Source organism: Tiliqua scincoides, chromosome 8, assembly GCF_035046505.1.
Source record: "Tiliqua scincoides isolate rTilSci1 chromosome 8, rTilSci1.hap2, whole genome shotgun sequence".
NCBI lineage: Eukaryota > Metazoa > Chordata > Lepidosauria > Squamata > Scincidae > Tiliqua > Tiliqua scincoides.
Window position 1 is genome coordinate 17,502,056 of NC_089828.1, and position 144,179 is coordinate 17,646,234.

The window sequence follows — 144,179 nt, forward strand, 5'->3', positions numbered from 1 at the left end:
CTACAATGTGACATACTTCTGAGCAGACATGCAAAGGACTGGGCTGTGTGTCGACTCGGCACCTGCGCCTCCGCCGGAAGCCAACTCCGGTAGCTCTATGGCTGAAAAATTGTATGATGTGTACACCTGATCTCTGTGTTATTACCACATATTGATTACATTCCCCTTTTTCAATCTTTTGCTCCATGTAGTAAAATACTCTATAAAAGAAAGTGACTGAAAATCTATAGCTCTAAGAATACCTGGTTACCTTTTTTTTGTTTTGTTTTTTTGTTCTTAAGTTTTTCTTTAAAACCTCTAATCATAGTTAAACTCGAAGAAAAGCAAAGGAAGGAAATGACTGGTGTAAAAGTCTATTGGGAGATCTGTAAAGCACAAATGAAATAAAACGGCTCCTGGATGGCAGGGAACAGGGGCTGGGACTGTCTCACAAATTGGAGGGCAGTTTTGATCGGATGGGTTCTCGCTCTCCAGTGAGCCCTATAGATCCTTTCCTCCCTTCCGCAGCAGTCAGAGAGGGGGAGATGGCGGCACTGGCCTCAAACACAGGTGGCTGAGGCAAAGAACCTGAGGACGTCTGGCGTGGTAGAGTCACTCGCCCTGGCACAGAGCTATATGGCTTCCCTGGAGGTCTAGTCCCTCCTCCTCCTGAGAAGGATGAGAAGCTAGAAACAGACTCCCTAGAAGAACGCGGAGAACCTTGGCTAAAAGTCTGAGCCACTTCTTGGGGCAATGAGGGCTGGGAAGCAGAAATCAGCTTGAGGTCCTGGGTCAATCGTCCTGGTGGAAGCGGTGGCGGGGTGCTCCTGGGCTGGAGAACCTGTGGAGGTGAGCTGGAGGTCTGAGGCATCAGCAGAGATCCATGGGAACCCAATGCCCCAGCTGGGCCACATGGAAAAGTTCTGGCTTGAGGGCTTTGAGTAGGAGGACTAAGGCCTGAAGGCGGGAAAAAAGGAGTGGCAACACTGGGCTGTTTCAATGGAGACATAGAGGCAAAGGGTGACCTTTCGTGGTGCAACTGAGCTACGGTTGCAGGTGCAGCGGAAGGTCCTAATGCACTTGGCTGGGTTTGGCACAGGGCCGAAGGGGAACCTCCAGAGGCCTGTGCCAGCTGGCTTAAGCTAGAGGATGGAGAACTGGATGAGGGAGGCAACTGGAAGTGACTGATCCCTCCCAGTGCTCCAGGTCCTGAGAGTTGCTGTGATTGTTCCAGCTGGAGGGGCTTGCTGGCAGGCTGCAAATGGCTAAGGGGGCTGCTGGGTGAATTAGACGACAGCTGGGCAAGGGTGGCTGATGGAGAACTAGCGGGAGCTTTCTGGAAGGGGCCAAAGCCACTCAACAGGTTGCTGGCAGAGGCCTCCTGCTGCTGTGCGGTCCCTTCTGGGGAACCCAAAGGCCCCTGCTGCAGCGGGCCCAGCCCTGAAGATGACGGGCTGCCCAAGGCTTGCTGACTGGAGCCCACTGAAGGAGAGCCAGCGGAGGTGCGGTGGAACTGGCCTAAGCCAGCAGAAGCCGTGAACCCTGCCAACTGCTGGATCTGGAAGGACGACGAGGAGAGGGTTTCAGCGCCCGGAGTGTGCTGGGATGGGGTGCTAGAAGGGGAGCCCACGACGGAAGGCCCAGCAGACGAGACGAAGGAATGAAATCTCTTCAGTTGCCTGGGTGTCTGGTTCGACGGCTGTCCCAGAGAACCCAACACGGAGACCGGAGGGCGGAAAATGGCGGTCGGAAGGCGGGGGTGGTGGGTCAGAGCTATTGCTACCGAAGTGGTGGCTGCAGCGGCCTGCAGCGGTGCCTGGATGAGCGGAGTCCAGATAACAGGTGTAGGTGTAGATGCTGCCGCCGCAGCAGCTTGGACATTATGCGCACAGTGCGCCATCTCTCTGTCATGCTGCACGATCTGCTGGATGATCTCGTTCTCCTGGTAGTTGAAGACTCCAGAATTGAGGTCATGCTGGACTTTGTGAAGCAGGATGGAGTTCTTCTTACCTAAGGAAAGGAGAAAATGTGAAGGAAGAATTTACCACAAGGTCTCTTCAGGGCCACAAAAGTGGGAGAGAAATTGGAAATATATATTTAGTATATGGCAGTGGTTCCCAAACGTACCTGGGTCATGATGCCCCTGAGACCTCTTCTTCCCAGCTCATCTGTGTGCTGCCATCTTGGATCTCACAAGATTTTGTGAGATCCAAGATGGAGTCACCAAGGGGACTAGGTAGGAAGGGCCACCAGGGACATCCTGCAGTGCCCCATGAGTGTGCTCTGGTGCCCTAAGGCAGGGGTGTCCAAAGTTTTTGGCAGGAGGGCCACGTCATCTCTCTGACACTGTGTCGGGGGCCGGGGAAGAAAATAATTAATTTACATTTCAAATTTGAATAAATTTGCATAGGTTTACATAAATGAATATATTAAAGATGAATGAATGAAGGTCTTGCAATAGCTCAAGGCCTATAAAAGGCCTTGCACAAAGCAAGGCTGGCCTTTCCTTTGCTGCCACTACTGCATCACAAACATGAAACAGCAAGCAGTGGAGGGAGTCCTCAACCCACAGCTCACGCGAGAGGTCAAACAGTCGCCCTCATGCTGAGAGCAGTTGCGTCAGGCCAGTGCGGGCCCCAGCAAGTCTCTGGAGGGCCAGAGGCTCATTGGAGACTGGGGGCTCCCTGAGGGCCGCATTGGGAGTCCTCAAGGGCCGCAAGTGGCCCCAGGGCCGGAGTTTGGGCACCCCTGCCCTAAGGCATTGCAACACACATTTTGGGAAGCCCTGGTATACAGCAATCACTTTATGAACTACTTTTTGTGAAAAGCAATGTGTGTGTGTGTGTGTGTGTGTGTGTGTGTGTGTATACACACCACTTTTCAACGCAAAGTAGTTCATAAAATGTTTGCGATATACCATATATAGTTATTGCTATACAGATATACATACACACATCTATTAGACCATAGGTATAATCCTGCAGGGCTTTGCTTATCTGCTTACATTAGCAACTGGCCTTCCCATGTGTAGGGCTGGAAATTGCAGCCCATTCTCTTGAAGACTGAAGGAAAAAACACAGTACCAATCTCTACACCAAGCCCAAATGGCAAGGCAAGTCAGAGGCATTGTAGTGTTGTGGCAATTCTTGGGAAATGGAGCCTCCATATTCAGGGGCAGTGTACCTCTGACTATGCTGTGAGGGAACAAAAAGAGGGAGGCTGTTGCCTTCATTCCCTGCTTGTGGGCTTCCCAGGGGCCATAGTGGGAGGCAGAATGCTGGATTAGACTGGCCATTGGACTGATCCTGCAGGGTCCTTCCTATGTTCTTTTGTTATATTCTTATCTCTTCAGTACAAGCCTTGAAATAGCTGCAGCCATTTCCCCACCCTTCCTTTATAGGCTGCAAAGAAAACGGCTGAGATGAACAGCATAAAACAAGGTATTCGCACTTGGGGGCTGAAGGTGTTCCTTTCAGGGTAGGCCCCTTTTCTTTAGGACACTTGAGGGCTTGCACAGAATTCTGGCGCATTATAAAAGGAAGAAGAATCAAAGAATAGGACCTCATTTCCTAAAGAACAGCAAAAATAGCTACAGCCAGCCTGCAGATAAGGACCCACAAGGCCTACCGGCATACAAGCAGTGGGATTTCATGAATAAAGAAGAGAAAGTTTTCCACCACAAGTGTATCAACACATCAAATATTAAGCTTTTGGCGAATGTTTTTGCACAGGGCCACACTGGCAATTCAAAGTAGCATTGTGTGTCCTCATTCCAACCACCTCTCTGCAGCTCAGTGCTGTGCTTTGGCTGGGCTTTTAGAAGAATTCCTGCGGGGACCATTCTTCCCTTCTCCGAGGCCTTTTGTGTGCGCACATTTTTCCGGGAGGCTCACATCTTGAGACAACAGCAGGCCTGTGGTTCGGAGGTGGGGAAGGCACATGACAGCACTGGGGAAGCAGAATGTCAAAGCACACATGAACCCCTCTGGGCACAGCAGGAACAGGAATGGCCTTTCTCCTGGGGCTTCCATTGTGCCTTTCTAAACTCGTCATCGTTCGAGCATGAACAATAAGGCTGGGTAAATCCTGCATGCTTGTGGATGTGCCGGGCTCTGGCCCTCAACAAGTGCACACAATGGGCCAAAGTTAAATCTCAGCTAAGGACTGAACTAGTTGTTGGCAACCTTCAGTCTCAAAAGATTATGGTATCATGCTCTGAAAGGTGGTTCTGGAACAGCGTCTAGTGTGGCTGAAAAGGACAATCCGGGAGTGACAATCCCTTCCACACTGGGAGCAAGTGCAGTCTGTCCCTGGTCTGTCTCCCTGGCTATGGGCCTTCCTTCTTTGCCTCAGTCTGTTGGCCAAGTGTCTCTTCAAACTGGGAAAGGCCATGCTGCACAGCCTGCCTCCAAGCGGGCTGCTCAGAGGCCAGGGTTTCCCACCTGTTGAGGTCCACTCCTAAGGCCTTCAGATCCCTCTTGCAGATGTCCTTGTATCGCAGCTGTAGTCTACCTGTAGGGCGCTTTCCTTGCACGAGTACTCCATAGAGGAGATCCTTCGGGATCCGGCCATCATCCATTCTCACGACATGACCAGATTGAACTACACATGACACATGATAGTACTTGCCAAGAGTGAGTGACTGGTTCAAGATCTCAACAGAGTAGGATTCGGAACACAAGTCTTCCCAGTCTTAGTTCAACACTCTGTCAACACTCTCACACTGGCTCTTAATTATTATTATTCTGAAAGATTCTGAGCACTTTTGGGACAGGGAGTGAAAGAAAATGCACCATAAAATATTTCTAGTCCACAGATGGGCAATGTAATGCTTGGGGCCAGATCAAGCCTGTGAAAGCCTCCACTCTGGCCTGCCAACTGTTCCCTGTTCATGGTGTGTGTGCGCTCCAAAGAAGGACACAGGTACATGTTGACCAACTGATAGTGCCAGAATGGCGCATGAGCAACAGTATGCGTCCTTCCTGGGAGCACCACAGGTCTAAAACCACTGACTGTAAACAAGAGAGAGCAAGAAAGGAATATGTGTTTTTCTCCCCAGAACCCCTCCATTGCATAAATGAGCACTGCAGTAAAAGAAGCACAAGGCAGTCAAGTTCATGTGTTCAAAAAAGTGTGGAATGCTGAACACTTTTTTCATAGCCCTCCCCACAATTTCCATACCCCAGTGTAGCTCTGGGACCCAAATGTTTGTGCACCCCTAATCTCTGCAACCCGATTTTACAAAACCAACCGTGTCCCTTTGTCACCAGTGCTAAAAACTTGATTCTGCGCAGCCAACGCTGAGATTTTCAGGAAGTTGGAGTTGGCAGCCAGTACCAAACCCACTGTCTCTTCTTCATTTGCATTCCTTTTTCCATACCCTGAAATTCGGTAATCGCCACTTACCAATTCTGTCCAACCGATCCAATGCCACGGTTTCAAATGCCCGTCTCATCATGGGATACTCCTCCAACACCTCATTGAAATTGTCCACCGAGAGAGAGTAGAGGCGGCAGTAGGTGTCGGCTCGGACGCTTGCTGTGCGCCGGCCACGAGTCAGAAGGCAGATTTCTAGAACAAACCGTCACCTTGAAAAGTTTTGTGTCCACATCAACACACCACCCATCCTTCCCCCTGTGACTAGATGGGCATCTACAAGCACAAGTAAAAGGCAGACCCCTGTATTGCCCTTCTGCTTTCACAAACACACAAACAAAAATCACAGCTTGAACTAGTTTCCATGTGCAACAAACTTTCCAAAATTTCACTCTGAAATTACTTTCAACTTAAAAGGGCAGGGGGCTCATGTTGCAGTAACTGCCCTGTAAAACAGCACCTTGGGGACTTCGTTCACCTGAATTAGTCAGTTACAATTTTCACACCGTCACAACTCCAAAGAAGTATTTTTTTTTTGTATCATACTGAATGACAAAAGTAATGAAAAACAAGCAAAATATAATAAATACAAGAAGGGGCCTGCCACAAAATGCTGCAGCATCTAACCCAGGGGTGTCAAACATAAGGCCCAGGGGCCAAATTTGGCCCCCGGAAGCCATTTCTCCGGCCCCCGTTATAATTGGGCTCTCCCAGCTTGATAAGTGGGCTCTCTCATATCTTGAAAACAAGGGCAAGATTTGCACATTTTCTCTTCTGTCCTTGCAGCTAACAAGCTTCTGTGTGAGAACATAGAAAAATGCTTTCAACTGTTACCCTGCACATGCCTGATCTCATCTGATCTTGGAAGCTAAGCAGGCTCAGGCCTGGTTAGTACTTGGATGGGAGACCACCCGGGTATACTGGGTGCTGTAGGCTTATACCATAGTCTTTCGAGACTGAAGGTTGCCAACCATTTCTGTATGAAACGAGTTTAACATCCCTGAACTAACCAGAATGAGTGGCCCATTTGCTTTTATTACTAATTGGACTAATATTAATATTTGTTAATTACTATTATTAATTATTAATTGGACAAACAGGACTAAGCTGGTGTGGGCCCTACCCTTCGGTTCATTTTATCATCTAAATGTCTTTTTCTCTCTTCTCTGTGTCTTTCTATCTTCCCCTCTTTTTTCCATCTCTCTTCTTCCAGGTTTCCATCAGCTTTGGATCTTTCCATCACCCAATTTTCATTGCTTTCTCTATAATTATTTATCGGCTTGCATTCTGCCCATCCATTCCCCTCCCGGTGTCTCTCTCCAATATTTCCTCTGAAATAATGATCTTTACAGAATAAACATGGCTTGGACCAAGATAATAGGTTTGGGGGGTTAGGGAAATAAAAATTTCTTTGTCTCCCATCCTTCTAAATTGGCTTAGCTTCTTTCCACCTAGTTCTGAGCCGCAGGAGACTCCATGGGGCTTCCTTCAGAGAAAACATGACTTGGCTCAAACTGGTAGGTTGCAGGGTTTGGGGTCTGAGCCTTTTGTGTTTGTCTCCCCTGCCCACCAATTGTTCCAGCCCCACCTTTATCCAGGCAGAATGGATTTTTGAGGAAGGTTGCCCCCTAGAGGTCCTTCTAGAAGAAAGTTTTGAAACTCTGCATACCTCTAAGGTAGCGATTCCCAAATGTTTTCAAATGGTGGCTTCTTTGATCTACTGGGCCACTGGCCACGGCTCCCCATTAGAACTACCATCTTATACATTGTGTAGGGTAGCAGGTTTTTTGTGAAGATTTGGCGGCTCCCTTGGCTGGTTACCATGGCTTCCAGGCCATAAGAATTAGCCTGTCCATGAGACCAACTAAGGCAATATCCTTAGGTGGCAGGTTGTTGGAGAGGGGCTGCCTTTGCCTGCTTCCCTCCACAGCTCCTCCTCCTCTGAATCTGAAGACACTCTGCCCTCCCAATCACTTTCCTCCACACATCCTCTCTTCTCTACTGTTTTGAATTCAGGGAGACGGAATATGAGTGGCAGAGACAGTGTCTGGCACACTGCCAGATGGGGACAGTACTTGGCACAGAGAAGACTTGGACCAGCTCTCTGAGCAGTACAGACTATTGTTTTAGAGAACACTGATTTCCAATTGAATTTTGAAGGGAGGCTGGTCTAGTAACGCATCTTGGTTCCTCCTCTGTCATGGGATAACTTTTCTGGTGCTCATCATTGATGAAAGTGGTCATCAACACTGTATATGGGATTCTTTCAAAAAAACAGATAACTCCTCTTCATAAGGAATAACCTGAGTTAATACAGATGACCACTCCACAGAATTAAATCAATGTAATCATCATCACCAGAGAATCACCAGTGATCACCATCACCAGAGAAATCATGCCATGACTAAGGCACAAAACCATCTGTCAGAACTATATTGGGAATCTATATTTCCTTGAACTCACAACAACTGGCTGGATTGTGTATTTATCATGGTTGTTTTGAGACAGGTAGCTGTGTGCATTGTATGATAATGGACTCAGGAGTCCAAATTTATATTTCATGTGTTTGAAATGTTTGAGGTTCTATACCATTCAGTGTGGCTTTGGGGAGCACATACAAAAGATCCTAGGTTTCCATGCAGAAGGTCCTAAATTTAATCCTTGGCATCTCTGAGAAAGAGTCGTGTCTTGAATATTGGAGAACAATATTCTCAGGTGTAGACTAAGCCAGACACATCAATAGCCTAATTCCGTAAAAGCAGCTTCATATGACTTGATTTTTTTTTTTTTGCTATATCCATCATTGTTATTATATGATTTTGTTTTGCATTGCAACAAATGATATAAGCACTCTTCCTTTTCACTCACTGGGTGAACTTTTATCTAGCAGTTTTTGCACGGAGTTCACCTCTTCCCCACATACTAATTCATTCATCTAATTAAGCCACCTGGGTTTGGTTTTCAAGACTAATTCGAGGCATGGTTGCATGCTCAGCGCATGCTAATAACCCTCTGCTAAACTAATGAGAGTTGAAGGTCACAACATACTGTGTTGAAGCGAAGTCCCTCTGGGTTGGGGCTGAAAGTGTTTTATGTGACTTATGACTTTTTGACTAGGATTGGTTGCAGTTGCCCCATGCTGATAGCCCATGAGAAAAGGACATCCGAATCTGAAGCTACATCATAAGTCATTACCACTTCTTCTTCTGTCCCATGGAGAACCATGACCAGGAGGAACAACTCTTCTGGGTTCTCACTGTCTGTGCTAAGCTGTGCCTTGCAGGTCTGGCCTAAGACAGTGTCTCATGGGGCCAATTCACCTCCCTTACCCAGTGGTACACTGACCACCACTCTTTGTCAGACTCCCTGGATTTGAAAAAATAGGAACAGAGTGGAAGTGTGGAGAGGATAGGATTCATGGTCTAATCTAGGACATCAGATCTGCCCTTGTTGGAATGCTGGGGACATCGCAGGGAGGTCACTAACACTCAGTGATTCTCACATATAGCACCAAGTTAGATACAGGAAAGAGGAGGGATGTAGTCGTTTTATAGTTTGTGCTGGATTTTGGGGAAGGGAGAAGCAGCACAAATCTTTCTCGCTGCTTCTGACGTTCCTCAACATGTTGAGTAAGTGTGTTTGTGACCTCACACTAGGTGCTGGGGAAGGGTGAAACAGAGTGGACTTCCAGCTTCATTCCTTCTCCAAAGCTGATACAAAGGACTGTGACCCTTTTCTAGAGCCCTTTGGGTATGCCAGAGGACTTGGGGAAAGAAGCGTTTATCTCGCTGATTGGAGATAAGGGAGATAAGGCTTGGAGAAGGGAGACATATTACAAATCTTTCTCTTCCTATTTTAGTCCCTCTCTAAAGCCCCCATGAAATAATAGAAGAATTTCCACTTTCTCTTTCTGAGTTCCCTGTGGATGTATGAGACATGGGGGAAGAAAACCCACAAATAATGGCCATCTATTAATTCTTGGAGAACTCCACCCATCACAAAAATTCAGATTTTATTTCAGTTCTGCTTTTGTCAGCTGCACTGACCCAGTCATGGGGGCCCTGTGGAAGAGCTGGCAGATATCAGGCTTCTGGGAGCTGATATTTTTCTGGTGTGGAGGGATCCATCCATCCAAAATGGCAGCTTGGGCAGCCAATCACAACATGATGGCTGGTACAATTATTTACTCATGTTGGTTGTTATCACACAACACACTCAAAAGGGCCGTCTCTGCTCACTATTCTGCCCCTGTGCCAAACAGGGATGGGAAGGGATCTGAACATGGATTTAGGGGAGAAAACAAGAAAAAAAAATAGATAGGCAGAAGGTACGGGAGTGACCTTCAATCACTGGCTACCAGTAGTTTTGGAACAAGGTTTTGCTGAGCTTTGCTCAAAGGCCACAGTAGATGTAGTATTCAGGCAAGGAATACAGAGCAATACCCCCCAACAGTATGAACCTTAATCCACAGTCTTCTTAATTTTGAATAGAGTTGTGCTTTTGAATGTACCATTTGTGCCGTAGGTTAGAAAACTGAACCAATAGGATCAGCGAAAGGTGACCCTTGAGTCTCCCTACGGCTCACTTACCTCCAAAGTAGGAACCATCGGCCAGCTTGGTCTCCTTGTTGCCCTTGGTGAGCACACTAACTACCCCATGCTGGATGAAATACATCTTCTTCCCAATGGTGCCCTCCCGGATGATGTAATCGCCTGGCTGGAACACCTCAAAGCGCAGTTTGGTCAGCATGGAGGTTACAAAGTTGGGGTCTGCGTTGGCAAACAGAGGCATGGAAGCCACCAGCTTTCGGCAGTTGAAATTTATGATCTCCTAGCCAGGAAAAAAAAAGAGGTGACAGTGGTCTTTTTACGTACTTAGAAATCATGAACTTGCTTAACTAACCCTACCGGGCTCCAGATCACCAGTACACTAAAAACAACTCAAAATACACATCAACACAAAATCACAGCTTGAGCAGCCAGCTTACATCAGCAACATCTGCTTTTCTAGAATCTAGAATTAGGAATGAGTTGCTTTTTTGAGAGCACATTCTCAGCTCCAAGTGGACTCCCCTTGTTGATCAGCCCCTCCCTGAGATCCCTGTCTACCAGGAATGTAGTTGAGGAGGGACAGCAGAGTGCCAGGACTCACAGCAGTGACAGCATTAGCAAAAACACTCAGGGGCTGTTTTTTGAGTGTTTTCCCAAAGAACCTAAGCTGAGAAGAAGCGTCAGGCACTGCAGGAGGCAAACTGAGGGACTTGCCTAGGGGCTTCGGCTACTATCTAGGCCCCATCTTTCCCAAGGGCTGCCTACGAGATAGTATGCAGTCCATGTTAAACTGACTACAGCCCTAAGCAAAGGTATTTGGAAGTAAGCCCTGCAGTAAGTAGTAAGTATAGTATGCCCTATAGTGGTCTTCTGAGAAGACAGGCATGGGTTAGCATCTTTCATATTTATAAAAGGTGGCTAGGCGGTGCGGTCTGGAGGTTGAGCTGTTGCCCTGCCTGAAAAAGCTAAGTAGGTTTAGCTGTGGTTTCAACTTTGGAATGCGTGACCAGAAGCTGCTGACAGAGGAATGTAGAGGAGTGTGGACTGTGGAGTTGTCAGCTGGCAAGAAATGGGTAACATCTTGAGAGCCAGTCTGAGGCTTGGTTTGCAGTTGCCTGTGGAAGCTTGGGAGGCCACAGCTGTGCAGTCAGGATGACGACTGTTCTATGGGTTTCTCCCACAGAATAACACTTGCAAAAATCTCATTTTTTAAAATGGGGTTTGTGGTCAGCCTGCCTATGCAAGCTGCCTTGAGTCTATGAGAAACAGCCCAGTCCTAACCTCAGCCCAATCCCGAGCTGCCCGGGGAGCCCCAGCATGGCGGCAATGCGAGGGCTGCAGTCAAATCCAGCACCTCCCGCGCTGCTGCGGAAGGCACCTCGGGAGTAGGCGATGTTTGTCCCCTTCCCCCAGGTAAGGGAGGCAGCCCCGCAATGGGAGTAAAGAGCTCCAAGTAAAGGCACGCAGGCTTCACAAGTGCCTAGGATCCTCCTCCCGCCCGCCCCCAGGCACGCCTCTGGCGCGCCCCCTCCCCGCGTCACGCTGGCCCCCCCTCCCTGGTTCGGCCCTGCCCCCATTTCCCGTTCCGCAGCCCGGCGGTCACAGGTACCGCTGAGCCGCAGAATGTGGGCACCTGCCAGGTGGTGGCTCAGCGCTGGCTGGAACTGAGCCAGCTCCGGCGGGAGTCCGGTGGTAAGCCCCACAAACGTGCCTTATGGCATGTTTGCTACTGTGGTCTGTGCTGCAGAGGCACGGCGCGGACCACAGGACTGGGCCCAAAGCCAGTATATAAATACCGTAATAAATAAATAAATAAGAAACTTTTTAATTTCAGTTTTTCAGTTTTTATACATTTGTTTTAAACCTGCAACTGCTTCAAGATTTGGGGATGAAAGGAGCTAGATTTTTAAGCCATTTCTGCCCAACGTTGCATATATGCAACAGGGACCAAATGTGTGCCTGTGGGCCAGGCAAAAATGGGTTAAACTATCACAAATGTCACAGTAGAAACATGTGGTAGGAGAAGGAAGCACTCTTAAAAAGACATTTAACTGGATTTGTTGTTGTTGTATAATCTGACCTGGGGTGTAGCAGGGGGCGGGAGGTGCCATGATGAGCTCCTGCACTTCAGAATTGACCTTCCGGACCACCTCCCTCCTATGCCACTCACCTCCCTCAGGGGTTCACTAAGTTCTCCCAGGATGCTCTCTTCGTCAAACATCTTGCCCTGGTAGCGGTGCTCGTAGTAGTCATGGATCCTCTGGCGCATTTCAGCAGGGAGCTTATGGAAAGACATGTACTGCTCCACTTGCTTGTACTGTAGAGAGAAGAAGACAGCAGCAATGGGAGATAATTTAGTAGGGGTGTCGAAAAGAAAAGGAAGCCGAGCTCTGGCATTGAGACTAGAGCAGGGCACTCACCCACAAACTCCGCTGTCACTAGCCAGGGGTGAAGAGGGACAGTTATTCTCCCCCTGCTAAATATAAGAGGAGCACTACTTGAAAAAATGCCTTTTCACCCAATGAGCAGGGGTAACTGTTTTATGATACATGGAAATGAGAGCTGACTCATATTGGCACCTTACTGGTTCCACACTGTGTCACAATAACATCTCATTGGCTCTAAGAACAAGCAGTCTCATTGGTTAGTTTTGAGTTACGAAAATCCACATCTTGTTTCATAAGGCAGTTGTGTTTTCCTTTTCTGGCTAATTGGCCATAACGTTTGATAGAGTACAGATATTCCGAAGTGGTTTGGGTCTTTGCATTCTGCATTAAATTATCTTTCCAATGATATATAACATGATGGTATCATTCGTACATACCAAGGTTTTCACAGTTTTGGCCACTAGTGTCAAGCTTAGCTTCTTGCTCCCTACAGCTTGTGGCCCAGTGAAACTGCTACCCCCTGCACCCCCTTAGCTACACCATTGTGCTAGCTGGTGGTATCAATAAGCATGATGACACTCTGTAACGTGTGCCAGATCCAGGCGCTTCCCTCTGGATTCTGATGCTTCCTTAGGTAGAACACATGCTCCTCCAGTGGACCCTTTCATATAAGACTAGGTCATTAGACAGCAAGCAATGAAACGGCACTTTCCTGACTTGAATCTCATCTCTGCCATAAACTTGTGAGGTAGCCTTATGCAAGCCACTCCCTTTCAGCCTCAGTCTTCTCCATTCACAATATGGGGATAATAATCCTTAACTTGCCTTGCTGGGTTGTCGTAAGGATTAGAGCAAGATAATGCATGCAAAACACTTTGAATTCTTCCCTTTCACATTCTTCAGATGGAAGTGAGGTTTGTCACACCCCTATTCACGGATTCACTTCTCCACTGTTACAATTGTAGGTAGCTGTGCTGCTGTTTTTATTCTGCAATGCTCTGTCCTTTAGTGTTCATATGCTCCAAATGTTGCTATCCATTACCATCAATTCCAAAAGAACATGCAAAATACCAGGCAATGTACATCCATGGTGCCTTACTGTACACACGTCTGTTTACTTGCACAACACATTTGTATGGGAGAAGAGGCATTGACTACCACCTCTCCCTTCAACTTGAAGATCAACCTATAAGCTTGGGGTATGGGGCTGGGTAGAACTGCCATCAGGTTGCTGGGGGCCCCGGGTCAAAATCCAATAATGCCCTCTCCCCAGTTTACTAGCAGCGATTGAATGATACATGGTGATAATTCCTTCCATCTTCCCCATTGATGAATTGATGGATTGGTACTTGGGGGGAGGGGGTTCAGAAAGTGAGGGCCCAATCCAGACACATGCATGCTGGTTCACCGCCATAAGGCACATTTGTGAACCCTCACCCTGGGCCCAGTGCTGAAGCCAGTTTAGTGCGAGCCTGTGCTGGGACAGCTCTGGTACTTGGCCCTCATTCCACTGCCTAGCAGTTGCCTGGACTGCCTGGCAGTGGGGAGGTGAGTGAGGGTGTGGGGAGAGGTGGGGTGAAGGTGTTCCGGAGTGAGGGGGAGGCAGGGGGAAGGCAGGGGGAGGGCAGGGAGGAGGCATGGTGGGGAATGGGAGGAGGATAGTGTCATGAATATGTACAGTTTAGGCCTAGTAGCATTGCAAAGCCTGAACCACAGTAACCCAGTAACACAGAAGTGGCTTGCAGTTCCTAGCTGCAAGGAATTTACAACTCAATGGAAGGTGATAATGTAGCACCTAGGCAGCCAGAAAGATGCCCATTTAGGATGGAATGCAGCTGTAGATCTCCAGGGGGGAGGGAAGAGCTGCATCCAGCCCCACTTCCGTAGGACAGGGTCTTTTGGTCTTTGTCTCCTGGTGAGATAGGTGGTGGGTGCACATCCTGCCCCGCCAGGACCATGTGGCCTTTCAGGTAACTGACCTGAGGATCTACAAAAGAAGCTGACCCAGGTGAGAGTTAGAAAATAATAGAGATAGCCAGTTAGCTTTGTTGTTTTATGCTGATATGTTTCCTAGAAGTTTTTATGCCTCTAGCATTTGCTGCCTTGTAACTTTATGTAACCCTATGTATTTAATACAGCTAAAAGCTTTTTACTAAGTTGGCTCATTGTCTGTTGGGGACAAAGGTTCAGAATCCTGCCTAGCCATTCAGCAAGCTACCAAATCCTCAGTGAGGACTAGTAACTTAAGGACTGAGACTTTAAGTAAAGAAAGTGCTCAGTGCCTACAAGGGATATAGTTAAGCCTAGAGGGTCTCAGTATCCCTGGACTGAGACACTGGCTCTTACAGGGTGGTGGCAGTACCACCGAACAGGGATCTTTGAGGGCTCTAGGGTTCAGAACCAACAACTCTGAGCACCCCAAAACCCTGGGAGTGTGACGAAGTATACGACAGGTAGGAGCAGTGGAGCTTGACTCCACCAGATCCTAAGCCCTGTGTGGTCCGACACAGGACTCTCCAATTCTGCAGAGCTGCTGTAGAACTGAGTAGCACCATTGTGGTGCTGCTTCCCTTAACCAGGGGAAAAGGAATGAAAGCTGAGGGCTGCCTGGTTGTGTGCTGGATACCATGGCAGCACTGCATACCAGGCAGCTCAGGATTGGGCTGCCAGTCCGACCAGGTTGGTGTTCTAATGACCATATGTCCTCTGACAGTTCTCAACCTGGCTTCTCTTTTATGTTGCTCCCAGGATGTACAGGGATGAAGAATCGAGTGGTAGGTAGGGATAAGTGGAGTAAAGTGGGACCGCCCTATCCACAGGCTCCATATCCGCAAATTTAATCAGCTCTGGACTGAAAATGTATTTTTTTTTAATTGACATCCCCTGCTATAGCCTCACTTATCTGCCATTTCACAGTGTTCACCTTGCACCTGTTCATTTATGCAAGTTTAGGCTATTGGTGAAAATCCAGGCAATGGACTTTCAATTTTTTGCAATCTACACCATTTTGTCAGTGTGATGCCTGCAGATTTTGATATCCAGGGGGGAGTGTGGAGTTCTGGAACCAAATTTCTGTGGATATGGAGGAGCCACTATATGTGGACTTGTCTGGTCCCACTTGCTAGTTTGGCTACCCAGCAGACTTTTTTAAACATTAATTTCCTTGCAGCCATAAGATAATAAACACACCATCAATACATTTTGTGTGCTTGAAAGCGGAGTCCCTGCATCTGTTCCTGTGGGAAGAGCCCTTTACTTTGGACCCACTTTGCTCTACACACAGTCATGTTTCAGGAGAAAGGCTATGTGCTTCATCTCCAAAAAGAGAGGTGCCTGGTCGTCATGACCTCAGAATGCCTCTTCTCAGATGCGAGGGGATGGTTCTAATTACGCAGTGGTGCATGAGAGGCGCTTTGCACATGCCCCAGGGGACGCATGCAGCACAGAGCTCTGTGCGACTAATTAAGAACATTGCCAAAAAAAAAAAGAAGCATTAGAATAGATGTGGCTTGTTACAGCTTCCCATGGCCTAAGGATGAATGTTAGCTTGGAAAATCAAGCTCTTGAACACGATGAATCCTGGCTCAATGTTACGTTCAGACAGGCGTTAAGAAACTTGAAAATGAAACCCCCACTACATAGCAATGAAAACTATGTGCTATATTCTCCCCTTCAACAGAGCCCCTTATGATTTTCTCCTTCCCCATATCTTCCAGGCCTTCCCTGGATCTCTCCCTCCAGGACACGCAGAGTGTGCTCCAACCCAAAGCCCCTGCAGGTTCTTGCTCCCTCTTCCCACTTCTACTGCTTTCTCCTCCTTCTTCACCTACCCCATCAGCTTTCTCCTCTCCAGGTGCAAAGAGTGTGCCCTGATCTGAATCCTCTGATTCCCCCCCCCATCTTGAATCCCCCCACCCAATTTGAACCCCAACAGCTTTTTTTTCCTTACAACCAGGTGCCCCCCCCCCCAAGATTGATTTATCCTATAGAAACTGTTGTCTTTAAACTCATCCAAGCTAAGGGTCTTTGGGCATGGTATATATTCTGTAAGTGCGATAAGTAAATAAATGTATTTGCATGATCGTTATCTGAGTGAGGACACAAGCTCCCAGTGTGTGGGTGTGCCTCCTGCCCTGATAACACAAGCTCACAAAAGCGCCACATCACTTCCTGACTCTGCACCATTCTCTGTAAACACAAGTGCCACTCAGCTGCCACAAGGGTGTCCTCTTGGCCTTGAAGGCGAACACATTTTCCGAGGGCAGAGGCTGCTGGGGGAAGAATGCCTCAATATCATCAGGGCAGCTGAGTGGATGCTAGTGGGGGTTTCCTGCAATGTGGAAACCTTTTGTCTTGAGCTGCCAACAGCTGAGAGGCTCGGAAATATTCATGAGTGCTGCCACTAATGACCCGAGACAAAGAGTTTACCACTTCCCTAGACGAGGACAGCTGCAGAAAATAAATCATACTGCTATTAACTCGCAGTGCTGTTGCAAGAGCGCCTTTCGACTCTGAGCAGATTGCATTGTTCTTGGTGTTGGAGGGGCAGACTGGGATCCAGTACCAGTCTGGATGGAAGCAGAAGGAGCTCTTTCTACAGTAGCTTCTGCTATTGTTATATTGTAATATAAAATACATTAATAATATCATCATCACTGTCAGAGAGATAGAAGAGGATATGGGATAAGGATATGGGATAAGTACATAGGAAAACAAGCTATTGTCTCAGATAAGGATATAAGAAGAGCCCTGCTGGATCAGGCCAAGGGCCCATCTAGTCCAGTTTCCTGTATCTCAGAGTGACCCACCAGATGCCTCTGGGAGTACTCAGGGAGATACCTGCAACCTGTTGCCATTCCCTTGCACTGGGCATTCAGAGAGAGGCATTTGGTTGCATAGGTACACGTCCTTACTCCTCACATCCTTCCTCTAAGAAGCTCAAGTAGCATTACAAGGATGGGGCCCCCTTGTGTTCACATTGGCCTTACAAGTAAGGCCCAGGCAAGAGAGAATGACTGACCTTCAACGAGCCTTCTAGTCCACACCTCCACCCACCCACCACTCCAACGACTACACTGACCCTCAATTCACCTTCTAGGTGCCTCTCAAACCCCCCCCCCCGAAGACAGGACAGATCCTGTCTGTCCTGTTGCAATGCATCCCTCCATCCATCTGCTTGTACATCACATGCAAAGGAGTGTGCAGCATTAGTATCACTTTAATTTGCAGGGCACAAAGGGCTGATGGACTTGATGAAGAGATGCTCACCACTCAGATGGTTTCAAGATTCAGTGATTTAAAGCTTGACTGTATGAGCTGCTTCCTCTAGGAAAAAAAAGGGGGGGCTGAAGGGGAAAAGAAACTAGTATCCATGGCAAGTGGAAAGTCTGTTTCAGACAATCCAATTCTCCACTCACTCTTTGAGGAACAAGCAAGTAAGTACACTAAAGGGCCCTGGTGTGATAGTGTACAAATATACTTCTCCAATGGGCCCTATTTAAAGGAACAGTCCCTATTTGCTGCTCCCTCTCCTTAGGGAAATGGCTGTTCCAGTTTTGACTTTGTGAAGAGATGCCTTTGGAAAGTTTTTGCACATCTTCCATAAATGAAGATCCAAACATGAGAGGAGCAGAGGACTACTGTGTCCAGAAATTTTGAGAAAGCCTACTTGGAAGTCCTGGAGGCAAAAATCCCCTCCCCACTGTTGCCACCAACAACTGGCATTCAGTGATATACCTGTATTTGACCCTGACTCGACACTCATCCCCACGCATGCTGACTCGAGTCTGCTTGGGTCTGGGTGTGCTTGCTTACTGTTTTCGTGGTGTGAAAAACCTCATGGGGCCAGTATTCAGACCGGGCAAGCAGTAGGGAGTTCCAGTCATGAGGCAGGGAAGGGTTAATGCTTTCCTCTTGCTATGAATAGGAGGCGGAAAGGTAGGAGCAGGTCTCTGATAGGAAGGAGGGAACTGATGATCATTGGGCACAAGAGGAGGAGCCCAAGGGGGTCCTTGCCTTACAATTGGTTAGACAAGCCCAGGAAGGGGGAGGGAGGCAGTATGTAGCATTTGTGCTTGCCAACCACATGGCATGGCTGCTGCAAGCTCCGTTGTTACTTGGGTGGGTGAAGCTTCATTGAATGACCAGTGTAAATGGGACTACTTCTGAGTAGAGCTGCCCAGGATTGGGTCGTCCTAGTAAGCCTCGCAGCTGCTGAGCAAGACCCTCCTCCCTCTTGCCAATTCTGTCCCCGCTCTCTTGCAGTCCCTCCCACCCTCTTGGGGCAGGGCAGCAAGGGAGTCTTTAAAGTGAATTCACACAAACACACACACATACAGAGCTGAGGAGCAGCTCCATTTTTTCCGTGGCAGGATTTTTAAAGGGGGGGGGACTCGACTTGAGTCCTATCGAGACACAAAAGGGTGACTCAACTGCCCCCGTTATGAGCCCGTCGAGTCTAGACTTGACTTGAGTAAGCCCTGCTGGGTTTTCCCATCCCTGTGAAATCCCCAGTGCATGAACAGCACAAGCCTCTTCTCCAAAAATGCTGTGATGCTGCTTTCTATGTTCATTATTTTAATTTATTTTTATGTAAGCTGTTTTGATGGTCCCTCTGCGGGCAGGAAAACAGCAAAGAGACACCAAAACAAACTAACAAATAAATAAAATGAAAATCCACTCTGCGGCACACCTGTTGACAGCCGTTTGTCTCTGCTGAAAATATTCTTGGATGGGCACACATTCCCTGGGGACTGAACCGAACGGAGGGAGCGCAAAGCGCCAGGTGTTCTCATTCTGTCTGTTCTAGCAAGACCGGAAAGAAATATTTACAGCATTAGCTTTTAGGCCATTTGCCCCATCATTTGAAATGGGAAATTGAATGAATGGTGTCTTCTTATTGGCAGTTTTTTCTGCAGGCACCACAGGAAAATATATTTCTCTAAATGTATTTTGCAAGGCACCATTCAATGATTGCAACTAAACCATCCTCGCCACAGTTTTGGATCCATGCAGGATGTGTTGGAATAATACTGCTCTGTATATTTCTGTCTTTCTCAGTCCCCTCCTCTGCATCCTTCAGCTTCCCCTGACATGTGGTCCCCAGAAATCAACTGATCACCTTGGGAGCTCTTTGCAGGGCAGTTAGCAGCTATCTTGTTTTTGAAGAGTTTCAGGGCTTGAGGCAATTAGTTATCTGATCTTTCTGTCACCTGTGTTTTCATTGGAAGCTCTGCCGGACCCACCGGAAATCGGATCACAACCCACCAACATAAGAACAGCCCTGCCAGAGACCCATCTAATTCAGCTTCCTGTATCTTATAGTGGCCCTCCAGATGCCTCAGGGGGCACACAAGACGATAAAACACCTGGTGCCACTCCCATGCAGCTGGCATTTTAAGGTAGCCTACTTCTAAAATCAGAAATTTGCACGTACCTTCTAAAACCTTCTAAAACCTTCTCTTGACAGCCACGACTGGCTCTGAAGGCTAGAGGGAGGGGCCACTTGACACTGGCGTTTGGGAGCCTGCAAAACTTAGTGCTTTGCACCCCCCCCCCCCCGGAACGTCAGTGGCCATGGCAAAGAGTGCCACAGACTAATTACGCACTGGGTAAAGAAATATTTTCTTTTGTTTGTTCTAACTCTTCTGACACTCAACTTTAGTTAATGCCTCCTGGTTTTGGTGTGGTGTGACAGAGAAAAGAACACCACTCTATTCATCCCCTGAATATTTTGCAGTCCAAGTGGGTCCCGACCCAAATAATAACTAATAATAATAATAACTAGGTGTTTATATACTGCCTTTCTGGTCATCAGATTACTCCTCTGACTTTATTCAAGGCGGTTTACATAGGCAGGCATGTCTAAATCCCTCAAGGGTTTTTTTTACAATTATAGAAGTTCTTTCTTTCAAGAACCAACAACATTTCAGAATGGATCTTCCTGGTTTGGTCTCACTTCTGGCCTCCAGTTCTCCCAGGCAGGCTGACAAGCAGCTCCATCTCTCACATGGAAGGCAGCCAAGACACTTCTTCACACCAAGAGCAGGTGGAATCACTCAGCTTGGCTTGTCAGCTGCTTCAAGGTCTCGCCATTCTCAGCCGTTCAGGGAGCTGCCAGTGTCCTTGAACTGGCAACCTTCTGATGTTATCTTTGGGCTAACAGAGGCTCTACCCTCTAGACCAGACGTCCTGCCCAGAAATGCTGAAATACAGCATTGATCTTTAAGCTCAAGCAGTTTCTCTTGGAGAGATAACGCTTGAGACACCCACCTTACCGGAGGAATTCTTGGAGCTTGCAGTGGGCTTCAGGCTTTTGTTGAAGCAGCATTGGACAATCTCCATACTCTAGTTTGTTTTGTATCTAGCTGACCTCTCTCAGCAGCCCTAAAGTGAGCTGTCCATGGTCCTAACCACCTACAGCATCTCCTGCCCACTTGTGCCTGGGACAGGATGCTGGGAGCAAGCCCACGCAGCCTCTTCCATGGGCTTACTCATACACAAATGGATGACTGACAAGGGCTTTGATCACCAAGAGAGCAGGGAAACTGAGCTTACTCAGCAACAGATTGCAATGCTGCTCATGGCTAGAGACAGCTTCCCTGGCTCCAAGAGACTAGGGGAGGAACAATTCTGCCATTCAGACAGTAGCTGCTTGCACCAAACCATAAAAAAGGACCCGTATAGTCAGAAAAGTTTGAAAATAATTCAGAGACTCCTGACAAAACTCAGAAGTGTACAGACCAGACTTAATGCGTCTATATGGAAAACAGGAAGGCCCACAGCCAGGGAGACACACCAAGGACAGACTAGGTTTGCTCCCAGTGTGGAAGGGATTGTCACTCCCGAATTGGCCTCTTCAGCCACACTAGATGCTGTTCCAGAACCACTTTTCAGAGCGCGATACCAGAGTCTCCCGAGACTGAAGGATGCCAATGACGATGGAAAACAACATTATGGAAAGCAGAGGCACACAGACAAAATGTACATACAAAAGATCAGTTCAACACTTAAAACCCACAATGCCACCCCAAGACACTTAAAACATTAACCTTCCCCCCAAAAGCCCTGACTAGCCATTCTAGTTTCTAAAATCAGGGACTCACACATCCGAATAAAACTTCTCTTCGGTCTTTACTACTTGCTAGAAAGAAATGTCTCCTTATTGTGCTTGGGCTTTCTAAATTTGGCACATTTAAAAATTTTTTGTCTATTATAAATTGCTGCCTTAAAATACTGTTGGTTGTATGCTCCAAAGGCACCGGTAGGATCCCTGGGCCAAAGTTCATGTAAAGTGGGAGATCCAAGACTGGGTCTCATGACATTTTTTGGAAGGGGCCTAAAACCCCTCATTGAGGTGAGCAATGGTGTCACTAGCTTTGTGTCACCTGGTGCAGGAGGCCAGTGTGTCACACCTATGATGGACATCCTCTCAAGCAGTGGGCAAGGCAGTGCCCTGGGTAGTGGGCGTGGTGATGTACCACTGCCCAGCCCTGCTGGCTTTTTGGTTATAACATTTGATAGAACAGAAATATTTCAATGTGGCTCGTTTCATTCTGCATGAAACTGCACATCAATTGATATATAACATGAAGATATTATTCAAAAATACCAAGTTTTTTAAAATTGTGGCCAGTAGTTGTGCCATCGCCCCCCCCATGTGCATCATTTTGTGCAGCCTGCACCCCCTGCACTACCCTGGCGATGCCACTGGAGGTGGGGCAAATTGGACTATGGGAATTGGACCATGGATTTTTCATGTCACCCAACAGTGACTGCAGGGCTACTGTGCTCTCAGGCTTTGTAATGCCAAAGAACAGAGCTCTCAATCCAGAACAATTCCTAAGATTTAACTCAAGATGAGGCTTCCTTCCTTGGGCTTCCCAAGAACTCCTGTTTGACAGTCTACTGAAGTTTGAGGTGTTGCGCTAACCTTTGTTTCTGGATTCTGGGGGGGAGGGTATAGTTCATTCTCATGAGGGGCCAAATCTAGAGGAAGAAGAGAGGCAGCTTCCCAAGATCAGCCCCCCCCCCCAGACTGTGACTCTTAATCAGGATTTTGACACTCCGCTGTTTATCTCAAATGCAAGACATAAGAAGGCTCTCATTAAGGCCAGAACAAAACTTGGTTTTTTAACCTCCTTCTTTAAGATAGGTTTGTGGGCACGTTCCAAGCAATGACCTGTTAATAAGATATCTGCAGGGAAGTAGATTAGGCTAGACACATGGAAGTATTTCCTAACTGCAAGAGCTGCCCAGCCTTATGCAGTTGTGGGCACTCCCTCAAGCTCATTGGAGGTTGTCCACTTGTCAGGGATGCTGTAACAGTTGCCAGCACTGAGCAGGGGGTTGGACTAGATGGTTTCGAAGGTGCCCTAACAACTCTAACATTCTAGGATTCCTAAGGAATGGGAAAAAAAGCCTGCTTTTTCATGGTTACCTTGTGCTGTACAACTTGGGCCAATAGGAAGTCCCTGAGTGTGCTTGCTACCTAGACTTAGAAAATGTGATACAATCAACCTTCCCAATGTTCTCATCATGCAAAGCACCGGTTGCTTCAGAGAGGACCCCCGCTAGGCTCTCCCTGTTGCCTCTTCAAAGCTCTTTTAGAAGAATGGGAAAGGACCGTTCTTTTTCAACACTCTAGAGCCGCCATGATTGCATGAACAATAGGGAACCGCAGTGATCAGAATGGGATAAGGAATAACGCATCAGTGCCTACTTCCCTTTGGCGTGCCCTACAATTGTCTCTGCCTTCATAGGGTGACCTGATTCCTGAATATCCCCGCTTAAGCAGAATGCTTACCTTCTCCTGGTACTGCCGTCGAGAGGAATCCAGAGACTGGATGAGGGCTGTGGCGTGGCCGATGAACATGGCATAGCAGGTGGCGCCGACGATCATGCTCAACATAGTGAGCCATACATCGGACATGCCCACTGGGGCTTGCTGCCCATAGCCGATACACAGCATGTGGCTCATGGCCTTGAACAGCGCATAGGAATACTGCTTCCCCCAGGAGTCATTCTAAAGAGACAGACAGACAGAGTTACAGGACACAAGGTGGAAAAGCCAAGGAGACCTTCTTTGCGAGGGTGGCTTTGTACATATCTCGATCACACAGAAGCCATTTGGGTTTCGGCATGCATGGCACTCCTCACGACCCATGCCACCACATGACTGAAGAGGCCATTTCTGCTCATCGGTTCTCTGCCTGGCATTGAGACTTGCAAGCAGACCACTAGCAGGGCCAGTCCGAGACCACCCAGCACCAGAGGCAGTATGACAGTAGCTATCTCCTGCATAATGTTCAGTGTTCTATCATGCCAAATATTTCTCCCCTTACCCAGCAGCACATCAGCTACCTCCATTATCCCCAAGAACTGAAAAGGAAGAGGAAGCCTGGAGCTGAAGACAGTGGTGGGCTAGACCATCCAGTAGTGGGATGCTCTAGCCTACCACTCTACTCTTCTCCTCACTTCTTCTTCTTCTTCACTATGCTCCTCTTCCGTTTCAAATGCAGGAGGTGGAAGGCTGATGTGACAGAGGCGGGGTGGCACCCTCTTGGAATCCACCACCTGAGGCAAGTGCCTTAGTTGACCTCATAAATGGGTCAGCCCGGATTGTCAGAAATTCCTTCTTTGAACATGTAAATGCATTTGGCATGAGAAGCATACAAAAGACAAAGTAAGTTTTGGGACATAGCACAGATTTGCACAACCCCAGTCTCGCACACAGATATGCAGACACACATACACAAAATAATCCGTAACACCCAGTCTCACTGTCAATCTGAATCCATGAATCTCTATTGCACACTGTCACCATTGGATTCATGGATTTGGCTTCCAGTACACTTTGTTTCATTGCCTTTATTCAAATGAAACCGCAAGACATGAGTAAATGTTCTCCCTCAATGCAAGAACAACCTCTAAAAATCCTGCAAGTTCCTTTTGATTGCATTTATTTAGAATCTCCCCCCTCCCTGCCGCCACACACACAGACTGCTCCGACTCCTTGAATGTAGAGTAGGATAACTTTAATGCGTATTAACCCCCTGCTTTTGTTCACATAATGAGAATCTATACAGCCCGGCAAAGGAAGTGGATGTTCATCAAATTGATCCCACCATTCGGCTAACGGGCATCCGTCTTCCCCATTGATTCCCTTGATTAAATTATGATTAATTAATCTTTCTTCCTGAAACCCATGGAATGGAGAAAAACGATACAGCAAGTGTAATAATCTAATCAGAGCATAAAAACTAGGCAGGAGTTCGTCACACGGCAATCAATTGCCGGCTTTTTGCAAAACACACCCTTTATTTTTAAGCTGTCCATTGCATTCACTAGTCCATTTTTAAAATGCTCTTGGACAAACAGAAGAATGTGACAGTCCCCAAGGCTGCGATGAATATTTTACAGTTTCAACTTCTGAGTCAGAAATAGCAACTTCAGCGAGATGGATATTTTTCCTGGAAAACACTGATTGTGCAAATATGCCACATGTCTTACAATGCAATTCTTGCAGGTCTACTCAGAATTAAGTCCCATGGTGTTCAATTGAACTTAGCCCCAGTAAAGTATGTATAGCAGTGGTTCCCAGACTTTTTAGAGGTCATAGAGTGCTGCCTGATTTATAAATGTCAAGGGCTGTGGCTATAATGGTGATTGGGTAGCAGTGGAGGTACCCCAGTAGCAGCTTGTTTAATCCTTGATGCACGTAGCCTAACCTGCCTCGTCAGTTTCGCTAACTACCAAAAATTGGGTCACACCCACAGTTTGGGAACCACTACTAGGATTGCAGCCTTAGGGCACAATCTTAACCTGTTCTACTCAGAAGTAAGTCCTATTTTGTTCAATGGTGCTTACTCTCAGGAAAGTATGGTTAGGATTGAAGCCTTATTCTACTTACTGTTTGCTGTACTTGCTTTGGCACTATTTTTCCCCCCTGGCTGCTACTTTCTCCTGAAATAGTCACAAGAATCACCCCAACCAATCATGGTCATGGGACTCAATGATATCATGTTACGTAGCCATATTTGGCTACAGGTTGACATCAGTGAAGGCCATTACATAGACAGCACCAGTGGGAGGAGAACGTAGCACTCAGATAAGTAATGACCACACAACTCACCACCACAGCTGGACCTCTGGGATAACTTGAAAGAATGGCAAGTTATCACAAACCCAGACTGACAGTAAGAAAAAAATCAAATCAAATCTATCTATCTAAGTAAATCAAACGAATAGTTCCGCATGGGCTCACTTCTGTTTATGTTAGGATGGAAGCATTAATGGGAAGTGCAGCATAATTTTTATTTCAGAAATCTAACTTATGGGATGAATTTCATACTGAAATAGCCTTGGCCATTCTGTGCTCCTTCCTTTTTTTTACTGGTGCCCCCACTATATAGTTGAAAGCAAGGTTTCAACTTGCTTTTGAAAGCAATGTTTCTAGATTAGTCTAGATTAGAAGAGCAAACCCACCCAATTTACACCATGTCATCACTGAGGGCAAGCAAAGGCCATTGAGAAAGAGAACAGGTAAGGTCAGCATTGAATAAAGATGAATATTTTTGCCAGGAGTTCTGGAAACAATCACCAAAAGAAGAGACAGTATTTTTGCACTGCTGAAAACATTTGCAAAAAACGCTGTGAGTGGGTTTTGACTGTGTTCTGTGTTCAGTTTCAGAACACAAATAACTGATCCCTCAGTCTTTCTGGGTTATTTTGAGAACAGAAGACAAACCAATCAAATGTGCTTAGATGACACAATTATTTATTTTGTCAGTGTGGCAGAGTGGAGCGGGTAGGACCGGATGTGGGAAACACTGTAGTTTACATCATAAAGTTCACCAAGGTAGTACCTTTTTAGCCAACCTGTTGTGACAACTGCTGTGAAAATGAAGAATGGAAAAATGCAACAGAAAAAAACACAGCAACAACATGAGTTCTGGGGTTTTAAATGTTACAGAATAACTGTGAACAATAATCATGTCATTCTTGTCTGTTATCACTATGGATGATCAGGAACTGAAAGACCAGTGGGAGGGAAGTCAAAATGAAGACTCCCAGGCAGCTTTTATTGAAGGCCAACAAGTGAAAAGTTACTCAGATGGTTACTCTGAGTAACTCAAGAGTAGTTAATCAGATGGTAAGGCTCATGTCAAGTCACCTTTACAACACCAGGTAGGTCAAGTAAGGTTTGGGCACTTGGAGATGGTGCATGTCTTTCAGGCAAACTAGTGACCTGGCAAAGCTTTAAGATTGAGTTACCCTGTGAACAGTCTGTCCTGATAGGTGATAGAATTCCAGTTTATTGAATGGACAACCCAACAAAAGATCCATACACACACCCAACTTCAGGGTTTCACAAAGAGTCGGCACTCATTTGGCGCCAACCTGTCTAGGCTAAGTCTATTAACAAAGCGGGAGAAATCCAGGTGTATTCTCTCTTGCCACTGAGATGCCAAAGGAGAATTTGATTTCCACTGCTGGGGCCCTCAGTGATTTTGGTCCAAATGTCCTAGTAAAGAAAGAAAAGATCTGGAGTGAAGCCACCTGAAGATGAGGCCATCCTGACTGATGGACAGGATTCTAGTAGAGCCAAGACCTGCCATCACGGTAGTGACTTTACACAGATAAGGGTTTTTCTCTATTATTAATCTTATTGTTAATAATATAGTACCATCAGCATATATGTTGCTTTACACAGTTCCTGCCCTGAGGGGCTTATGGTCTAGACCAGGGATTTTCAACCTTTTTCATCTCACAGCACACTAGCAAGGCTCTAAAATGGTCCAAGCAAACCATCAGTTTTTTTACAATTGATAAGGCACACTGCTATCAAGACTGGGGCCAGAGGTGGCTCAGTGAGAGGCAAGGGGAAACCACTACGGCCCCAATGGGTCTCCTCGGACTTGCACCAACTCGGGAGGTGGCATAAGTCTGAGGAGAAAGGAGTAGCTTCAACTCACTCCACGCTGCTCGGGAAATGGGGTTGGGATCTGGACTACAGCTGCATCCCAGACCTGCTTCCTGCTGCCCATTTGCCCGCCCCTGGGACCACCCTCTACCCGCCCTCCCCCCACCCTGGAACGTCTCCCCCCACCTCCTCCCTGCCTCCTTCCTGCCCTCCCCAGACCCCTGGGTCAGCTGAGCTCAGCCAACGCAACCCTCCCTCCCCAAGTCACACGTTTGCACAAGTGGCACATTTGTGACCCTCCTGGTTGGCACAAGGGACTTGTGCCAGCCTAAACGAAAGTCAGGATTGCGCCCTTAGCCTCTGTGTCTGTTGCATTCACATCTATTTTTATTTCAATTTATTATTTTTATCCCCCCTCCCCTTCCCCAAGAGTTTCAGACAGCATATATGGTTTCATCCCTTTGAAAAACCTTCAGGAATAGGTTTATTCACTTGGCAGCTGGCTACCCAGGGAGCCTCGCGACTGAGTGAGGATTTGTACCCAGATTGTTCCAGTCTGAAACCAACATTCTTTTCGGAGAGATGGCGTCACTTCTCCACCGGCAGCTTAAAAGGCCCTTTGTGAAGGTGGCAAATGTTGCCGGCGTGCCATTTCCTCATCTCGTTTGGTGTGCAGCGTCCATGCGAGAGTGTGCAGAGCTGATGGCACCTCAAAAATAGATCCCTGTTTTAATGAACAGATTGTTCCTGCAGCCTCATGACACATCTGTGCTGCTGCTTTTATGCAGGAGAGGTGGCGGCTGTGTGCTGGCTTCGTGCCAATGCAATGATTCCCGGGGGAAGCTGCACTAGCTGGAGCTAAACAGGAGACTTTGAAAACTAAGCAGGGAACAAAGGGCTGTCACCCAAGGGCAAACTCTGGCGCTTGTGCATCCAAGGACCATGTTAGCAATCAGATACAGCAAACCATCCCTTGCTTCTGCAAGTCTGCCTTGCACTTCCTGTCAGAACAGGAAACTGGGATGGAGGGCATCTAATGCTTCTTCTCCCATTCCTTTCCCTTATCAGCACATGGCCATCCCTCTCTGCTGTACTACATTTACTATTGCTGACTCAGCACGATTAGTCATTAGTATTCCAGCTGTCATCACAGTTGCTGCCCTGATAACAGCAGCCAAGGGCGGCACTGCCTGGGGCGATGATGTCATGACATCACGTGACATGATGCGGCATCATGCAATGCCGTAACAGCACTTTCAGGTTTGGAGGGGGGCGGAGGTGGCTTTGCAATGTGGCTGCTGCCCTTGTTCCTCCTCCAGCAACTTACCAGCTGACTTTTGGCTTCTGCTGAGCCGCTGCAGGCCTCTGAGCATAGCGCTGTGGTTGGAGGTTTGCAGCGGCTTGGCGGAAGCTGAGAGTTGGCCAGGAAGCTGCTGCTCAGTGGTGTCCTCTTCAAGTGGTGCCGAGGGCACATGCTCTATTTGCCATACCTTAGACACACCACTGCAGTGATAAATCTGATCTTAGAGAGAGACTTTTTCAGATACCCAGATGGCCCTAGCACACTGATGAGGCTGGGCGAAGGTGGCTGCTTCAAGCAGGGGATCAGCAGAGACGACAACAGGTGAACCAAATGCTCTCTAAGAACATAAGAACAGCCCCACTGCATCAGGCCATAGGCCCATCTAGTCCAGCTTCCTGTATCTCACAGCGGCCCACCAAATGCCCCAGGGAGCACACCAGATAACAGAGACCTGCATCCTGATGCCCTCCCTTGTATCTGGCATTCTGACATAGCCCATTTCTAAGCATGCCTGGCTGCCCCACTCCCCAGTTACCTCCTTTGCTGGTCCCTGGGGCCCGTTTTCCTATTCTCCTCTTCCCACTTAGGAAAAGGAAGTGTGGAGAATAGAGTGGTAGCAGCCTAGAACATCCCCTGAGAAATGTCTTTTGTCTCCCACCATTCTATTCTGCTCACTTCTTCTATGGTGGGAAGAGGAGGAGGGGTGGCAGTGATGCAAGCTGCTGGGGATATAAAAAGATAGGTTGTCTGTGTACATGCATATGCATGGCCCTAACAGAAGGGGGCAACAATGACAGTCAAGGTGGGGGGAGGCACTAGGGCTGATCCCTTGTCAAGAGCAGTGGCATAGCTAAGGGGGTGCAGGGGTAGCAGTTGCACCGGGCAACAAGCTTTGGGGGGGCAACAAGCTGAGCTTGACAAAAAAAAAAATTTGGTATGTACAAATACTAACATCATGTTATATATCATTGGAAAGGTAATTTAATGCAGAATGCAATGAAACAAACCCCACTGGAATATCTGTATTATATCAAAAGTTATGGCCAATTAATCAGAAAATGAAAATGCAACTGCCTTATAGAACAAAAAGTGGATTTTCTCAACTCAAAACTGACCCATTAGATTGATTGTTCTGAGAGCCAATGAGATGTTGTTATGATACAGCATGGAACCAATAAGGTGTTAATATGAGTCAGCTCTCACTTCCATGTATCACAATACAGCTACTCCTGCTAACTGGTAAAGAGGCACTTTTTCAAGTGGTGCTCCTCTTATATTTAGCAGGGAAAGAATAACCACTCCTCTTCACCCCAGCACAGTGTCTTTAACCAATAAGGGGCACACTTTTTATTTATTTACTTAATTAAATTTGATTTTGTCGTGGGGGGGGGGCTACAAAATCTTCTTTGATCCCAGGTAGCAGATAGATGCCTTAGCTATGCCACTGGCTGGGGGGAGGTGGCAGATCAAGTGGGTGGTGAGCTGCTGGGGGGAGGAGGCAGGTTCCCCCCCCAATTTGCACTTTCTAAAAAGCCCGGGTATGATGTCACTTCCGGTTGTGACATCACTTCTGGGGCATCATTTTGAGCTCTGCACTGGGCTACATGCTCATTAGCTATGCCACTGGTCAAGAGTGCAGCTGACAACAGAAGCCACGAAGAGCTTGTGCCAACTAACCCAAGGGTGGTCAGCAGGGGTTGAAAGCAATTTGGAGCAACAACCAATCAAATGGATAAAGACTGGAAGATGCTCCCTTGAATAGAAGCCTGTGGACAGGGTGTGCCTTGTAACTGCATTTGCAGTCCAGCACGTCACTTGTTTGGAGCTGGTCTGTCCCACTCTCCAACACTCCATCACACTCTAAGTGACCAAGGAACAGAAACCAGACTTGGGCTATCCATGCCAGGAATGGAACTGATTCTCAGCGACTGGGCATAAGGAACAAGGCTGGCACACACACCAGGAAGCAGTGGTTTCACTAGGGTTTGTGTCACCCAGCAAACTCTAGGTGCAGCATGGGAAGTCAGTGTCACCCCTACGATGGACCTCCTCCCATGCAGTGGGCGAGGAAACGCCCGGAGCCCTGTGTGTGGTGATGTACCATTGCCCCACACCCGCTGGTTTTTTGGCTATAACTTTTGATTAAACAGAGATATTTCAACATAGTTTATTTCAGGTTCTGCCGTAGTTATGGAGGAGGTGCTGGTGGTTTCGCACTCCCTCCTCCGGGGAGAGCTCAAAAGTGACATCACAACATCACATGACATGACAAAACTTCCCCGGGTGCCAAAGCAGTGCATTAAAACTCTGAAAAAAACACGACTTCTTCACCACCATGTCATCTGTTCAGTGCAACGCAGAAGAGCTGTTCGTGGTGGCGAAGGCCTCATGACCATCTGGCATGGAGGTGAGCCACCTATTGCCCAGTGTGACCAATTTGCAAAAACATTTTGCAGATAAAATGCATAGCACAGCCAGACCCACGCAAGCATCACCCAAATGCTGCTCTCCACATTCTGCGCACTTGCAAACCAGGGACCTGTCTTGAAAGCTGACAATGCCTTCAGGTAGCACAGCCTCCTTCCCACACACCCCATCACAATGCATTTAGCAGAGGAGGAGATTTGGTGATATGCTTGTACACAGATCTTGCCAAAAAAAGAGACAAAAGGATTAATAAGAAACAAAATGAGGTTTTTAAAAATTTAAAAAAATAAACAGAAAACAGAGCAAAGTATTTGTAATGTGCCAAACCCAAGTGCCTCAGCACTAAATAAGCTGTACCAGTGTTAGCATCTACATCTACGGAATGGAAGGGTATGACTTTCTCTCCTTCTTGCAGGCTTCCTTCCACAGTTGGCCAGTCTGGGAAACAGGATGCTAGACTAGGTGGGTCTCTGGCCTGCTCAACAGGGCCCTTCTTTTGTTCTTATCTCAAACAGCAAGCAAAAACCGTGAGTTTTTAAAGGTTCGAATAGAATCTCGACAAGCACAAAAGATGATCCACCAGCAAGGCTAATGATGGGCTTCCCATCTTGTTGAACGGATTTCCCCAGGGGTCAATAATGTCTCCTTGACAGACCTGAAAGAAGCTGGGCCAATGCAATGACTAAGCTTCTTGGATGGCAACAACAGGTTGGAGACTGAATAGAATGGTGAGCCATCAACCTGCATTCACAGAGAATGCTTGATGGCAAGTTGGAGATGGGCGATACAGCTGAATGTAGGCTCTTGGTTCTAAGGGGTGGCATAGCTGGAGGGGGGTGGAGTGCTCAGGCTGGCAGGGAGCCTCAGTGAGGCGGGCAAGCGGCCCCTCCCTTTAGAACCATTCCTGGAGGGGGGGAGCAAAACGGAGCCTACGGCTCAGATTCATCAGCATTTTTAAACACTCTGGTTTAGTTCTAGTTCAGACACTGACTTTCAGAAATGGTGCATAATTGGTGTTGGGCACTTTAATTGGTCTGGAACCCATTTAGAAACATTTCATGCAGAATAGTATCAAACTTTCTTGCAGCTGTCTATCAAACTTAGGGCACAATCCTATCCCCCTTTCCAGCACCGACATTAGGGCAATGCAGCTCCTAGGTAAGGGAACAAACATTCCCTTACTTTGAGGAGGCCTCCGTGAGTGCCACCCAATTGCAGGATGCAGCACATGTTCCATTGGCACCGCTATGCCAGTGCTGGAAAGTGGGTTAGGATTTGGGCCTTAAAGCATCAAACTTTCACTGTCACGAGGGAGGTTGATCAGTTTATGTCTGTGTAACTCCTCCTGCACTCTATCTTAAGTCAGCTATCAACTTCAGATGTTGATAACATTATGACTAACTCCCCCTTTTGTTTTGCACTTTGCACAACCTAATGAACAGGCCTAGTTAACTCAAAGCTGTGTCGTTTTGGTTCTTCCTAAGAAAGGCATTACCAGACTGGCTTTCGAGTGAAAACAGAACACCACGTTGTAACTGACAGGACGTTAGTCTCAGCTTGTACTGCTACAGCAAAAGCAGCAGGGCAGAGCTACTGATCAATTTGTCTTGAGGTCCTATGGCTTGCTATGGTGAGATCAGATGATAGTTTTATTTTAGTCCTGGTGCATCACATAATCATAGAATGCTACAGTTGGATACAACTTTGGAGGTCATCTAGTCCAACCCCCGGCACAGTGCAGGAAATTGCTACAGCATCCCTGGCAGGTCCAGCCTATGGTTAAAAACCTCCAATGAGGCAGACTGTTTCAGTGTTGCACAGATCTTACAGTCAGGAAATTCTTCCTTCCATCCAACCTAAATCTACTTCCCTTTAGCAACAGTCCATTTATTCTAGTTCTGCCCTCTTGAGCCACAAAGAGCAAGTACTCTCCTTCTTCTGCATAACAGCCCTTTAGGTACTTGAAGATGCTATCATATTTTCTTGGGGAGCCCAACCCTATCCCCCAGCAGTGCCCAGAGGAGCAGTAGAGCCGGGGGGGGGGAGAGGTGCCAGAGTCTCTTCAGGGTAAGGAAATAGTTCTTCCCTTACCCTGGGTAAAGCCACTGTGGCCCCAATGGGCCACACTGGAGCTGCGCCAGCTATTTTGCTGGCACAGAACCGAAGAGGCCTGTGTAGGGCTCTGCAGGCTGGGAGAGGGCATAGGATTCAGTGGCAGAGTCTGCCACTGTCTCCCCCTCCCCCTCCTGGGTCTGATCCTCCATCTGACCCACCCTCGCCCTGCCCAGTTCTGCCTTCTTCCCGCCTTCCACCTAGCCTTTCCTGCCCTGAAAATCCTCTCTGCCTGGTGATGGGAACACTTACTGCCACCAATGTCTTCCTGGCACTGTGATGTCATCCTGGCACTGAGGCCCAGGCTGACTGGCTTGGGCCTTAGAAGCAAAGCGCACCCTCACCGCAGGTGCAGAAGGGCCATATGGCATTTTTGCAACAGTGGTTGGTCAGGTATAGTATTGGGCCCTTAGTCTTCTCTATCCAAGATAAACATACCAAGCTCTTGTAATTGTTCCTCACTGGACGGTTTCCAGATCCCTCACCAACTTTGTTGAACTTGACCCCCTACCATCCCCTGCTTGTCCCATGTGGGGACACAGTGATTTATGGAATGCAACATCTTCCTTGCATTTACAGTCGAGAAAGCTCATTGTTCTGAGTCAACCTTATCCTCCAATTTCATTGGCATGAGCAGGACAACAGCACCTTCTCTTGACCAGAGAAAAACACGCAACAGCAACCAAAACAAATAGCAAAAAACTCACAGCTCCACTTCCCTGGAACCCAGCTGACTAGCTCTTCACCTCTGAGCAATATTCCTGCTGCTAACCTTTGTCTCTTCAAACAGTGCTTCTTGCCATTCACAGAGGCTGCAAATAGCTTGGTGGAAGAAAGAGGCTAATGTTAAAGTATTTTTAGGCTGTGATCATGCCCTGATCTAGCCCACTCTTTTTTTAGACAATACAAATTTAGACTCCCTGTGTGTCCAATGCTTTGATCACTTGGACATTTACTGCCCTTCTTTGTACTTGCTTGTCCTAGTTCTTCTTATGGACTGTGCTCTAGAACTACCGGTAGGGTTCTCAATGTGTGAGAAGTGATCCCATAAGGAAACCTAAGGGACTGCCAGATAAAGTGAGAGTACACTCCTGGTGTTTGTTGCAAAATCCATATTTTGATTGGATCTGAATAGAAAACACAGATGCTCTTAGGTCCAATCATACTGGGTTGACTGTTGGCCAACAGATGCTTTCCTGCTTGTAGAAAACAGAGGAGATCAGGAAACCCAACAGACTCAGCAGACCTTCTGGATAGCTGTTCAGAAGATGTGCTTGACATGCTGCAACTGGCACAAAAGACCTACCCAGGCACTTAAAACTTACCACCATTCGGTTCAGTGAGACCCAGCAGTCGTCCGGGAAGTCTTGGAGCATGGGCACCAGGAACTGGAGGCAGCCGTCCCAGTGACACAGCAGCAGCATCATCCCAATCAAGTTCACAATTCTCACCACAGCACTTGCCAAGTCATAGGTCATGTGGAAGATCTAGGAAAGGCCAATGTTGATGGAGATGGTTACCAAACAAGCACCATGAGATACAAAAGCAAGCACCAGAAGCAAGATAACATGTGGAATTGCTTTCAAATGGGCATGATGCCATCATCAGTGGCATACCAAGGAACAGCTTTGTGAAGTGCTTCCCAATCTTACAGGCCTGCGACAGCCCCCATGCTGCTCCTGCAAGTGACTGGCAATCACTTCTGGGTTCGTAGACCTTGATGTGACACTGCAAAGATAGCTAAGAGGCTCAGGGCAAGTGGGGGGGCCTTTCCCAGTGCGCATAAACTGCACACAGGAGCTCGGTCAACCAAGTCACGTCTCTTACCTACTTTTGCAGCATCATGACACAGTTTCATTGCTGGCCGGTGGGCAGACCGCAACACCCTGCAGACTGCCTTGTGATACTTGGGAGTTTGGGAGCTCCTGGCTTTGGGTAAGAGCATTCATAGACATGATTCTCATGGGAGGACAAAGCCTAATCACTGTAACTACAAGACTCTGGTCTGACATCGTTTCTCAAACTTTTCAGCCTCTGGAATCTTGTACATTCCTAAAAGGAGTCTCAAGGGGTTCCGCCGGTGCATGTGTGGAGTCTTGGGAAGCCCCACAGTGCCAGTGCATAAGTGAAGTGGTGCAGCACTAAGCCCAACAGAGAAATAATGAGGGCCACAGAGGCCTGGGCTGTTTGTGAGTAGCTGGTTTACTACAGTATGCATTTTAGAACTAGAACAGGTAGCTTAAATTTGTTCACTTGACAACAGTACAGCAAGGTTGTAGATAGACGGTCATTAAAACAGAAGCATGCTCAGATTCAAACCAAGCCACCCAGGCTGTGTTAATAGAAGAGAAGAGAATTTTTTCAATAGGACTTTTATTTGCTTTGGTTGGGGGATGCCATACATCAAGTCTGAAGTTGGTTTGACTTCTTTGTCTCTTGTGGCTAACATGTTTCTCAAAAGAAAAAGTAACAATACGTTTTTGGTTTAGATTGACAGCACAATCCTAACTTGTGCTGGAGCAGGTAGACCAGCGGGCCCTGTGCTGCATCCAGGGCACGTTTGGGGCCAGAAGTGGTGCAACTCGAGGCAAGGGGAACCCTGTGGCATGGTGCACTGGCACCAATGGGTCTACTCAGATCTGCGCCACCTGACGAGGTGGTGCAGATCCAAGCAGAATGGAGTGACCAGGGGCCGCTCTGCACCACCCAGGAATGGGGTCAGGGTCCACTGGATCCTGGCCCCACCTCCCACTTCCTGCCTGCCCACCCCGTAAATGAATGCCCTCTTCACACACCCCCAGACCCCTGCATTGGCCGAACTCAACCGATGCAAACTTACCCCGCCGGGCCTGGATCCAGCACAGGGAGGCCAGTGAAACTCCTTGCGCTGGCCTTCCCAACTCCTGAGCTGTACTCTGGATCAGCGCAAGAGACTTGTGTGGGCCTAAGCTGGGGGTTAGGATTGCGCCCTGAGTAAATTTAGAATTCTAAGCAGGATGAACACACACATACACACCACTGTGAGGGTCTATTGCCAGGCTTCACAGTCATTACATGTAAGAAGTGAAAACTGGTGGGCAAGCCTTCAGGGAAAATGCTATTCAATTGCCTTACTTTTTGTTTCTCTTCCAAGACCTGGGCTCTGCTTAGAGCTCTAAGGCCACATTATGGCTTGCTGTTACATTGATGATCTTGGAATGAACCTCTGGGCTTGTGTGCTTGATCCTGAATTTTAGTCCAAAGTTCAAATGAAGGAGCAAACTATGGTTTGTCCACAAACAGGGATGGAGGAATTGGCAGCGTGCAAGTCAGAAGAAAGGAGAGCACGGAGTTAACATGGCATACCCAAGGCATAACATGGTGTCAAGGCAGGAATTGGTGTAATGTCGGAACTGAGCCCATCTGGAGGTGTTCGCCAACTGCTCCTCATTGCTCAGTCTCATCCAAGTTTATCACAAGAGTTTTCTCTCTTCCCCACAACTCCACAAAAAAAAAAAAAGACTTTGATATGGTAGAGTTCTAGCAGCACACAAATTCCCTCTAGTAAGCTCCTGCATGAGATTTTATTTCTTGGATTTATATCCCAGTTTTGAAAAGTATGAATGAAGTGGTTCACAAAATAGACAATAAAATAATCATTACAATTCTAGCACAACATCTCCCTGTCCCCCAATACACTCAACATTAATACACAGTATACAGGCAGTACTCTCTAAATCAAGCCAGACTGCAATGCAATAAAAGCTTTCTGGGACAGGAATGTTTTCAGTCGACATCTAAGAAGTGGCATGGAGGAAGCCAGCTTTCCGCAGATTAGGTGTCACCTCTGATAAGGTCCTCTCTCTTGCAGAAATCTACTGAATGTCTGCCAACAGTGGCCCAAAGAGAATGGCCTCTCCTGATGATCTTCATGAGCAGGCAGGTTCATATGGAAAAGGCCATCTGCACAGCAACAGAGCATCTCATGAAGTATAGCAGAAGTCATCAATTTGTCAGGAGTTGGGGCTCACCTCAACCTGTGACCCATGTTCAAGAGCCCAACAGGTGAGAGGAGTGGGCAAGTATAGAACGTTTGTGGCCCTGTAGAGGACATGACAAGGGAGATGACTCTAGGGCAGCAATTCCCAAACTGTGGGACCAGGATCCACCAGTGGGTCACGACCCAATTTTTGGTGGTTCTTGAAAATGACAGGGCAAATTAAGCTATTGAAATGAAGGATTAAATCAAGCTGGGGGAGAGCACTGCTGCCTAATCACTTTTGTCACCAATCAGGCAGCAGCCCCTAGGGTTTTTTAAAAGTCTGAGAACCACTGCTCAACAGGTCTACCAGCTACTGTTCAAATTGTGCAGGCCTGAGCTCAAAGCAAAATGGCAGGTGTGGAACTTCTGTGATCCATTTGAGTTTGGAACATGACCTACCCACTGAAGACTCTGGAACAACCTTTGTAAACAAAGAACATAACAGAATGATTGTCAAGCAGTCTCTTGTCACCCTTGCCCATCTGCTAGTACTGTTCACCCATGTGGTGGTTTCCACATGTCTTCTTATATACAGCCTGGGGTATATTTCACAGATCATCTCACAACCTGTTAGCCTGGTGGCCTACTGTGAGGAAAAGTCAGTGTTCAAGAACAAGTGGAAACAAAAGTGAGGCTGGCAAGGATTTCAAGATCTGTCATGCAAAACTTAGACTCTGAACTTTGCAAAACAGTTCCAAACACACACACACTCAGAGAGTTCAAATTCTGTTTCAAGGAAAACAGTAAAATTCTCCCTCTAAAGTTCTATGCGTTGAAGAAATACTATGCACTTTGCCATACATATCAATAAGACCAAACAGGTTTATTTTGTGCACCCTACCTTCTCTCAGTTTGCATGCTGTCATCATCCCTTTACCTGGTCGAACACTACCTGTGATCTTTGCAACTTCTCCCCCCCCCCTCTGAATTTGAGAACAAAGACAGGAGAAGGAGAGGGAAGACTCCCTGAGTTGTGAAGAGGAGAAGAGGAAGAGAAGGAGAAGGTAAGTGTACTCTTTCTAACTCTTTGTCTTCTAACCTTAAATCAACCTTAGATTAACACTGAAATTTAGCTTTACCTTTAGCTTAGCTTTACCTAAGCTTTACCTAAGTTAGCACCTAATCTAACCTGAGGGAGGGATTCTAAGGTCCAGCAAGTTGGTGCACAGGAGCTAGGTGAGGGCAATAAAAATAAATACGTAAGTGCATACAGAGGTCTACTCTGAGCAGGGAGCTGAAAGCCAGGACCTCAAGGGTAGCATTCTCTGAAGTGCTACCTGTTCCACGCGCAGGGCCAGCTAGGCAGGCAGAGATCAGGGGTCTCAATGCGTGGATGAGATGGTGGTGTAGGGAGGAGGGGTTTAGATTTGTGAGGCACTGGGGAACGTTTTGGGACAAGCGGGGCCTGTACAAGAGGGATGGGCTTCACTTGAACCAGAATGGAACCAGACTGCTAGTGCATAATATTAAAAAGGTGGCAGAGCAGCTTTTAAACTGATCCCTGGGGGAAAGCCGACAGGAGCCGAGGGGTATCCGGTTTGGGACTCCTCATCCCTATGGGACGAGGATGGGGAGGTTAGAGAACAACAAGGTAAAGGCAGAGTAGGAGAAGAAATTGGGAATGGTAGCATGATGGGATGTGATAGACGGTTTGGCACAATGAGAGGATTCAGGGATAAAGGAGCTAATAAGCAGCCCATCCTGGGGCATTCCATGTACAAATGCTTTTATGTAAATGCCTGAAGTCTCCAAGCAAAGATGGGAGAACTGGAATGTCTAGTGACAAGGGAAAACACTGACATAGTGGGCATAACGGAAACCTGGTGGAATGCGGAAAATCAGCGGGATACTGCAATCCCGGGCTATAAACTCTACAGGAGGGACAGGGAGGGGTGTGTTGGAAGTGGGCTGGCCATTTATGTTAAGAAAGTGATAGAATCCAGCAAAGTAGAGATTGAAGGTGAGTTTGACTCCATAGAATCTCTATGGGTTAAATTACCAGGCTTGAGGAATGATGTAATACTGGAGGCATGCTATCGTCCTACAGACCAGAAACTGGAAGGGGACCTTGAAATGAGGAAACAGATCAGGGAGGTGACAAGGAGGGACAGGGTTGTAATAATCGGGGACTTCAATTATATTGACTGGGTCAATTTGTGTTCTGGTCACGAAAAGGAGACCAGATTCCTTGACATGCTAAATGACTGTGCCTTAGAGCAGCTAGTCATGGAGCCCACCAGAGGACAGGTGACTCTGGATTTAATATTGTGTGGTACTCAGGACCTGGTTAGAGATGTCAATGTTACTGAGCCATTGGGGAACAGTGATCATGCTGCGATCCATTTCGACATGCACGTCGGGGGAAGATTACCGGGCAAATCTCTCACAAAAACCCTTGACTTCCGATGAGCGGACTTTCCTCAAATGAGGAGGCTGGTTAGAAGGAGGTTGAAAAGGAAGGTAAAAAGAGTCCAGTCTCTACAGAGAGCATGGAGGTTGCTCAAATCAACAGTAATAGAGGCCCAGCGCAAGTGTATACCGCAAAGGAAGAAGGGCTCGATTAAGTTCAGGAGGTGCCCGCATGGCTAACCAGCCAAGTTAGAGAGGCCGTAAAGGGCAAGAAAGCTTCCTTCTGTAAATGGAAGTCTTGCCCTAATGAGGAGAATAAAAAGCAACATAAACTGTAGCAAAAGAAATGCAAGAGAGTGATATGGGAGGCCAAGAGAGACAATGAGGAACTCATGGCCAGCAGCATTAAGGGGAATAATAAAAGCTTCTTCAAATATGTTAGAAGCAGGAAACCCGCCAGAGAAGCAGTTGGCCCTCTGGATGGTGAGGGAGGGAAAGGGGAGATAAAAGGAGACTTAGAGATGGCAGAGAAATTGAATGGGTTCTTTGCATCTGTCTTCACGGCAGAAGACCTCGGGCAGATACCGCTGCCCGAACAGCCCCTCCTGACCAAGGAATTAAGTCAGATAGAGGTTAAAAGAGAAGATGTTTCAGACCTCATTGATAAATTAAAGATCAATAAGTCACCAGGCCCTGATGGCATCCACCCAAGAGTTGTTAAGGAATTGAAGAATGAAGTTGCTGATCTCTTGACTAAAATATACAACTTATCCCTCAAAACGGCCACGGTGCCAGAGGATTGGAGGATAGCAAATGTCACGCCGATCTTTAAAAAGGGAAAGGGGGACCTGGGAAACTATAGGCCGGTCAGCCTAACATCTATACCGGGCAAGATGGTGAAATGCCTCATCAAAGATAGAATCTCCAAACACATAGACGTACAAGCCTTGCTGAGGGAGAATCAGCATGGCTTCTGTAAGGGTAAGTCTTGCCTCACAAAACTTTTAGAATTCTTTGAAAAGGTCAACAGGCATGTGGATGCGGGAGAACCCATGGACATTATATATCTGGACTTTCAGAAGGCGTTCGACACGGTCCCTCACCAAAGGTTACTGAAAAAACTTCAGTGTCAGGGAATTAGAGAGCAGGTCCTCTCGTGGAGTGAGCCCTGATTGAAGATCAGGAAACAGAGAGTGGGTGTCAATGAGCAATTTTCACAATGGAGAGAGGTGAAAAGTGATGTGCTGCAAGGATCTGTCCTGGGACCGGTGCTCTTCAACCTCTTCATAAATGACCTGGAGACAGGGCTGAGCAGTGAGGTGGCAAAGTTTGCAGATGACACCAAACTCTTCCGAGTGGTGAAGACCAGAAGTGATTGTGAGGAGCCCCAGAAGGATCTCTCCAAACTGGCAGAATGGGCAGCAAAATGGCAGATGCGCTTCAATGTCAGTAAGTGTAAGGTCATGCACATTGGGGCAAAAAATCAAAACTTCACATATAGGTTGATGGGTTCTGAGCTGTCTGTGACAGATCAGGAGCGAGATCTTGGGGTGGTGGCGGCTGATAAAAGTGTCGACCCAATGTGCAGTGGCAGTGAAGAAGGCCAATTCTATGCTTGGGATCATTAGAAAAGGTATTGAGAACAAAACGGCTAATATTATAATGCCGTTGTACAAATCTATGGTAAGGCCACACCTGGAGTATTGTGTCCAGTTCTGGTCACTGTATCTCAAAAAGGATATAGTGGAAACGGAAAAGGTGCAAAAGAGAGCGACTAAGATGATTGCTGGGCTGGGGCACCTTCCTTATGAGGAAAGGCTACGGCGTTTGGGCCTCTTCAGCCTAGAAAAGAGACACCTGAGGGGGAGCATGATTGAGACATACAAAATTATGCAGGGGATGGACCGAGTGGACAGGCAGATGCTCTTTACACTCTCACATAACACCAGAACCAGGGGACATCCACTAAAATTGAGTGGGAGGGTTAGGACAGACAAAAGAAGATATTTCTTTACTCAGCGTGTGGTTGGTCTGTGGAACTCCTTGCCAAAGGATGTGGTGATGATGTCTGGCCTGGATGCCTTTAAAAGGGGATTGGACAAGTTTCTGGAGGAAGAATCCATTACGGGTTACAAACCATGATGTGCATGTGCAACCTCCTGATTTTAGAAATGGGCTATGTCAAAATGCCAGATGCAAGGGAGGGCACCAGGATGCAGGTCTCTTGTTATCAGGTGTGTTCCCTGGGGCATTTGGTGGGGCTGCTGTGAGATACAGGAAGCTGAACTAGATGAGCCTATGGCCTGATCCAGTGGGGCTGTTCTTATGCTCTTAAGCAAGGGAGAAGAGGAGAGTGCTGAGCTGGAATGTATCTGACACTCTAGCCCCATGGTTCTCAAACTTTTTAGCACCAGGACCCACTTTTGAGAATGCCAATCTGATAGGTGGGACCCACTAGAAGTGATGTCGTTAACCTGGAAGTGGTCATGGCAGGAAGTGACATCATCAAGCAGGAAAATTTTTACAGTCCCCATATGACAAAATCAAATCAAGTAAAAGTTTACAATAAGTATAAGTTTAAAAAATTATTCAAAATAAAGAACCACCCTCCCAACTGTCCCAAGAAGTTTGTTTCAAAAAAATTCCCCAAACATTCTAAAGGCTACAATCCTATCCACACTTACTCGGGAATAAGCCCTATTGACCATCATTGTTAAAATGATATATATGTATGTACTGTGTATATAGAGTACAGTGGTTCCCAAAGAGTGGGTCGTCACCTGATTTTTGTTGGGTCGCATAAGGGTGATGGAAAGATCAGATCACTAATTGCCTCAAACCCTGAAACTATTCAAAAATCAAATAGCTGTTAAGTACCTGCAAAGGGCTCAGTTCCTGCAGTTTGCAAGCATGTGTATATATAGGAAGATAAATGCCTTGGTCTTTTTCTGGTTATTATAATTTGTAAATAAAATAAATAAATCATTATTTCTTTCGAGATCTGGTAAACCTAGGTGGGTCCCAATAGAGTGTGTCCTGGTGCTAAAAAGTTTGGGAACGCTGTTAAAAGTACAGGTCTCTAACATTTATCCGAAGGAAGTCACATACTATGGTAGCATCAAGTGTAATATATTTTAAAAAATACATTTAAATCAGGGGTGCTCAAACCCCAGCCCTGGGGCCACTTGTGGCCCTCAAGGCCTCTCAATGTGGCCCTCAGGAAGCCCCCAGTCTCCAATGAGCCTCTGGCCCTCTGGAGATTTGTTGGAGCCCACACTGGCCCGACGCAACTGCTCTCACTGTGAGGGCGACTGTTTGACCTCTCGCATGTGCTGTGGGATGAGGGCTTCCTCAGCTGCTTGCTGTTTCACGTCTGTGATGCAGTAGCGGCAGCAAAGGAAAGGCCAGCTTTGCTTTGTGCAAGGCCTTTTATAGGCTTTGAGCTATTGCAAGACCTTCATTCATTCATATAAGTTCATCTTTAATATATTCATTTATGTAAACTTATGTAAATTTATTCAAATTTTAAATGTAAATTAATTCTTTTTTTCCCCCCGGCCCCCAACACAGTGTCAGAGAGACAATGTGGCCCTCTTGCCAAAAACTTTGGACACCCCTGATTTAAATGAATGGTGACCCCCTTGAAATTGGCTCATGACCCACATACTGGGTCCCAACCCACAGTCTGAGAAGCACTGCTCTTGCCCATCACTCTCCCTCTCTTCTCCTCCACAGTCCCTATTCTGCTCTGTTGCCTTCTTCCCTTTCAGATCCAGGAAACGGGAGAGGTGGTAGCAGAGCATAGGAAGTAGCTGACATCCTGCCACTGGTGCATGTGTGCATTTCATATGATGCCTCAGGCAGTTGGAGGTGTTGGGCCTGCCCTGCGCATGCAAACCCATGTATGCAAACCCATGGAAAGAGACTTGAGTTTGGCAAAGGGGATTCGAGATGTTGACTAAGAGGAAATCACAGATTTTTTCCTCATTGCTTTGAAGTGTCGCCCGGAACTGCGGTGGCCTCACTGTGAGGGATGATGGCTATGACCTTAGCCTCAAGCGCTGCAATTCTATGCTCGATGACTAAACAAAACACATGAATGCAGTGGAATGTCTCAGTGATGCTTCTCGGAAGAGGGAGGGCAAAGAGATGGAGCGGAGGGGATTTTCCGGGGCACAACCCCTTCTGCTTCCTCTTGAGGCAGGGACATCCTGACATGACAGCTGTGTTTCTCTGCTGCAAGCAATAAGGGATGGCAGTGATCTCAGAGGGTGGCTGACTCGTTCGCTAGTGGAGGAGATCCTGGCACTGCAGCAGGTGGATGTATTGCAAATGTTGCTGATTTATTTACACAGACATCCCAGCTGGTCCCAGACAGTTGCCAGGCAATCTCAAGTGACTGGTGTCCACAAGGCAAATGTGCCTTGAAATCCCCACTCATGACATGCAGCAGCGATTGGGGGGACGACGACAGCCGTTGAGTAGTAAAACCACGTCACATTTTCAAAGGCCAAACCAAATGAAGACATAACCATTGTTTTGTTTCCGTGAAGGAATACCCTTCCTAGGAATCATTCCAAAGGCATTTCCAATAAAAAAAAATAATATATTGGAGTCAGCCCCATGGAGTTTTTTCCAAGTCTGCCAGCAGACAGGTGCAAAGAGTGGAGCTTCTATCACAGCCAAGTTGGGTGGAAGAAGAGCACAGCTTCCAGAATTTCACAGATGAACACAAAATGGAACATCCCAGTTCTCATGCCAAGGGCAACTGTCCATGCCTGGCTTCCCCAAGAAGTTACACCTCACTGAAGGAGAAAGATGTTCTTGATACAGAGAGGGGCCATAGTTCAGTGGAAGAGCACCTGTTCTGCATGCAGAAAGTCACAGGTTTGATCCCCGGCATCTTCAGGTAGGGCGGGGAAAAAATTCATGTTGGAAATGATGGAAAAGTTGCTGCCTTTCATTCTCAACAATGAGGTTGGGACCAGAGGATGGTCAAGTCAGGTCAAGGCAAACTCCAAAGTTCCCCCCCACTCCATTTGCATGTGGAACCCCTTGCCACAGTATGTGATGATTGTGTCTGGCCTAGATGCCTTGGGATTGGACAGATTTCTGGAGGAAAAGTCCATCACAGGTTACAAGCCATGATGAGTGTATGCAACTTCCTGGTTTTAAAAGCAGACTACCTCAGAATGCCAGGTGCAAGGCAGTGACACCAAGATGCTGGTTTCTTGTTGTCTTGTGTGCTCCCTGTGATTGTATGAAATTAATGATCCAGTGGAGAAGGGAAGGGCTTCAAAATAAACTTTGGAGCCCTTGATAAAATTCTTCTCAGAGGCCCTGATAGCTGCTCTCCTCCCCAAAAAGCAAGCATGAATGCTATCATTTTTTGTCAATAAAGGTGGAATGAATGAATGCTATCAAAATATTGAGATAGATGGACAGTGGTCCAAACCCCACATAAGACAGCTTCCTATGTTCTCTTATGCCCCATCCCTTTAGCTGGTTAACAAATATATCTATATCTATATCTATATCTATATCTAAATATCTCTCTCTCTCTCTCTCTCTCTCTCTCTATATATATATATATATAGATAGATAGATAGATAGATAGATAGATAGATAGATAGATAGATAGATAGATAGACAGACACACACACACACACACACACACACACACTCACCTACTTTTAAAAATAAAGTGTAATAAGAGTATTCGATTTTGTCATGTAGCTTTCTCTAAGGAAGCAGAAAACGAGAGTTCATTTGAAGTGAGAAAAAAATCCCGTGTTAGTCATTTCCTACTGCAAGGCACAATATGATGTACCTTGAAGTATAAGACATCTAAGCCAGGCTGCCTATTGCTGGCGGTTTCAGCTGTTACCAGACTGCCCTTCTCCTGGATTCCTTTTGCTTTGCAGCTCAAGGGGATTTCAAAGCTACTGCTCTAAACCATTCCAGAAGGAATACAGACATCTTTTGGGAGACCGTAATAGGAATAATCTGTGGCTTGCAGGTTTCTGGATTGGAGGGTTTTAATTTTTTCCCTTTAAAAAAGGCTAGTGGAACCTGTTTCCTGTTGGCATTGTTTTAATCATCACTGATCCCATAGTGAAATATTGCTTGATAATACAAAAGGCACATTTCTAGCTGTTAGCCACTGTACATTTTTTAAAATTATTTTTATCCCTGAAAGCCTTTAAACTGCAGCAGTTTTTTGTTTTTTTTACTGATGCCTTAAAATGTATACCAGTGTGGGTTTCTGTATGTGTGAATGCACAGTATGTACACACACAGACACACACAGAATGTGAAAATTAGAACAAGGAAGTGTGAACATGGAGGAAACGCATATTCTGGTTCTGTGGTAGTATAAACTGGACAGTAAACTAATCCCTAGAGATGACATCTTAATTACAATTACTACAGGAAGTGCTGCCTAATGACAGCTAATAGGATATAAATAATGTCAGAAATGTTGCAACAAGCCTTCCAGTGTCAATGTCTTTTAAAGGTGAAAAAAAAGGATTCTATGGATGGACCACATCAAAGAGTAAAGATAAAGGCACAAAAGCTCTTTCCAAGAGTTCTAGACAGGGATCATGGACATGAGAGGAGCTTCACCACTCATTAGAGCGCCTGCAGAAGACCAGCGCTCATGTAGTTGCAAGTGAAGAGGGCTCTTTCCATGTGATCTTGAGGGCAGGGCTCTTGAGGGGGATGCAGGGAGTAAATTATACCAGGTCTAGAGTAAAAAAAGAGGCCCAAGAGCCAAAAAAGGGGTCCAGAAACATCTTGGGGTCTGACATTTTCCAATCTCGCCCAGACTTGCTGCCCATGTGGGATCTCTGCTGGCCTTGTAGAGAGTGAAAGATGGAGGCCTGGTCATCTGGGAGGCCAAGTCTACCAGGTGGGTAGACCTGGGCTCCAGAAACTTTTCCAGTTGTTGTCACCCTCCCCCACTCTATTTCGCCTCTCCCTACCCTGCTCCACCTGTCCTTGCTGCCACTCTCCCCCTGCCCTGTTTTGCCCTCTCCCCCTATGGGAAGAAGTCCAAAAGAAACTTTGTACCCACCCCCCCAATAAAATTCCTCTTAGAGGTCCTGCTTGACAGTCTGTGACAGGGCCAACCAATTTATGAGGTTGCTTGAGGTGGTTTCCTGAGGTGGCAGGTTGGAAAGGCAGTTGTCTCCACTGCATCTCCTTCCCCCACTGCCTGAATATGAAGAGGAAGAGATGAACATGTCCGAGCAACTGCCAGTGCTCTAGCTCACAACCCTCATCTCCTGTTCTGTTCTTTGTTTTTCAAATTCAGGGACTGAAAAGGACTGGGAGAAACAGTGGCGAGGTTAAGTGGAAGGAGGCAAGCAGACAGATAGTGTGGGTGCCCCTACACATTCATTACCTGAGGTGGTTGCCTCACTTAGGCTCATGAACCAGCCAGCCCTGTGTCTAGAACTGAGGACACAAGTCTCTAAGAGGAGAATCGAAGGAGGGTATAGGGTTTCTCATGGATCTCGGTATGCATAAAACCTTTTGTGCATTCTTGGAGAACTGCATTGTGTCCTCAGACCAGGCAATGGTCTACAGAAGCTAAAATTCTATAGCTGCAGAGAGTGTCCATTTACATGCATGAACAGGAAGGCACCATGTTGAATGGAGTCTGCTATTCCAGACCCTGCAGCTGCTGGGATAGATTTTGAACTGTTGATAACTTACTGGAGGAGAATTATAGTTTTTAGGTGTAAATCTAACTAGAAGGAGAAACTGCCTCCTAGTTTTTAAATTGACTGCTGAGCAAATGACTATAGAGATAAAGTATAGTGTATAGCCTTCAGCAATGTGTAATAGGGTGGGTGAAACACATACACTGATATGAAAACTAGGATGCCCCTATTTTCATTCATGAAACGTTGGCAGGGATATGCTTTACCTTCCCCAGATCGCATCCCCCAGTGCCCATTTCTAGAGAGTTTGGCAAAGAAACGTACAACCGCCCACATACCAAGCTGTTTCCCTACCACTGCTCTGGCTGACTCTCCAGTTCTGTTGGCACTACTACAAACACTGACACACTTGGCGACTCTCTCTCTCTCTCTCTCTCTCTCGGTGACTCTCTCTCTCTCTCTCTCTCTCTCTCTTCTAGCCACTGATACACAATCTCAATGCCAACTGCCAAATAACCAGACCGAACGGGGCAATGTCCCCCTAACTCCCGGCTCCTGTCGACTATGGCTTTTCAAGGAATTTGGGCACTGTTAACCTGCCAGGTCATGTGAGTAAGGAAGGGGTCTTAGTGACAGACTCTACAAACTATAGAAAAGCTATAGACAACTAGTAGGAGAAAACGATGGCTGTGGCAGTAGCATCATGCGCTGGCCTTGGTAGCTTCCCAGTCCAAGTTGTTACGGTGAAAATAAGCCACGTGTATAACTGCCCAACAACTTGAAAATAACCCAGTGGGCCATGGTCACTGGACAGCTGCCAAGGACCCAAGGCCCTACTGCCAATTCCTGAGACCACCTTTGTGTGATTGTGGTGAAGGGAGTCTGTTGGAGGCCACTCAGGCAGAAGGGGCTCCATAGTGGGCCAAGGGCCCCTGAAATATGGAACTGGTCATCAGATTGAGGCTTTGGTGCAACCAGGTTTTCTATGGGCTGGAAAAATAAGATAAGCTTCAGAGTGCAATCCTAAGATTGCGCTGGGCTGGCACCCTTGCACCAGCCCGGGAAGGTCGCAAATGTGCATTAAGCATGTTTGCACCTATTCCAGAGTCAGCTGCACTGGTGCACAGAGGTGCGCTGGCCCATGGAGGCCAGATCCAGTCTCAACTGTCACGGAGCTTGTGGGGGCATGGGTAGGGTGGGGAAGAGGTGTTTTGGGGAGGGCGAATGGCATGTGGGCCTATGGGCAGGTGGTGGGGAAGTGGGGGGGTAGGGCCAGGCACTTATACTGGATTCTATCCCCATTCTTGGGCAGCCTGGGGCAGCACCAGGCTGCTCAGATCTGCGCCACCTCTTTCGTTGGCGCAGATCCATGGAGACCCATTGGGTCTGCAGCGGTTCTCCACGGGGTAAGGGGGAGTAATTCCCCTTGCCCCATGCTGATCTGTTTTCAGCCCCAAACTCGTGCCTGATTCAGGGCAGGCCTGCTGGCCTCCCCATTCCAGCGCAAGTTAGGACTGCGCTGTCAGTGGCATTCAACAGGTCTGACGGAGAAAGTGAAAATTGTGTTTCTTGGCTCTTCTGAAAATCATTGCTAAAGCAGTGTGAGCATTTCAAGCAGCGCAAGAGCCTGGGCATGCATCTCTTAAAGGTATGTAGGTTCTATCAATGCACTGGCGGCAAGGACAGTTGTAATAATCTAACTTCCTTCCAGATATAAACCTATTGTACTTGATTTAAAGGACATCTGCACAGAGCTCATGGCAATCGGAGAATGGCTATTCATTGTCCAGATCATTCAACGAGACAGGATGCAGAACTGTTCAGGCTTGTACAAGAATTATGAAAACATGGCAGGACTTTTTTTTTTTTTTTACCTTGATCAGTAATGCCACAACACTCAACAGCAATACGGAACTCAGAGCAAGAGTGCAATCCAAAAGGAAGCTGAATGCACTTAAGACACAGCCACACCACTCTGGCTTCAATGTCACCAATTTCATTGGGTCTGGGGCACATTCAGCTCTCTCTGAAATGCATCTTAGACCTGCCAGCAACCTGTCTATTAAGGCAGCGTATCAACAAAAGTGAACAACAGGGCAGTCCCTGCTGCTGTAAATAGAAGCGATAATGACTATAAATGGACACTGCAGCTGGATGGGAGAGGACCCCCCCTTTTAGACAGCATAAGGGTTGCAGAGCAGCCCAGATATGACGAGACTCAAGATACGAACAAGCCAAGAAAGGCAACTTTTGACAGTCCCCATGGATCATGTTTAATGGCACATATATTGTCTGGAGGTTGATAAGGGAAAAGCATTTGGTGATAAGGTTGCTTTTAGAGCGGCTATCAACCCCTCTTGGCCTTACAATGCTTTCCATCCTCTAAGAGGAAGAAATATCAAGGGTCACAGAGGAACACGCTCCTCCTTCTACATTCCTGAGAGCAAGTTCAAGAAGTTCATGCTGCATAGTAAGGATAGCAGCCTCAATCGCGGTAGAGCTAAGCTTGCCGTGCCACAATGGGAGAGAAAAGATGTGCTATTTGATCAAAACAGAAAGTGGCTTCTCTAGAGCTTCAAACACACAGGCTGAGCCCCAGAGCCATCAAAAGACCTCTTGGGACATGAGATGGTGCACCAAAATTAGCATACAAGTCATCACATCCACCATTCCTCATTCCATTTCATAGTTTAGAAAAGGCAGAAGGGAACAGTTCAGAGAAGAGAGGAGGACCCACACTCTCCCTCTGTTCCCCTCTTCCTTTTGAATCCAGGGAGTAGGTTGAGGAGGTGCAAAGGGGAAATCCCTGACAAGCCATCATCACCCAAGGTAACTGGTTTCAATAACCCCAAGGATAGGACAGCCCTACTAGGCCCTGATAAGGGGGAGATATTTGATCGCCTCTGTCCTAGTTTTGTCCTTTGTCACATCTGCCTTGCTATTCCCACATTTCAGGTGGGCTGGTTTGGTTACCCCCAAGGGTTTGCAGATGTCAGGGAGGAAAATTATGTGAACAGCTGTGGCAAAATCACCTAAGCATGCCACATGCACAGATTAACATCTGAATCATTCAACCCGAGGCAGCTGATGATGGAGCACTCTGTAGACTGCTTCATACACAAGGAGAGTGGCCAAAAAATCACCCTGTTTCTCCAGCTTTCTGCTTGTTTCTCATGGAGATCTAGTGGCAAAAGTTAATCTTAGGCCATTGGGGGCCACAACTGCATAACCTCGTGTTATCACCAGACCCCACCTCAGAAGTCTCAGGTTTTGGAATGTATTTGAACTGGCAACTAACATGGCAGCCTTGATGGTACAGTTTAGTGTCCACATCCTAATGAAGCATCTTATCTTGTGTCCTTGAGGGTATGGAACCAAGAGACATGTCCCAGTGCCAAATACTAGTGAAGTCCAAGGCATTTATTTATTAAATTTAAATCCCACTATTCCTTCAAGGAGCACAGGGTTACTTAAATGGTTCTTCCTCTGCCCTACCCCCAAAGAGGTTAATCTGAGAGAGACGGATCAGCTCAAGTGTATTAGAGTCCAATCCTTCACTCTTAGTGCGGGTCCACAGCCAGCGCCGAGTATCACAAACGTGCCGTAAGGCACGTTTGAGCCCTCAGCGTCAGTCCAACGCTGGTGCTAGCTCAGCGCCAGCCAGCATTGGGCTAGCAGCGGTGGACCACCACTGCTCCACTGTTTGCAGTCACCCAAACCACAGGTGGAGAGGTAGGCCTGGGGAGAGACAGGGAGGAGGTGTTCTGCAGCAGAGGGAGGAGGGGAGAGGTCGGGGAGGAGGCATGCCAGAGAGCGGGCAGGGCGGGAGGGAGGTGGGACTGGAGGAGCTCCACTTCTCCACATCTAGAGCCTTGGTGTTGGACCAATGGCCCAACAAGGAAGCTCTTGATTCTACGGTAGCCCAAGGAGAACAAAAGTCCCCTTCCCCTGAGGAGCCACTAGCAGTTGGCCTGTTGTAAACAGGATGCTGCAGCAGCCATTTCAGACCCGGTGCAACCGGCAGCTCAGGACTGGGCTGCTTGTGAGCTTAATAATAGGGCAGGGATTCGAACCTGGGTCTGATTTGCCGCACTGTTGAAGTTAAGCAGGTTTCGGACTGGTCACTACCTAGATGAAAGGCTCCATGGAACCTTATGGATGTCATATTGCTTTCCATAGTGGAAGAACTGCAGGGTATACCTCTAAATCGGGGTGCCCAAACCCCGGCCCTGGGCCACTTGCGGCCCTCAAGGGAACGCTGTTAAAAGTACAGGTCTCTAACATTTATCCGAAGGAAGTCACATACTATGGTAGCATCAAGTGCAATATATTAAAAATAATACATTTAAATCAGGTGTGCTCAAACTCCAGCCCTGGGGCCACTTGTGGCCCTCAAGGCCTCTCAATGTGGCCCTCAGGGAGCCCCCAGTCTCCAATGAGCCTCTGGAGATTTGTTGGAGTCCACACTGGCCCGACGCAACTGTTCCCAGCATGAGGGCGACTGTTTGATCTCTCGCGTGAGCTGTGGGATGAGGGCTCCCTCCACTGCTTGCTGTTTCACATCTGTGATGCAGTAGCGGCAGCAAAGGAAAGGCCAGCTTTGCTTTGTGCAAGGCCTTTTATAGGCCTTGAGCTGTTGCAAGACCTGCATTCATTCATATAAGTTCATCTTTAATGTATTCATTTACGTAAACTTATGTAAATTTATTCAAATTTTAAATGTGAATTAATTCTTCCCCCCCCCCGGCCCCTGACACAATGTCAGAGAGATGATGTGGCCCTCTTGCCAAAAACTTTGGACACCCCTGCGCTAAATTAACAATCTTTACAGACCATGTGTCTCATGCAGTGCACCTCAGTCTTCAAACGCATGCCACAATCAACTTATCACTATTTATGGTACCACAGATAGCTTGCCTACAACACAGAAACATGCTTATTACTCTTAGCAGTGGTTCCCAAACTTACTGCAGTCATGGAGCCCTGTTGCGTTGGTGCCACCACCTAGCTTTCCCAGGTGCCGACATTTTTTGAATCATGCGAGATCATGTGTAATCTTGCATATTTCAAGATAGCGCCACCTGGGACAGACAGTAGGAAGAGGCAGGCAGGGACATCCCATGGCTTCCCTGAGAATTTGCTGCGACACCCTTGGGCGGCACAGCGCACAGTTTGGGAACCACTGCTCTATTCCACTGAATTCCCATAAGCTATACAAGTTAATTGTATTAGAAATAATTACAAAGGTGCGCATAATTATAGAGGTGTGCATATTCTGGAAAGGAACATGTGATTGAGAGAACGGAATTTTGCTCTAAGAGACGAGGCACACGGAACATGGAAGAAGAGGACAAAGGAAAGAGGACTTCACTTTCCCTGCAAACAGCAAACCAAAGCCAGCAAAATAAAGCCAGCTAATCAGCAGGATTAAAACTGGCTTTCTGGAGCTCAGAGTTTCCACCTGGGAGGATATTCCCCTCAGCAGTGCAAATACCAATGACTAAACATGATTCATATAAGCCACCAGACCATAAAAACAATGAATTAAATGAGCTAAAAAACGGTACTGATTAGGTTCTCACTCAAGTTCTGAGGCATCTAGTGGACCACTGTGCTGTAGTGTAGCTGAGGGGGGTCACAGGACCCCAGGTGGCACTCTTTTGAGGGGCGGCAATGATATTCCGCCATGGCTGCCGGGGTCCTGCCAGGGTTTTGCCCCCTCTTGTTCACCCCCCCCCCCGGAGTTTCACTCCGGTCACATCCGGAGGGTATTCTGAGGCCTTCGGGAGGCCTTAGAAAGTCTCAGAACACCCTCTTGATGCAACCAGAGCACAGCTCCAGTCACATTTGGAGGGGGCATGAGGGGGGGGGCAGTCCTGGAAGGTGTGCCCTAGGGTGGCACTCCTTCTGGTTATGCCACTGCCACTGCAAGATACAGAAAGTTGGACTAGATGGGCCTTTGGTATGCTCCAGCAGGGTTCTTATGTTCTCCGATTGCTGCTTGTGAGGCTGACCCATCCACGATGCGAATGAGTCCATTTACATTGGGTGGCGGATTGGTGCCTTAGTGGAGTGGCGGCAAATAGATGCCCACCACCTCCCCCTCATTCCGCCACTGCAGACAGAGTGGCCCCTTATGGCCCCTTCCTCCATGCAGCTCTCTAATCAGGACAGGAAAATGCAGGGCGCACCTACAGGGTGCCCTGCTTTGCCTTCTTTGTGCAAAGAGCTCTTGTGGAGGAAGGAGTGAGACTGATGTACTCCCAGGCAGCAGGAGAAGGAGCCAGGTAGCTCTTTCCTCCACATGGGCTTTTAAAACAAAGGAGGAAGTGTAGAGTGCCCTGGGAGCAATCCCAGTGCGCTTCACATTTCCTGCTTAGATGCAAGAGTCTAAGAAGAAGTCAGGTGAAGCGGGGAGGTGGAACCGATGGGGGTAGCAGAGCGATGCGCTTCCTCAGGCAGCCCAGTAACTTCAGTCAACCTTGGCTGCTTTCTATGAGCCATTTAAACAAAAATGTCACATGAAGGAATCCCTTGGTGGTTGGCAACGTTCAGTCTCGAAAGACTATGGTATAAGCCTACAGCACCCGGTATTCCCAGGCAGTCTCCCATCCAAGTACTAACCAGGCCTGACCCTGCTTAGCTTCCAAGATCAGGCATGTGCAGGGTAACAGTTTCTCAAACTGTGAGCCAGGGCCCACTAGTTGGGCTGTGAGCCAATTTCAGGTGGGTCCCCATTCATTTCAATATTTTATTTTTCATCTATTAGACTTGACGCTACCACGGTATGTGACTGCATTTGGGCAAATGTTCCAGACCTGTACTTTTAACAAGCTACTATGTCTATTCTTTTAAGAATGATACTCAATGGGACTTACTCCTGGGTAAGTGTGGGTAGGATTGCAGCCTAGGATGGTTAGAAATTTTCCTGCTTGATGATGTCACTTCTGGTTATGACATCACTTCTGGTGGTGACAGGTTCTCATTCTAAAAAACGGGTCCCTGTGCTAAATGTGTGAGAGCCACTGCTTTAGACAAATGGGATGTGAAGCACATTGGTTTCAATTAAAACAGTATATGAATTCGAGCAGCCGAAGCCACAAATCCTGCCGTCGTACAAATACCATGAAGTAAATGACAAATGTTCTGCTCATTAGAGCAGCCAGAGAATGTAGGAAGAAGCAGCATTAAATTGCTAACAGATTAATGCGCTGAGCAGAACATAATGAATCCACAACTGTCCCAACGCCAGAGCTATCCAAGACTGGCCTTTATAAGCCTTGGTCCTTCAGAACTACCAACAGCATCGTTATGCCCTCCTGAGCACACAGGACATGAAATATATCAATTACTGTTCATAGCAATATGGCCGCTTTAAAACTCTTAACCAAGGAGAAAATGTGAAAGAATGGATGGCTGCCAAAATGCTCTATGCACGGACATCAAGGTCTCTTCTTTTAAATGGCTGCTTAAAGGAGACTGGACTGGCTGAACTCAAGTCTGGATCGTGCCGGGGTGGCACATTCATGAGACCAACAGAGATGGTCATTGGGTAGAGGACTTGTGGGTGTTGCCCACCACATATATATGCCCTGTAAAGAGTCCTTGACAGTGTGAGGGTCCCTTCACTTGCTGTGAGAAGGGGAAGGCCCATCCATGATGCCAATGAGCCAATTTGCAATGGGTGGTGGATTAGAGCCCGAATGGAGGGGCAGCTGATCTTGTCTGATCTCGGAAGCTAAGCAGGGTCAGACCTGGTTAGTACTTGGATGGGAGACCACCTGGGAATACCAGGTGCTGTAGGCTTATACCATAGTCTTTTGAAACTGAAGGTTGCCAACCTACTTGGAGGGGCAGCAAACAGGTGCCGCTGCAGCACTGTATGGGGGCAGCAGGTGAGGTAGAACTGTCGTAGTTCATGGAAAAGCACTGCAGCATCTCTGCCTGCTGATATCCAAGGAGGCTCTTCTTACACCTGAGAAAGCAGGTATAATGAGAGCCTCCTTGGGTGTAAGGAGTGCCTCTTTGGGTATAAGCGGGTGGGGAGGCTGCAGTGCTTTTCTATGGACTACGACAGGCCAGTTCTGCCTCACCTGCTGCCCCCACACTGCATGTTCCTTCACTGTAGATTAAGCCACATCCTTAATGCCTCTTCCTCCATGTGGCTTTCTAATCAGAGCAGAAAATGCAGGGAACACTCAGTGATGATGTCACACATTATCACCAAATGTAAGCGTTGCCAAGCTCCACGCTGCACAGAGCTCAGCTTTGAGCTGTGTGGCTTTGCAGCTTAGTGGGAACCCGGCTCATCACTCCTCCTGCTCTCCGGATTCAAAAAGGTATAGGGGAGCAAACCAGAAAAGGAACTGTGGAGCAGAGAGGGGTGGCCTAAGCCAAGGGTCCCCAAACTACAGATCATAGTGGTGGCTTCTCTGGTCCACGGCCTACCACTGATTTGTCCTGCCCATTGGGATTCCCTGCCCCCATTCCTGTGCTGTGAAGTGAGCAGCAAAGTTATGGACTTACCATGTCTACCTGCTGTACTGCAGGTAGATGGGCCGATGGGGCGCCACTTTATGAGCAGCTCTGCAGTGCAGAAACTGGCATTGCCACTTTCACAGCATTGGGGACCCCAAATAACAAGGAGGGAGTGGGACTGGGGCTGGAGCCAAGGAAGGGAAGCATGTGCAGAATGGGAATTTAAAACAATTGCCACCCAGGAGGAAGTTGGCTGGGTGTGACGTGGTCAGCCAGATCAAAGCTTCCTCCTGATGGAAGGAAGGAGCTAGGACATGAGTCAGTCAAGATCAAAACTGAACAAGCCATCAAATGAGGAGGACTGATTGGCCGAGACTGGACTCCATCTTAACTCCTTCACTGTGCCCTAGGCCTGCCAAGATTTTGGACTGACAATCAGCCTGAAGAAAACACAGGTCATGGTTCAGGATGTGGACTCACCTCCCTGCATTACAATCTCTGAGCATGAACTGGAGGTTGTCCATGACTTTGTGTACCTTGGCTCAACGATCTCCGACACTCATTCTCTCGATGCCGAGCTAAACAGGCGCATCGGTAAAGCAGCTACCACGTTTTCCAGACTCGCAAAGAGAGTCTGGTCCAACAAGAAGCTGACGGAACATACCAAGATCCAGGTCTACAGAGCTTGCGTCCTGAGTACACTTCTGTACTGCAGCGAGTCATGGACTCTTCGCCCACAACAGGAGAGGAAACTGAGCGCTTTCCACATGCGCTGCCTCCGACGCATCCTCGGCATCACCTGGCAGGACAAAGTTCCAAACAACACAGTCCTGGAACGTGCTGGAATCCCTAGCATGTATTCACTGCTGAAACAGAGACGCCTGCGTTGGCTTGGTCATGTCGTGAGAATGGATGATGGCCGGATCCCAAAGGATCTCCTCTATGGAGAACTCGTGCAAGGAAAGCGCCCTACAGGTAGACCACAGCTGCGATACAAGGACATCTGCAAGAGGGATCTGAAGGCCTTAGGGATGGACCTCAACAAGTGGGAAACCCTGGCCTCTGAGCGGCCCGCTTGGAGGCAGGCTGTGCAGCATGGCCTTTCCCAGTTTGAAGAGACACTTTGCCAACAGTCTGAGGCTAAGAGGCAAAGAAGGAAGGCCCATAGCCAGGGAGACAGACCAGGGACAGACTGCACTTGCTCCCGGTGTGGAAGGGATTGTCACTCCCGGATTGGCCTTTTCAGCCACACTAGACGCTGTGCCAGAACCACCTTTCAGAGCGCGATACCATAGTCTTTTGAGACTGAAGGTTGCCAATACAAAGGCTGGGCGACACTCACCCAGAATGCCAATCTATACACTTTGTGGATTACTGTGATTGAAACTTCAAATGTTTTGCATCCTTCAAAAACTAGATATGGTGGCCAGAGGAGGAGAGTACGGGTTGAATTTGTGGCACCCGGAGAGGATGGCTTCATTCTTTGCCTCTGCACCAATCCCCCAAAGCAAATTCTACCCCTCCTACAACGGTTATCTTGGACTTCCTTCAAAAGAGAGAAAGTGTTTCAGTTCATAGACAGATCCACAATTTCTTAGACAAGGAAAAGAATTTCAGGAAGACAAGCTCTCTACCTTCATGGTCTCACGCAACCATCCCTCACAACCACCACTCTGTGGGTCCCCGATGCACGAAGCCCCCACATAAACCATCACAGCACTGTTTCATTTTCAACAACTCAATTAAACGTTTTTCTAGCATCAAGTGAAATCAGCCACTATTTGCCCAATGCCAACAGAAAGAGTGCAATTGACACGGTTTAGGGCACAGCAGTTCCACACCGGCCTACGCTCAGAAACTTCACATCCAGAAGAATTAAAGCCCTGCAGTTTGCCATGCAAAGAAAACAAAACACAACTTTGGCTCCTTAACAGGATTCCTACTCAGTGGCCAGAGAAAGACAGAGCCCAGTCACCTGTGCTAACAGACATCATCATGCCATGGGCACCCACACCGCTGGCCCAATTGCTCACCACCACTCGAGCGGAGAAAGGCTTTTTCCCCAGGAAGGGATGCTTTTGCACACTGGGCTGACTCAGCTTAGTTCAGGCTGTGCCCAGCTGCAAAAGTACACATGGAAGGCTGGGTAGCTACTGAACTCCTGCAGAGAAGCAGCAAATGGCAATGGGCCATTTCGGTCAATGGTGCAAACAGCTTGCCCAGCCTTTGCCTTGCTGTAGCCCATCACCATACACATGTGAGGCTAAGGAAGGAGTCAAACCTGGAATAATTCTTTGGGCAGCTGCTGAGTCTCCAGCATCCCAAGAGCAGGACTGGCCCAAGGCAGCAGGACAGAGGCCACCTCCTTACCTGGTGGCCGGCCAGCCTCTGCCACTGTTTCTCCTCTTAGTTCCTGAATTTAAAAAGGAAGGTGGAGAACTGTGTGGAAGGGGAAGTTTGGAGGAGAGTAGAGCGTTGAGGCTAGAGCACAGGAAGATGACCCATTCTATGGCACAATCTATCCACTCCCAATCTTGCCAGGAAAGGTGGCAGACGGATTGCACTCCGAGGAATCATCTCTCTCCCCTAAACTATCTTTAAAACACCATTTAAAATGAGGCAAGCTGTAGCCCTGCACTGAGCCCAATGGTGTCCCTTCCTCATGGCCAGCCCGCTAATCAGGCAGTGGATGAGGTCTCTAGTTATCTGGTGTGCTCCCTGGGGCATTTGGTGGGCCGCTGTGAGATACAGGAAGCTGGACTAGATGGGCCTATGGCCTGATCCAGTGGGGCTGTTCTTATATAAGGCTCCTGCAGGCATACAGCGGCTGCCACCAAGTGCCCTCCTCAGATCTGAAAAAGAGAATGGAGCAGAAGAGGAAGTGCAGAGGAGAGAAGAGGAAGTGTGGAGGAGAGGAATGGGCTAGACTATCTTCCCTCCATTCACCTCCCTTGAATCCAGGGAGAAGCTGCCACTGTGCTGCTGGGCAGTATTTGGAGTACCACCTTGAGCAACAGAAGGTCTTGGGCCTCCTCTGTCCACCCCTCTTCATAGTAGATCATAAAAAGGCTCTCAAAGAGTGCAAGTTTTGGGGAAAACACACTCTCTAAAATACCACTTTTAGCTGAAAACGGTGAGCCCAGTGACTGTTCGACTCAGCCCCTAATTCTCAACACCCTGGGCTGCCTCTGAACCCCGGAAAATGTTGCCTCTCCCAGCCACGGCTTTTTCTGCTCTCCCTACAGGACCCTCACTGCCTGCTCAGATTTCCCTGCTGGGTCCTTTTATAGGCTGTGGCCCAATTCATCCAAGATGCATCCTTGATGCAGGGAAGGAAACAACAAATTAAACAGTGAGGGAGGGAGGGGGAAATCAAAGGATTTTGCCCACTGAGGAGTTTTTGTCCCTTGCTCATCACACATCAGCACTCCCTGCCCCAGAAGCATTCAGTTAAAAGAACAAACTGATGGGTCAGCCCACTCTGTTGCTCGATGAAGCACAGCTATCTGCATACAGCACCAGCCAGTGCCTTTGTCCATCCTGCTGATGCTGCAACACATTCAAGGGCAGCCCTGCTGAGTCATCTGCTATGACTCCACAGTGTCGAGGGAGCCACACCGATCGCAAATTTCCACGTCTGTGGCCTGTGGGGGTCCTGTCGATACACAAAACAAGACAGCTCCAGCAAGACTCCGCCACTGGTCCGAGACAAACCTTGCCATTCACCCCACCTGCCTTATGCTCCTTGCGGGAGAAAAGCAGAGGAGAAGCTTGGTGGGTGGGGGGGAAAGAGATACTATTGCTTGCTTTGCTCTTGTGTCAGGTAGCAGAACATGTGCTGTCTAATGTGGGGACAGCTCGCCTTGGTGTCTACAAAAGATTGGGGGAAAAATGCATTGCTGGAAACAATTACTGTACAACAGGGCTGGTTTGTGCAGCAGAGTTGCATCGATGTGTGGTGGAGGGAATGGGTTGGGATGTGCTTCCCCCTCCCAAGTATAAAGCATTGCATCGTTTGGGCGCTCTGAAGCCTGGTTGTGGCAGCTTGTCAACACACCAAGAGCTGGTGTGGCACAGTGGTTAAGATCTTGAGCACCAAAGTGACAAGCTAAATGCCACTCCTCCACCTGCTACTCTATGGGTTCACAAAGTTATCCACGAAGCATGGAGGACGAGTGTGATGGCCTAGAGCAGGGGCGTCCAAACTTTTTGGCAGGAGGGCCACATCATCTCTCTGACACTATATCGGGGGCTGGGGGGGGAGAAAGAATTTATTTACATTTCAAATTTGAATAAATTTACATAAATGAATATATTAGAGATGGAACTTATATGAATGAAAGAAGGTCTTGCAATAGCACAAGGGCTATAAAAGGCCTTGCACAAGGCAAGACCGGCCTTTCTTTCGCTGCCACTGCTGCATCACAGATGTGAAACAGCCAGCAATGGAGGGAGCCCTCGTCCCACAGCTTACCCAAGAGGTCAAACAGTTGTCCTCAAGCTGAGAGCAGTTGCATTGGGTCAGCGTGGGCTCCAGCAAGTCTCCGGAGGGCCAGAGGCTCATTGGAGTCTCCCTGTGGGCCAGATTGGGAGTCCCTGAGGGTCGCAAGTGGACCCCAGGCCAGGGTTTGGGCACCCCTGGCCTAGAGCTTCCTCTTCTGCTCCATTCCACTCTTCCTTTCCAAATCCTGAGCAGGATCAAACCAAAGGCAAGCATATCCCATCAGTCTGCCATATGAGACGACCATCTCAAGACTGGATTGACTCTGGGAGTACGTTGCTTCTGGAATTTTAGACAATTTAGACATTCTCCTGCTTACACCGGAATTATTCAGGGCACAGCAAATGCATAAAACAATCAATGAACTATTTTTGGGGGGTGGGGGATCCATTCATCCCTAATCAATGACATCTTAGGCTTGAGCATCTAGTTGTAGAGGAGGGCAAAAGAAGATGGAGTAATTCCTAAGATTTTCCACCGTCTACTGAGAACTTTATGCTAAGGGACGGATGGATGCTCTGGGGAGCTAGACTAACTTGTTAGTCAGATCCCTGGAGAGCCTAGCTGGAATTCCGGCTGAGCCAAAAATTAACAACATTGAAAATGAACCAGAAAAACATTTCATTGACTGCAAGACAAGAACTGCACCTGATCCTCACATCCCAAGAGATACTTCCAACCCAGGCTCCCCCAAAGCTGCACATGTGGCAATCAGCTTCAGTCAACCATTTCCAGGACACTTCTGTTGTGCTAGAATTGGCACCTTGGCTCTATTTGCAGAGCTCAGGAAATGGAAATCTATCTCAGCCAGAATCAGGCAAGGGATAAATGCTTTCTTCTGACCCTGAAAAAAAAAGTTGCCACATTGATTTGTACCTCATAACAAGAATGAGGTTAACTTGAATTCATTAATCTGGCAAACTTAAATAATTACGTGTCCCAAAACTGTCTCTGAAACAGCTTTTTTCACAGTGGTGCTCTGAAAATAACTTCATCAATGTGGCTCTCACCCATTAAACCTTCACACTTCTTGGCACCCAAGTCTGGAGCAAAGCTGAGACTCCCTTGGAGAGGTTTATAACGGGGGGAGGGGGAGATTAGGGGCAGTCACATTGTCCCAGATAAGATGCACACACATCCAAACAGGCTCATGCGAGGTCGTGGGATGTTCACAACTATTCCAGCAGCTCCGGGAACAAAACTTTAGTAGTGCAATATATGCAGTCCAGCTTCCCTTAGTGAAGGGAGAGTTTGGCTAGCACTGAAGCCTCAATACAGGAACAAGAGAAGGGGTGGGGAAGGCTAGGTGGGGAAGGGAGCAGACAATTTGTGGATAAACATTCACACAAACACTCACACATTCTTCTCAGTTGGCCTGAAGGATGGGCCCAGAGGAAATTTTGGCAGGTGCAGCTCAACATGAAAGGGTTTAAAAAGCTGCGTCTGCCCAAATTCCCTCTTCTATACAGTGGCGAAAGGTACAGACTCTGTCCTCCATTGTATCTGGTCACTCTGGGCCCATCCTTCAGGCCAACTGAGAAGAATGTGTCACCTTGAGGAAGAAGGAGCTGAGCAGAGGAATGGGGCAGAAAAGCCAGGCAACCGAAGCTGGAACTGCACATTGCATGCGCAGAACAGGATCTCAGGATCTAGATCTAGAAATCTCAAGGGGCCAGAAAGCCCAAGAGACATAAGAATGGAAACTGAGATTCACAGATTAGTATGAGCTAATCAACCACTGCACAGAGTGAGAAAAGAGGCAATCACAGGGCTCACAGACATGCAGGAGAATACCCACAATGTCTACCTACCTCGCAACACATTTCACGTACCAAAACACCAGAACCAAAACCAGAACGCCAAAGCTACCAAAACACCAGAAAAGCACAGCGCCAATACAACAAAGCAGCACTTCAATTTTCATAGACAACATGCCACATAACCCCACAACAGAAAGCAGTACAATACCACACACCACCACAAGTTTGCAACTCCCCAGAACATCACATCACCATAACACCCATGGAGACTCAAAATAATAGGGTGGCAAAAGGTCCATGCAACGCAGTCCCTTAACACACAAACAGCTGGCCACACTGCAACACAACTTCAGGTGAATATAAGGCTGGATACAAAATTTCAGCTTATTAGAACTCACAAAAACAATAATAATGATTCGTTAACAAACTGCCACACCCTGATCATAGCACTGTATGCAAAGCAGTTTAAAATAGTGTCTGCCACCTAATTCTATATTTGTTCACTCTTGGGCAAGTCCCACTATGTTCAATAGGGTGACTCCTAAGAAAGCAGGCACAGGATCAGTCTAACACAAACAGATCCTCTGACATTTGAAGATCAGCAAAGGCCTGTGTGGCTCCAGTTACCAGCCACTCCTTTATCCAAGCTTCTGCAAGAGCCTGACAAGGCAACACAAAGCATTGGTGCAGCCTATCGGAAAACGCAACCCCAAAATAACCTGCTTTGCAGGAAAAAATATAACTTGTGACTGGGGAGAAATTGGGCAGCAGCTGTTGCCGGCTGGAAAACGTACAGATGTCAGCACTCCAGCCACAGAGCTGCCTTTGACTGAAATGCTAGGTGCACGCTTTGTACACAGTGCTATTGCTCACTTGGGAGTCAGAGGTGGGGCTTACCTCCCAGTAAAAGTTTGGGGTGAGCCAAAATTGCCTTCCCACCACTGGTGTACTGGGGGGTCAAGGGGGGCAAATGCCCCGGAGCACCACACCTCCTGGGATGGCGCTGCCAGCCACCTGCCGCCGCCACCCATCCACGCACCTACACACACTCCACTGCCACTGCCTGTCCTCCGGAGGCATTCTGAGGACCAGGGAAGTTGTGCACAGCCTACTTCGACCGTCCTCTGGAGGGCTTTTGATGCTTTTAAAACACACCTCTGTTTTCCAGTTCTCTTGGAAAACCAGAAGTGACATTTAGAAGGCCTCTGGAGGGCCATAAGAAACTGCGCATGGTCCCAGACACAGTGGTATGGGGGGAGGCAGTATTCTGCAGTCCTGACACCGGGCTGCACAGGGGCCAAGATTGCTAGCACTCCCAATTTGGGTCCCAATCCTATCCAACTTTCCAGTGCTGATGTGGCTGTGCCAATGGGGCGTGTGTTGCATCCTGCAGTGGGGGGCAGGGGAGTCACAGAGGCCTCCACTTCAGGACTGCACGGTGATGACATCAGTGCCGGAAAGTTGGGTAGGATTGGGCCCTTTGCCCTACAGTTCATGGGCTGTGGATTGCAAGGGGTGGATTTTGGCGCTTTGTTTCCCCCATGCCACTAATTCATTGCCAATGGCCTTCACCTTGATCAACACTTATGTTTTATGAAGCCTGGGAAGAGCCTGTACTCAGCTGGGCTTCCATGAATGCACAATTCCACAATTTCAAATTGCAGATGCTTCACTGCCAATCTTTCCCCATCTCGCTTGCTACAAAGATGAGACAGCCAGGAAAGCAATGCTTCCACCATTCTCCCTCACCAAATTTCTCTTCTGAGTGGCATTTTGAATCGTTCGACCCAACCCATGAAGCAGAAGCAGACACGGGCCATAGATCAACAACAGAATACCTGGTTTGCATGCAGAAGGTCCCAGGTTCAATCCCTGACATCTTCATCATGTAGGGCCAGGGAAAGACTCCAGTCTGAAGCCTGAGTTGCTGCTGCTGTCAGTCTGTGCCAATAATACTAACCCAGACTGATCAGAGGTCTGACTCCGTGTACAGCAGCAGTATACAGGCTCTTATGATAGCTAATACACAGCATCTGCTATGATGCTGCAACGCATGGACTTTGTAAAGACCACTGCATGTCCATCATTTAGCTAGAGTTGTCTGTTCTATTCATGCAGGTTATTTATATATATTTCCTTCTTGGTAACTGATGTTCATGAGCAAAGACCCTTGCAGGGAGGATCAGCAGCTGTGTGACCTTCCTATCATCCCTTGATTCAAAACCACAGATGTGCTTAATCAGAAAACAGGTATTTGCTTCATAAAAGGAATTCCCCGTTTTCCATCCTGTCCTCCTTCCCTACTGCAACCAAGCTAAATCTAGGTAACTGAATCAATTTCATATTCCTCCCCTGCATTCATTTCCCTACCCCAGTGTTTCTCAAACAGTGGGTCGCGAGCCAATTTCAGGTGGGTCCCCATTCATTTCAATACTTTATTTTTAATATATTAAACTTGATGCTACCATGGTATGTGACTGCACTTGTGCAAATGTTACAGACCTGTACTTTTAACAAGCTACTATGTCTATTCTTTGAACAATGACAGTCCTTGAGACTTACTCCTGGGTAAGTGTGGGTAAGATTGCAGCCCAGGATGGTTAAAAATGGTCCTGCTTGATGATGTCACTTCTGGTCATGACATCACTTCCGGTGGGTCCTGACTGATTCTCATTCTAAAAAGTGGGTCCCAGTGCTAAATATGTGAGAATCACTGCCCTACCCCATTATCTCCCTTCTGTCAATTTCTAGACCAAGGGTCTTCAAACGTTCAGCCCCTCACAAGATTGAATCCAGCCCACAGCAACTTAAAATAATTTTTCCCAACCACACAGTCGGACAGTCAACATGCGCAGTTCTCTCCGCCACACTCCTTTCCAGATGTTCACAGTGGTGTCATCCTGGGTAACCCTCATTTTCAGTCACCTGGGCCATATGCTTTAAGACCCTCAAACCATAATTATTCAATGTTAACCTCTCCCCTACCGATAAAACAAATTGGGTTTCCGCCTGTTGACTTTTCAACAAGGCCATAAAACGATCACGGTGAGGAAACAGCATCATTTTTGCACATGCATAAATAGAAAATAATGATCCAGGTTTCCCCAATGGATCAGGCAGAGACAGTGAGTTGTGCATTGCTTGCCTTCACCCTATATAAGCGGCTCATTATATATCATTTCTCAGTTTAAGCACGACACTGTTTCTTTGCGATTGTCACATTTTTCTTTTGTTCAGAATCATATCGTGCTGATTACAGACAAGATCCAAGTAAAACTTATTCATTTAAATTTCATCCGTTCCTTTATAAAACTGATTTTTTTTCATCCTGCAAAAATATGTGAGATACATGATGTGGCCCTTATACTGATAAGTTTGGAGACTTCTGTTCTAGACTGTGAACCCCACAGAACAGAGAACTGCTCTCTCACTTTGCATAAAGCACCATGTGCACTGAAGATACAAAAATAATGATTCCCATGCCAAGTTCCATCACTCACTTCCATCATATCCTCTTCCCCCATCTATCTTTCTCCTAACCTGGGCCATTTCAGCACTCCATTTCAACTGCCTTGGGGCTGTCAGCTTTCTCTTATCAACTTTCCTTATTGAGAAATACAACATTAAATTCCAATTATTGCCACAAGGTACTGTTTAAAAAAGCACTTTGCCTCTTTCCTTCATGCCAACCTCCAAGTCGTAGCTATGAAGTTATTCAGATGTTTACCATCACTTTATAGTTCATTGCATTAGCTTCCATTTCAACATTATTCTTTTAGAAATTAGGTTTTTCATTACTCAGACGGAAAGCTTGATTCCTGCCATGGTAGGGAAACTTCCTGCTATGGGAAAAAGATGGGGGTGGGAAGAAGGATTCTCTTTTCGCTTTCGGTTCATTTTTCCCTCTTGCATTGCATTTAATTGATTTAAATAAATTTAATTAAATAACCAATTTAATTGCCTAGCTTGTATGCCTTTGGGCAGAGTTTAACTATATCACACACACACACAGGCACAACTTTAAAAAAAGTGTTCGGGTTATTTTACAAAACCCTAGGCTGCCATGTGGGTTCGTTAGAAGAATCTGCTGCAGACCGGAGTAGGGGAATACTGTTGGATTGGTCGTAATGAAGGAATAAAAAGCACACCCCCCCTATTTGTTTTTCCCTGATCTTTGCCCTGAAAAGAACTTGTCAGTTTCAAGTTAGCACTGGAAATCAACCTGAGGCTATTACAGATTTTATATTTTCACAATACTGTGGGGAAGGCAAGGGCATCATCAACCATGTTTTGCTTCCTTTGCCTAAGCAGTCCTGGGTGCGTGCACTGAAATAGCCTCAAACCTGTGAGAGGTGGATTGATGTCTGCATAGCGATCTCCTAAAATCCACCTTTTGATTTTACCAGCTGCAGACTGCCGGGGAGCCTTCGACATGTTCCCACTATCCACCCCTTCATCCTCTTCCTCCTCCTGCCAACCATCTCTAGCCCAATGAAGATAAGGTTCAAAAGCAAGCTGCTTGACACCTCGTTACCTTTTGCTTGGTTCAAAGGCGCTGAGCTACTTTGGATTACGGTTTATTTGAGGTGCTGAACACCGTGCGTTAATCTTAATTAGACCTCAATAGTTGGACTTATCCAAAAAGGAGAAGAAAAAATAGAAGCCAGTTTTTACGTGCCTGCAGGCAGGCAGAAACAAACTGCTAAGCATCTGTGAAGTGGTGGGGTGCATGCACAGGACATGCACCACAAAGGCACACTCCATGTATGGCTGCTGTAATACCCACGACACCCTGAACTCACGTCCTGCCATCTGTAGCTACAACGTCTTGAAAGTCACATGGCTGGTCTTTATTATTAATTAATAATAATAAAATCCCTCTGCCTTCAATCTGGCATCTCTTTCCTGGTCTGTACTATATGTTGGGCCTTCAGTATCCATGGGGGATCCACTCTAGAACCTCCTGTGGATACTGAATTCCGTGGATGATCAAATCTGTGCAGGGCCCGCAGAAGACCTCCAACATGAACACAAGCCACTTCCGGTCACATCCTATCAGTCCTCTCAAGCCCTCTGGCCACAGGCTTGGCATCTGTGGATATTCAGATCCACAAATTTGAGCCTGCATATAAGGAGAGCCCACTATACTATACCACGTTTTCCAGACTCACAAAGAGAGTCTGGTCCAACAAGAAGCTGACAGAACATACCAAGATCCAGGTCTACAGAGCTTGCGTCCTGAGTACACTTCTGTACTGCAGCGAGTCATGGACTCTTCGCTCACAACAGGAGAGGAAACTGAACGCTTTCCACATGCGCTGCCTCCGACGCATTCTCGGCAGGACAAAGTTCCAAACAACACAGTCCTGGAACGAGCTGGAATCCCTAGCATGTATGCACTGCTGAAACAGAGACGCCTGCATTGGCTCGGTCATGTCGTGAGAATGGACGATGGCTGGATCCCAAAGGATCTCCTCTATGGAGAACTCGTGCAAGGAAAGCGCCCTACAGGTAGACCACAGCTGTGATACAAGGACATCTGCAAGAGGGATCTGAAGGCCTTAGGAGTGGACCTCAACAGGTGGGAAACCCTGGCCTCTGAGCGGCCCGCTTGGAGGCAGGCTGTGCAGCATGGCCTTTCCCAGTTTGAAGAGACACTTGGCCAACAGTCTGAGGCTAAGAGGCAAAGAAGGAAGGCCCATAGCTAGGGAGACAGACCAGGGACAGACTGCACTTGCTCCCGGTGTGGAAGGGATTGCCACTCCCGAATTGGCCGTTTCAGCCACACTAGACGCTGTTCCAGAACCACCATTCAGAGCGCGATACCATAGTCTTTCGAGACTGAAGGTTGCCAACACACACTATACTATGGGTTAAAAAAGCACAGGAAACTGCTTTCCACCGAGCCCAACCATGAGTCTTGCTGCTTCAGGATTGCTTACACGGACCAACAGCAGCATTTTGGGGATTCAGATGGGGGGGGGTCTTTCCAAGCCCTAGCTGGAGATTGAACCTGGGGACACCTGCACACCAACTAGGTCCTCTGAGCTATGGCCCTTTCCTGTTAGCCACAGTCCTTCCCTGATAAACAATGACAGGACTTGGCTCTGTAAAATATTAGTGTGAATCTATTTTAGGTGTTTCTTCTGCTGCTTCATTTGTGATTAGGGTAGGGAGCATAATTCCCACAGAGCTGTGGTCAGCCACAGCCCCGTGTGAGTGAGCGCAACTGCTGTTGCTAGCCCTCCATTCGCAACGAGTCCTCGTTTTTCTGCACGCCCCCTCAATGACTCAAGCGTAACTCTTCATCTCTCCCCAACACAAACAGGCTCAAAAAAAGAATGAAGTAGAACCACCAGAGCATCGCCGGGACTGCGAGTAAAAGGCTCTTTGTCGGTGGGAAGGAAACATGACATGCACTGGACAATGCTCCTTTAACACTTCATAGAGTCTGCATTGCATCTCCTGTGTAGCAGTACACCGTGCGTTGGAATGGCACTGGGACTGTTCCATCTCATGCAGCAGGAGCTGATGCTTCCCCTAGAGTAGCCACACTCAGGGTGAGAAGATGCAACAAGCCAAAAATATGCGCATTGACGCTGAAATGAGGAGTACAGAGGAGGCCGGATGGGATGCCGGAGCCAAAGTGTGCAATTTGATCATAAAATGGAGGATTCTTCTAAAAGCAGAGAAGTGCTTATCAGCTTGGGCCATTCTGGGGTGGGGTAGAGAATCCATTCATCTTTACCAAGAGCTCCAGAAACACAATCTAACATATGTACCTCCCTTTAACAATGGGGTCATCCCCCTGTTGCAATGTTTGGAGCCTTAGTGCCAACCTAGATGACATGTCACAATGTGGAATTGTCTGGTTTGGGGCATCTTTTTACTTTAAATTAGCAGGGGTTTTTTTGGAGGGGGGGGGAGAATTACTGAGTTAGGGTTAGAGTTTAATCCTGTGTTGCTCTTAGGCTGAACAAGCCCCTTAAAGCTACTGCCCTTATGACAAACGGCAGCTTTGGGGGCCTGCAATAGCAGTTGTGGGGGCCGGGGGTAGGGTATGGGAGATTCTGGCAAATAACTTCAGAATGGTTAAATATCCACTAACTCCATGGCTTGGTCCCAGTCCGGATGGGGTCTCCATGTGGCTGCTTTGTTAAAATTTCAATTAAGTCCTGGATGGGTCAATGATGCATTTAATGCCACAATTTAGGTCTTTTTGTTGTTCTACATGCTAAGTAAAGAATACTCAAATATCTTAAAATTTTTTTAGCTTTAACTTTGAAATATGAATCTAAGTTTTTGACTGTACTAGACTGAATTAGGGCCCAACCCTATTCAACTTTTCAGCACCAGTGCAGCCCTGAGATAAGGGAACAAGTATTCCTTTACATGGAGAAGACCCCTGTGACTGCCTTCCCACCACAGGCTGCAGTGCATGCCCTATTGGCATGGCTGCACCGGCACTAGAAAATTTGATAGGATCGGGCCCCCAATCTTTAATTAATCTTATAGAGAGGGGAAAAAACCCATAAATTAGCATCTTTATTTGGGAATCACAAGCTAGAGTAGGGGTGGATAATTTCAGATTTTCAGAAGTTTGTTTGTTTGTTCAGGGTCTTGTTTGTTACCAGCACTAAATAGCAGCTTAGGTAGGCAAGCTGCTATGCAATCCTATGCATATGCTATGCAACCCTATGCAAACTTGGGAGTAAACCCCATTGAACACAATAGGATTTACTTCTGAGTAGATATGCATAGGATTGTGCTGGCAGAGTGTATCTCAAACTGGTGGTTTATACACTAGTTAACATTTTTACATATGCACACATTCACAGACACAGACACACAGTGCACGCTGTTCAACAATCTGATCATGCTTTGAATAAGGCTAGAGTAGAATTTGAACCTGGGTTTCTGGGAGCAAGGGAGGACACATTCAAAACATATGAATCAAAATGGAGGGACAGCAAAAGGTTCAGAAGAACCTTTTCTTTTAAATCACTGTTGAAGGCAGCAATAACTCTGAGCCGGAGACTGAAGGCGGAAACTGGAACATGCACTAGACTAGCAGTTCCCAAACTGGTGGGTTGCATCCCACTAGCCTGGGAAGCACTGGTCTATGCCCCTTTAAGGGGCAGGAAGGGGGGAGGCAGCGACGCAATCTCCAGTGCTGCCTCCGGTGTTCAGCGAGCCCCACGGAGCCTAAAACTCACAATCGTGAGTTTCGTGATTGAAAACTGGAAGTGGTTTCCAATCATGATTTTCAGTGAATTGGAGGCTTGGGAGCCCTGTGGAGGACTCTGTGGGGTTCCCGGAGGCCCGTCACTACCTAAGAAAACCTCCCCTTCTGTCCAGGAAGTGGTGTGATCCTGGGGATTGTGTCGCTGCTACAGTCCAACCCCTGCAAAGACTCAAGTGGTTCCCTCCTCCCACGGAGGACTTCAGGAACCACTGCACACTGGACAACACAGCCAACAATTCTGTAGCTGACAACAAAATCCAGTTTTTATTTTCTGAGAGAAGACAAGACTATTCTCAGGCTGGCTAGCCCAGCTTTGCTCACCTCCTCCCACTGATGGATGTAGCGTATCAGTCTGGAAAGTCTCAGAAGCCGCAAAAGACTGAGAATTTTGGTGAAACGCACAATCCGCAGGGCTCGGGCCGTCTTGTACACCTCCGAATCAATGCGGGTTTCCACAATGAGGAAAATGTAGTCTACCGGAATGGAGGAGATAAAATCCACCACGAACCAGCTCTTGAGGTACTTCATCTTAATCCGTTGTGGGTCTAGGATGATCTCAGTGTTGTCCTCCACTACAATCCCAGTGCGAAAGTTGAGCACCAGATCAATGAGGAAGAAAGTGTCTGAGACCACGTTGAAAACTATCCACGGCGTGGTGTTCTCGTCCTTGAAGAAGGTGATGCCCACTGGGATGATGATCAAGTTCCCAACCATCAAAAGCAGCATAGTCAAGTCCCAGTAAAACCTAGTTAGCAAGACAGAGAAACAGGAAGTGAGCCAAGGAAATGCCAGTGTGGTCTAGCACACTGCTTTTAAACCAGTGATACCAGTACCACTTCAGGCACCATCACAGAATGGCTAGTGGAACTTGACCCCCCACTCCCACGGTAACCAGTGACATTTTCCATGCCTTTCTCAACCTGGCAAGAAATAGAGATGGCTGGGACAGTGATGCATCAATGTGGCTGTCGTGGTCTAACCCATCAAAAATATGAAAAAGAGGAATACAGATTAAAATCACAATGTGGGGGGTAAGCTGCCCACTCCTCTGAATAGCCACTGTCTCTTGTGGCACCATAAAAGGTGGTACTTGGAAGAGGAATACTTATAAAAAAGAGGGTGGAAAAGCCTAGACTATATCATTAGCCCCCATTTACTGGTACCCATTCCAGGAAAAGAATATTCTCATTTTACACACTCATAGGTACTTACCTTTCAGGTAAGACACAACCTTTCAGGGTTGTTGTAAAATCAAGATAATACACATTAAACACTATATAAATGTTAAGTACTATTATTATTACCACTGTGGTTTTTGGGTGTTTAACATTTGATCTTAACAGCAATGCCAAATCTATCCTCTGGATTAAGTAACTATACGGTACACATTTATCCTCTTGTTTTCTCATTAATCGTTGACATTTCAGTGCATTTTGAGAATCACTTTATCTTCTGCTTCTTAAATTAGAGGCTATTAAATTTCTTATTGAGAAATATTGGAGGCACTAAATAGGATTAAATTAGTCTTTAATTTCCACTTGGTTCATATAACTTTCCTCCTTATGTAATCCAGTATTACCACTTAAGGAATAGATATGATTAAATAACAACAGAATCAGCAGGGATCTACAGAGGCGTAACGCACTGCCCAGGGCAGAGACATCACGTGACAACATGACATCACTTCTGGGTTCTCTCCAGAGGAAGGGGTGCTGGTGGCTTTGCACTTCCCTGTTCATTCTCCTGTGGAGGTTCCACTTTGAAGGGGTGTCCCCTCCAAGAGGGAGTCTCCACATGAGAAGGAACAGGGGGAAGGAAGCAGTAACACCTCCTCTGGGGAGTACCCAGAAGTGCCTGCCTTGCGCTGCTTGGGGCTTCACACTCCCTATTCCTTCTCCTGTGAAAGCTCCCTTTAGAAGTGTGTGTGAAGCCACCAGTGCCTCTTCTGTAACTAGGGCAGAGCCTGATGGGTAGTCACGTGCCCCCCCAAGCATTGCACCTGGGGCAGGTGCCCCTCAGGCTCCACCCTAGTTACACCTACACCTGGATGTAGAAGGACTCGAGATTATTACTTTTTTAATGTCTCCCAAACACCTCATGTCGATATGATACTAAGAGTTAAAACTGATCCAAAACAACCCGACGCAATGGATTATCTTGAAACTACTGCGGTAGGAACCTCACCAAGTGCCAAGTTCTGAATCCTGTTCAAGAACAAGCCATCGTTTAATATTATTAGTATTTAACCACCAATTGATCAAATGTTCTGAATGTTGCCATGTGTCCTGCAATGCACTTAAAAGAAATCAATCTTTTTGATGGTTCTCTGTGTGATCTTAATGGATAACCTGACTTTGCCTCTCCAAAAGAATTAGCCAACCATTTTCTGTCAACTCTTTAACACTGAGAAAGATATAACACTGGAACATTTTCAAAGATATACTGTATGTGTACTGAAAAGATATCTTTCATTTTTAATGCAGCTTGTATTGGATAGTAATCCAGTTTAGCATCTCCAAATAGGGTTGAGAAAGCGCCCCCCCCAGCTGAAGTCTTGGAGAGCTGTTGTCACTCAGTGTGTGTAGACAATATTGAGCTAGATCAGGGGTGTCCAAACATTTGGGCAGGAGGGCCACATCATCTCTCTGACTCTGTGTCAGGGCCAGGGGAAAAAAGAATTAATTCACATTTAAAATTTGAATAAATTTACATAAATGAATATATTGGAGATGGAACTTATGTGAATGAATGAAGGTTTTGCAGTAGCTCAAGGCCTATAAAAGGCCTTGCACCAATCAAAGCCAGCCTTTCCTTCACTGACACTGCTGCATCACAGATGTGAAACATCAAGTAGTGGAAGGAGCCCTCATCCCACAGCTCAGGTGAGAGGTCGAACAGTCGTCCTCACATTGAGAGCAGTTGCTTCAGGCTAGCATGGGCTCCAGCAAGTCTCTGGCGGGCCAGAGGCTCATTGGAGACTGGGGGCTCCCCGTAGGCCAGGTTGGGAGCCCTTGAGGGCCACAAGTGGCCCCCGGGCCGGGGTTTGGGCACCCCTGAGCTAGATGAACTATTGGTCTGACTCAGAAGAAGGCAGCTATGTACATGTTTAAATATTAATTGCTGGTCTCTAAAAGTCACATTAATGTGCCCTAATTTAGGACTGATTTGGGAATTCTCAGATAAACAGTTTTGCCCTGAAATAGGGACTTTGGGGAGGGTAGAAAGTTTTGCAAAAGCCCCCTCTCAACTCACCCTTTTGGGGCCTTTCACAGCCATGCTTCCTGCTCTCACTCTGACGGTTTCATAACAATGCCACATAGCCAATAAGGTCTTTGCTACACGACAAGGTCTGAAGTCAAATCAGAATGAGGGCACTGCTTCCAGCATTCTGGCATCTTGAGGGTAAAATAAAAGCAACCACTGGAGTCCCATTCACCCCATTAGCAGGGCCTCTCAAAAAGTAGCCCACTTTACAACCCACCAACAGGATGGCACTGACGAGGGTGACAGGTTTATGTGTCACTTTATTTAATCTTTATTTTATTTACTAAATGTACATCCCGTTTTTCATGCAGATCAACCAAAGGGCTTTTCAAAATAAGATTATATTATAATAAAAATATGTCTTATATATTAAGACACAACAGAAAAAAGATAGGCATAACCCTTTTTTTTTTTTTTTTCTTCTTATTAAGCCATTTCTACCCAATAGGAAACAGGGATCAAATGTGCACAACTGTGGGCTGGGCAGAAATGAGTTAAAGACTATTCTGTAAGGGTTACAGCCAAAGAAACTAACAGCACAACCCTATACATGTTTATTCAGCAGTAAGTCCCACTGTATTCTGTGGGATTTACTCTCAGGTAAGCACGTACAGTAAAGGTTTGCAGTGTAACTTATTTCTTCTGGTCTCAATGGGGCTTAATGAGAATTCACTCTCTTTGGATACAATTCTATAAAGATTTGCCTTTTCTAAGTTTATATCTAGAGACTTTATGATGTAAGACCTACAACAGCAGAACAACTGAAAATTACACTTCTGAACACATGGAAGTTTAACACAGGATCAAATGGATAGTGAATTGCTATTTGTTTCCCTTGCTTAAATTTTCCAAAGGAGAACATTAGATCGATGGAAATTCATTCAAATTATTAGTTATTTGGGAAGTCGATGATATATCTACATTATTATTAGTTAATGCCTGACAGTCACTCAATGATCCACCTCAATTAAAGGGAGATGATTAAATTTGTACAGTTGAGTTTTCAAGAGACTGAACATCAATGCACGAGAATCAGCAGACCCTCCAGATCGGGAAAGACATGACTCCAAAGGCAATGTGCCAATGCAACCTAAGAATGTAAGATGAACCCTGCCAGATCAGGCCAGAGGCTCATCTAGTCTAGCATCCTGTTTCCAACAGGGGCCAGTGAAATAAAAAAATACACCTGAGTAGCCTCAAGCTGGAGGTGAAGGCAGTGGAGGTGAAGGCAGACTGCATCACAGAGCAATCACAGAGCAATGCTTACATGGAATTCAGTCCCATTACGTTCAGTGGGGCTTACACCCAGGAAAGTGTACACAGCACAGGATTGCAGCTTGTGAGCCCAATCCTAGCCAACTTTCCAACCCCGGTGCAATCACAATGCAGCCCCAAGGTAAAGGAACAAATGTTCCCACACATTGAGGAGGGCTCTGTGACTGCTTCCATAATACAGGATGTAGCGCATGCTTCACTGGCATACTGTACCGGCACTGGAAAATTGGACAGGATTGGATCCTCAGTCAGCTGCACGAATTGGCCAGATCTACTGTTCTTTAAAGAAGAGTGCCATTTTTCGAAGCCTTGGCTCTGAAAAATTAAAGCAGGCATGCAATTCTCCTCACCCACCCCCGCTTCTCTCCTCCTCTCACATTCACCTCTATCTGATAAGGCTCCAACCCAACAATAAATGGGACAGTGTGACTCCATTTTGGTGCCTTATCCCATCTGATTCTGTCCTAAATCTGCCTACTTTGGAGGAAAATATGCAGGGACGCCTTGTAAACAAACACAATTGTACTCTCTGAAATGCAATGAGAAACAAAATTTTTGCCAGGACAAGTCAAAGGGCAAAACTGTAACTCTAAGCCACTGCCCACATTGAGACGCACGTAGGTGGTACCAAATACAAGCGATTGCTCCCACAGCATTCTACATGGGAACATGACCAGGATTTTCCAGCCAAAGCTCTCATGATTAAATCTGCAAAGGCCACCAAGTCAGAGCCTGAAGTACATGGGCAGAATCTGCCCAAACCTTATGAATCAGGAAGATCTCAGTGCAGAAGAGACTTTCTGCAGATAGAGGGACAAACGTCTCCAAATGTCTTCCCTGTTCTTTTATGCCAACACAGATTTAGAAGGTCTGCATAACAGTAGCTATAATGCTATTCACCCCCTTCCCCCAAAAAACTTAGATCATGGAAGCCGCATTGGAAGATGGGGCTTAACCTAAATAAACTTGTTATTACCTAAATAGAATCTCCATGGTAAGAAAATGAAGGCCAGTCTTGGCAGTGCTGTCACTAGGGTTAAGAACATAAGAACATACGATTTCTAGGGTTTGCATCACCTGGTACAGGAGGCCTGAGCATCACCACCATGATGGACCTCCTCCCATGCAGTGGGCGGGGCAACGCCCCAGGCAGTGGGTGTGGTGATCCACTATTGCCCCATCCCCACTGGTTTTTTTGGTTATAAGTCTTGATAGCATAGAAATATTTCAACATGGTTTGTTTCATTGAATTCTGCTTGAAATTACGCATTGAATGATATATAACATGATGGTATTATTCAAAAGTACCAAGATTTAAAATTTTTTGACCAGTAGCGGTATCACATACCCCTGTGTGCATCACCTGGTGAGGCCCACACCCCCCTAGTGACGCCACTGAATCTGGGGGATGGCAGGGGAACTTCTTAGGAGATGTCCATCAATGGAGGACAAGCCTATCAAGAGCTATTAGTCCTGATGGTGATATGCAACCCCCAAGTTCAAAGACAGTATGCAACTGAATACCAGTTGCAGGGAAGCTATGATAAGAGTGGGCTGTTTGCCTGGCTTTTGGGTTTCCCAGAGGTATCTGTTTGGCCACAGTAAGTAGCAGATGGGTCTCTGGAATGATCCAACATGGCTGTTCTTATGTTCTAACTATGCAACTGAAACAAGCTGTGTGTACTTGCTTCTCTTGGGCAATTTATTCCAACAACAGAATCTGGGATTCCTGTTCATTTTAAAAGTCCGTTCCAATCCTTGGCCTCAACTTTGCATGGAACTTAAAAGAAAAGAAAAATCAAATTCACAGGTATCTTAGATTTCTTTTCCAGTTCCTCCTGTGTTGGCTAATGCTAGGGAAGAGGATCAACCTTCCTTTCAGTATACTTATGTAAGAAGCATTTGCAGACAAGGCAGAGAGCAAAAGTGCTTTTACATCACAAGAAGGTATGGTATTGAGCAATCCAACTGCAGGAATTAGTGGGAAGGAGGAAAAATACATTTACAGACTTTTCAAGCTGCCATCACAAGTCGATTCAGCTTTAAAAAGACAATTATGCCAACACCAGGGGATGGGGTGAAGGACACAACAGGAAGTTGTTGCCGGCCTGTTCATGAGGCTGACCAGTGGTGTCGCTAGGAGGTGCGGGGTGCAGATCACAATGGATGACACACTTGGGGAAGGGTGGGTGCATGACACCACTACTGGCCCAAACTGCGATCATCTTGGTAGTTTTGAATAACACCATCATGTTATATATCATTTGATGTGCAATTTAATGCAGAATGCAGTGAAACAGAGTTTAAATACCTGTATGCTATCAAATGTTATAACCCAGGGCTTTTCAAACTGGGGCATCAAGATGCCCCAGCCTGTGGGCCCTGGCTTCTGCCCCCTTAAGGGGAGGGGGCAGCCAGGAGGCAGAGAGGAAGCAGCAGCGAGATCCCTAGGATCGCGCTGCTCAGGGGGCTGCAGGGGCTTGGGTGCACTTACCAGAACCTCCTGGAGCCTCCCGAGGGTGCAGGGAGCCTTGCGCAACCTTCTGCAGGGCTCCCCAAAGCTTAAGAAGTGAAAGTGGAGCAATCATGCTCCACTTCTGGTTTAGCGGAGGTGGGGCGCAATCTCTCCACTTTTGCTTTTTAAGCTTTGGGGAGGCCTGCAGAAGGTTACACAGGGCTCCCCACACCCCCAGGAGGCTGCAGGAGGCTCTGGTAAGTGCACCTAAGCCCCTGCAGTTCCCTGACAATCCTGGGGATTGCAATGCTGCCTTCTCCCTGCCCCTGCTGCCTCCCCCCCACCAGAACGTACAGCAGTTTTCAAACTCCCGGAGAGTTTGAAAACTGCTGTTATAACCAAATAACCAGAAAAGGAAAACACAAGTGCCTTATGTAACAAAAAAGTGAATTTTTTTCCACTCCAAATTTACCAGTGAGACTGATTGTTTTGAGAACCAATGAGATATTATTATGACACTGCAGGGAGACAATAAGGTATTAGTATGAGACAACCTTCATTTCCATGTATCAGAGCTAATACTAGAACTCTTATTCAGTTGTGTGAGTGCCATTAAGTTGGCCACTGGTTTTTTGTTGGTTAGTTGTTGCTGGGTGACCTGTATTGATATGTATAACGCTAAGAAGCAGCAAAATCAATCATAAGTCAAATGTAAGTTTAGTTATTAGGTTATAACAGAACAGAATAAGTATGTGTTATGCCCATTAGGATAACAAATTCTGATTAAATTAATTTAATTTGTTGCGTTTGTGTTTTTAATTTGTATGTTTATAGATTGCACATGGTATGATTGCACAATGACTGCACATTGTAACATTAAAATATACTGCAACACACACAAACCTGTGGTATTATCCATTAAAACAGGGGTGTCCAACTCATGTCATACAGTGGGCCAAATAGCACTCATGAGGTCTGCTGAGGGTTGGAAATGATGATGTCATTTGGCAGGAAGTGATGTCATTAAACAGGTCAAAACCAGAAATAAGCACTCTGGAGGAACTCATTAGCTACAAATGACAGAAGAGAAAATACACAAATCTTGATCATGTGTCAAGATATGGGGGAGACCAATTATCATGTAGGCCACCCTTTCAGCAGTGAGACCTCAGCATTGCTCAGCGAACAAGGGCCAGATAAAAAGCTTCTGCAGGCCGCATCTGGCCCCCAGGCCTTATGTTTGACACCCCTGCATTAAAAGAAACCCAAGAGAGCGAGAGAAAGAGATACACTCTCTCTCTCTCTCTCTCTTTCTCTCTCTCTAAACCTGGACAGTAGGAGGTGACAGAAAGACTAATGGTAATTTGTTGGCTAGCCTGTTCCATTAGTTAATAAGCGGTTTGGATTTTGCATTAAAAAGGAGTTAGCATTATGGGATTGATTTTACAAAATTTGTCAGTTTCAACATTTTGGCTCTGCTCCCCAGATTAATTTGCCTTCTGTTGGAACACTGGCAGTTCTTCATCTTGTTGCCCACTACTGACCCAAATTAAAATGTTCATAATTTCTTTCAAGTCGTCATTTCATTTTACAGCAGACATTTCAAATGTCACCGCAACATTTGAAGTTCGTTGATGGTATAATTGCCCCCAAATCCCAACAATGGGCAAAGGTGCCCATGACAAGTCAAAACCACTTTGTATATTAAACCAATTATTCTGGCAGTAGCCTTTTGTTTAGCACCTATCCGTCCGCAATGTATACTGTCATCATTTATTTGTCCCATGGTCCTGTAGCCATGCAAGACGAGACCAGCCACTGAGCCTTCCCTCGCCTGCATGGAGCATCAGGAACAGGTGAAGAAAGTCCATGCAGATGAGAGAGGACTCTGGAGGACTCTGGTCTTCTGCTGTTGTCATGGATCTCCAGACTTGGAAGAGAGAGAGAGCGGTGAGTATTTTGCTCATGTAAGCTGAGGTTTAAGAAGCAGAAACCATGGGAGTGTGCAAAGAAAACAAAACTCCTTATTTCTTCCAAGAGGGTGGAAAGGTGGGAATGAGTCAAGAAGGTAGAACTTCTCATACTTTCATTCAGCTTGCCATGACTTGAGCAGGGGCCAAGCCTGGTCCATCCATGAGGTCAACTGAAAGAGTGGATTGATGCATCCATCCTCTCTCTTCCACTGCTTCTCATCCTTGGATTAAAAAACGGAGAAAGAATGGAAGACCAACTGTGGATGAGAGAAGATCCAGTATGTTCTAGCTCAGCACTCTCCTCTCCTCCCTTTCCACTCCATTTCCATCTTTCTTTTCCAATTCAAGGAGCAGGAAGAGAAATAGAGGCCACAGTTAGCATACCACCAAGCAATGGGGGACAAAGACACCATATTTGCTGGCCACACCAGGAGTTCTTTGGCTGGTCTGGAAGGGGTACTTGCAAAATTACTCCACTTTGCACTCCTTGTAGTGAAATCTCTTTAAGGGACAAGGCTAGATGACGCAAGAAAAGGAGAAGTACAGCAGAGTCTCAGGAAGTACTAAGGGAGCTGGGCCAAAGAGAGAATAGAAAAAGAGAGTTCAGCATAGATCAGCGTTTCTCAGTGATTGTCCTCTACAGTATCACTTCGCATGGTTCACCTATTTGAAGTACCACCAGAAGTAACTGGCGATGACATCATCAGCAGTTACTTCTGGGTTTGGAGGCCAGATGTGATGCGACAAACACCAGTAAGAGGCTCAGGGTGGACAGGAGGGCTTTTCAAGTGCAGAAAAGCATGCTTTGGAGCTCTGTGCACTGAGCTAAGCCTGCAACCGCTGTTTGTTGTGTCATATTCTTTGTCTCACTGCCAGGGAGCAGGTGTCCATGGGTCCCACGAGTACACCAGACACCACCTCAAGTACCACTGGTGGTTCCCATACCACTGGTTGAGAAACACTGGCATAGATCATTTATTAGATCTATTCGCCGACTATAACATCAAGTTCTGTTAGATTAAAAAACACCGGCATCTCTAATCACTGGTGAACAGAGCAGATTCACATTTCTCACAAGCACATACACCACAAGGCAGCCTATTAATAATGGATTCACCCCCGATGTTTTGACTTCATTTTCAGAAGCAGACTCATTGACATTACACATCGCAAATACGCGCCCACAGGCAGGAACGCTTAGAGTCAAAATGGAACAAGCTGCCAATTATGTGGTGGTGGCACCACACAGCTGGCACTAGATTAGCAGCAGCACAGAGCTGTGGCTTCCGCTGACAGCACCAAGACTGATGCAAAGAGCTTCAAGTAGGGTTGGGGCTTGTAAGGAAAGCACCTCCCGCCAGCCTGTTCTGCAAGTTAAATCATCTTGGATCTAACCAGAACAGAAGCTACAGCTCCCTATCTATACATACACAACATATATACATACATACTAGCAATCAAAAATCTAGGTGCACCTCTCCTGATACCTTGTCCCAAGATTGGAGGGGGGGAGGTGAGCCCAACCTCCCCCTGAAACTGCCCTTTTGACAGCGAAGGATCAGCCTCCCCTGAAGAATCATGGCTGGGAAATTTGGGATCTGATAACACCACCAGTGGCAGCACTAGAGGGTGCGGGGCCACACCAGGTGACTTGCATGGGGGTTGATGGGATACCACTACTGGCCAAAAAATTTTAAATCTTGGTATTGGAATAATCCCGTCATGTTGTACATCATTTGATGTGTAACTTCATGCAGAATGCAATGAAACAAACTGCACTGAATATATCTATCCCAGGGGTCTCCAAACCTCAGCCCGGGGGCCAGATGCAGCCCGCAGCGAGTCTCTATCCGGCCTGCAGCCAGCCTTTTGTCCCCTGAAAGCCTCTGGCCCACTTGGTCGAACATGACTTGCACTGTGCTCTGGTTGCGTCTGGTCTGAAGGGCCAGAGAGATTGAATGAATGGGCCCATTCATTCATTTATTCACTCACCTAAGTCCCATCTCTGATTTATTTATATACATTTTATATTTAAATTTTTTTTTCCTGGCCCTTAACACTGTGCCAGATATTTGATGCGGCCCTCTGGCCAAAAAGTTTGGAGACCCCTGATCTGTCCTATCAAAAGTTATAGCTAAAAGACCAGTAGGGGTGGGGCAATGCTGCATCACCACACTGACTGTGTGGGAGAAGGTCCGTCATGGGGGTGTCACAAACCCTAGTGAATGACATTGACCACCACCCCAATGTGCTTTATTGAAGCTCAAGTGCTTTTTCAGCTTCTTCTGATATTCCTCCAGGCCAAAGGACTGCCGTCCCCTGCTTTACCACCAAAATGTTCATCGGTGGGGGCTCAAGCCCCATGATCTTTTCATAGATCTTCTCTGGTTAATATCACATATTCAGCCCTGCAGCCTAACCTATCAGGAAGGCAAATATTATTTACATTTTACAAAGACAGGAGTTATTGACTCGGTCAACCATTAAACAAATCTAAGACTCTGTCTGAACTCAGGCTCTTCCCAGCTTCTGGAGTTCACCGGCTTTCAAACAGCTATACAGAATTCCTTCTGGAGAGAGAAAAGATGGGTCAGAACATCCAGCCCCTTTTTCCCATGTCCGATTGTTCACATCACACGCTTATTAATGGCTTATCTGAGTGAACAAAACAAAATGTAATCACGGAAAGCCAGAGGGGAATGCACAGCTTTGTTTGCTAAGACTGGCACTGATAAAATATGTCTCTTTATTAGCATAAGTACTCACAAACAGCTTCTCTAGAAATCAGCAAGCACCAGGCAGGGACATGTGTTCTGCCATTTGTAAGCTGACGACTGACACAAAACCGCAGGCGGTCACTGCCGCACTCAGTCCTACAGAAATTCCACACAGAGCAGGTCTATGCGAAGAAAAGTGGTCTCACCGCCACAGTTTCAAAGATCATTTGAAATATTATACTGTGGAGAGAAGCACCTTCCCTATGAATGGCAGAGGAATTAAGATCTATGGCACTAACTAATGGCTGTAATAGCCAGGCCCTTCAAAACACAGAGCAATGACAAGCTATTCGAGAGAGAGCTGCTCCTGTTCTAACACACCTATACTAGTTAACAGTCTGTTTCAGGGCCCAATTCAATGTACTGGTTGGACCTTTAAAGGCCAAGCCATCCAGGTCCCAAGTATCTCCTTTCACAGGGGCACTAGCTTTCTTATCAACTAGGGAGTTTGGGTTGCTAGGGAAGAAGATCGGGGACTTTTCTGTGGTGGCCCCTGAGTGGTTGAATTCTCTCCTTTCAGAGGAGAGTAAAGACCTCTTCATTATGATTTTTTCATTTGATCTTACCTGACAATATTTGTGTTGAGTTACATCATGGCTTTATTTACTGTTTTCATTACTATGTACTCCAATTTTTAAATTGTTGTTTTAATATATTTTTAATTGTAGTCTTTTAATTAATTGCGATCTGCTGTGAGGACCATTATGACTCAGGGAAATGAACATGAGGCAGCAAATGGTAGAAGGCAGCCCTTATGATAATCAGGTGGGTGCCTCCTTGCATCCTCTCCAACCTCAGTGGCTTCCTTTACAGTGTACCTTCACTGATGGTGAGCAGGCCAGTTGCAATGATAACAACAATGACCAATCCTCTCTGGGAGTCAAGGCAGAGTCAGAAGAAGCTAACCTAAAGGCCATGTACTAACCACATGGCCATAGAAGCTACCCTAAAGGCCATGTACTAACATTGCTCCATGTGCCATTATAGTGGCAGTAACCCTGACTTGAGGTGCCAACGTAAAGTCTAATCTACTGATTTTTGTCCTTCTTTGGTGACTTCTAGTGCAGTTGTCTTCAACCTTTTCCATGCCATGATCCCAATCAATCATCAATCAATCAGGTATGAGACTGGGGATTCGCCGCTAATCCTGTCCCCCTCTCACAACCCAATCCATCCACCTCTGCCCAAGTCACCGCCCACCTCTTGCGTCTTCACAACAACCCTGTGAGGTAGTAGCCCAAGCAGGGCCAGCCTTAGGAACTGCAGGACAAGACAGCGAGAAGAGGCTGGGAAGGATTACACTGTATCAAGAATTAAGTTCTGATAAAGGCAGCTAGCGTGCCTGTATGGGCACACTAGCAATGATTGCCATGCCTAGCCCCCTATCAGCCGGCAGCAGGGCTTTGCTGCCAGCTGATTGGCTGGCTGGCATTAGGGGGTGGGACGACTGAGCCTGATCTAGCGCGCAGGCGCTAGACCCGGCTCAGTTCCGCCAAGCGCTAGGCTGACCTCCCCTTGTGGCGGTAGAAGTGCGGAGTGGGTAGACAGAAGACCTTCTCGGCGTCCAATCTAAGCCAGCAAGGGCAGGGGTGAACCAGAACCGCTCTCAAGATGCTTGACCTGCTCGGGGAGGCAGGCTGGCTAGCCCCTGGTCTGAACTTTGGGGCCTTGCAGGGGTGATCTGAAGGCATAGTAGTTTGGCTGGCTTACCCTCTTCGGGCGACGGTGAAAGGCGGGCTTAATAACTATTGAGCTACGCCTGGAGTCGGGTGGACGCCCTATGAGACTGGGGGACGTAGACGGCTAGGGCCGTTTCCCCCACTTAGAACCCCGCACTTAGGTTGGGTATTGTTTACCTATTTTGCCTTGTTGCGCTTGTTCTAATAAAGTGGCCCATTTAATCCCATACCTGTTGTCGGCTGTATTTATTGGGGAATGCATGGTAAAGGCAGCTAGTGTGCCTGTATGGGCACACTAGCAATGATTGCCATGCCTAGCCCCCTATCAGCCGGCAGCAGGGCTTTGCTGCCAGCTGATTGGCTGGCTGGCGTTAGGGGGCGGGACGACTGAGCCTGATCTAGCGCGCAGGCGCTAGACCTGGCTCAGTTCCGTTCCTGGAAGCAACCCCCGCCCGCCCGCCCGCCCTGTAGCTAGTCTGGGATTAGCTGGTCGCTCTCCAGAGGACCAGGTAGGAATTTTTGAGCATCATCTGATTGGCACCACGATGGTGTTTTGTTTTCGCCTACCTCAGACTGGCTATGGAGCGTGTTTGGGTCTGCTAGATATCATTTACTGTCCTGGTCACTGGCGGTAGAAGTGCGGGGTGGTTAGACAGAAGACCTTCTCAGCATCCAATCTAAGCCAGCAAGGGCAGGGGTGAACCAGAACCGCTCTCAGGGCGCTTGACCGGCTCGGGGAGGCAGGCTGGCTAGCCCCTGGTCTGAACTTTGGGGCCTTGCAGGGGTGACCTGAAGGCATAGTAGTTTGGCTGGCTTACCCTCTTCGGGCGACGGTGAAAGGCGGGCTTAGTAACTATTGAGCTACACCTGGAGTCGGGTGGACGCCCTATGAGACTGGGGGACGTAGATGGCTAGGGCTGTTTCCCCCACTTAGAACCCCACACTTAGGTTGGGTATTGTTTACCTATTTTGCCTTGTTGCGCTTGTTCTAATTTAATAAAGTGGCCCATTTAATCCCATACCTGTTGTCGGCTGTATTTATTGGGGAATGCAAGGTAAGGCAGTAAGTACCATTATCAGATTGAATCCAAGCCCCCTCTTGCACAGGCTTCGAAAGGTTGCCATAACACCAAAATGAAGTTTCACAACGCCATTGTGGTCATGACCCACAGGCTGAAGAACACTGTTCTAGTACATAAACTATGACTGGATAAAAAGTTCTTGGGAGATTTTATATGGGCTCCTTTCACTCTGAGAGCACCCAAAATTTGTTTACATATTTTTCTTCCCTATTTTTCAAAGCTTGGTAGTCTTCTGATATCATTCTGATGGCCCCACCCCATACCATCACCAGGCTTCCCTTAGAAATCTCAGGTTTTGGGATGCATCTGACCTGACAACCCTACTTACAGCAACTCAGGCCACTGGACCACCACACTCCTGGGAGGGACAATGGCTGTTCAATGCCCTCCAGCTGACTGTTTCCCAGTTCTTCTGTAACTTGAGCTAGATAGCTAGAGATGCTACTGATTGAAACTTGACATGCTACTGATTGATGCTACAACCTGAGCCAATAGCTAGAGATGCTACTGATTGAAACTGGGGCTTTCTTCTGACAAAGTACCTGCTCTACACTGAGCTATGGCCCATGTCTCCCCCCCCCCCGCCCCCGTCCCTCCCATCTCATAACAAGAGACACATTCGGATTTTTTATATACCTGACCCATGACTGATAGAGCACGAGCATCCGTCCCCTGGAGCCAATCCAAATGGCTATGGAATGTGAACACATCAATGGCAAGTCTGTCATCGTTGGGGCTATCAGCAGCCCACTGGCACCACAAGGTTAAGCATCGGCTTTCGGAGTGGTGCGAGATCTGCTCCTCAGCTGCTATCACCAGTGTCTGTCACTGTCTTCTCTCAGCTTCCACCCATACCCCAAGGGGTTACCGGGATGCTTCTCCGCAGCAATCAGACCTTGAGAGGCGATGGAATTTGCAAGATGGGACAATGGAAAAATGCCATTCTGACCACTTCCACCCTCTGGCCACCCTTCCCCTCCACATCTTGTGAAAGCAGACACGGCATCCGTGTGGGAAAAGTGACAGCCTTGCAGGGAAAGTGGTACATGCGAGAAACAGACACTACGGAAGGAGAGCCACCAAGTCTTCAGAATGCTGCCTTTATCAGCTCCCCAAAGCTTACTAGAGAGATAAGTTCTGTCATTGGAGCAGATGAGAATTTGGCACAACAATGGCAGGAGTTTAAGAATCTCACTTCCAAAACATGTTTTTCCAGGCCCAGAATCATTCGAAAAGGTAGGATCGAGACAAAGGATTTCTCCTCCCTTTCATACCCTTACACAAAGTTCAAAGCGTGTGGGAAGAGTTTGGAAGAGTCAACATATGACAGTGTAACCTGTTGTGTTAAATGCATCGTGGGCCCCGATTGACTTAACTTTTGTTTTCTAGAGAGTAACCGAGAGGCTCATCTGGATCGGGACCACGGCATGGGGCAAGCCTTAACTTTTTGTTCCTGCTGGTGTCTCGATCTAGAACAGGGCTCTCCTGAGACTGCTGCATGTGCTAGAGCGGTTTTTCTTCATGTTTATCCCTCACTGCCGCACTCCGCATGGTTCACCGATTCGAAGAACCACTGGAAGTCACTTGTGATGATGTCACTGCCAGTTCCTTCTGGAGGCCAGACACAATGTGACAGACACCAGTAAGAGGTTCGATGTAGACAGGAGTGCTTTTTTGAGCGTGCAAGTAGTGCACATTGAAGCTATGCCTGCTGAGCGTCCCACTGCAGCTTGTTGTGTTGCATTGCTGGCCTTGCTGCCAGGTGGCAGGGCTCTGGGGGTCCTTTTGGTACCATGAGGCACCACCTCAAGTACCCCCAGTGGTACGTGTACCACTGGTTGAGAAACACTGTGCTAGAGGGAAGCTCCCAGTGGCACCAGTGTGTCCATGATGGACACGTCTTAAGACTTGAAGATAACTAAGGCATTGCTCCTTCTGGTAGTTGCCTGCACAAGGGTTTTCTGGGACCTGGTAGTAGCTCAGAAAGCATAGGAGCAGTCAAAAGTCAGGGCAAGTTGTGTGCTCAGCTCCTGGCCTGGGTCAGGACCAGGCACTCTTCCTCACCAGGGCGAGTAGGGCAGAGTGGGGGAGGCTCCAGCTCGACTCCACTGGCCACTTCCAAGGGGTAGCAGCACTGGCTCTGCAGCAACCCAGGGGGACACAGGCATCTGGATGCTTCCTCTTTCATCCTGCAAGGGAATCAGACACAGCCCCAGCCCTTCCTGGCCAGGCACCACATGGGGTGTGCTTCTGCTTTCTCTCCACAGAAAGCAGCTCTCTTACACTGTTGGCATGGACTCTGCATGGTTGTGCAAGCAACTCAGTTCCCTTGACAGCCCCTCAAGGCCTGGTACCTGGGGCAATGTACCCCCTTCCCCCCTTCGCTATGCCACTGTGTCCATCAGAGGCAGTGCCAATGCTGGTCGTTCTGTCCCACACTGCATCTTTGAAAGAAGAACAGCTTGGTTGGGTACCATTCTGGCCCAGTTGAAAATAATGGCTCACAGGCTCCAAGCCAAGCTGTCAATCTGTGACTGAGCTCCCACTTAAGAAAAAAAAATGTAGCTACAGGGTTGGGGGAATATTAATTCGACTGGAGAAGCAGTCAGAGGGAATTTAATCCTCTCTCACATAGTGCTGGTACTGGGTTGCTAAAGGACCTGGGGCAAAGCCCAACACTGGTCCTACGCAAAGCTGAGCTGTACCAGCAGGCAGTAGCTCCTCATCTCCACCAGCCAAGAGGAGCAACCTCTACAGCAGCAATTTTCAACCTTTTTCATCTCACAACACACAAGCATCTCATAAGTCGCTGAAATTGTCAAGGCACACCAACAGTTTTTTGACAATCGACAAGGCACATCATGCTGCTAGTGGGGTTTCCACATCCCCCAGTTGCCCTGCTAATAAATGACCTCTCCCAAACTCCTACAGCATACCAGCAGATCATTCGTGGCACACCAATGTGCTGTGGCACAGTGATTGAAAACTGCTGCCCCAAAGACCATGCGATAACACCATGGTCTCTAGGGAATGCTCCCATTTGTAGATGGGAATGTCAGACAGGACAATGGCATGTGTCTCTCTGTAAGTTCATGCTACCACTGCCACCATTACTGGAGGGTTTCAGGGTGTCAGCCCAGCCAGGTGGGTCCTCATCCTCAACCACTGCCCAACCTGGCCTACCCCTTACACCACCACTTCCGTAAAACTGCCCCCCTCGGGCTGTTCTAGAGACAACAAACATTTCCCCACCCACAAATCTGTTTTAGATGGCACTGTGCACATTCCCAATTTGTGGGTGGGAATCATCATCAACACATTAAATATTTTGTTCACAGATTCAGGATGGTTCAAGAGTGCTAAAAAGGGCAGACTTGTTCCATTCTTAGAAGGACAGGGTTGCTAATCCAACTTGGAAAATGATCAGGATGATTTATTCAGGGATATAAAGCAGAAACTGGGACCCCAAGCCCTTTGCAAACACATCGAAAAGCAGAAATCCATCCTTAAAGTAACAGTACCCCTTGCTGAAGGCTACCTATTGGTACTGTCAAATAAAATTAGAAACTTGCCCTGAAAGGTGGTAGAGTTGAACCCACAACAGCAGCAAGAACAAAATTTGAACTAATTGCTATTTCTTAGTATAAAAATAAAGAAGGGACATTGTTCAGAAGAAGAGCACATGGACTGCATGACAGTCCCTCGTCCCAGCTCAAGCACGGTCAATTAAAATAATTACAGTATATTAGCAGAGCTGAGAAAGACCGATCAACCTTGGAGAGTCTTCACTAATCAGAGTGGACAACACTGACTTGGTACAAGGCAGTTTCATGAATCAGTGGCCCCAACCTAATGGAATTTGCCAGGCGGCTTTTGCAGATAAAATCCAGAGAGGGCACAGCAATCTCTGAAAATTGCCTGCTGGAACAAAAACATGAAGAACATAGGGGTATCCTTGCTGGATCAAATCAGAGACCATTTAGTCCAGCTTACACTTCTCCACAGAGGTCAGCCAGGTGCTTCCAAGAAGCCTACTAGCCCAGCATGTAACAACTGTCCTCCCTCTGTTGTTGACTCTTACCCATCCTGGCTCACCAGCAACTTTTCTTCGGAGGGACACAAATAGTCCACAGTCTGTGATCAGGGCTGAGACCTATATTCCACGAAATTGTTTTGTTTCCATCAGCCAACACAATTTCTATTGAGTGGGCATCTCTCACTATTGTCCTACAGTCTTGTGTCAACAGCTGCCATGATGGATTTGGAGGTAGCAGGAATCCATCAATTGCAAATTCTGCTTGATGTCAGCAAAGGGCTTCCAAACAAGTGGAAAAAATGGAACATACGCTCCAGTGGGACCCTTTTGTCACTGTTGCACACACCTGCTCCCTTCCGAATCTTCCCACTGTTCCATCTGCTGCCACCAATGAATTTTATCAGTCCCGTCAGCATTACAGAGCTTATCAAGCTGTGCTGGGCAAAACAGTGTGTCTGTCTCTTGCATAAGTAAACCAAATGTCTCCTTCTGCTTAGACGTCTGTAGGGTTGCTAACACCAAAGATTTCATGCTTCATCTCAACAGTATATTAAGTGGCATGACAAATACAGGTTGAGTATCCCTTTTCTGCAATTCCAAAATATGGAATATTCTAAAATATGGAACTTTCTGAGCACCAATGTAACTTTTTTTTTTAACTTTTTTGCCTAAAGAAATAAAATCACAAACTGTGTTTTATGCACAAACCTTGTTCTACACACAAAATTATTTAAAAAATATTGCATAAAAATAGCTTCAGGCTATTTGTATAAGGGATACATGAAACATAGATGAATTTTTGGTTTAAACTTGGGCCCCACCCCAAGATTTCTCATTATGTATATGCAAGTATTTAAATATGGAAAAACACAATATCCAAAACACTTCTGGTCCCAAAAACTTCGGATAAAGGATGTTCACCTGTATCAGTTTTGTGGTTCTTCCCCTCCCACACAGCCCTACCCCTCCAGGGCCCCATTTGATCCTCATCTCAAGGCCACCTAAATCCCAGCTGCAGAAAGCATACATTTTTCTTATAAAGTTTAATATGTGGCTTAGCTTGCTTTAATTTCTTCTTTTTTTAAGTTCTAGGGGGAGCTAGCAATAATTGCTTGCTGCGACTCAGAGGAAAGTCTTGTCCTTACTTGCCAAATAAGCCTGCTTCATCAAAAAGAGAGAAAAAAAGCACCAGTAAGTGAGAATGAGAGGGCTTCACTGTGTATTAGAGAGGTTGTTGGGACAGAGTGCTGCAAAGTTAGCTCCAGGGACTTTACTCCCAAGATCAGGTTGGCTTTGAGGTTGGTAAGAATCTGGGATGTGCTGGAGCCACAACACTGAGACTCAAGTTGAGTCCTGAGTCTCCACCCCCCCCCCTTGACTAAGCCACCCACGAGTTATAACAGCGGCTGTCGCAACTCATCCAGAACTGGTTTTTGAGTCATTTTGACTCAAGTCCTTTTGAAAAGGGAGTCAAGCCCTGGAAGTGGTGGGGAAAAAAGCAAGCAAGCACACACACAAAAGTGAGTCTTCACTTGAGTCTACTCAAGTCTTTTCATTTTTACAGTAAAGCCCCCAAGTCCCGAGACAGTGCCCAAGTTTTTGACACACGTGACTCAAGTCTGTACAATCACAAAAGACACGTGTTCTCATGACTCGAGTTCAAGTCATCTGCGTTTTGGTCCATCCTTGGTAAGAATGTGCATTTATCCCCCTCATGAGTAAGCAGCATAAATGGACAGTGTCAGCAAGCATGGGAAGTTGCTGGGTGCCTGCCAAGCTCAGCAGCTTTGTAGGCAGAAGTTGCCAGCATCAATCTCTGCCTTCTCGAGGTAACAGTGGCATAACTAGGATCTCTCACACCTGGGGCACATACATTTTTGGCACCCCCATAAACCCCCATACACCCCTTCCCTGGTCCCAGAAGGCTTTCTGGAGACCTTAGAAAGGCACTTGCAGTTTTTGTGTGTGGCCCACCTGCCTTGGGCTCCACCACTGGGAGTACAGGTTGGCACTCGCTCAAAGACTCACCCAGGGCAATGTATCCCCTACCCCCCTTAGCTACGCCGCTGCCAGGTAAGGCTGAGTAAGAACCATGCCTGCACCCTTGCAAAGCTGGCACCACTCCAAGTAGCGAATGATCATGAAGTGACCTTATACCAAGTCAAACAACTGGTCCACCTAACCAAGTAGCGGCAGTTCTACCTTTTTCCCCAGTGACTCATCCCTGAGGAGGATGGGTGACTACAAGGGACAGAACCTTTTTTCATTATTAGCTCTCAGGCTATGAAAGCTCTTCTCAGCTGCATTCATCAGACACCCACACCACTCTCTTTTAGGTGCCGGCTAAAATGTTGTATGCTTGCCCAATCTGCAGCTAGCATTTAAATTCTGAGGGTTTTTTAAATTCATGTCTTAGCTGTGGTTTTATTGGCTGCTGTCTGCATTTTGTTACTAAGTTTTATCATAATTGCTTGTCTGAATAGGAGGGCTATAAGCCACTAAATAAAACCAGGCTAGCTGCTCAGCAGAGCTCCACAAAGTCATTGATTTTGGTTAAGATGACTGTTGCTCAAAGTCTAGTACGGCGGCTTCTAAACTGTGGGTCACAAACCACCAGTGGGTCACGAGCTGATTTTGGGTGGGTTGAAAAGGCCCAGGGCTCACTGCCAGCTGCTGCATTTGTCACTGCCTGAACCTCTGCTTGGTTGTTTTAGGTTCATTCCAGGCCTTGTTGTATCAAGTTCTCATCGCTTTGGCTGGTGGGAAACCAGGCCCAGAGCGGGCCAAAAACAGCCAAGCAGAGGTTCCGGCAGCCATAAGAGCAGCAGCAACTGGAGGTGAGTCGCGAGCCTTGCACCAGCCACAACATGTAAGGCTGTGATAGACTGTTGTGTTAAAAATTGGGTCGTACTGCTAAAATGTTTGGGAAGCACTGGTCTAGTACAGGGGTGTCCAAAGTTGTTGGCAGGAGGGCCACATCAGCACTCTGACACTGTGCCAGGGGCCGGGGGAAAAAAAGAATTAATTTACATTTAAAATTTGAATAAATTTACATAAGTTTACATAAATGGATATATTAAAGATGAACTTATATGAATGAATGAAGGTCTTGCAATAGCTCAAGGCCTATATAAGGCCTTGCACAAAGCAGGGCTGACCTTTCCTTTGCTGCCACTGCTGCATCACAGATGTGAAAGAGCAAGCAGTGGAGGGAGCTCTCATCCCACAGCTCACACAAGAGGTCAAACAGTCGCCTCACGCTGAGAGTAGTTGCGTTGGGCCAGTGCGGACTTCAACAAATCTCCAGAGGGCCAGAGGCTCATTGGAGACTGGGGGCTCCCCGGGCAAGTGGCCCCCGGGCCGCAAGTGGCCCCCGGGCCGGGGTTTGGGCACCCCTGGTCTAGTATATTGAGGTGAGTGTGAAAAGCTGAATTTCAGTGCCAAATAATTTCTCCCGAGGTGTAACACACACCTATAGGCTGCTCTTCACAAAGTGGTTTCTGACATCATCAATGCTCTAGCCAACCACTGTCCTCCAAACTTCCTCTTCTGCTCCATTTTCTAATTCAGAAAGCAGGAATAGTGGCGGCAGAGGCTGGCGTAAGGGAAGGGTGGCATTTGGAATGCCGCCTCAAGCACCAGGACATTTATGGGCCAGTCCTGGCAGTCTTGCCCATGAATACCTCATGTTCTAGCCCACTTCTGCACTCTCCTCCACGCTTTTCCTTCTACTCCTGGAATTCAATAGGATATGGATTTTCAGGAGAATCTGCAACAGGAAGCTCTGAATTGATTTGGATCTCATTTCGTATATTTGATTTGCATTTGGTAATCAAAACGAAACCGACTGACCGACCACGCCACACTAATTTTACGTGCCGTACAAATCTCTCCTGAATTTCATCCAACAGCTCAGACTACACGAACTGAAATATTTGATAAGGAAAACTTTCAATGAATCGTACTTAATGTGATTTTAAAAGGTTGTATCCAACACACATCAAAGCCGTACCTGAAAATGAAATTTTAGCATGCCCAAAGAATGATGCATCAATCTTTATTAAATGCACAGGTGCCTCTTAGGGACAGTCACCTGGAAAAAAATTAATTGCAGCTTCAAAGCTGTTAAATTTCACTGATATTGTATTCGTTCATTATGTTACTAATTAATTTTATGAAACAGTGCGTTTTTTAGAAGTGTAAAATTTTTCGTGGAAAATTAAATTCCGTAAAATGTTCTGCCCCCATATTGCTGATTTTTTTAAAAAATAAAGATTATCCTCTTTTAAATTATCCACACTGGAGACCAAACATATGGTATCAAACAGGCATGAATCTACGTGAAACCATTTTTCACATATAAAGAAAAGGGGTGAACCATCACCAGTGGAGATTGGAATTATTTTACTTTTCGTGTTTTCATTTCTAGAATATGGGGAAATTTAGCCACTTTTTGCTTCTTTTCTCTAAGCAACCCCCCCTCTCTTCCTCCTTCCGCGTGGGTGTCTGTGTGCATCCCCTCCTAAACTCCATCTTTAATTTAAAGACTACACCATGCCCCCTTTCACTCCCCTAGTTCTTTTGTTTGCTACCTGCACTCAAAGAATTCTGTAAAATTCAAAAGCCCTGTTTCATTTTTAAAAACTTCTGTGGTTTTATTTTAGAGGTAACTCAAAATATTGCCCGACCATGGATTTTGAACTACCTAGTTGTGAATCAGTCACCTTTATTAAGCAGTGGTGGAGGTCAACTGCCTTACAGCCCAATCCTGAAGCACGGCACTGAGCCACAAAGCATGTCCATAGTGCCCGGCAAGGAGTGAGCACCGCGCTGGGTCAATGCCAGTTAGCGCTGAGCCTCAGTGCCACAAAGAGGATGTCGCGGCGCTGACAGAGGTAAGCAAGAGGTAAGCTTTTTGAGGCATGGGGAGGGTGGAACTGAACAGTGGGAGGAGAGGATCGGGCCTGTGAGGGAGGTGGAGATGGCAGCAGCATGTCCTGCCGCATCCTAAACTCTCCCCCCCCCCCCCACAAGCCGGGCAGCCCAACATGGGCTTCAACTGTGCACCCTTTAATACACAGGTGTAGAGGTGAGATGACCCATTGACAATGCTAGCTGTGTAATGTAATTGCTGTGTGGTTGCCTGTGTTGGCCAATGACACCGCTGTAATTCTGATTTTGCTAAAAACAACACACCTATTCTCTTTGGAACTGGACATAATTTTTAATTGTTCAGCCTGAGAATTGCATTTTATAGAGCAAGCTTTGGAAAAATGCAGTTGTCCTTCACATCACAGAATAGGGACGGAATATTAAGCAAGCAATTTCCCATTTTTAGCAGCTGAGTACAGTCCAAATACATTTCATTAAGTGTACACCCTATTTGGTTTATGACTGGGACTTTCAGCAACAGTCCTCCAGTGGAACACCAGCCATCTACTGGAGCAGGTAAGGGAGTGGCAGGGGCTTGGAAGGATCGAAATGGGGCAGGAAGGGGGCATGTTGGTGTGGGAAAGGCTTGGGAGGGGGTGAATCCAACAGTGATGGCACATGCCAGATCCTATCTCCCTTTTCAGCAACCCCACCCACTTTCTCTCCTCGGATTTTGCCGGCACAGGCCTGAGGAGATCCATTATTGGTTGGGAAGGTTACATAGATGTAAGGGGATTTAAATCCCCTTTTGCTTCTGAGGCCTTCGGGTCAGCACACCCCTTCCCACTGGCTACAGTGCACACTGGGGAGACGGGCTCTAAGGTAATCAAGTAAGAGAATATTTCAAATAAATTTATCTGGAAATGTTTACAAGTGAAAAGTCTTGAACTCACTGACATCTCCCACATCTTCATCTCAATAAGCAGAGAAGGTAGAGTTACTCTATTGGCCTATTAGAACAAAATCCATCAGTCAGCAATCTATTATAAAGTAATTAAGATCATGGGGTGACTATAATGCTGAATATAGGTGGATATTTCAGGGAAAAGGTACATAATTCCCAGTCAGGTCATGTTTATCCCAGTATGTTGTAATCTTAAAAAGGGAAAACCAGGCTTAGAGCCAGATCCTAAGTATTTTTACTTAGAAATAATTCACACTGAGTGTCGGCACCAATGCCAGGTTTCCAGAAACCCTGGGGCACAGCCCTGCCCTGGACCTCCATAGCACCTCCCATCCTTCTTGGATGACACATTTACTGCCACCAGTGCTGAGGTTCCAAGGGTCGCCCTGGCCAGGTGAACTCTCTGATGGATGTGGGTCCCTCCAATCCAGTTGCCGTTTACCAAGCAAAACAAAAACACACCCAGGCAGAGACACATTTAACATTTTGTCTGCAATTATTTCCTTCATTTGCATCTGTATGTTGAAGAAAGATCTTCCTTAAGGCCAAAGAAGGAACAAATATCCAGTGCATTGTGGTTTGCATTATGGTTTGCATCACCCAGTGTGGAAGGCTAGCATGTCACCGCCATGATGGACCTCCTCCCATGCAGTGGGTGGGGCAATGCTCTGGGCAGTGGGCATGGTGATATACCGTTGCCCTGCCCTGATGGTTTTTTGGCAATAATTGTTGATAGAATAAAGTTATTTCAATGGGGTTTGTTCCATTGCATTCTGCATGAAATTATGTATCAAATGATATAACATGATGGTATTAGTTGAAGATACCAAGATTTTAAAATTTTTGGCCAGTAGTGGTGTCACACACACACACACACACACACACACACACACACACACACACCCCTGTGTGCTTCACCTGGTGTGGCCTGCACCCCCCCGAGTGACACCACTGCAAATATCTGAATGTCTTATTGGGAATTCTGTTGCCAAAAGTAGCCAAGGAGCACATTTATGCACATGCATCTTAATCTGGATCCTGACCACAGTGTGGGGGGGTTTAACCCTTTCCCCTATGTTACATTTTCTCACTGAACCTCCCTCTCCCCAGGCCTGGCTATTTGCCCTCTAAAGTAGCAGCTATTTGCCAGGTCGTCTGAATAAGAACTGAAATTACCCAGGCAGCCCAGCTCAGACACATCAGGGAAGTGGGTTTCTTTTTCTGGAGAGAGGCAAGAGAGAGAAATCCTTCACTGTCCTTCAGCAAGTTATTTAAACTCAGTCCTGGCTAACAAGCCCTTGCAAGAGATCTATCCATGTCTTAGTTTGCACTGCTGAGTCCTTCCTTTCATCTAAAAATGGCATACAAACAGTGAGGTCAGCATTAGACAGTGGGCAAGCTATATTATATTAAAAAAAACATTAAATGGCTACTGTGACTTACATTAGACATCAGTACACCACAAAGTGGGTTGCGTGTGCCAAGAAGGGAACCCAATTCAGCAACTATAATAACCAGAGCTCCAATTTCTTTTTAAACCTAAGCATTCCTCCTGTTGAAGCAGTGACTCAGAAGACCCAAAGGGAGAACCCAGTCAGACAAAGGGATGTTGGGGAGTGACAAGCAGGGATGTTAATAAGCTCCAGGCTCCTCACAGAGAGGTCGACACCTCCACTCGTAGCTCAATCTAACCGCTTGCAGGAGTGACAGCCACTTTCAGAGGTGACACAGGTTGTGTGTCCCCCTCCGGGGACAGCAAATGAGCTCTGAACCTCCGTTCTCCCTCACCTGTCTTCTCAGACAGTCACTTACACCGAGGGAAGGGGAAGGACCAAAGACGACATCCTCCAGCCCTAGCAGAGCTTCCAGTAAAAGCTTAATGTGCTCCAGCTTTTCTTATTAGTTAACACTGCAGAAGGGAACCTGCAAAGAAAAGGGGATGACTCTGTAGATATAAGCAGGAGTAGCAAGGGAGAAATTCATTGCTGAAGTGGGCACAGTGCTGGCACAGCGACGAGGCCAAATGAGGCAGTTGCCTTAGGTGGCAATTTGCTAGAGGGGGACGCCTCTGCCTGTCTCCATCTTTCCATCTTCACCACTCTTCCTATTTGGATTTGAGAAGAAAGGAAAAATGCGAAGGAGAAGAGAGTGGCAGCATCTCTGACGCTCTAGCCCACTGCTCTTATCTCCTCTCCTCCACACTTCCTCATCTGCTCTGTTCCTCTCTTCCTTTTCAAATCCAGGAAGCAAGTGGGGAGGAAGGGGAGGAGCCGTGGCAGCTCTTTGTGCCTGCTAGCATGCCATTGTATAAGAGGGGTAGCAGCATGAGGTACCCTTAAATGCAGGAAGTTCTTGGACCACACGCATGCTTTATCAAAACTAGTTGCACTTTCCCTTTGGGAAGACTACCCGAATTGATCAGCGATGAATGATATGAAGGGCACTTGGACCTGTCTTGTATATACCAATGAAAGAGGATCATCATAAGCTGGTTGACTGGGGTTTGCTTGGATTTTAGTCATACCACACACTGTCTGTTTGGACCAGCAGCTGTCCCAGTTCCACTTAAGAGGAAAGTCTCAAGCTCTGTAGAAGCAGAGACCTGAAGCGACAAGTGCAGGCAACACTCTGCTACAGGAGAATACTGCTACAGGGAAGTCACAGCTATGGTTGACACGCAGGCAAGCAATACTATCAGCGGGTGCCAAATACAACTCTCCTCTTGACTGCAGAAGGAACACCATCATTCTGAAGCTTTGGGGGAAGGCGGTGGCGTTATGGGGCTTGCGTCACCTGGTGAGGGAGTCCGGTGCGTCACCCCTATGATGGACTGCCTCCCATGCAGTGGGTGGGGAAACGCTCCTGGTGGTGGTCATGGTGATGTACCAACACCCCACCCTCACTGGTTTTATGGCTATAACATTTGATAGAATAGAGATATTTCAATGCGGTTTGTTTCATTGCACTTGGCAGGACATTACACATCGACTGATGTACAACACAATGGTATTATTCAAAAATACCAAGATTTAAAAAATTTTCATGAGCGGTGGTGTCACCTCCCTGTGTGCATCACTCGGTGCAGCCCACACCCCCTGTGCCCCCTGAGCAATACCACTGGGGAAGAGTTATTTTTGGAGAATGAGAAGTCCTCCCCCACCCTGGTTTCAGAATATGAAGCCCAGCTATTCTCATGTTCTATTCCCAGCTCAGCTGAAGCAAACAGGCCCCTTTGTCAGTTAGAAAAGAGAAGCAAGAGAAATAGACCAGTCTTGATATTCATAAACCTGAAGATTAATTCAAGGGGATGCACTAGGTAGAAAATCAATAGAAGCCGGATTGGTACTGTAGCTTAGTGGCTGGAAGTATTTAACGTCCTATCCTCAGGTGGCAGCCAATCAGAAAGTGTTAATTACCCTTTCCCTTCTCCGCTGCCATTGCTGTACTCCTGTCTTCAGTCACTACCCCATCTTCATTTTTTATTTTTTGAAAAGCTCAAACCACTGGGTGTAGTTGGAGGCTCAGAGCTGTGAAACGGTGCTTCTAAATGCGACAGTCGGAAAAATATTTCCACTCCATCTCACCCCTGTCTGCTGATGGCTGGGTTTGGATGTCCAGCCAAAAATACCCCACACAAATTGCATGCCAGGACACAGCAGAGGTCAATCTAGTTCAATTGCCCCCTCAAGACTCCCTCTCAGCCCAAATCCAGAAGAATTCAGTTGCATGCACAGGCCTCATGCTCCACTGACTGGCATACAGCCACATTGCTTTTCTGCCTGAAGTATGCTCACATGACCACACCAAGTCAATCCAGTGCGTGACACTCTAGTCATTTTTCTACCTCTGTAGGAATATCTTGCTTTACTGTCATCACGGAGAGTTGGGGGTGCAACGTATCAAATCGGAGAAAATGCATATACTGTAATCTGTATCCAACCTCCATTTCACACAACCCCCCCCCCAACTGCTTTCCTTCCCACAAATAAAAGCATATGATATAATACTATCCATGGCTGACTTTTGTTCATCCCTGCCCTCTCTCCCAATGGTCTTCAACCTTTTCTGTGTCATGACCCCCCCCAAAAAACAAAGTATGAGACTGGGGACTCATTGCTGATCCTGCCCCCCTCCTGGAACCCAATCTGCCCACCCCTATCCCATTTCTCCCTACCTCTCGTATCTTCACAACAACCCTGCGAGGAGGGTCAACAACCTGAGCAGGGTCATCCTTAGGAGCTGCAGGGCAAGAAATTTGAAAGAGGCTGTGCAGGATTATATCAAGAACTCAGTTTGGATAAGGCAGGACCATTATTGGATTGGATCCAAGCCTTCTTCTGCACAGGCTTTGGAAGGTTGCCACAAACCCTCCAAATGAGGCTTTGCAACCTCATTGGGGTCATTACCCACAGGCTGAAGAACACTGCTCTATCCTAAAGGCAATTTTGCCATTACTTCAATTTGTCAAGCAAAATCCTCTAATGAACCCTACTGCACAATCCAATGCATGTTTGTTCACCAGTAAGTCCCACTGTAGTCAATGGTGCTTACTCTCTGGCCAGAGTGTCTAGAATGGCAGTCCTAATCATTTGGTAAGGATCTTCCGCTGGAGTAGAAGAAGTTCTCATTTCACATGCTGCAGAGTCTGCCAGGAGGGCAGAGGGAGACAATTGCTGACTCATCTATTGCTGCATTATGTGCCTTGCTTTCCTGGGTGGCAAGAAGTTCCAGGGGCATACTGCTACCCATGGCTTCTGGCCAGTAGCGGACTTGCCATTAACTAAAAGGGGCAAATGCCCCAGACGTGGAGCACAGCGTACCTCTAGGATCATGCAAAAGCCTCTCTGAGGCTCCCAACGCTGTTGGAAACTATGCTTCTGGTTTGCCAGAAGCACAGTTTAAGACTTTGGGGAAGCCTCAAGAGGCTTCTCCTAGAATCGTGCGAGGTTCTGTAACATTGTGGTGATGGGGGGGAGTGGATTTATGTGCAGGAGGCAGCATCTCGCAGGGGGTGCCGTTGCGGACCTTTGCCCCAGGCGTGGGGCTGGGGAAGTCTGCTACTGCTTCTGTCTTTCTTTGGAGAAGAGTATGCTGGAGGCTTATGGTGCCTTTGTAGTATTTGCTTTTTTTTCAACTATATATCTGTCCAGCAATGACAGATTGCATTAATGCCCCAGAGAGCAGCTCTTGCACTTTGAAAGGCGCACTGGCTCTTGGCTTGCTCTCACCCAGCTTCTTCATTCCAGCCTCTCACTCATATCACATTAACTCCCTGTCTCACCCAAAAGCTGCCAGGAAAAAAAGCACATTTTTTTTTTGTCATCTGCGCTGACCACCTGGGAGGAGGGAACTGGTCTATTTACACCACAACCGTACACCGTAAGGAAACATCAGGTAGCTTTTCAAGCTTCCATGGAGATACATGACTGAAAGCACATCCAGGATATTTAACATTTGACTAATTAACCCTTTCATTAGATCTTAGAAACACAGGGGCAAGCCCAAGCTCCAGGCTCATTCACAAATCAAATTCCAGTTTTGTAACCAACAATCTTTTCCCACTAAACTTTGGCAGCTCCATAGGAGACAACCTACCTGCTCATTACGCCAACCAGTGCCGGAGTTAGAACCAATGTTTTCCTGGTTTATTTAACTGATTGCAATTAAATCTGCTCAATTTGCATCAGACTATTTGCATCATGCCAAGTTAAGCCATTCAGATTTGGCGAGCTGAGAAGGGCAACCCCACAGAGAAGTTAATTGGCAGAGATTCCAAGAGTTGCCCAGTTCAGTTTCAAATGGAACGCAAGTGATTTTGAATGGTCTCAGAATCAATATTTTGACTACCCTACGACAGGAAACTCAGGTGGCTGAACGCCTATTGGACTGGAATCAAGACAAGGCCACCCACAAATGATGTAGCAGTTTCTATGCGCTCAGACACTGTTTGTAAATTAAAAGAAAAAAACAGCCCGGTGTGAACTGGCCATGCTCTGAGACTCCCCAAGAGCCACAAAATGTTGAGATGGAAGAGAGAATATTGGGGCGATATGGAAGGACAAAAGAACCTGCTTGAACCTGAACGTTAGGGTTACATTCTCTCTTCTTTGCTTGCTGGTGTCTTCTACTGAGGTCTAGATTTAAGGGCCAAAAAGAAAAAAAAGAAAAAAAAAAAAGACTATTGGCATTGTCAATGCTGACTGACAGCAGACTCCAGGTTTTCAGCCAGGTTTTTCCCAGCTGTGTAGGGAGGCAGCAGGTATAGAACGTGGAATCTTCTGTGTGTAAGTCCAGTGGTCTTTCACTGAAGAAGGGTCTATAGCACCAGCGCCAGCCCATCCATGAGGCCAACTGAAGGAATAACCTCAGGCAGTAGTTTGTTGGGGGGAGGGATTCATCTCTACCTCCACTGTTCCTCCTGTTTCCACCCCCTGGATTGCAAAAGAAGTGGGGGGTAGGGATGAAGAGGAAATGAGGAAGGGAAGAGAGTAGTGAGCTAGAAAGGAGAGTGAGAGGAGCAGAGACTGGCACGTCATCCAGTAAGGGGCAGGGACAGTATTTAGCATGTCACTACAAGCATCAGGAGGTACAAACTGCAAGAGAGGAGATTTCAAGTAGACATTCGGAAAAACAAAAGCCTGGTCCATGAACTCTTTGCCCTGTATCCCTCCTTCTAGTGCAGTTAGAACTGACAAGAGTACAGAGCAGCCCATTCATCAGTGCAGTTTCCATTCTTTGGAGTTCCCTCCCTGGGAGAGTCAATAAGCCCCCCTTCTCTCCGTCTCTCTAGTTTTCATCACCGGTGGAAAGCTTTCTTTAGCTGGGATCTATCGAGCGGACTGGTTTTAAGGATGCTTTACACAGCTGTAACCAGCTGAATTATCTCCCAGTTTGGGATATGCTTTTAAAACTTTTATGGCATGTTGTTTGGAGCTCTCAGCATTGTCGGGGAGAAAGCAACTCATTCATTTTTAACGCACACTGAAGCGGTGCATCCACGCTGAAACCCACCAGCCAGCAAGGATAGAATCAGATTGCTGTTAACTCACCACAATTTGGTTGTGGGATTGGTAATCCCCAAGTAGCAAGAGTGTTGTCTCGCGTGAGAGGAATCCATAACCTCCTACAGAAAGGCAATGAGCCAGTACATACACCAAGAGTACATTGATGAAACTCCTTTGGATTTACTTGTTAGCACAGGGTGCTACTTGTTAGCTTAGGGCACCCATCTCTGAATTTCCACTGTGGGTCAGGTCCTCTTGTTCATGCAGTCACAGCAGTCCATTGCTGGGGGGTGCAGGCCGCACCGGGTGACACCATTTCTGGCCAAAAAATTTTAAACCTTGGTATTGTCAAATAAAACCGTCGCATTATATATCATTTGATGCGTAATGTCATGTAGAATGCAATGAAACAAACCGCACTGAAATAGCTCTAGTCTATCAGGTTATAGCAAAAAATCAGCAGGGCGGGGCAATGGTACATCACTACACCCACCGCCCAAGACGTTGCCCAGCCCATAGTATGGGAGGAGTTCCATCAGGAGGTGACGTGCTGGCCGCCGGCACTGGGTGGCATAAACCCTAGTGATGCCAATATATTGTATGCATACAATCATTTGATCAGAGAGACTTGGGAGATTCAAATGCCAGCTACAAATTCCAGCTAGTCAAATGGCTTCCACCACTGCTGCTTACCTAATCATTTCATATGTATACTGTACACACTGTATTCCACACACATTGCAATACTTAAAAAGGAGTCTTGCCCTTTATGGCTCTTCTTTAACTTAGGGAGCATTCCTAACCAACCCAATGTAGCTCCGAAGTAACAAAGGAACAAACATTCCTTTGCCTTGAGGAGGCCTCCGTGACTGCCACCCAACTACAAGATGCAGCACATGCCCCATTGGCACAGCTATGTCCGTGCTGGAAAACTGGTTAGGATTTAGGCCTTAAGCAACTATAATTAGGCAACTGTCAGCTCTAGGTATGGAAAACCCATAAAGGCACTGACTCATTTCTTAAAGCCTTTCAAGAACAATGTAAAATTGGCTCGCCATGAACCCTACCTATACCCAAGATGGTCTCCTTCCTGAAGACCAACCAAAACAATCCACTGAACACCACCATTAGTGCACCATATAAGAGCTTTAAAGACATCTAGAGCAGTGCTAGAGCATCTAGCTAGAACATCGAAAACAATGTTTACAACAGCTGTTCTACACTTCATTTTAAAAACGCTCTTATAATACTCACAAGACTTCCAGTGACTGGCAGTTCTCCAGAACCCTAGCCTGAGAATACCATATGTTAGAAATCAGAGTGTGATGTTTGAACAGGCACATGTGGCCAACGCTAAGGAGAAAGAGGTGCATTTTAATGTACCATGGCTGCAATTCGATATACAGTTATACGGCTCCACTGATCAAACAGATTACTTCAGAGTAAGCATTCATGGGATTGGGTTTCATGTTCACTTTAGTAACTGTTCTCAATTTTCCTCTAGAATAGGACAGAATATTAAAAACCATCCTGTTGGATCAGGCCAAAGATCTACATAATTGAGCACCCTGTTCCCACAGTAGCCAGCCCGAGAAATTTCTTTTACAGGAAGTTGTGTTATTTGGTTTTAACTAAGCCAGTGGCTACCACCACATCTTATAGTGATAAAGTCCACAAATGAATGATGCATTCTGTTAAGCCAGTTCTGCCCAGTGTTGCATACATACAACAGGGACCAAATGTGTACACTTGTGGGTCAGGCAAAAATGGGGTAATTTTTTTTGTCTGACCTGAATCTTCCAAGAAGGGGGGGGGGGTGTCACAAAATGCAGCATTATGAAGAAGAAGACAGATTTGTCTCTGTCCATTTCCTCCTCCTCATGCATAGCTCCATAAATTTCTATTATACCCCTGCCATCTTTTTTTTCTAAACTAAAAAGTCACAAACATATCAACCTTTCTTCATAGTCCATTCCTTTGATTGGTTTGACTGAAATTCAGCTCACTCTTGGATATCCTTATCAAGATGGGGCAACCAGAACGGTACACTAGATTCTAAACGTAGCCATTCCATAGCTATATGTAAACAATAATGAACCCGTGGAATACATGACTTATGAATACAATGTAGGCTTCAAAGTAACCACTGACCAGTAAGTAAGCCAATCAAGGCAGATTAAGCCCTGGTTTCATTGATTTAAGGTGACTAGGGGTGGAATCCTCCATGCTCATCAGATACTAAGCTCAACCGCACATGCAGGGATGGGCTTCAGTGTAAGCATGTAAGAATTGTGTGACCCAACTCCTTGCACTGAGGATCTCTTCCTGTGGTGCATCTGCTCTTGGCTGGCAGCACACAGCAGCCTGGACTGCAAAATGCTGGAAGAGTGGTCCTTCCTGTGGGCAGGGTACTAATCTAGATGACTTTTTGTTATTCCTGCGTCGGTAATAACAAGAAGCCCTTTGGTGTTGTCCACTAAATTTGAAAGTCTCACAGGGTACAAGAATCTAGTAGCCATTTTTGAGCTGCCTTTGTCATGGCCGCATCAGCAGCCCACTGGTGGCCAGTGGCCTGCTCCATTGCAGGAGAGCCACTGCAGGGGGCAGTTTGTGGGTGGGGAGGGAAGGGACTTGTTGGGGGAGAAACTGAGGGCGTGTTGGGGAAAAGAGGGAGTGGATCTGGTGGTAGTTGTGCACACCAGCTCTTATCCCCTTTTGAAGACCTCCCACCCTTTTTCTCTCCTTGGACATATGCCACCAAAACGGCTGACTGAGTAGACCCATAGCAGCCTGTGGATTACGTGGACATAACTGAGAATATTTTTCATTTACCACCCATTTGCCTTCAGGTTTTCCCTGCCACCATAGAATGTGTCACGCACCTTTTTGGTGCAGCTGCATGCTCTCAGTGAACATATGGCGTGAGGCGAAGAACAACATGGGCTCCTCTTGCAAAAGCCTCTTGGTTCAATCTCCTTTCTTGGTTCTATGCTGAAAAATGAATCCAGGTAAAAAGGGGTTGGATTCATTCACATGGCGAGAAAGAGCATCATTTCTAAGCTTGGGACAAAGATTCTCTCTCTTTTAACGCCATTATTTCACCCTTCCTCCATGGAATTCAGACTGGTATATAATGGTTCCTTCTCTTCTTTTCTGTCCTCACAACAACCCTATGAGGTAGGTTAGGCTGAGAGTTCCTGACTCACCCAATGTCACCCAGGAAGCTTCATGGCTCAGCAGGGATTTGAACCTGGATCTTCCAGGTCTGACACCAGAACCACGGCCCTATCCTGACTCAGCGACAGTGATACTGATAGGAAATCCATTCCCGTGAAGTTGTACCCAAATCTGCAAGGATGCAGTTCTTAAAGCAAAGCAAATGTCTCCTCTTCTTGCTCCTTACTATAAAGTTTAAAAATTATATCCTGCATTTCATCCATCATGGCATACCCCAAGTTAAGGTACATAGGGTAATAGATCCGGACATAGATCCAACCTAGACCTGCATAAACTCTGCCAAGTTGGCTGTATCATGAGACTTCAAGACCATGCCCCAAGACCGTGAATTCTGTTCCCCTTTTTTCCCCAAGAATTACAAAATAAAAAATAAAAATAAACATTCCACTTTTTTAAAAAAATCCAGATTGTGGTACAATCTGGAGACCAGACCAACCAGTTCATTTGCCTGTTGCTGAAATGTCTTTCAGTTCAGATTGTGAATATAGTTGCCAGGGAAAAGTCTACAAATTACAACTTGGAAATCCTTTAGGAAACCCTTTCTGTGCTCAGTCAGCTGTGCATTGGGGACAGTTGACTGCCCGGGGCTTCAGTGGCAGAAGGGATTACCTGGCCTCATAGCCGTCCCTCAGGGTGCACTAACCCAACCAGTCACCATTCACTCAGTCACTGGCTGGAGAGCTGAATGGAAAACATTGACCTGGTGCACGGCAGCTGTGAAAAAGGCACATTCCGTGTGAGAAATTAAAATATAAATAGTTTGAGAATAAAAATTGCTAATATTATAGCACTACTCAGCCGCATTTGGAACACCGCATACACCTTTGATCATCACATCTGCAAAAGGATATTACTGAGCTGGGAAAAGGCACAGGGCAGCCAAAATAGTTAGGAGGCTGGAGCATCAAGGTAACAATAGGATGGGGGGGGGGGGTTATTTAAAAAAGGGAATTAGCAAAAAGACAGCTAAATTGGGGCATCCAGTGGCATAGCTAAGGGATCCGGCAACTGGGGTACAAAAATTTTTAAATCCTCACCAGAGTGTTCACACACCCCCAAGGGCCAAATGCCCAGATCACCCCTGGGGGCATCCAGGAGGTGATTTGAGGTGTGGGAAGCCCAGTTTTCATGAAAACCGTAAGTGCTTTCCTAAAACCTCCAGGAGACCTTCTAAGGCTTGGCGAGGCCTCCCCATGCCTCAGATCTCCTCCCCAGTGCCTCAGGACCTGCCAGGGGTGCAGGTTGGTACCAGCTCAAGGCGTGGTACCTGGGGCAATGTACTCCCTGCCCCCCTTAGCTACACCAGTGATCAACTAGCCCACCACTCTCCTCTCCTCCACACTTCCTCTTTTGCCTCGCCCCCCCTTCCTGTTCCAGTTCAGCAAGTGAGAGAAGCAGAGGCTGGCCCATCACTATTTGGCTTGCCTCCACAGGCACCTAGAGATCTTGGAATGACCCTGTTCTCTGTTCACTCTCTCCCTCTCTCTATGCCACATGTGCCTTTCTAAACATCAACCACATTCTTTTTTCTAAACTAAAAAATCTGCACCAGTGCTTCACACCATATGTCTTGATTTTGTGTAAACCTAATGTGAAAGGGCTGATCGTAGAGTCGACACTACAAGGCCAAGACCTGGCCCTCCAATTATAAGTCACCATTCCTACTACTGATTGCAACATAGTCCATATTGCACCAACAAATCCTTACCAGGTACCAATGCACCCAGAAAGGCCTTCAGCACAACCCTCACTCACTTTCCAAATACTTTGCAGAAATTAACTAGAGCAAGTTAATTCCTTCATTGCACCCTCCCGTTCAGGGTCCCCCTTGGTGGCGCTCAGACAGCTTTTCTAGCCATAAAGCCTGATCCCCCTATTTTAAAATGAAATCACAAAGAGGAAGTTCTGGGTAATGGAGATGCATCTCTCCTCTCTCATTCTATGAAGGTCTCTCCTTTAATGAGTAGAGCTACTCATTGCTCATACAAATTCCTAGCTGAAGATACTGCAATGGTAACTGCTCTAGACAAGGAGAGGTTGAAAAAGGCCTTCTTGTCCTGGGTATGTTGGGGGGGGGGATTTCAGGGCAGCTGCAACCCTATTCAGCCACTGATCCTATATATAAACTCAGAAGCAAATTCCACTGAATTCCTTTGGGAACTGGGAATTTCCTTTCCAAGGAAACATGCATGGGGTTGCAACTTTACAGGGAAGCAAGTCCTCTGGAACCTATGGGGCTTTGTTTCCACGTAAGGGCCCAATCCTACCCAACTTTCCAGCACCAATGCAGCCACAATGGAACACCTAGGCAAAGGAACAAATGTTCCCTTACCACGTGGAGGCCCCCATGACAGCCCGAAACACACTGCAGGATGCAGCACATGCCCTATTGCTATAGCTACATCAGTGCTGAAAAGCTAGGTAGGATTGGGCCCTAAGCCTACTTCCGATCAGGCTGTAGAACGTATGACTTGAAGTCAACCTTGGGAGGCTTTGCAGTGGGTGCATCAGGTGAACGGGGAGGGGACATCCCCACAACCACCGCGTCCCTGTGGCGTCACTGATCCCCCCCCACGTTAACAGAAGCGCATCAAATGGCCCTAAATAGTCCTGAGAGCTGAATTCAGCGGAAGGAGGTGCAAAGTTTAGCAGGATCTCCAGGGAGAAGTGTTTCCCACCAGCCTGCCACAGTGTCCTTTCAGCCGCCTGTGGGAAACTAGTGAGAAAAGTTACCTGTGGCTGGTTCAAAAGGCGAACCAGAGGCTGGACCAGGGCAGTGGTGGTGGCTCTTACCTGAAATCACTGTAAGGATGGATGATCCAGAAGCCTGCGGACTTAACCCTTTCCTGCTCCCTCTCCACGGCCTTTTGGCTGCCAAACATCCTCAAGGAGAATTTGTTGACCCCGGGCTGCAGCATGGCCCCGAACTGCCTCTGCATGAAGCCCGCTTGCCCCAGCCTCTGCTCGTCCTCTGGGGTGATTTGGTCGCCCCCTCCTCCTCCTAGGGGGCCCCCACCCCCTTCCACTTTGATGAAGGCGGAGGCAGAAGGCGGAGGCTGGGGGTCTGGGGGCAGTGAGGAAGAGGAGGAGGCAGGGGCTGCCGCAGACTGCCCCAACGGGGCAGGGGGTCCCTGCTCAGGCTCCAGGAGCCCCGGGGAGGGCCTGTCCTCCCCGGGAGACGCCGCGTCCCCCTCGCTGCTGATGAGACGCCTCTCCTCGGGGGCAGCTTCGTGGGGGTGGCGGCTGGCCAGCGACGAGAGGCTCCCTTTGAAGCGCCGGCAGTCCCCGTTGGTGCTGGTCTTGGCCCCGCCGCCGCCTTCCAGCCCATCGCCGGCCCTGGACGCCTCTGCTGCCCCGAAGCCACGAGCGCCCCCTGTCGGGCCCGAGGGGGAGGGCAGTGGCTTCAGCCGGATGCTCTTGCGACGGGCGTCCTGGCCACCGCCTCCCTCCTCATCCTCCTCGTCCATGATCGACGCCTTGGGGCCGACCTGCTGTGGGAGGCTGTAGAGCCGCTTGCGCATCGACTGGGGCAGCCGGTCCATGGCCCCGCGCGCTGCCTGGCTGGGGAGAAGCAGCGCGGCGGCGGCGGCGGAGGAGGAGGAAGATCAGCCCGGCTGGGTGGGAAGGGGAGGCTTGGAGGTCGGCAGGGTGGGGGGCACCTTGGCTGGCCTCTCCCCCCACCCCCGGCTCAAGGAGCAGGAGGCTGCCGGAGTGATGGTGGGGGGGTCCTCTTCATTTCCTTAGCAGCCCAAGATGACCATCCTGCCTCCGCTTGTGGGGGGGGGGGGTGAGAAGACACAGCAGGCACCAGGAGGCTGCCCCCCCTCCGCGATCTCCCTCCCCTTCCTCAGTCTCCTCTCCACACCCCTCTGGTGGGCTGCGTGCCGAGCCCCTCCCCGGCTAGCTGGCGTCCCACTGGTCCAGGGGCGCCCTGCCGCCTGCCTGCACAGCCCAGGGGGGCACCAGCCGGCTCTTCACAGCTCCTCCGGTCTTGCCCGGCTGCTGCTGCCTCGACATGGTGGTGGTGGCGGCGGCGGCGATGCTGGTCTGGGTGGTGGTGGTGGTGGTGATGATCTCCAGCTGAAAACGTGCAGCCGCGTCTGGGGGGGAGCAGACATAATAAGGACGAGGGGGAGGAAGGCAACAAATGCTGGGGCTGCAGCCAAGGGGAAGACCCCGAGCCCCGCTGGGCGTCCTCTTCTGCCCCCCCACACCCCCCAAAAATCTCCCAGCCACCCCCAGATCTGAGAAGCGGCCTCAACTCCTGGTGGCCAAGAGCGAAGAATTAAGCAGCAACCTGCAGCATCCCCTCTCCGGGCTCTGCTGACATCACTACTGCCGCCGCTGCCATCCCCGATTCCTCATGCAGCAGCTCCTGGGACTGGGGAATATTCATGAAGCCAGCTGATCCGATTGGGTTGCCATAGGAGCCACTGCTGAGCATGGGCTCTGCCTACCTGAGCTGGCACCCGGGCGTCTTAAAAGGGCAACGCCTGAGGTGGGCAGAGCCTGGGCAGGACCGTCGTGATGGAGCTGGGGGGAGGGGGGACACTCTCAATGGGGGGCTGGGGGGAAAAGGAGCATTTGGATGGGGCTGGGGGGGGAGAGCATCTCTCAGCACGCTCCAGCTTTGGAGCTGATTCTGGGCCCGATCCTCTTCAACTTTTCATTGCTGGGGCAGCCTCAGTGCATCCCTTACCTTGAGGGGGGGGGGGGAGGAAAGGGAATCAATGCACTGCATCTCTCCACATGCTCCAGCTTTTGAGCTGATTCTGAGCCCGATCCTATCCAACTTTCCAGTGACCGTGCAGCCTCAATGCATCCCTTACCTAGAGGAGACCTCCGCGACTGTCGTTCGCCCCCCCCCCCCGCACGGCACACTCACCCATCTACATCAGGGCTGGAAAGTTGGATTGGGCCCTCAGGCTGCAGCCCCCCCACACCCACCCCCCGCCTGTGTGCACCCTACTCACCTTGAACTGGCTGCCCACTGAACACTATTTTTTGTGGGTTCCACCTTTTTATACTGCCCTTCCTCCAAGGTGTTCACAGTGCTGTACACAGTTCCTTCTCTCCTTTTGTCCTCACAACAACCCTGGGAGGTAGGCGAGGCTGAGTGACCCAAGGCTCAGGTAGCTTCATGGCCAAAGAGGGATTTGAACCTGGACCTTTCAGATCCCACTCCAACTCCTTAACCACGACATCATCCCGGCTCTCACAATGGGGCTTTGCTTCTGGGTAAACAATCCCAAGGCTGGGATTGTCACCACTGCAAGCACGTGTGTGCGCTCACCCTGGGAGGAAGCCCCGCATGTCTCACAGTGGGGTTTGCTGCAGAGTAAATAATGCATACGCTCCAGCTGCACCTCTCCAGTTTCCTGCCCTTTAACGGAGTGCTGCTAGGAAATGAATGGAGAACCACAACGGAGGCTTGTGGTGCACCCTGAAGACTAGCAGACGGGCGGTGGCCAAAGCGTCTGTGGCTTGCAGCCCAATCTCTGGCAAGCTTGACAGGCTAGCCTCACTTCCTGCATCCGAGGAAGTGGACAGGGCCATCCTGCATCCAATGAGGCCAACTGAGGGGACCGCCTCAAGTGGCAGTTTGGCAAGAAGCACCTGCTGCCTGCTTCTGCCCCTTCACTTCTTCCTGGATTGGACAAGAAGGAAGTGTGTGGAATTAGCCTGTGGAACTCCTTGCCACAGGATGTGATGTTAGTGTCTGGCCTGGATGCCATTAAAAGGGGACTGGACAGATTTCTGGAGGGAAAGTCCATCACAGGTTACAAGCCATGATAAGGTATGTGCAACCTGCTGGTTTTAGAAGTAGGCAACCTCAGAATGCCTGATGCAAGGGGATGTCACCAGAACGCAGGTCTCTTGGGTGCTCCCAGAGGCATCTGGTGGGCTGCTGTAAGATACAGGAAGCTGGACTAGATGGCCCTTTGGCCTGATCCAGCAGGGCTCTTCTTATGTTCTTATAAGTGTGGAGGAGAAGAGAGTGGTGGGTTGGTATTGGAACACTGTAAGCCAACGTTCTGTTCTCCTCCATGCTTCCACTTTATACGCCTCTTCCTTTTTGAATCCAGGAAGGAGGAGAAATGCTGGAGGTTGATGCTTTTTAAAGTAAGGGGGAGGATATTTGGAATGACAAAGCACAAGGGGGGAAGAGTACAAGAATGGGTGCAACTCCTCCAGTTGGCCCTCCACTACAGTCAGACAGTTGCCCATTGTATACATCTCAACTATGATCACTTCCTGTTCTTCAGAGAAGAGAGTTAATTCACAATTGCTAGTTGGCAAACTTCAGTCTCGAAAGACTATGGTATCGCGCTCTGAAAGGTAGTTCTGGAGCAGCGTCTAGTGTGGCTGAAAAGGCCGATTCGGGAGTGACAATCCCTTCCACACTGGGAGCAAGTGCAGTCTGTCCCTGGCCTGTCCCCCTGGCTATGGGCCTTCCTTCTTTGCCTCTTAGCCTCAGACTGTTGGCCAAGTGTCTCTTCAAACTGGGAAAGGCCATGCTGCACAGCCTGCCTCCAAGCGGGCCGCTCAGAGGCCAGGGTTTCCCACTTGTTGAGGTCCACTCCTAAGGACTTCAGATCCCTCTTGCAGATGTCCTTGTATTGCAGCTGTGGTCTACCTGTAGGGTGCTTTCCTTGCACAAGTTCTCCATAGAGGAGATCCTTTGGGATCCGGCCATCATCCATTCTCACAACATGACCGAGCCAAAGCAGGCAATTAAGCCTGCAACTTTCTACACTTTTTGTGAAGTAAGGGCCCAATCCTATCCAATTTTTCAGATCTGATGCAGTCATGCCAATGGGGCATGTGCTGCATCTTGCAATGGGGGGCAGTCATGGAGGCTTCCTTAAGGTAAGGGAACATTTACTTATTTAAGGATTTTTATACCACCTTTCTCATTATTTCTCAAGACACAAGGCAATTTTACAATTGGCAGGTTGCTCAGGGAGCAGAGTGAGGCACCAGGGGAACACTCACTAGGTGGCACATCACATTCAGCCCATGAAGCTGAATCAGAATGGGAGTTTGGGTCTATCCAACAGTTAGATCTGGGTGGGAGCCCAGGTCTATCTGCCCAGCAACCCTGGGCCATGGAGGTCACAAGTTCATTTGGGAGCCCAGGTCCAGGCAGCAGGTAGATCTGTGCTCCAAGTTTCGGTGGGAGTTGTTTTGCCAGATCCCCAGTCCAAGCTTTACTTAGAAAACCTATGCCCACTTTAAGCTAATTAGCTCCCCAACAATGGTCCCAGTTCTGCACTGCTGGATCCCACCACCAGGGTAACTTGCATGTTCAACCTGCAGAGGTCCTCCTTCCTTCCCTCTCCTGCCAGCAGCTTCTGTAGTCACCACAGCAACAACTTGGTCCTCAGCAGGCCTTGGGAGTAATAGCCACACACCAATCTCCAGTGACTCCAGCAGTCTCTGTTCCGGCAATCCTCAGAAGTCCACTCGCCTATCTGTCCATCAGTTCCTCAGTCCAGTAATCCATCAGTTCAGTTTCCTTCCTCCAAGCTTTCCTCCTCCTTCTACCCATCAAATTCTACCTTCCTCAGGTGCTGCTTTTATCCCTTAATGACCTGGTTGCCTGTAGTGGCTGCAGCTGTGCAGCAAACCCCCTGCTAGTTAGAGCCCTGGGATTAACCCTATGCTTGCCTGTCTGAGTAAGGGGCCACTGTTGACACCACACCCTATCTCCTTTAGAGATCTTGCACATTTCCTTACAGGAGTCCAAATTACCCATCCAGCAAACCTTAGCCATGAGGCCAACTGGAAGCCCAGCACAGGTCAACCCTGGGTTCTGGAGTTAAGGTAGTGCTCATGCACTCCCCCCAACTCAAACACCTGATCTGCCCCTGCATCATCCTGGCTGTACTCTTACGCCTTCCAAGCCTTCACAGACAGCAGCAGATCTCACCCTGGCAGGTTCTCAAGATTGTAGCTGTCTCTTGTCAGCTGACTTCATCACATTCCACACTTCACATTCCTCTGCAAGCTCTGTCAGCTACTACCGGTCTCCCATCCAAGGCCAATCCAAGGCTGGTCCTGCTTAGCATCTTTAGGCAGGGCAACAGTTCAACCTTAAGCCCACACCTCCATTTGTTCCCTTACTTTGGGGTTGAATTGTGGTTACACTGGAACGTTGGTCAGGATTGGTCCCTCAGATTGCAAGCCCTGTTTCTGTACAGCCTGATCCTATTCCTCAACTTGAAACTCAGTCCCACTGAGTTAAATGGTACCATTCCCTGGTAAGTGTGTGCAAGACTGCAGCCGTACAGCCCAATCCTATGCATGTCTGCTCAGAAGTAAGTCCCATTAGAGTCAATGGGGCTGACTCCCAGGAAAGTGTGGATAGGATTGAGCTGTCAATCATGCCTAATTTTATCTGGCATTGCTTCTCTTTATCAGGAGCTTCAGGGGCATCGGGTTAAGCTATAGCTCTGTGTTAGCGCTCCAGCTTCTATCCAGAAGGACACATGTGGAAAAACAATGCACATTAATGCATTATAGACCATCCTGAGCTAGACGAGCTCAAGGTCAGGTTTTGCATAAAGCAGCAACCTGTTCTTTTATTTATCTCTGCTGACTATTGTGACTTTTGACCACTTTATATTTTTATTGAGCCTTCAAGCTTTGTATACTGACAATAAACTAAGGAAGCAAAACTTGATGAATCGTCAGGGGCTGATTTTAGTCAGCAGTACTGCCGGTTAAGGGTGTCATTAATTTTGTCTTTTCGTCTGGGCTATTGGGGGGGGGGGGAGGTTGTGCGTTACCAGCTATTTTGTGTGTGTGTGTGGGTTACCATAGCAGGGAAAGAAATATAAACTGTTAAAATGGTCATTCCCTGTGACAGTGAGCTCTGAGTTAATTAAATTGTAAGTTATGTAAGGGCTGAACAAGGAGACCATTTGTAACAGTAGCCTGGGTGGCAGATTCAAGGCTTAAAGCTCCACTGGAGGGTGGTCAGGAGATGTCTCAGGGGCAGTGGCATCACTAGAGGGATGCGGGTGTGTGGGCCACACCAGGTGACACACACCAAGGGGTGACGCCACTACTGGCCAAAAATTTTTTAATGTTGGTATTTTTGAAAAAAAACAACAACAAAACATCATGTTATATATCATTCAATGCATAATTTCATGCGGAGTGCAGTGAAATAAACTGTGTTGGGATAGCTCTATTCTATAGAAAGTTATAGCCAAAAGACCAGCAGGGGTGGCCAATGGTGCATCACCACACCCACCACCTGAAGCACTGCCCACTGCAAGGGAGGAGGTCCATCATGGAGTTGAGGTGCTGGCCTTCCATACTGGATGGTGCAAACCCCAATGACTACACTCCTCAATTTTGCCATAATCTTATGTTCTCTGAAGTCTTGACTGTAATAATTCTGCATAATATGTTTCTGAAGTTTGATCAGATATTTGGAAGGGGGACTTGTGGAGCACCACAGGAAGGGCCACAATTGTTTATAATAACACACTGCAAATTGTCATTCAACCTGGCAAATTAATTTTCCTGACCATCAACTATAGCGTCTTGATGCTTTCATCTCAGAAAGTATGTGTTGGGTTAAATCCTGAGCTTGAGGATGTTTCTCTTTGGGGCAGCATTCTCTGTAAGCTTACTTTACCTGAATGTAATTGGCATCTCAACATGTTTGGCCCCAGACATGATGTGGGAGATAGATGATTGGACCTCATCTTTCTCTCTCTTTTTTCAGGGTTAGACCATCCATGAGGTCCATCCTTGCCAGATTGAACACTGGTAGAAATACTTGCCTTCCTCTACTGCCCCTCCTTCTGGATTCAAAAACAAAAAGAGGAAGTGTGACAGATACACTCTAGCCCACCACTCTCCCTTCTCCCATACTTCCTGTTCCTTTGTCTACAGCCATACTACCCTGAATGCGCCTGATCTTGGAAGCTAAGCAGGGTCAGGCCTGGTTAGTACTTGGATGGGAGACTGCCTGGGAATACCGGGTGCTGTAGACTTCCTGTTCCCATATCCGGGGAGCAGGTAGAGAAGCAGAGACAGGAGCCAGTCTGCCACCTGAAGAGAAAAAAAACAACAAAAAGAAACCCTCTGCCTCAACACTCTCTTCCACACTTCTTCTGCTGTATTTCTTCTTTTTCAATTTAGGGACTGGAGTGGTGGGGAGAAGAACAGTGAAGGCAGCAAGTAGTGCACCAATGGGCAAGGTGGGATGTCATTTGTCATATCTTCTCAGGCACCATGAGGTCTTGGTTTCACTCTGTTTCTGTTTGTTTGTATGAAGCAGGGAGGGGCTCCTATTCTGACTGGAGTACAGATGCTCAGAGAAGAATTTTAAGCTCCATTTCCAACAAAAATTACTCTAATTCCTGACAATGCCATTAGCCCTGGTAGATGCAGAAGACAGGCACAACATAGATACCACCAGAGTTGATGTTGCCAGTAGGGCTAACTAGCTGCTCAGTGTGCAAGTGTGTTGTTTCACTAAGGGTGCAATCCTAACCCACTTTCCAGCACCAACATAAGGGCAATGTAGCTCCAAGGTAAGAGAACAAACAATCCCTTACTTTGAGGAGGGCTCCGTGAATGCCACCCAACTGCAGGATGACCCACTTGTCCCATTGGCACAGCTATGCCAGTGCTGGAAAGTTGGTTAGGATTTGGGTCTAAGGAATATGGTATGGGGAAGGCTGGAACAGACCCTCCTCTTGGCACCAGTGGTGTATGAAGAAGGTGTATGGGAAGCTTGCTACCCAGGTCCAACCAACCCTGGGTAGCAGGCTGAAAGGGAGGGGGTTGTCCAAGAGACCTCTCCAAGATGACAGCAGCAGCAGGGGTGACCCTGGCTACAGTCGCAATTTGGCTAGCAATGGCTGCAGCTACCCACAAGAGAAGCATGTCTATTGGTATGATTATATATATGAAGTTACAAAGTTAGTATATTACAAAGTTAGTACACACACACAGAGTTCAATAAAATAAAATGTTCACTGTTTGCACTTCTCTGGTTATTATTATTCATTCCATGTCATGATGATTACTGAGAATTTTGTCATGGGGGAGTGCCAAAAATTTATGGGCCCTAGGTGCAAATGACTGGTACATTACTGACCAGCACTCCCATCAAAACCAGAGCCCCCACTGCTTTACTTTGCAAAATATTGGAAGATCTGACTACTGATGTCTCCTAACACATCTGTCTAGACCCCTGTGCTGTAAACGAGTCTCCAACAAAACTGCTGCTAGATATGACTGGTAATGGCACAAAGCTTCCGTTCTGACCCATTTCCCTATGTGTTCTCTCCTACGAAGAGCAATCCATCACTATGCATTGAGAATAAACCAATTATGTGGAAAGAATGGATTGATCCGGGCATATGCACTTAGAATGATTTATTGAAGGAGGAAGATCTACTCTTGTCTGCTCTACGATTGGCTGAGAAATATCAGCTTGACCCAAAAGTCAGCAGCAATCCATGCAATTACACCATTTATTAACTAATGTGGTTTTTTTTTTGGGGGGGGGAGGCTTGTGCTATATCCGCCTGACCAGACATTTGTTTTGCTTTCAATTACCGTGTCAAATAGCAAGACAGTAATTATATATAAAGCACTGAAAAGTTATTTAGGACCATCTCTAAACTCTGTGAACAAAATTTGGGCAACAGATGCTAGGGTGACAATTCCAGTGATTCAGTGCTGGGGATGGTGTTGGGGAGGAAGACTTCAGATCTGTGCCCAAATTATTTCTACATATTGTGTTAGACCAGGGGTGCTCAAACTTTCAACTTTAGGGATGCTGGACCTTTAACAAGTGTATAGAAGATAGAATTGCAGCAGGTGCAACTTGTAATCCCACAGATGACAAGCTACACCTGCTGAAATTCTCTCTTCTATACACTTGTTAAAGGTCCAGCATCCCTAAAGTTGAAAGTTTGAGCACCCCTGTGTTAGACTAATCCAGCAAAAGAGACAATTTAGAGCAGCAATTTTCAACCTTTATCCATCTCACAGCATACTGACAAGGCACTAAAAAATGGTCAAGGCACTGTATCAGGTTTCGTAGGATATATTTTATCATGTTCGAAAAGGGGTATTAAGATTGCGTTTAAAGTTCAATAACTAAAATTTTAATCGCCGTGTAGATGACTGTTTCCATCTCAGTCCTCTGTTATTTCTCATTTCGGTCAGCTCATCTTCTTCCGCAACAGTTAATTCTGCTGACTTGCACACTCTTAACACAAACTAATCTCTCACCCAATTCCAGTAAATCAAGTCAAGGAAAATACTCATCAATGCTGAAAACGCTTTTCAGTGTTTGTGCTCAGCAGTGACAAACTCTGTAGAATTAAACTAACCAGAATTTTGTCCAGACCCCCAATGTAATTAACTGATTTCAAAAACCACGCTGCTTTGGGGTTTTTGATTGGTCTGCTTGGCTGCCTTCAGTGGGGTCACTAGGGTTTGCTTCACTTGGTGCAGAAGGCCAGCATGTCACCCTCATGATGGACCTCCTCTCATACAGTGAGCAGCGTAATGGCCCAGGCAGTGGGGATGGTGATGCACCATTGCCCCACCCCACTGGTTTTTGGGCTATAATGTTTGATTGAATAGAGATATTTCAGTGTGGTTTGTTTCACTGCATTCTGCATGAAATTACACATTGAATGATATGTTGCTATTGTCTGAAAAAATACCAAGATTTTTAAAATTTAGGCTAGTAGTTGCATCACACACACCCCCTAGCAACACCACTAGAGGACCACCCCTAGCAACACCACCCCTAGCAACACCACTGCTGCCACTCATGTATTTTCTGATTTCAGTTGGTGGAGATTAAATAAACCTTCCTCTCTTAATCTGAAAGGGAAGCTTAGTGCTACTGAGCCCCCTGGAATTTCACTCTGGCTTGGAAATAACAAGGTGAGGCAAAGAAGCTGCACAGTTCAAAATTGGCACATGCTCTTTTTCTAGGAAAGATCACAGGATGCAAATATACCTACTAATAAATTATCCCCCCCCCAAAAAAAAAACAAAAAACTCCCACAGTACACCTGCAAACCATTCATGGCACAGCGATGTGGCCCAGCACAGCAGTTGAAAATTGCTGATTTAGAGTGTATTGGGCCTTAATGAGACTCTGGCAAAGGAATCCGGCAAAGGAATCTGGCAAATGCTGGTATGAGATGCCCATATATGTGTTTAGTGATGCTTATTCTCAGAAAAGTGTTGCAGCCCAAGACTGTTCTATTGACCAGTAGGTGCTCCTCCTTTTTCTTCCTCTTCCATTCGTCCTACTTCCCCATCATTGACTCCAATCATTAATCAAGATTAATCTTTGATCATGGATGCAAGTCTGAGTTATTTTTAGGATATAGTGTGGATGCCACTTTGTTGCAGTTGCATTGGTTTATGAGCGCATGCTCCAAATAATGATGAACAATTATAAACAGCCAGAGGATTAATTAACTCAGCTTGCAATCCTGTGCGCAAACCCCATTGAACACAGTGTCAGTGCAATCCTCATAAGAACATAAGAACAGCCCCACTGGATCAGGCCATAGGCCCAACTAGTCCAGCTTCCTGTATCTCACAGCGGCCCACCAAATGCCCCAGGGAGCACACCAGATAACAAGAGACCTGCAACCTGGTGACCTCCCTTGCATCTGGCATTCTGACATAGCCCGTTTCTAAAATCAGGAGGTTGCACATACACACCACGGCTTGTAACCCGTAATGGATTTTTCCTCCAGAAACTTGTCCAATTCCCTTTTAAAGGCGTCCGGGCCAGACGCCATCACCACATCCTGTGGCAAGGAGTTCCACAGACCAACCACACGCTGAGTAAAGAAATATTTTCTTTTGTCTGTTCTAACTCTCCCCACACTCAATTTTAGTGGATGTCCCCTGGTTCTGGTGTTATGTGAGAGTGTAAAGAGCATCTCTCTATCCACTCTGTCCATCCCCTGCATAATTTTGTAGGTCTCAATCATGTCCCCCCTCAGGCGTCTCTTTTCTAGGCTGAAGAGGCCCAAATGCTGTAGCCTTTCCTCATAAGGAAGGTGCCCCTGCCCCATAATCATCTTAGTCACTCTCTTTTGCACCTTTTCCATTTCCACTATGTCTTTTTTGAGATGCGGCAACCAGAACTGGACACAACACTCCAGGTGTGGCCTTACCATTGATTTGTACAACGGCATTATAACATTAGCTGTTTTGTTCTCAATACCTTTTCTAATGATCCCAAGCATAGAATTGGCCTCCTATGCATGTCTACTCAGAAGTAAGTCTCATTATGTTTAATGGGGCTTACGTCCAGGGAGGTTTGTATAGGATTGCAGCCTGAGACTTACTTTGGAGTAAACCTGCCTAGGATTGCACTGTACAATGATGTATTTTATTTTAATGCTCATCATGCTGGCCACTGTATGACTGATCTGAGGTTATGTATGATTGTTCCAGGTATGTCTCAACTGCTCTCAACTAGTATGTCTCAACTAAATTATTTCAGACAAGTGCAAACCAAGAGGCTGCAGCTGCCTTCTCCTACTTATACACGTGTTGTTTGGCTTCCCCCTGGATAATCATCACAGCTCCATCTCCTCCTTGAGCTGCCTCCCAGATCTGAGTCATTTGAATGACACCAACTGAAATTCTACTGAAGGTCAAAAAAGGGAAATGAGATATGAAGCATTAACAGGAAACCCTCCCACCCCTCAGTGCCGCTCTACATATAGCATGAAACAGAGTAGAGTTCGCATGTCCACTTTGGGTGAAAATAACTTGCGTGATTTTCAGGGCCTTTAGGAATGGGGAATTATTTGGCATTTATATAGCATTTTCTGAGTGTGCAAAATATATTTTGCATATATTGTCTTAATGCTGTCCTTGACAACAACCTTGTAAGGTAGGTACTCTCATTCCCGTATTACTGCAGGGGGAACTGAGCCTGAAGAGCTTACTTAAGTCCACCTAATAAGATCAAGGAGAGATGAAATTTAAACCAGGAAAGTCCTTATACATGGCCCAGTCCTATCAGAGCAGGCTACCACTCATAAAGCATTGTAAAATGCTTCCTGGGAGTGCACTGCTGGGACATTGGTGGGAAGGCTGGAGTCTTCCCACCCACACTGTTTGCTCTCCTGCTGCTGCTGCTGCAGTCAAGTCAGTAGGAGGGGTGGGAAGGGTAAAGCGGGGCAGGGAGAGGGAGAAACCACGTGGGGAGGAGAACACGACAGGGGGTGGGGAGGCTGTGGGATGGTGTGATCCAGAAGCAATGCTGTGCACCAGATCCTATCCTCACCCCCTTTCTTTCCTTGAACTTCTGCTAGCTAAGATCCATTGTGGAGTGGAAGGTTTACAGAGGTGTAAGGGAATTTAAATCCCCTTTAGTCTCTGAAGTCTCCCAATCCCTCTCTGCTGGATGCACTGCACCCCTTTTTGGTATGGCTGTGCCCAGTGTGTGTGTGTGTGTGTGTGTGGGGGGGGGGAGAGGATAGGAGTGGGCTGTCAGTCTCTTAGCCCCTATAACACACTACCTCTCCAGATCAACTACAATTGCCAGGTCAGCAGATCACACCAATTGCCAACTACAGCAATTTGGCTTGGCACATTTTCTCAATGCCACATCAGTCTGTTTTATACAATTGTACGTGGTGTGACAAAAGCAGACAGAAAGATTTCTCCCTCTCCTAGAGCACAAGTTTGTGGGAGTCACCCCATGAATTTGAGCAGTGGTAAATTCTGCACAGACAAAGGGCACTTCCAAATGGGGTATTTTATCTGGCATTGCCCTATCTGATTGCTCAGTTCTTATGGGGAAGTTCATATAACATCATCATCTGTCCATTGTCCACCCACATTTTCCTTCTGTTTAAACTGTCATATCTATTAATGAGGGAAAATCAGGCAATGACAGCAGTGCACTAGGGCGATAACCACATATGTTGGCATCCTTCAGTCTCAGAAGACTATGGTATCGCGCTCTGAATGGTGGTTCTGGAACAGAGTGTCCTCTCCAGTGCGTGAAGCCCCGGTCAAGTAGATATGGAGGATAGACTGTTTCCTATGCAGCAAATCCCCCCTCTCCACATTGCTGGAATGGTCCAATGGAAAGGCAGAGGCCAATATGGCTGGTTCCAATTGCAGGAATTGCCAGAATATGCCTGTGTTCAGCCATGAACTGCCTCAGGGATTCCGACTCTGGATTTTGCCTTGAGGTTGACTCCTGAAGCCTTTTCCATAACTGGATGTAGCCACAAGGCAGTTGAGTTTGGGATCAGAGTTTTCCTTCTCTCAGATGAGCTGCCTTCCCAGGCTATCCAGTACAGCCAAACGGAGGTCCTGTTCTTGTCCCCAGCCCCCAGGGGAAATCACACATGTAGACAATAGCTAACTCTACTGGTGTGTGTGTGCGTGCTAAAAGTCACATGCCCAGATAAGATAGAACCATCAAAAACAAGAGGGGAGGATCAAGCTACTACATTGTCCCCAAAATGCACTGTATGTACTGCCATGTGGAAGGGATGTTCTAATTCCACATGTGGCTGCAAGGGGAGAAGCAACAACTGAATGGCCCTGCAAGACGTCTGGAAGGGTGCCAGAGAAAGTACATTTTTGCACACCATGTATAATGGATTTATGGAATTTGTTGGCAGAAAATGTTGTGATGGCCACTAGCATAGAAGGAGATTAAAAGGGGATTGGATGCATTTATTAAGGAGAGGTATTGTTAAGAGCTATTAACCATTATATCTACATTGAACTTCCATGTTCAGAGGCAGTTGACTTTGCAGGGAAAATCTTATCACTTCGTTCCTTTACTTGCGGGCTTCTCAAACACATTTGGCTGGGCACTGAGAAATTATAAGTGAGATGGAACCATCTCACCTAGATCCAATGAGAGTCTTCTTCTGTTCATTAAGCAAGGCCCTTGAGTTAACTAGTTCTTTCTTGGAATGGCACCATGTGGTCTTCTGCAGGAGGTGCTGCTTCTGCTCCTACTAGCAGGGAGTCAGTTTCATGAGCACCTTCCATGCCTGCTGATCTTACTCTTGTTTCCAGTTGCTTTATAAAGTCCTGCCAGAAGTCTCTCTATTCTTTGTTTTTAAGACAGTTTGTCATCTCCCCCTCCCCCATAGGGTTCCATCCATAGATTTTCAGGTGTCACTTAACAAGCTTAGGTGACAAGATTTATTTAGAAACGTATGGATCTAAAAATACACATTTTCTCCAGTTCATGAGTAATGGGGAAATGCCAAAGAAAGAGCTTCTGTCTATGACTTGAGCACAGATCAGGTGTTCGTAACATGTTCTTCATATTGACATGAGGCCTCCCAGCACCTGATCTTACCTGCTGGTGCACCAATTGCCACCTTCATCTTTCCTCCTCATCTTCCCATTCCCTGGATTTGAAAAGGAAAAGGGGAGGAGAGTGAAAGAGGAAATGAGGAGAAGAGTGATGGGCTAGAGTGTCTCATTGTTGCTCTCGCCCACCACTCTCCTCTGCACTTACTCTTCCACTCTGTTCCCCTCTTCCTTTTTGAATCCAGAAGCTGGAAGAGCAGCAGGGGCCAGGGTACCCCCCCCTAGTCTGCCCCCTGAAGCAACCACCTCAGAACCCAATCTTATGCATGCTTGCTTAGAATTAAGTGCCATTATAGCCAATGGGGGTTACTCTCAGGTAAATGTGGATAGGATTGGGCTATCAGTCAGCTTCCCGGTCAGGCCAAGCCTGTGCACCTGTCAAAAGGCGGTGGTCCTTTCAGGAAAATAATAATAATGTCAAACCAGGCAGTGAGTTAGATTTGCTATAAAATGCTACAAAATGCATTCTCCAGCTTTCCTCATCTCTCTGGAAAATCTGTGACTTCTAAAATAAAATACCCATTTCTAATGGCCATGCCAGGTATCACTAACACATGATTGGTCACTCATTATCTCGTATCGCACAGCCCCTGACTGTGTATAAGACGAAAGGAGCTGGCAGAAGCAAAAACCCTGCTAGATGCAAAGGAGAGTGGGAGATAATGTTATCTTCTCTCATTTGGGGCTGTAATAGAGTCATCTTTGCTTAAATTACAGTCCCTTAACAGATAATGAGAGACTCGGAGGTACAGATACATAAGGGGCGCTATGGCACAATGGCATCATCCGTACGGACAGAAAGAAACTGGTAATCAACAGCCTGACATTCTGTATAATCAACAAAAGAGGTGACCAAGAGACGTTGAAATGGCCCTCGCGTTGCGGAAAAAGTTGTGAGAGTTTCAGGCTTCCTTATTAAAAAGAGGTGGTGAAGCATCACTTCAAAGGAGCCTGGAAAATGTACAGAGCTCTTTGACTTCAAAGGCAATTTTTTTTATTTATTTCACATTTTTATACCGCCCTTCCTCCAAGGAGCTCAGAGTGGTGTACATACGTAGTTCCTCCCCTCCTTTAGTTCTCACAACAACCTTGTGAGGTAGGTGAGGCTGAGAGATAATGATTGGCCCAAGGTCACCCAGGAAGCTTCATGACCCAATCCTATCCAACTTTCCAGCCCTGATGCAGTCATGCCAACAGGGTGCGCACTGCATCCTTTATGGGGTGGCTGTCATGGAGACCTCCTCAACATAAGGGAACACTTGTTCCCTTACTATGGAGCTGCATTGCTGCTATATCAGTGCTAGAAAGTTGGATAGAAATGGGCCCCGAGTGGGGATTTGAACCTGGATCTTCCAGGTCAAAGATCAATTCCAAAATCACTACATCATCCCAGCTCACAACAGCAGCTAGGATGTCAGATTTAGACCACAAAGACCTGAGTTTGAATTCTCGCTTGCTGAATGACTTGTGGGCCAGTCATTACTTCTCAGTCAAACCAACGTCACAGGGCTGTTGTGAGGATAAACCATGTGCATTACTCTGAAAGCCAGGGTTGGTTCAAGCCCACATCTGAGGATGCAAGGTAAGGCACTGCTATCCGTTATGCCCATGTATCCAGGATGTAGCCAAGGGGGGCCTGGCGACAGCAGAGCATTGGGAATTTACCTAAAGCAGGAGTGGTGCCTTCATTAGGTAGAGCACCAAAGGTGACGAAGGTGAAGAGGAGGAGGAGCAGCCGTGGCGGTAACTGCCATTGCTGCCAACCAGGGCCAGGCTGGCAGAGGTGGGTATACAGGTAGGGAGCTGACAGTGTTCAGCAGTGGCAGATGCAGCAAGTGGGTGGCCAGCAGAAGTGGTGGATTGGTGAGAGGTGTTAATCCTGCACAGGGTATATGCAGGGCTCCCCCTGACAGCTCACTATCATCGGAGATAGTGATAACACTGGGCCTCATCATTGGACCAGCCCAACTGAGTTCCTTCAGTAAAGGGCAGAACACAAATATAACAAATAATAACTTTTCAGACCCGGAAGGCTCCATCTTTCATCTAACCTGCCACATTCTTTAGATGTCTGTCCTGCTTTTCTTCTGGCATGCAGACAAAGCAGTAGGAAGAGAGTCACCTGCACAGTTTCAGTTTAAAAGAAAATAGGGTGACAACCTGAGGACAGTTCATTGTTTGAGATGGCAAATGGAAAGACTTAGACTTTCTGCAAGCCTGTGACCTGGAAAAAGGTTGACAGCAAATGGGCCTGTGTGTCTATATGCCACCACTGCCCTCTTGTGAGTGGATTAAAGACTTTGCATTAAAATGAACAGGAAGTTCAAAAAGCGGCAGGGCTTTGGTAGAAGCAGGGGTTCTAACCTTCCAGTAGTACAGGACGCGATCAGGAGAAACTATGTTTTCAATTTCAAGAGAGTAAGTTTCTAGACCTCATGATACATCAAGGCTTGGAATTGTATCAGAAAATATGAAAATTGCTGAAAATGAAAAGGTGGCTAGGCAGATGTCTATTATTATTATACAGCACTGTTTCTCAAACTGTGGGTCGGGATCCGCTAGGTGGGTTGTGAGCAAATTTCAGGTGGGTTCCCATTCACTTCAATATTTTATTTTGAGTGTATTCGACTTGATGCCAACATGGTATGTGGGGAGATCTGTACTTTTAACAGGTTACAGTGTATATGCTTTTAACAATGATAGTAAATATGAACCACCTACTCCTTACTCCTGTGAACACTTACTCCTGGGTAAGCATGGATAGGACTGCAGCCTAGGATTGTTAAAAAAATTTTCTGCTTGATGATGTCACTTCCGACCATAATATCACTTCCAGGTTAATGACATCACCTCCAGTGGGTCTCGACAGATTGTGATTCTAAAAAGTGGTCCTGGGCTTAAAAATTTGAGAACCATACCACCTTTCTAGGCAGGCTATCACTAAACTCCTTTTTTTTCTTACAAATGGAATTTTTACCATTAATGTTCTATGAGAAACTCATAAGAAACTCATGGAATTCCTCCCTCACGGAGTGATCATCATTCTTTTTGCTGACATATGCCATCCAAGCTTCCAGCAGCAGCAGTCAGGAGTTATTCATTCTTGGCAGTTGACCTCCACACTCCTCCACCGAGTGGATTCTTGCCCTGACTTCTTTGCCCTCTCATGGCAACTCCTGGTGGCTCCATACTCTCACTAATGGCGAATCAACTATGTCAGTCTCTCTTCCAAATCATGGCCAGGATTACCCCCAGTTAGCTTCTTTGGGAAAAAGCATCAGCTTGTCCTCCAGGCCACACCTCCTGCCCACCACAGCTCTTATTTTCTCTCCATTAGGGTTGCCAGATTCAATTAGGACCAGGACTCCTGTATCTTTAGCATGTGTAAAGAAGGGAGAATTTCAGAACATATACATCATGCTTTGGGGATTGGGGCAGGTGCACCTCGGCTTAACTCTTATATTAGAGATGCTGAAGCCCTCTTCCACATAGTCCTGTTCTCCTTAGTACCATGTGCCTTCATCTCTTCCCTATCATACCTCCAACTTGTCTTAGTCCACAGCATCTGCCTGCTCTGGGACAGTGGGACTTGCCCTCTACAGTCACCTGTCCCTGAATCCCTCTGAAGCCTGACTGAAGCCTGAACATGAGTTGCAGCAAGCACTGATGGAGTTGAAGCTGATGCAGATAGAAATAGCTCCAGCCATTTCTCCTTAATGTACAGCCAGGGCAGTGCTTTTCAGCCAGTGATACCAGTACCGTTGGCAGTACTTTACAATATGAGAGGTAGTACTTGACAACACTACCGTGGGTACTGCAAGACACTGCCCTTCCTGGCCTTATCTAGAAGCAGAGATAGATAGGATGGCAGGGATCTGGTGGCAAGGTATGGCTTTGCAGCCACCCAACTTTCCAATTGGAGAATCTACAGTAGTGGTGTCACTAGGGTTTGACAGAACGTTTGATAGAACAGAGATAGTTCAATGCGGTTTGTTCCATTGCATTCTGCGTGAAATTACACATTAATTGATATATAACCTGAAGGGATTGTTCAAAAATACAAAGACTTAAAAAATGTTGGCCAGTAGTGATGATACCTGCCCCTCCCGTGCATATCACCCAATGCAGCCCACACCCCCTGCACCCCTCTAGCAATGCTACTGATCTACAGGTTATAGTGTGGGCCTGGTCAATGCCTATCTGAACTGCATCCATGGCAGCCTGATGTACACTATCTTGACCTGCTAAAGAAAGGTGGGGTGTAACTGCAATAAATAAATCAAGGTAGTGAGATGAGTCATAGTATTTACTACCCTGCACAACCAGCTGGGCTATACCATCCTCACAGAGCAATTTATTTCACAGATAAGGGGCTTGCCGAATGGAGAGACCTGGCACAACGTGAAAATCCTAGCTCTCCTTTTCCTGTTGTCCTGCTGCTCGCACATTTCATGTAGCTAATCAGTGGCAATGTAGCAATTCAGGATGCTTTTTTGAGGAACAGCAAATCGATGTTTATAACACCAACATCCTGCAAATCATTGCAATTGCTGGAGTGGAAAAAAAAAGACTATTTGTGGTTTATTTTCTCTTTCTGAAAAGTTTTCGCAACCATCCTTACTTTTTTTTTTTTTTTAACAAAAGTTATCCTCACTCCAACCAGCAAGCCTCTGAATTTGCTTTGAATGTTACAGTGAGAGTTTTCATTTTGGGGATTTCAACAGAGATGGGATATTCAGTTTTTTTAAAACTTATTGACATCAATTCCCATCTTGTTTCTCTAGCCTTAGAAACTATCCCAGTAGACTGAAAATCCTGTTCCATGCATAATTCACTAACAGCACAAATTCTACCCATGTTTACCCAGAAGTCAATTTCATTGTGTTTAGAGCTTGTTCCCAGGAAAGCATGCATAGGATCGCAGCCCAAATATCCTCACAGTATTTATTTTGATCTCTGGGTGTCGTCGTTCCCCTGCCATGCTGCCCTATCAAAAAAAATGGTTGGCAACCTTCAGTCTCAAAAGACTATAGTATAAGCCTACAGCACCCGGTATTCCCAGGTGGTCTCCCATCCAAGTACTAACCAGGCCTGACCCTGCTTAGCTTCTGAGATCAGATGAGATCAGGCATGTGCAACCCCCATTGCAAAAGCGCCATAAGGCACTCAAGCACCATTGAGGCTAGTGCCAAATTGGCACTGGGTAACAGCGTCGGGAAGATGACTCCTCTAAGTGGCCAGCAGCAAGGTCTTTCAGGGTGGGGATAAGGCAGGGAGAAGGTGGGGGAGGGCAGGCTGGAGGGAGGATAGGGCCCAGGAGGGTGGGGAGGGCAGAGGCCGCCACCAAATCCTATGCCCCCTCCTGAGTCACCTTGCCCTAGATAGGCCTCCTTAGTTCTGCACCAGCAAAATAGCTGGCACAGCTCCTAAAAGACCCATTGGGGTCACCTGGGTTTGACACAGGATAAGGGGATATTTGTTCCCTTACCCTGAGAGACTCTGGTGGCTACCCTGGCTTGACTGGATACAGTGGCTGCCATTTTGGCACCGCTGTACCGCTGGGCATCTCTGGGGCTTAGGATGGAGCTGAACAATAAACAAGAAAAACAGCAAACCAACCAGCTGTCAGGACTGTACATCTTTTCCAATGAGCACATCTTTTCCAATGAGCTGGTTCTCTTGTAAAGTTCTAGCCAGGGGTGGCTGCAGGGGTTGGTCAGGTTGGCCCCTGCCCAGGGACCCATTGGAGGACCCACCCAGCTGGGCGAACCCCAAAATCCTCAGTCCTGGAGTGCCCAGTGTACCATCAGGAGATGGGCACAATGGGGGCCTAGTACAGGATTTTGCCCCAGGGCCCCAGCGTCCTAACCCACCACTCTCTTTTTTTCCTCTTTGACTTTGAGTCTATCTTCCGTTTCAGATTCAGGGAGTGGGAGAAGGAGAAGCAGTGGAAGGAGACCCGTGTCCCCAGTCAGCAACCTCTTATATGTTCTCCAAAGACATTCTCCATCAAAATCCTACAACAGCCAGCCGGCTGCAAGCTCATGCTACCTGGATCTTTTTTTTTTTCTACCTGTGAAAGCAGCCTTCCACCAAGTTAAGTTCCTCTGCTGCATTGTCAGCACCAGCTATGCTTCTGCAAGGGCCAGCAGCCCACAATGAAGGCCAGCTGGCTCAGCTTTAATTGTTCACACCCAAACAAGAATTGAAAAAATCCTTATCCTGGCATGATGCAGTGCAGCAATTGCTGCTTGCCTGGGACAAAGGCCAGGGGAAAAAAAAGTTTTGCATTTTCTTTAAATAGACATCATTTCTTTTATGCTTTGTTTCCTTTTCACAAAAAAACAAACTCTTTCCCTTTCAGTGCTCTTTCCCCAATGGGTTAGATCAGCAGAAATGGGGGGAAAAAACTTGATTTTTCTCACCTGCAGCTCCAATTCTCCTTTACATATTGACTGACCTATTTTAAAAAAAGAAGTGAGTGCCTGGAGTGTGTGCTGAAGAACTAAACTTGGAAGGATGCTACAGAAATGGAGAAGACAGCTAGACCCTCAACTCTCAAACTGTGGGTCTGCAGCCCAGCCAGCTGGTCATGACTCCATTTTTGGTGGTTTATGAAACTGACAGGGTAGATTGGGCTGCATGCATCAAGGTTAAACAGCCTGCTGTGTGGGGTGAGTACTCCTGCCCAATCACCATTATAGCCACAGAGGCTTGAACGACTGGTAAAGTGAAACTTTTTTTTAAAGGTGGGTTGCAGTGCTAAAATGTTTGAGAACCGCAAACTAGACTCAATCCATGTGAAACTACAAAACAGTTGAAGGAGAGGGTTACATGCACATCTAGACTAAATTAAGCAAGACAAGGCTGCAATCCTACGACACTTTCCTTGGAGTAAGTCCCATTGAACCCAAAGGGATTCACTTCTGAGTAGACATGCACAGGCTTGCTTGTCAATCAATGTTTCATTGATCAACATTGATCGATCAATCAACCATTGCATTGATTTCAAGCACCTCCATAACTCTGCCATTAAAATAAATGAGTCTGCTTAGCTGTCTGGCAGTGAAGCACGTAGTGGTTCTTGGTTCTTGCAAGCAGTGTGACAATATATCTCCTTGACATCTATGTGCTGCATGGGATCTTTCTTTTCTTTTCTTTCTTTGCTAATATACTTCTCATTAAAATGTCTTCCTTGTTGCATTAAAAATACATTTATCTCGAATACTTTGCATTCAAGATGGATATTTTTAGCCTCTACAAATATTATTAGTCCCTACAAATATTCATCATTCTTATGTTTCCCATATAGTATTAAATAATATGGAAAAATTTTAAAAGGTTGGGTCTCTTTGGAACTCTCTTGGCCAACTAGCACTTATCCTCTGGTCCTACTCACTACAAAGTAGGGTTGATGTTTCTGAGATTCTTCTACTGGTGATTTAGAGCCCAATCCTGAGCTCGGTGCTCCGACTTTCCACTGGAGTGCTCTGCCGCAGTTATGTCGACTTTCCAGTGGAGTGCACCACCGGGCTAGCGCCCACACTAGCCCAGCATTGGCTGGTGCCTGCCCTCCACTGCTCAGCGGTTGCACGGACTGCTGAGCTGCAGCACAGTAAGTGGGGGTGGGGAGGGGGTGGGGAGAAGGCATTCCGGGGAGGGGAGAGGCAGGCAGAGGAGGAGAGAGAGGGCGGGGAGGAAGCATGGCAGGGAGGCGGGAGGCAGGGAGAGGGTGGGAGGGAGGTGTGTCCATTGGAGCTCCTCTCCACCAGATCCAAGGCGTTCATGTGGGGCTCAGTGGGGCTACATGAATGCCTTTACCTTACTGCTAATCTTTTGGTGGGCAGTAACATGAGTAGCCCCATTGAGGGGCTGCTTCCCTTACCCGAGAGAAGGGGATGAATGTCCCTTCTCTCGAGGTGCCACCCACAGTAGTCCGGGGCGCACAGGATGCGGCGGCAGCCATTTTCGGTGCCGCTGAAGTTGGGCTCACTGGGCAGCCCAGGATTGGGCTGCCTGTGCCCAATCCTATATGTGTCTACTCAGAAGTCACATTGTAGTCAGTGGGGATTACTCCCAGGCAAGTGTGGATAGGATTGTAGTCTTAGAAAGAGGCTGGTTGTGGACTTGATTTGAAGATGATCTGTAATGATCTCAGTTATGGTTCCATCACAGAGATCATCCATCTGGCCAGTAACTAAAGATATAAAAAAGTTTGGGAACCACTGTTCAACACCAGGACCCACTTTTTTTAAAAACAACACTCCATTCGGACCCACCTGGGTTTACCTGACTTTATATAAAGGAGATCTAGAAAGAAAAAATTTATATATTTATAAGTAATAATCAGAAAAAAGACCCTCACACATTTATCTCTCTCTATTCACATGCTTGCAAACTGCAGGAGCTGAGCTCTTTGCACTGTCATTAACAGCTACAGTATCTGATTTTTGAATAACCTCAGGGCTTGAGTTATCTGACCTTTCCATCTCTCTTAGGCAACCCACCAAAAATCAGATAACAACCCACCAAGTGGATCCCGACCCACGGTTTGGGTCTGATCTCGAAAGAACTTCACAAGAAAACGGTATGTGCTCTGATGGACTTTTAAGAAGATACAGCTTCTTCAGAGGAGAGTGCCCCTTTCCTTCCAACAGGAAGGAACCAATTGGCAAGCTTGATGCTGTGGTCCCAGAGGAGAAGATTAGCCAGGGACATCTTTAGAAGCTACGGAGTATTAAGTGCACATCTCAGAGAAAAGCTGAAGAGATAAGATCAGGATATCAGTTGCGGCTCGAGCACTGGGACTGAAGTAATAAAATGCCAAGGCATTATTCTCCTTATCTCTTGGACACTTTGGGGGGGGGGGTAACATTTTTGCTTTGTTTTGTATTACCTTTTTCTTTGCACCGCACTCAAAGCTTTTCTACTTCTCTGAACAATGATGCCTGTAAGAGAGTCATTCAGTGCATCAGGTCAATAGTCCAGGGCCCGGAAGGGATTTGTGAAGGCACCAATAATCCCCCATTCTAAAAAACTCCATTATCTGAGTAGTTCTTCCTTTCTGAGTTATATAATCCCTGCAGAACAGTGACACAGAAATGAAGGTGATGAGTTGGACGGCCGCAGTCCTTTGCACATTTACATTCTGTAGGGCTTACTTCCATGCCAGATATGCAGAGAGGGTCATGATGATTCAATATGGCAACCCCCAATTCAGGCAGTCCAGGGGAATACAGAGAAAGTGGGGCAGTAATTAGGGTAAAATGGTTGCCTGTCAACCACCCAAAACTGCTCACTGAACTAGGGGTGCCAGTCCGCGGAGGGAAAGGAGTGATGAGTCTCAGGAGACTGCCTTCTACAGAGTAAGGGCCCAATCCTATCCAACTTTCCACATCCGGTGCAGCCACAATGCAGCCCCTTGGTAAGGGAACACATGTTCCCATACCTTAAGGAGGCCCCAGTGACTGCCCCTCCACCACAGGATGCAGTGCACACCCCACTGGCACAACAGCACCAGCAGCGGAAAATTGGATAGGATTGGGTCCTAAGTCCCTTGGCCTGCCCAACTCAGTTTTGGCTCTATTGACTGGCAAGGTTTTGGACAGGGATCTTTCCAAGCTTTATGAAGTTCAGGACTTGAACCTGGAAGTGTCTGCATGTGAAGTATGTGCTCTACCACCGAACTATGTCCCCAGCAGTGCTGGCATCCATGGTTCCAAGCTAAAGTGTTGCCCTTTTAAATCTCTCCTGTCTGGTCTGGAAGGGCAGAGCTCTAGTAGTTCTCAGGCTGGCTCAAGATCTCCAGTGGTTCATTTGAATTCTAGCCTTAGTGGAATAACATGAATACGCCTTGGAGCTGTCCATGGTGCTGTAGCAGCTCTGTTCCTGCCTGTCCTGCTCTGTTCCTGCCTTGCTTCCAGGCTATTGCCCCTGCACCACAGTCTTCAAGTTGCTAGCTGCCTAGTCTGATCCTCCAGACTTCAGTTGCTGTCCCTGCCACTTGGTTGCTAACTGTCTCTGACCAGCCTGGGATCTGTAAGGCTTTTGTCTGCAATATATGTTCTTGCCCTAATGCGGTATATGATGTCCGGGCTAGGATGCTGCTGTTGGTTTCTCTGCATTTATATGCATCTGGGCTGCACCTAGATGGTGGCTTATAGCATGGTCATTCTTTGATTGAATGCCAGAGGTAAAGAGATATAAAGTTGCACAGGGATGGGCACTATTAGATAACTGTCCATAACTGCACCATCTCTACTGGCCTTAGTAATTCCCCCATTTTGCCATGAGAACTGTTAGGGTTGTATCCTGGGACAGTGCATTCCTGCAAAGCCTCACTGAATTAATGGGACTTCCATTAGTTGTGACAAGCCTATCTTATCTCATCTATCATCTATTGAGGGATCTAAGAATCTAGCAAGGGGATTAACACACTTCCCAGCTCTGATTCAAATGCTTCTTATGCTTAATCAACACAATAGGAATCCAATAGCACAATCCTGTGCATGTCTGCTCAGAAATAAGTCCCACTGTGGTCTATAGGGCTTACTCCCAGAAAGTGTGTTTAGGATGACAGCCATAGGCTGCAATCCTATTCACACTTATCTGGAAGTAAGCCACATTTACTATAATAGGACTTCTGAGTAGACAGGCATAGGATGGGGCTCTTAATTTATTACATTTATACCACACCTTTCATCCAATGTGAAGGCAGCATACAAAGTCTTCTGTATCCTGATGTTGGCCAGACCTAGACAACTTCAGCAAAGTGGCTGAATTATAGGGACAAAAAAAAACACGGTTGTATATTAAATCAGAACATTGGTCCATCTAGCTCAGTATTGTCAGTGCTGGTTGCCAGTGGCTCTGTGGTTCAAACAGGAAATTCTCTCTGCCCTACATGGAGATGCTGGGGCTTGAACCCGAGACCTACTACCTGCATAAGCAGATGTTCTTCTATTGAGCTACAGTCCTTCTCTCCATATGCCATCAGACTAAGGCTCTAGGACCCAAGTTTCATAGGTCAAATGCTACATTTTGATCAAGCTTCCAAGGTAGACAATACCAACACTACAGATGCAATGTGCTTCAAGCCATCCACCCATTTCAAAAGCTGATCTATCTATGACAGTATGTTACAGGGAGTATACTATAGAAGTCTGTTATAATGGCAGATTGAACAGGAGTAAGTTTCCATATTATTGTGGAATAAGAGAGAAGACTGTGGGTGAGATTAAATATATGGAGTGACTTCTTGCTATCATCACTACCACTTTCTGCAGATAACATGCAACGCCTGTGTTAGGAGAAAATCCCCCCCCCAATTTTATTGTATTTCTGGTTATGCTACTTGGACATAAAAAAACATTTTATAGGCCTTTGTATATGGATGCCAGCAGCGAAAATGAACTTTGTTTCTCCCAGAAATACTGGCCTACAGGCCTCATTTCCACTTTGATCAGGCTCGAACTCTTGGTTGTTTGTTTGCATCCTCCCCACCCCCTTCTCCTCTGCAATCACACATTCTGGAAGGAAAATGATAATCTTTGTGACTCTAGTTGAATGGAACTTCATAAGCCCGTCAGACATTTCCCCCCGCTGTATCTACAGTTTGTGTTTGCTTTCCCGAAAGCAATTCTGTATTTTGTACCAAAGCAGGGGCTTTTACCTGTATTTTGGGTTAACTTAGGTAAAGCTCATTTTAAGTTGCTAGTCTTCACCTGGCACCAGGGCCTAATCTGCATTTTAGCTGACACTGCTAGCCCTGTTGACCCGCATCCTGTTTGATTAAGAGAAATTCCCTTCATTCATACCCAAGTTACCCATTGACATGGTGAAAGCAAACACCCCAAGTTACACATTTATCCCCTAACATTTTGCTTACACATAAGCAACTTTTCAATATCCTTAAATACTAAGGGGGTTTGACTAGCAAAGGATCACTCCCCAAGTGTCCAAGCACAGGGCCACTCTCCAGGGTGTCCAGACTCAATGCTCACAGAAACTGCTGCTCACAGACCAGACACCCAGACAGGTAGCTATACTTTGTGCTTTGAACTCTTTCTCTCCCCCTCTCCATTTCCCCTTCTCTTTCTGTCTTTAGCTAGCAGCTGGAGTTTGGCAGAGCAGGGATTCCTGAAATCCTTCCCTACAACCCCCTTCCTTTTTCTGATTTCTTCGGATGCACCAAAGATACTCACACAACACTGCCCTCACCACTATAGGACACTCTGGTTAAGGCATTACAATAATCACTTATTAATTTTTGTGTCCCTTTTTAATAAAGCTGTAATCATTTATTGGAATATTTCTCTGTTTCTTCTTTAAGTACAAAGAATTTCTACAGAACGCTGGTTTGCATCCAGTCTTAAGGTCCCATGTTCCAATAGGGCTGTGTACTAATTCCCCAAAACCCGGCTCTTTCGGTTACACCTGCAGATATGCAAAATCCCAAGACTTATGTGAGATTTCCCTGCTATTCTATATCACTTTTCGTTCTTCTCGTAGAAGCTGCACTGTTAGCATAATATGATTTGCCCTTAAGGGACAAACTTACTGTGACATCACTGCGGCTCAACCAATGGCTTGATGACTACACAACATTCAGCACACAAGCCAGGACACTTTGATTTTTCAAATAGTTCCAAACATTCTATAGTATAGTTTGGCCCATAGTCTGAATATATGTCAAAATATTCAAAATGTGTGGTGATTATGACCAAGGGATGACCATAAATGGCTACTTTTTAATGGAGGGGTAGGGAGATTTGATCGTACAAATCCAGGCTTAGCAATAATGGATAGAATGATATTCTTCCCTTCACTCCATCAGCATTTTTTTGTTTGCTTTATTGAACAAAGCAAACCAGATATGCTGATATCTGGTTGCCTGGTCACCTTGGGAGAATACAAGTTTTAACCCTGCCCATAATTATGTAACAGACTTTGATTAGAACACTGCTCACCTGAATGGTTTTAGTGAAAAGTCTGCCAGTATTATTGGCCTATCTAATGTTACTAACATCTCTCTCTCTCTCTCTCTCTCTCTCTCTCTCTCTCTCTCTCTCAACCATGCTTTTAATTACCAAAAATATACAAATACATATCACACTGAAGAAATGCTTGTGGCAGGGAGCAGCAGTACATAGATCTGTGAGTGAGTTCCCAGTTTAAACCCTGACAGATCTCATCATTGAGGCTGACTGAAGTCCTTCCTACTTCTGCATGCTCTATCCCCTCTGCCACCTCTTCCCAGAGTACAGGAAGTGGGGAGGAGAAGAAAGCCTCCTCACTTCCTCATCCATTCGATACTCTTTTTCTTTTTCAAATCCATGGAGTGGGGGAGGGGCAGGGAGGAGCAGCTATGGTGGCTGGTGTACAGGTAAGGGTCAGAATACCTATCATGCTACCTCAGGCAGCAGGAGATCTTGGAGTGGCTCTGCCCTGACAATTAGGCAAAAGAGGAAGACTGCAAGATCCAGACCAAGAAATGCAGCTGTAAGTCCCAGTAGACTCTCTATAACTCACAGGGAATCTAAGGTTGAAGTAAATGACAAAAGCATTTCTATTTATTGCCAGCCTTGTAGACCAAATGCCACAGGCTCAACCTGAGCATAACACATGTGACTGAGCAAGGCATCTCTAATGAGAGCAGTCATTCTGTTACAGAAACAAACTGAAGCCCTCCGTAAATGATTAGCGACACTCACCACCATATAGAAGCTACAAGTTTTGCCAAAAAGGTGGCATAGAGGCACCCCCTTTCAGTTTCTCACAAAGCCTGAGACTTCCCTGCAATATTTTGAGCATGAAAACTTACAGAAAACTTACAGAATAAAAACAATACAAATTAAATTTAAAACAATACTTGAAAACACTGTTAAAACACTTTTAAAACACAAAAACAGAATAGACTCTAGGATCACATAAAACTATTATGTCACTCAGCCTGCAGTCCAATACACACCTGGGAGTAAGTCCCACTGAATGCAATGAGACTTACTTTGGAGTAGAGATGTATTATTGTACCCACAGTCACTTTATACGGAAACCGGTGGTTCTCAAATATTCTCGCACAGGGACCTGCTTTTTAGAATGACAATCTGTCCAGGACCCAGCATAAGTGATGTCATTAACTTGGAAGGGATGACATTGGCCAGAAGTGAAATCATCAAATCAAAAATCATCAAAAAATTTTAACACCCCCATATGACAAAATCAATCAGTCAACACTAAGTTTAAAAATTTATTTAAAAGAAGGGCACAGTCCTAACCCCTTATGTCAGTACTTTCCAGCACTGGCATAGCAGTGCCAATGGGGCATGTGCTGCATCCTGCAGTTTGGTGTCACTCACGGAGTCCTCCTCAAAGTAAGGGAATGTTTGTTCCCTTATCTCAGAGCTGCATTGTCCTTATGTCAGTACTGACATAAGGGGTTAGGATTGCGCCCGAATCCTCCTAACCCTAAAAACTGTTGCATATCTGTTTTTAAAAAATTTCTCAAACATCCTAAGGGCTGCAGTTCTATCCACACTTACCCTTTCTATTGTCTCTCATTGTTGAAAGCATAAACATACTGATCTGTAACACTTCTCCAAATGCAGTCCAATCCCCAGGAAGCATCGTCTAATATATTAAAAATAAAATGCACACTGAATTGAACGGAGACTCACCTGAAATTGGCTTGTGACCCACTAGTGGGTCTCCACCCACAATTTGAGAAACACTGTCCTAAACTAAAAAGCTCCATGTGTGTTAGCCATGATGATCCAGGTTTTCCGGAGAGTGAGCTTGAAAAGTGTGGTCTTTCCATGACAAAGAAGCCATTCTCCTTGAGATAGCATGGTGACAAATAGTTTCTCAGTAAGGCTTCCTTGTGTGTTTCCTCCTTACTGTGAACACCCTCTGCTGTTTCTCTGCAGTCCTTACACAGATTTTTTAAAAAAATATACCAAGGAAGAATCTGCCTGACATCCCTGTAATGATTTCCTGTTGGAGATGGCCAGGCACTCACTCACAAGACAGTCCTACAGGATAACCTACTTGTGTCAACCAAGTCAGAATTTTTAAGCAAATCTCTTCTTACTCAAGGGGGAAACTGCCATTTCCAGCAGTAAATACCTCCTCGCTGCATCTCAGATTGCTTTGACAGCCAAGGGCAAAGTGTGTCTCCAAATCATGATGTATTTTTACAGTGGCAAATATTTGGGGAGTAGGCCAGTAGCCTGAAAAAAAGGCTTTGGGCATGTATTGCATCCCTGGAAATGGTTGGATGAAACCATCAGTGGTCCTTCTTTGGGTGGTGCAGATGGCCAAAGTTTTTAATGATTGCAATGAATTGGAGCTAGTTTCTCATATACATCTGCTGCATCTTAGGACAAATTACTATTACCTGAATGCTTTACTTGCAGGCATTTTAGAAGCAGTTTGTGAGTAACAGTGGAAAGTAGGACGCTGGACCTCATGGAAATTTGATCTGATTCAGCAGGCTTTTCTTATGTTGTTCACAAGGAAAGAATATCCAACTGTGGTTGGCAACCTTCAGTCTCGAAAGACTATGGTATAAGCCTACAGCACCAGGTATTCCCAGACAGTCTCCCATCCAAGTACTAACCAGGCCTGACCCTGCTTAGCTTCCAAGATCAGACAAGATTGGGCATGTGCAGGGTAACAGTTGCTGCTATATATCCAATTGTCTACCTGGGTTCTCTTATCCAAAGATCCAAAGCAAGGTCAGGACAGCCTAAAGGCTCTAGAAAGTACAGCTCCAGGTAGTGCATTGAATACACATTTTTTCAAAATTTATAGTGGTTTTATATGAATTTTGGATTCCAAAAGTGGCATCGGTTTTGCCCTATCACATCTAGTTTTGGAGATACATGGTTCAAACAGCTTCCTCAAGAGGGAGCCTTGGCATAGGCTTCCTCATGAGGAAGTTGCTTGAGGTGATAGGGTAAAACCGATGCCATTATTGGAATCAACACTCCAAATATACCCAGGAATAAGTCTAACTTAAGATAGCAACGTGTGTGTAGGCCTATGTAATCTTTCTTCAGCCACCACTGAGTTGTCCCAGCTCCAATGAGGCACAGCTGGGAACCTGAAAGATACCAGAAGGAGTTGCAGGATCTTGGAGAGCACTGAGTGAGCAACTTGCTTCAATGGAGTGCCAGGTTCAGCTGAGGTCTTATCTCTCTCCAGGTCCTGACTACTTATCACAGGTTCTACCCTTAGAGTGGGTGGAGATCCTGCAAGGAATGGAAAGCCTTAAAGGGGCCCAAGCACTTTCACTGCCACCTCTTTTGCCTAGTAGTGCATTCCCCACAGTAGAGAGCAGTTCTGTGTCTGGTATATGGCCCCTCTGGGTTGTTGGGTTTAGGAGGTGCTGTCTCTTGCAGTCCTCCAGGTTTGGTGGTCTTCTAGACTACCAGCCTCAGGCTTAGTGACAGGGACTGGGTGGGTCTTGTTCCTGTGTATCGTGGCACAGGTGGCTTGAATTCAACTGGCTTCTTCTGTTTCATGTCTGAATTCTGGTTACTGCTCAAGGCAGGGCCGTGAAAATTGATTTAACAAATCAATAAGCCAGACCTCATATTTTAAACAAAATTAGGGAAGTGCCTGGTTGGTGATCAGGACCAAATAACACCTTGGACTATCTGGGGAGGATTTCTCCTGCCCCTTGGCACTACAATGCCCTTGTTTGTGATCATGGTGTCACCCTGCAGGTGCTGTGATATTGCAAGAATACTGCACCCTTCATCAGATTTCATAGGGTAACACCATAGGTATTTTGATTCTGGAGGTGTGTTAGTTTTTTTTTCTGACTTAAATGACACAATCCATGTCTATTTTTTTTTTAATCCTAAGCATGCCCATGGACTCATCTGCGATCCTGTAGCAGTTGAATACATGACAGTTGATGTATTGAACTGTGCATTGAGAGATTTTTGCAAGGACTCCTTGCAAAAATATCTGTCTAGACAAACTCAGGGATTATTTTATTTCAAGCTTCATTCTGGCACAGACAGTAGGTGGGGATCTGATCTGTCAGCTGCAGAGAGAGAGAGAGAGAGAGAGAGAGAGAGAGAGAGAGAGCAAGAGCAAGAGCAAGAGCATACATTCAGGATGATTTAGGAAAGCACTTTGCAAGCCTGCTTCCCTCTTGCTGTCTGAACAGCATTCCTGAAAGATCTATGCATCTGTATACAATGAGAAATGGCAGTATCAAGGTGATGATAATTTATTCCAAGCTATTTGCATTTTCCTTTCAAAACTCTAGGACCATCAGTCACAGAAAGGTTTGTGCTTATTTGAAACCATTGCAATCATTATACTACAGCATCCAAGCGTTTAGCCTTTGTCGAACTGCTGGAAGGATCTCAGCCTTGAAGCTTCCTGGTTATGAGGAAACCACTGGTTTTCTGTTCATATATTTGAAGCTTTAGTTGCAAATGAGGCAGGTTCACCTAAAAAATCTCACCCTGACTCAAAGAATTCTAGGCATTTGAAAACATACACAGTCCAGTGGGAATGTCACCAGTCCAAACCAAATGGAAGTGAATGGGAACAAGGCAAGAGCACATTTGAGCACAGAAGTTAGTGCATCATCACTGAGACACTGGTCAGTTAGTAGAGTGGTTAGCAGAGTGTTTGAATTAGACTTTAGGAAAGTGGGTTCAAATCCTCGCTCAGCCCATGATGATAAGAACATATAAGAACATAAAACAAGCCCCACTGGATCAGGCCAAAGGCCAATCTAGTTCAGCTTCCCATATCCCACAGTGGCCCCCACCAAATGCCTCCAGGAGCACCCAAGACCTGCATTCTGGTACTCTCCAGGATTAAATCCAACACCAGAACCACTGCAACATCTCAGGATGTCAGGATAAAACAGGGCACAGCTTGGAACATGGAAGACGATTGGCTACAAACCTAACCTTATGTCTTTGATTTTATTTACAGCACAATCTTATGCATGTCTACTCAGAAGTAAGTCTCACTGAATCCAATGAGCCTTGCTCCCAGGTAAGTGAGTATAAGTGTGTTTTATTTCTTGGTGCCTTGGTGTATTTTCTTTCTGCTCAAACACAGAACACTTGGAGAAATCGTCAGAGAGGTCAGAATAGTGATACATGCCTTACATAAGCAATAATAAATTTCTTACAGCTTTTTATTAGCTGAACAAACATTTTTAATTAAGAAAACTTAAGTAAAGCCTGGGTCTTTTAAAAAAAAATGGAGTCAAATAGATATACAGTACTTTTCCATCATGCAAGCTGAAGCAGAACTTCTCTTCACGTTCCTGGTCTTTTTTCTGTTGAGGGTTACAGGGATTACTGGTTTAATTGGCAACTACGCCTGGGTGAAGCTCATAATCTCATTTCATAAGACAGGGAAACTTACAGAAGAGAGACGGACTCATATTTGAAATGACCTTGCAATCTAATTAGTGCAGCATTACTAGAAAAGTTTTCAAAATCATACTGAATGTCTGAACTCTATCTGGGACATGTTAGCAAATAAATATCATACCAAAACAAATCAGGGCAGACATGTCAACTCTTGCCCACCCTTGGTTTTGGTCTTCCAAATTATTTGTTGTTATCAGCATGACAATGTTGTTGGCAACCTTCAGTCTCAAAAGACTATGGTATTGCGCTCTGAAAGGTGGTTCTGGAACAGCGTTGAGTGTGACTGAAAAGGCCAATTTGGGAGTGACAATCCCTTCCACATCGGGAGCAAGTGCAGTCTGTCCCTGGTCTGTCTCCCTGGCTATGGGCCTTCCTTCTTTGCCTCTTAGCCTCAGACTGTTGGCCAAGTGTCTCTTCAAACTGGGAAAGGCCATGCTGCACAGCCTGCCTCCAAGCGAGCTGCTCAGAGGCCAGAGTTTCCCACCTGTTGAGGTCCACTCCTAAGGCCTTCAGATCCCTCTTGCAGATGTCCTTGTATCGCAGCTGTGGTCTACCTGTAGGGCACTTTCCTTGCACGAGTTCTCCATAGAGGAGATCCTTTGGGATCCGGCCATCATCCATTCTCATGACATGACCGAGCCAATGCAGGTGTCTCTGCATGACAAGGTCGTCTTTAATACAAGTGAACCAAGGCAGCGTCACTAATGAGTGAACGTGGAGCCCCATTTGTATGAAGATGGATTGCTGGTTTTGATTAACATAATACACATGTATTGCTAGACTGTAATTGACATTTGAAAAATTGTGCATTCTCATTGACAACCCATAATATTTCTTAATATTTCTAATATTTCTCATTGACAACCCATAAAGTACTCTGATTTCTTATAAGAGGCATAACACACTACCCCAGCTCCTGGGACAGTGACATCATGATGTTGCGTGCATTGTGACATCACTTCCAGGTTCTCCCAGGAGGAGAGGGTGCTCAATGTAGCAGCTTCACCCTCCCCCTTCCTCCTCCTGTGGAGGCTCCCCTTGAGCAGGAAACTCCACAGGAAAAAGAACAGAGGGTGCAAAGCCACCAGTGCCTCCTTCTCCAGGAAGAACCTAGAATTGAGTGCCTTGCACCTGAAGTGGTGCTGTGATGTGCCCCCTTGGCTTAGTCAAATCAGCGAATCCCAAGCCTGTGGATAAAAAGGGCCCACCTGCCCTTTCAGCACAATCTTATGCAGGTCTACTCAGAAGCAAACTCCACTGATATCAATAGAACTTACTCTCAGGTAAGTGTGTGCAGTTTTTGCTTTGCTAACTCTATGTCCATATCTGTAGGTATTTAAGCGGGAATGGTTAAGGTTGGATGCCTAAAATACCTCCACAAAGCATGTGTGTTCACGGTTTTCACATTAAACACAGATTTCCAGTCTTAAAAAAGAAACGGTCAACAGAAGAACATAGCTCATTTTGAGCTGTCCTCTCAAGCACTGAAGAATGGAAGTGAATGAGTTGAACGTGCTGGAATCCCTAGCATGTATGCACTGCTGAAACAGAGATGCCTGCGTTGGCTCGGTCATGTCGTGAGAATGGATGATGGCCGGATCCCAAAGGATCTCCTCTATGGAGAACTCTTGCAAGGAAAGCACCCTACAGGTAGACCACAGCTGCAATACAAGGACATCTGCAAGAGGGATCTGAAGGCCTTAGGAGTGGACCTCAACAAGTGGGAAACTCTGGCCTCTGAGCGGCCCGCTTGGAGGCAGGCTGTGCAGCATGGCCTTTCCCAGTTTGAAGAGACTCTTGGCCAACAGTCTGAGGCAAAGAGGCAAAGAAGGAAGGCCCATAGCCAGGGAGACAGACCAGGGACAGACTGCACTTGCTCCCAGTGTGGAAGGGATTGTCACTCCCAAATTGGCCTTTTCAGCCACACTAGACGCTGTTCCAGAACCACCTTTCAGAGCACAATACCATAGTCTTTCGAGACTGAAGGTTGCCAACAACAGAGTTGTGGACTATATTGGTCAAGCAAATTCAAATCAGAGTAGACCAGTGGTCTTCAACCTTTTTCATGCCACTACATGAATGAATGAATGAGGTTGGGGGACACACCATTGATCTTGCCCCTGCCCTGAGGCCCTATCTACCTGCCCACTTGCTGCCCTTGTTCCACCTTTCCAGCACTGTTCACTGTAATCAAATATTCTTATTAGAGAGAGCATTACAAGTTACCATTGAAACTGGCATTAGTGAAAGCTATTTTAACACAATCACTAAGAACCTGTGCAGGACTGGGACACAGTCTCCTGGTACTTGAAGGGTTACACCGGATGCCTCCCCCTTGATCTGGTGGTGCTCTAGTCCAACTGAAACTTCCTGAACCCAGGGTTGAAAAACACTGCAATACATCATGGTGTTACTTATGAGTAAGTCCTAGAGAACTCATGGGACAACTTCTGAGTAAACCCAGATAAGCCCCAGCTGTTAGTGAGGTCTGTTAATTGCCCATTTCCTGCAGGCTGCTTTGGGGCTAACACCCAGTGGGGAGGTGAGAAGGGATCTCAGGGCTGGGTGATTGGGTTGGGCCAGGTGGAGGTGAGATGCACTTCTTGGCCTCATTAGGGAGAGGTTTTTAGAGATATGTAAGGGCTGGTTGGGAGGACTTCTATATAGACTAATCTACTCTATATAGGTTAGTCAGAAGGGGTTAAAGGGGAGGGGGTAGGTTAGCTAGCTAGCTAGCTAGGAGGGTGGTGGTGATTTTTGTCCTGGGACAAGCCAGATCCCTTGGGTTAGCTTTGCTGTGCTTCCCTATACTGCTATGGGTGCTAGAGATTGACTTTGCCATGACTGAGGGTGAAGTGTGCCACTCCTGGGCTTATGGGGTGAAGGATCCTGATGGAGCATTCCCGTGTCCAGAGCACTCTGCTGGTATGGATGTGAAGTTCTGTTGTGGGACTTGCAGTGCCCCCTTCTGCTGCTCCTCTGAAGAGTCCCGACTGGATCAAGCCCAGTGCCCACCTGGCCAGCAGGCAAAAAGGATCACTAATGTCCTGTGGCCTAGATCAGCTTCCACACCTAATGTACCATGTAAGATGACTGTTTGTGCCTAACTACTGGGGGACTTAGCAGGGCCAATGGAGAAATTGGGAACTATTGAGAAACTAGAGGGTTGTGGCTGCATCCTTTGCCCACTTAGCTAAATGCTTCTAGGTGGTGTTGCCTTGCCTCTTGTGTCAGAATAATATCCCCCCCCATAGTCCTAGAGTATTTCCATGAGAAGTGAAGTTGCCTTAGTTCAGCCCCTTGCCCAGTGTGGATAATTGCTACAGCTGGGTGGCTGGCTGTCCTCCAAGGGAAAATCTCCAGTGAGATAGACTGTTCAAGTAGACTTTGTCTCCCATTCCAACTGTCTTCTGGAGCTGCCTCTTCTAGGCAGGTAGACCTGAGCTCCCATCCACACTTGGAGCCCAGATCTACCTGCCAGGTCAATATCCTCCATAAAATATGCTAATTTAACAGAGCAAAGCAACACACAGTCTTGGATAGCTAGTGACCCATGTTGATGAGCAGTGGCTCCCAGGGATTTTGGATTGAGAAAAGTCTTGTTTAGGATAAAGTTGGTGATTGAATTTGGAACTTACCGCATGGTGAACAGAGTTTCTGTCACAACTATGATTGCTCCTGATTGCAT

General features: G+C 46.9%; 1 protein-coding gene and 2 pseudogenes across 1 annotated transcript; 1 reads left to right on the forward strand and 2 right to left on the reverse strand.

Annotated features, from left to right (window-relative positions):
• Nucleotides 1–223: 223 nt before the first annotated feature.
• HCN4 (hyperpolarization activated cyclic nucleotide gated potassium channel 4) lies at nucleotides 224–108,241 on the reverse strand. Its single transcript, XM_066635314.1, has 8 exons — nucleotides 107,493–108,241; nucleotides 70,403–70,826; nucleotides 34,383–34,544; nucleotides 23,097–23,315; nucleotides 12,076–12,222; nucleotides 9,945–10,185; nucleotides 5,386–5,550; nucleotides 224–1,989 (listed from the first exon to the last, which is right to left on the reverse strand). The coding sequence occupies exons 1-8, from the start codon at nucleotides 108,239–108,241 to the stop codon at nucleotides 428–430; spliced, it is 3,669 nt and encodes a 1,222-aa protein (XP_066491411.1). The 3' UTR covers nucleotides 224–427.
• Nucleotides 108,242–114,603: 6,362 nt separating this feature from the next.
• Nucleotides 114,604–114,712, forward strand: LOC136659619 (5S ribosomal RNA; annotated as a pseudogene).
• A 22,933-nt stretch (nucleotides 114,713–137,645) lies between these two features.
• On the reverse strand, nucleotides 137,646–137,765 carry LOC136659852 (5S ribosomal RNA; annotated as a pseudogene).
• Nucleotides 137,766–144,179: the final 6,414 nt, after the last annotated feature.

What these genes read in the sequence shown, in the direction of transcription:
- HCN4 (XM_066635314.1), bottom strand. Translation starts at nt 108,241, where the DNA reads ATGGACCGGCTGCCCCAGTCGATGCGCAAGCGGCTCTACAGCCTCCCA. An exon ending in TTAGTGAACCCCTGAGGGAG is followed by an intron (nt 10,186 to 12,075) that starts GTGAGTGGCATA and finishes TTTCCTGGCTAG; the next exon opens with GAGATCATAAATTTCAACTG. An exon ending in CGATGGTTCCTACTTTGGAG is followed by an intron (nt 5,551 to 9,944) that starts GTAAGTGAGCCG and finishes GGTTTGTTCTAG; the next exon opens with AAATCTGCCTTCTGACTCGT.